The sequence below is a fragment of the Hevea brasiliensis genome, chromosome 16 (genome assembly GCF_030052815.1).
Source record: "Hevea brasiliensis isolate MT/VB/25A 57/8 chromosome 16, ASM3005281v1, whole genome shotgun sequence".
NCBI classification, from domain to species: domain Eukaryota; kingdom Viridiplantae; phylum Streptophyta; class Magnoliopsida; order Malpighiales; family Euphorbiaceae; genus Hevea; species Hevea brasiliensis.
This window is the reverse complement of record NC_079508.1, coordinates 65,566,513-65,710,691: the sequence shown is the minus strand read 5'-3', so window position 1 is coordinate 65,710,691 and position 144,179 is coordinate 65,566,513. Positions and strand designations below refer to the sequence as shown.

Sequence of the window (144,179 nt, the reverse complement as noted above, 5' to 3'; positions counted from 1 at the left end):
AGGTCTAATTTTATAGCCATTTTATTTGATTATTAGTCATTTTTAGCTAATTTCATTAGTTAATTAGTTAGTTTTTCATAGTTGTCAATTTTGCACTAATTTGTAATTTTTACTTTGTTTTGTAGGAAAAATGGTGTTTTTGAAGGACTAAAGAGAATTTTGCCATTGAGGAGTGTCTTCTACAGCAAAAAGATGCCAAAAACAAGTTTTCAAGCTGAAATATGCATAGACCAAACTGTGCATAACTTGCCGCATAGGCTATGCAGTTCTGCATAAGGAGACAAATCATCGTTGAGAACCAACCGAAATGTGCATAAGGAGATCGCATAGCCTATGCACATTCTCGCCTCCCTTATGCACATTCACGAAATTGTGCATAACCTATGCACTAAGTCATGCAACTCGCATAAGTGACCTGTAACCAGCTGAAATCGCATAAGGGACTGCATAACTTATGCAGTCCACTTATGCAGTCCCTTGAAGAGTTCATTAATGAGCTGGCAGGAGATTCTCTCAAATAATTCCTCCTAGAACATACTATTTTAGGGCTCCATGTCAGAAAAATGCTATAAATAGTCCCATTTTCTCATTTTAGAAGGGGGCAAGGAGAAAAGAAGAGGAGAAGAGAGGCAGAATTTGAGGAGTCATTTTCACCTTCCACACCATTTTCAACTAAGATTTGTAGATTTCTTTCTTTCTTTACACTTTTCTACATTTCTAGTGTTTAATTCCTTACTTCTTAGCTTTGATTAAAGCTTTATTTCCATTTAAACTCATCATATCTTGTAAGCATTATGGATAGTGAGTAGTTTACTTTTGATTCTGGAGTAAGGGTTGTAATATTTGAGATATTTTGTGGATTTTGATTGGGTAATCCATATTTTGTGGTCTTAATGAGTTTTATTCATTTCTTGTATGCTTAATGACATGCTTAATGTAGGATCCCATTGAGTAATGTTCTTAATCCATGGTTGAAGCACCGAAAGGAGAAGGCCTTGTGATAGATAATCAGGAAATTGGACTTAATTAACTTAGACCTAGAAATAGGTTAAGGATTAAGAGGATTCACAGATTAATTAAGGAACTTAATGGGTCTTAATTAATTCTAACTCCACGAAAGTAGGATTAGTTTGATTAAGGCACTCTTTGTCTCACTCGAAAGGGAATTCAAAGGATTTAAGAATTAATCTCCTTAAAACTCATAAGTTTCATAAGATTGGACAACCAATTTAAAATCCCAAAATAGCTCGAATATGAAATCCCAAACTCCGGAATCACCTTTTTACCATTGTTAATTTCTAATCAAATTTAATCATTTGCCATTTTAAATATTGCCATATTTGAACTTGCTTATTTCTATTTGATGCAATTTTAGTTTAATTAATACATTGTTGAATAGAATATTAAATTTGCACATTTAGATTTCATACTCCATTACCCATTAATTCATTATTTTAATTTCATAAATACTTCAATTTAGTCAACTTTTATATCGAAAATTCAATCATTAACACAACTCCTCGTGGGATCGATATTTTTCTATACTACTTGTACGACCCGTGCACTTGCGGTTGGGACGCATCAAGTTTTTGGCGCCGTTGCCGGGGAGTTGTTTGTTTAAGATTGAATTCTTGATCATTTTAGTTGTTTTTAGTTTTATCTTTGTTATCTTTTCATTTTGTGTTTTGTTTGTTCTTTTTCAGGTACTTTTAATCTTTTATGAGAAGAGCTAGAAGCACAAGTGATACATCCTTATTATTCAACCCTGAAATAGAGAAATTTTGCAAGGCCAACAAGAAAGAAACCAGAAGAAGGAAGGAAGCTTTGAGAGAGACTGAATTAGAAGCAGACATGGCTGATGAAAGAATTAGAATTGGTGTTGGTAATGCTGGAAATGGTCAAAACAATGAAAATGAAGCCCAAGGGGAAGAAGTTGTTAATGCAAACGTGCCTAGGGGAAGTATGATGGATCATGCTTTTCCACGGTTTGATGACTTGAGAGAGAGCATAGCAAGACCAAGGATTGATGCAAATAGTTACAAGATGGATTTTGGAGTTCTTCAAATGATTCAAAACTCTCAATTTGGAGGACATCCTTCTGAAAATCCACACACACACCTGAAGAAGTTTGCTATGATTTGCGACATGCAAAAACAACCTGGAGTGTCTGATGATGCAGCAAGATTGAAGCTATTCCCATTCTCTTTGAAAGATAGAGCATTGGATTGGCTTGATTCTTTACCTCACAACTCCATTACAAATTGGGAGCAACTCACTGATGCATTTCTTGCACAATATTTTCCACCTGGAAAAACTCAAGAGTTGAGGAATCAAATGACAGCTTTCAGACCAAGAGAAGATGAAACTCTTTATGAGTCATGGATGAGATGGAAGGAATTGGAAAGATTATGCCCACATCATGCCATTCCAAAATGGATGATAAATCAGAATTTCTACACAAATGTCACTCCTGCAATCAGAGGAATTATTGATGCTCAAACAGGAGGAGAATTTATTATTAAGCATGAAGATGAAGCTTATGAGCTATTGGAGAAAATTGCAAAGAATACTCATCTTTGGAGTAGTCCAAGAGGACCACCCAACTCGTAAAAGGCAAGTCTGGAATGTATGATCTTGATCCATTCAACATGATTAATGCAAAGTTTGATGCACTTACAAATGTCCTCGCTAAGAAGATGGAAGATTTGAGTATGTTGGTTAGTTCATCATCATCAGCTGGAAGTTCACAACAAGTGGCTTATGCAGAGGAAACTACCAGCTGTGGAATAGATTATGGAGAACAAGCAGCATATGTTGGTAATTATGGAAACAAGCAAATGGGGAATCCTTATTCTCAAACTTACAATCCAAATTGGAGGAATCATCCCAACTTTTCATGGGGAAATCAGCAAAATCAAGTTCAAAATCAGAATTTTCAACCACAACAGCAGAGTCAAGTTCCATATCAGCAAAATAGGCAACCATTGCCTAATTTTCAGCAGAAAAATATGAACCCTCCACCAAAACAGCAAGAACGAAATTCCACCATCAAGCTTTATTGCAAATGATTCTTGCCAACCAAAATAAGCATGATGAGGAGATGAGAGAGGTGAAAGCAAGGTCGAACAGATGCAAACACACAAATGTATCGCCGAAAACCAGATTGCACAACAAGCATCTTCCTCAAGTGCCAAATCTTTTGGAAAGCTTCCAAGTCAACCAGAAAATCCAAGAGAGCAGTGTCAAGCTATTACTTTAAGAAGTGGTAAAGTTATAAATGATGAGAAGAGGGAAAACAGTGAGAAGAGAGAAAATGAAAAAGGGACTGATGAGAGTGAAAAACAAGAGAGTGCAGAAAAATGTAAGGAGAAATTTGAAGAAAAAGAAGAGAAATATATACCTCCTGAACCCTACAAGCCACAACTTCCCTTTCCACAAAGATTTCACAAAGCCAAGCTTGATAGGCAATTTGGGAAGTTCTTAGAGGTTTTGAAGAAACTTTATATAAATGTGCCTTTTGTTGATGCTCTTTCACAAATGCCCTCTTATGCAAAATTCTTGAAAGAAATTCTCTCAAACAAGAGGAAACTTGAAGATGATGAAACTGTAGCTTTGACAGAAGAATGTAGTGCTATCCTCCAAAGGAAACTTCCTCCAAAGCTTAAGGATCCAGGGAGTTTTTCAATTCCATGCCACATTGGAGAGTCTTGTTCTACAAAAGCTCTATGTGATTTAGGGGCCAGTGTTAGCCTTATGCCCCTTTCTATCTATGAGAAGCTCAACATGGGAGATCTAAAGCCAACCCACATTTCTCTTGATTAGTCGTAACAATCAAGTATCTGAAGGGATTTTGGAGAATGTGCCTCAAGGTTGGAAAGTTCTATATACCTGTTGACTTTGTCATCTTGGACATGGAGGAAGATTCTAATATTCCAATTATCTTGGGGAGACCCTTTCTAGCTACAGCAGGAGCATTGATTGATGTAAAAGGAGAAAAGCTTACTCTTAGGGTTGGTGAAGAGCAATTAATTTTCAATATTAATAACTCTATGAAGAAGCATCATTCTGAAGCTGATACTTGCTTGAGAGTTGATATTATTGATGAGCTGGTTGAAGAACACTTCAGAAAGAAATATCCAGAAGATCCACTTGAAAATTGTTTGGTTCATGGAGGAGGCATAGACTATGACAACCCTAATGTAGCTGCATATGCTCAACACTTAGAGGGAAGTCCACCATTCATTTCTGCTCCAGTTTTTCAACTCACACAAAAGGAAAAAGGTAATTTAAGCAATCATCATTCAAGGAAGAAGATGCACCTAAGGTAGAACTTAAGCAACTTCCTTCTCACTGTATGAATTTCTTGGCACTAATAACACTTATCCAAAGAATTGTAAATGCAAACTTGAGTACTTTAGAAGCTGATAAGTTGTTAAGAGTGTTAAGAAAATTTAGGAAAGTTTTGGGATACACCATAGATGACATTAAGGGAATAAGCCCACATTTTTGCATGCATAGAATCAGTTTGGAAGAAAATTGTAAACCTTCTATTGAACATCAGAGGAGGTTGAACCCAAATATGAAAGAAGTTGTTAAAAAGGAAATTTTGAAGTTGCTTGATGCAGGGATCATATATCCCATCTCGCATGCACTTGGGTGAGCCCAGTACATGTTGTTCCAAAAAAGGGTGGAATGACAGTTGTCAAAAATGAAAATAATGAATTAATTCCCACTAGAACGGTGACTAGTTGGCGAATGTGCATAGATTACAGAAAATTAAATGTTGCCACTAGAAAAGATCACTTTCCACTTCCCTTCATTGATCAGATGTTGGAAAGACTAGCTAGGCATTCTTACTTTTGCTATTTAGATGGATATTCAGGTTTTTTTCAAATCCCTATCCATCCAAATGATCAAGAGAAAACCACTTTTACTTGTCCATATGGAACCTTTGCTTATAGAAGGATGCCGTTTGGATTGTGTAATGCACCAGCCACTTTTCAGAGGTGCATGATGGCAATCTTCTCAGATTTCATTGAAGACATAATGGAGGTTTTTATGGACGATTTTTCTGTTTATGGATCTTCTTTTGATATATGCTTGGCTAACCTTTCTAAAATTTTGCAGCGATGTGCAGATACTGACCTTGTGTTAAACTGGGAAAAGTGTCATTTCATGGTTCAGGAAGGGATAGTGCTTGGACATTTGGTGTCTAATAGAGGAATAGAGGTTGATAAAGCCAAAGTTGAAGTGATAGAGAAGATGGCTCCTCCTACCAATGTCAAGGGAATTCGAAGTTTCCTAGGACACGCCGGGTTCTACAGACGCTTTATTAAGGATTTTTCTAAAATAGCTAAACCTTTGTCTAATTTGTTAAGTAATGACACACCATTTGAATTTGACCAAGAGTGTTTGGATGCCTTTTGCAGGTTGAAGCAAGCTCTTATCATCGCACCAATCATGCAACCACCGATTGGAGCCTACCTTTTGAAATTATGTGTGATGCTAGCAACTATGCAATTGGGGTGTTCTTGGTCAAAGAAAGGACAAAAAGGCTTATGCTATTTATTATGCTAGTAGAACACTGGATGAGGCTCAAACAAATTATGCAACAACTGAAAAGGAATTTTTGGCAATTGTCTTTGCATTGGAAAAGTTCAGACCTTACATTATTGACTCAAAGGTGGTTATATTTTCAGATCATGCAGCCATCAGGTATTTGCTCCGTAAAAAGGAGGCCAAACCGAGGCTCATTAGGTGGATTCTGATGCTACAAGAATTTGATTTGGAGATTAGAGATAAGAAAGGAGCTGAAAATGTAGTTGCTGACAATCTTAGTAGGTTGAAATTGGATGGTGAAGAATTGGATGAAATCCCTATTGATGAGTTTTTCTTGGATGACCAACTTTTCTCTCTTGTTGCTAAACTACCTTGGTATGCAGACTTTGTGAATTATCTATCTTGTGGAGTTTTACCTCTAGGTATGACATGGCAACAAAAGAAAAAGTTTTTGCATGAGGTGAAGTTTTATAGATGGGATGACCCTTTACTCTTTAGGAGATGTTGTGATGGTCTAATTAGAAGATGTATTCCTGAAGAGGAAGTCCAGAGTATTTTGCATCATTGCCATGCTTCTGATTATGGAGGTCATTTTGGAATCTCTAAGACAGCTAGTAAAATTTTGCAAGCTGGTTTCTTTTGGCCAAATCTTTTTAAGGATGTGAGGAAATTTGTGTTGAATTGTGATAAATGTCAAAGGAGTGGAAATTTGTCAAAAAGAGATCAAATGCCCCTAAATAATATTCTTGAAGTGGAATTATTTGATGTTTGGGGAATAAATTTTATGGGGCCATTCCCTCCTTCATATGGTAATAGATACATCTTAGTTGGGGTTGACTATGTGTCAAAGTGGGTGGAAGCTATTGCAACTCCAACTAATGATGCTAGAGTGGTAGTGAAATTTTTGAAGAAATTTATCTTGAGCAGATTTGGAGCTCCTAGGGCTATAATTAGTGATGGGGGTTCCCATTTTTGTAATAAGCAATTTGAGAGCTTAATGAGGAAGTATGGTGTAGTGCACAAGATAGCTACCCCATACCATCCTCAAACTTCAGGACAAGTTGAAATTTCTAACAGAGAGCTCAAGCATATTTTGGAGAAAACAGTGAATAATTCTAGGAAAGATTGGTCTATCAAACTAGATGATGCTTTATGGGCATATAGGACTGCCTACAAAACCCCTATAGGAACTACTCCCTTTAGGTTGGTGTATGGTAAGTCTTGTCATTTACCTGTGGAGCTAGAACATAGAGTATATTGGGCCATTCAAACCTTGAATTTTGATCTTAAGCAAGCTGGTGAGAAAAGGTTGTTACAACTTAATGAGCTTGAGGAATTGAGGATGGATGCTTATGAAAGTGCCCGTATTTACAAGGAAAGAACTAAAGTTTGGCATGATAAGCATCTGAGGAAAAAGGAATTCAAAGAAGGTGATTCAGTTTTGTTGTTCAACTCAAGATTGAAATTGTTCCCTGGAAAACTCAAGTCAAGATGGACTGGTCCATATAGAGTTTCTAAGGTTTTCCCTTATGGAGCAATTGAAATTTGGAGTGAAAAATCTGGGAATTTTAAGGTCAATGGGCATAGATTGAAGCATTACATAACTGGAGACCTAATACTAGGAGCAAGCTGTTACAAGCTCTCCAATCCCTCACCTCTTTTCAGTAAAATTCATGAAGAGTCCAGCTAAGGACTATAAATTAGCCCTCTTGGGAGGCATCCCAAGTCCTTTTATTTTGCTTTTGTTGATTTACTTTCATTTTCATTAATTTTGTTTTTATCTTAAATCTCCCCAAATTCAATTTTTGACATTGTTAAATTTTGTCTCTTGTAGATGTAATTCAATGAAGAAAGGCTGGTGAACTGTTGGGAAAGTAATTCTTAACTTGGAAAATTTTGTCCTTCAAAAGAACTGATAAGTTTTTGCTGCATAACTTGTGCAGGAGCTGCAATCTGGTTATTGCAGAGGAAAAGTACATTCTGCAGCAAAAAGGGTGTCTGCAGCAAATGGCTCATGTTTTTGATGAGGTTGGATGTATTTAAATGGAGGAAGGTTGGTGAACTGCTGAAAGCTGCAATCTGGTTATTGCAGAGGAAAAGTATATTCTGCAGAGCAGAAAAATAGAATCTGCAGCAGATCACTTGTGTTTTTGGTGAGGTTGGGTGGGTAATTTTCTAATATTTGTGCTTATAATGATATTATGGTGGTAAGTTGGTCATTTTTGCAGTTTTGAGCTTCTTTGGGTTATAGGATACAAGGTAGAAATGCTGCATTTTCTTGGCGAATCTTGGAGAGTTCATTTCTCATTTGTGGTTAGATGCAACCTTATGCAGATTTTTATGGAGTTTTATGTGCTAAATGTTGATTTGCAGAATTCGACTTAAAATGGCATAGTTCTCAAAGGTCTTTTATGTAGGATCAATGTCTACATGCTTGTGTGATACCTTTTTGATACACTTTGTATATATTGATGTGTTTTTAGTGAAAATTTCTTGTGGTTTATGCTTCATGGAATTATATTTCTTCATTTTAGGGTATTTTTCACACTTGCAATCCATGTTCTATTGCATTCTTGATCTTGTTGAATTTGTGCATAAGCAACTGCATAGCTTATGCAATCCTGCATAACCAAAATTCTTGCCATTTTTCACCTTTATTGCAAGTGCATAAGGAGAGTGCATAGCTTATGCAACTCTGCATAACCTCATTTTGTCAAATTTCATATCTGTCAAAACTTGCATAAGGTGAGTGCATGACTTATGCACATTTGCATAACTTCAAATCCTTCATTTTCTCTCTCTGCCGAAGTTTGCATAAGGAGAGTGCATAGCTTATGCACTTCTGCATAACCAAAAATCCAAAGCTCCAATTCTGCCGAAGGTTGCATAAGCAGAGTGCATAACCTATGCACTTCTGCATGACCAACAACCCAGAAAAATCAACCTTGCCGAGGGGTGCATAAGGAAGGTGCATAAGTTATGCACTTCCGCATAACCAAGAACTCCAAAAATACAAATTTGCCGAGGGGTGCATAAGCAGAGTGCATAACCTATGCACTTCTGCATGACCAGAAACACAGAAAAACCAAAGTTGCCGAGACCTGCATAGGCAGAGTGCATAGCTTATGCACTTCTGCATAACCAAAAATTCTGAATTTCAAAACCTACCGCAGAGTGCATAAGCAGAGTGCATAGCTTATGCACATCTGCATGACCACCAACCAAAATTCAAAAAATTGCCGCAGAGTGCATAAGCAGAGTGCATAGCTTATGCACATCTGCATGACCCAATTTTCTGAAAAACCACTTTTGCCGAGAGATGCATAAGGGGAGTGCATAACTTATGCACTCCCGCATGACTTCGCTCCTCACCATTTCAGGGTCACCGAGACATGCATAAGGACAGTGCATAACCTATGCACTTGTGCATAAGCATTTCTCTGAAGTTTAAATCCTTTTGAAACATGTACAAAAGAGTGCACAGGTTATGCATAAATCATTTTCCCCTTATGCAGTCTCCTACAAACCCGATTCAAATTCCTTTTCGGCAAACAAAATTCCCACCACCTCCACTTCCCGACTCTTCACCCCACGACCGCCCTTCAACCTCCATTCCTTCCGGCATTCTCGCCGTCTCTCTCCCATCTTCCCCATTAGCACTCTCATCACGAAAACCCTAAATTCCCCCCTACATTTTCATTTCCCCCTATCTCTTCTCCATCGGCAATGGATTCCCCTCCACATTCCCGCCCCGCCTCTCCTCTCGAAGTCTCTCCTTTGTCATCGATACACCCCACTTCCAATCCTCCACCACAAACGACACCCCCACCACCTCCACCAACCACATACAAACGCAAAATCCGATCTAAATCCGTGCGACCCATGTCCTCTGCTCCTCCTCTGTCCAAACGCAAAGACCCACCCACCCCATTTTCGGAACCACCTCCTAAAAAGCCAAAAGCTCCAGCCTCTACACCTTCTTCCAGCAAAAAGACAATTTCAGCAACCCCATTTGTATCAAAGCTACCCTGGCCTCTCCCTGATACAATTCAAAAAGCCGCTTTCAAGAGACTCAAAGATAGAAGGGTACAACCTACTAGGTATATATCTGCTGATGCTCTACAATCTCTTGGTTTATTTGACAATGTAGTTGCATTTCTTGATGGTATGGGTTGGACAGAATTTGTGCATAAGCAAGAGGTAGTTTATCCAATTCTAGTTTTGGAGTTTATTTCTTCATTCTCTGCTACCCTCAACTTGCATGATGTAGACCATAAGCCAATTATGACATTTAGATGCTTGGGGCAAAATAGAGAGCTGTCATTGGACCAATTTCATAGCATTTTTGGTTTTGCAATTGATGGGTTCTTTAGAGTACCACATACTGGAGTAGAGGTAGCCAACAAGGGCATTTGGAATCCTGCCCAATTTTGGAGAATCATAACAAACCAACCTCAAACTTTCTCTGCTGGTAGATCCAAAACATCCCAAATCCTTGACCCTGCACTTAGGTTTATTCATAGGCTGATGGCTAGCACCATATTGGGCAGAGGGACTAGTTCGTGTCAGGCAAATCTGAACTATTTATGTTATGGTGTGCATTTCACAAAGTTAAGGTGTCTCCAGGTTACTTCTTTTGCGAACATGTGCTGCATATTGCCACCAAATCCATTGGTGACATTGTTTTGGGTGGGCTCATTACTGTCATAGCCAAGCATTTTGGCTTTAATCCTGCAGAGCACTCAATCCCAGCACTTGAGGACACTTCCTATTTTGATACTGCACACTTAACCAAACAGGGTTCCATTTATCATATTTTGATATCAGCCACCTCAGCAGTAAATCGAGCCTATTGCACAACCGTAAACCCAACCTTTCACACCACCCCACAAAGACCCTACTACACCTACCCCACCCCTCACCCTACTCAGACATTCCAGCTACCTGCTCACCCATTCCTCCTACAAATGAACCTACCTCATCCACAAGACCTCCCGCATTCAACACTAAAGCCTTATTCACCTACCTTGACAGCTTAGTGATGATATCTACTTTGTGGATAGGAAGCTTGATGATGGTCTTGATACACTAAAGGATCGTCATGATCAACTATTTGACCTTGTCATGGAAACCGTGGACAAGCGAGAAGAATCAAGGAGATGGTGAAACAACTCATGATCTTTCTGGGCATGCCACCCCCACCTCCATCACCTCCTCCTGCACCATCATTTCGACAGCCGGCAGCAGCCACCAGCCCCTTAGCAACATCCTTGGACAAAGGAAAAACAATAGACATAGATTAGTGTTTATTTTACTTTTGTTCAATCTTGTAGGACCTTTTCTTTGTAAATATGTTCAAACATTTATAGTTTGTTTTGGATTTTGTTTGTTTGTTCTGAATTAGTTTCTTTTAAATTCTGTTTCTTTTGAAGTTTTATTGAATAGCTATTACATTAGTCTTCTTTGATTTTTATTGCACTTATTGCCTTTTTGTACATATTTGCCCATACTCTGTCTATATTTCCATACTTTTACTGCTGGTTGTACATTTCCCCTTGCCAATTCCCCTGCAGCAGCTTTTGTATACACTGCACAGCTATGAATTTCCTCATGCATAACCTTTGCATAGCCTGTGCAACTCTTTCTGCTACTTTTGCAGAACTGCACAGGTTGTATTTCCCTTATGCAACTGTCCTGCATAGCCTATGCAACATCTATTGCCTCTTATGCAGCACCGCATGGCTTATGCACCTTACCTATGCACATGTTCTGGACAGCACTTAACTCTGCATAACCTGTGCAGCTTCTTATGCATCCCTTTAACTTGAATTCTCATACCAGGTAACTCTTTCTTTTTGTTCTTAATTTTTACAATTCCTGGTCAATATTATTTGCTTTGAGTTTTGGATATCTACTGTTTGAGACATTGAGGACAATGTCTAATTTTGAGTTTGGGGGTGCACATTTTGATTTTTACCTTTATTTTTCACATTTTGAGTATAAGAGCATCTCATCCCATTTCATTTACATATATTGTAAATATTTTACATATACATCCATACATACATATTCATTACACATTTACACACACATTACACATCACTTAGAAATTGTACAAATTGCATACAAATAGGCTTCCTCCATTTAGTTCATGCAATACTCATTTTAGGAATCATACACCATGCATTAAAATCTTTTGCCAAATCCCTTGAGTATTGAAAATGTGCCTATGAGAGTGATTTGACTCACCTTTTAGTTGGGTTTGTGGATTGAAAGTTCCTAAAAGGTGCAAGGTTTTGAAGTGTCTATCCCTTGCCTATATCTTCTTAGCCAAAAAGCCACCCAACTAGTCATTTAGAGATTGGAGTGTTTAGAGGGAGTTATTGGATATAAGGTAGTCAAATGATGTCTCACCAATCCTAGAACAAATTTTCTAAACCTTTCAAGGCGAAATACCAGCTTGTACTTGAAAAGAGAGATGATTAGGCATTCTTTGATTTAAACCTTCTCATTTTAAACCTTTGGCCCTTTTTCCTAATTAAAATTGACCTTTGAAAACCCCTTTGAGCCTTTTTATCCCTAATTTTTCTTGAAATCCTTATTGCTACCTAGCCAATGAACCAAACACTCCAACCCTTTTCATGAGAATAATATTGAATATTAGGTACACTTTCTAAAAAATAAAAATAAAAAAAAAGAAAAAAATATACAAAAAAAGGGAGAAGAAGTGCTTGTCATCTTGTAAAAGTGCTAGTATATGTGCTTTTCACTATTGCCATTCAAAATGAAAGAAATCCACCCAAAGTATTAAAAGAAATGAGTTTGGGGGTGGCATTTTTAGGGACAATCATCAAAAGAAAATGCAAAATACAAGTCTAAAGTATCAAAATGTCCCTCCATTTTTATATGTTTTGTAAACTATGCTAGCACTTGACAATTCTCATTGTGTACTTCTCTCCTCCATATATACAAAAAAAAAAAGAAAAAAAGAAGAAAAAGAAAAAAATTATAATAAAATAAGAAGTGTACCTTATGTTTAAAAATTGAAAATATTCTCATGCTTTGAATACTTTTTACCCATCTTTCTTCTTAGCCTCATTTTAAACCCCATGGCCTCATTACATCCCTAAAAAGACCTTTGATCTCTTGATAGTACTTGCTACATTAGTGGAGATAGGAGTAGGGAATTTGCCTATGGGATTGGAAAACTATTCATCTATTCATTCAATTCTATCATTCCATGTTGAGATACTTTGGTTATCAATTGTCATAGAATTCTTTTTGAGCATGACTATCTCTTTTGATTTGTTGGTTTGGGGATTTTGAATGATAATTGACTTGATGGCTAAGCGGTGAAAGCTTGGATAAGCATTAGATTCTTTGCATTTTGAAGGATGGGTATATGGATTGCTGGTATGGCTGAAGGTGTGTTAAGTTACTTTAATAGGTGATTTTCATAGTTCTTTGGATAAGGCACCCCTAAAAATTTTTTGCATTTCATTTTAAAGTTTGCTTGAGGACAAGCAAAATCTTGAGTTTGGGGGTATTTGATGCATACATTTTGCATAGTCATTTAGGTCTAATTTTATAGCCATTTTATTTGATTATTAGTCATTTTTAGCTAATTTCATTAGTTAATTAGTTAGTTTTTCATAGTTGTCAATTTTGCACTAATTTGTAATTTTTACTTTGTTTTGTAGGAAAAATGGTGTTTTTGAAGGACTAAAGAGAATTTTGCCATTGAGGAGTGTCTTCTACAGCAAAAAGATGCCAAAAACAAGTTTTCAAGCTGAAATATGCATAGACCAAACTGTGCATAACTTGCCGCATAGGCTATGCAGTTCTGCATAAGGAGAAAAATCACTGTTTCAGAACCAACCGAAATGTGCATAAGGAGACTGCATAGCCTATGCACATTCTCGCCTCCCTTATGCACATTCACGAAATTGTGCATAACCTATGCACCAAGTCATGCAGCTTCGCATAAGTGACCCAGAACCAGCCGAAAACTGCATAAGGGACTGCATAACTTATGCAGTCCACTTATGCAGTCCCTTGAAGAGTTCATTAATGAGCTGGCAGGAGATTCTCTCAAATAATTCCTCCTAGAACATACTATTTTAGGGCTCCATGTCAGAAAAATGCTATAAATAGTCCCATTTTCTCATTTTAGAAGGGGGCAAGGAGAAAAGAAGAAGAGGAGAAGAGAGGCAGAATTTGAGGAGTCATTTTCACCTTCCACACCATTTTCAACTAAGATTTGCAGATTTCTTTCTTTCTTTACACTTTTCTACATTTCTAGTGTTTAATTCCTTACTTCTTAGCTTAGATTAAAGCTTTATTTCCATTTAAACTCATCATATCTTGTAAGCATTATGGATAGTGAGTAGTTTACTTTTGATTCTGGAGTAAGAGTTGTAATATTTGAGATATTTTGTGGATTTTGATTGGGTAATCCATATTTTGTGGTCTTAATGAGTTTTATTCATTTCTTGTATGCTTAATGACATGCTTAATGTAGGATCCCATTGAGTAATGTTCTTAATCCATGGTTGAAGCACCGAAAGGAGAAGGCCTTGTGATAGATAATCAGGAAATTGGACTTAATTAACTTAGACCTAGAAATAGGCTAAGGATTAAGAGGATTCACAGATTAATTAAGGAACTTAATGGGTCTTAATTAATTCTAACTCCACGAAAGTAGGATTAGTTTGATTAAGGCACTCTTTGTCTCACTCGAAAGGGAATTCAAAGGATTTAAGAATTAATCTCCTTAAAACTCATAAGTTTCATAAGATTGGACAACCAATTTAAAATCCCAAAATAGCTCGAATATGAAATCCCAAACTCCGGAATCACCTTTTTACCATTGTTAATTTCTAATCAAATTTAATCATTTGCCATTTTAAATATTGCCATATTTGAACTTGCTTATTTCTATTTGATGCAATTTTAGTTTAATTAATACATTGTTGAATAGAATATTAAATTTGCACATTTAGATTTCATACTCCATTACCCATTAATTCATTATTTTAATTTCATAAATACTTCAATTTAGTCAACTTTTATATCGAAAATTCAATCATTAACACAACTCCTCGTGGGATCGATATTTTTCTATACTACTTGTACGACCCGTGCACTTGCGGTTGGGACGCATCAGTTGTGGCTGCCTTGTGGGCTGAAATTGAGGCTGAAACTGAGGCCTATTCTGCTGCATATACTGCTGGTTATGAGTATAGTTTGAGCTTTGACCTTGTTGAGAAAAAGTTGCTTGTGGTCTCCATGTTGAGTTGTTCACATTAGAGTAAGAATTTTCCATAGGTTTTTGTTGATAACCTCCTGCATAAGCAGCTTGTTCTTGCAAATAATCATCACCATAAGAAGAGTAATTAACTCTACAACTTTGGGTTCCATCTGTGTAGGCAACTTGTTGCATAGTTGTAGGAGTTGAGGTTGTTGCCTTTGTGCAAAAATCACTAAGAAGCTGAGTCAACTGATCAAATCTTGCATTCATATAGCTAACTGAGTCAAGTTCATAAATTCTAGCCTTTTTTTGGCTCAAGTGCTCTAGGATTTCCCCATAAATGGGTATTATGAGCAATCTTCTCTAGTAGATCATAGCATTCTTCACTTGTCATTCTCATGAAATCTCCTCCTGCTTGTGAATCAATTGTGTTTCTTATGGCTGGAGTAACTCTGGTGTAGAAATTCTGAACAATCATCCATTTGGGTATTTCATGATTAGGACATTGCCTTTTAAGCTCCTTAAATCTCATCTAAGATTCATACAAAGTTTCATCATCCCTTGGCTTAAAAGCTACCATCAAATTCCTCAAATGAGTGGTCTTCCCAGGTGGGAAAAATTGAGATAGAAAAGCTTGAGATAGTTGCTCCCAAGTAGCTATAGTAGCTTGTGGAAGTGAGTCATACCACTCTAATGCTGAATCCCGAAGAGAGAATGGAAATAAGGTGAGCCGAATCACTTCATTTGAAACTCTAGGCTGTCTTTGTGTGCCACATATCATCAAAAATTTCTTCAAATGAGAATGAGGATTTTCAAGTGGACTACCTCCAAATTGTGAATTCTGAACCATTTGAATAAGACCAATCTTTAACTCAAATTGATTAGCTCCAATAATAGGTCTATTATCTCTCACATCTGCACATCTAGGAAAAGCATAATCTAACATGGATCTTCTTTAAGGATCATTTTGATTAACAACTTCATTTTGCCTATTTTGCTCATTTCCTCCATTATCTCCACCAATAGCTCTATTTTGATTCTCCATATTTTCAATTTTCTCCTCTTGCTCAAACTTTTGTTGTTCTTCTTTTTCTGCTTCCTTTCTTCTCTTAGATTCCTTTTTGTTGACTCGACATAATTTTTCAATTTCAGGGTTGAACAATAATTGAGTATCACTTGTGCTTTTCGATCGTCTCATAAACAAGAAAAGTACCTGAAAAACACAAGGAACAACAGTGAAAATAAAAGAAAATAAAAATTCTAATCAGCTTAAAACAATTAAAATCCAACTTAAAAATAAACAATTCCCCGACAACGGCGCCAAAAACTTAATGTGTTAGCTATGAAATAGCTTCCGCAAGTGCACGAGTCATAGTAGTATAGTTTTAAAAATAATATCGTTCCCACAGAGAATTGTGCTTAAATTGGAAATAAAAGGATAAGCTAATTAGAATGATAAAATTTAAAGACATTAAAAATAAAATTTAAAATTAAAATTAGTATTTGAGGAATTTAAACTAAATCAAATAATTAACTAAATTAATTAAACTAGATTACCAAAATTTAAATTGAAATTGCTAATTATGAAATTGGGAGGAATTAAATCTAAATTCAATAAAAATTAAAGTGATTCTAGAGATAGGATTTTCAATATTGTTTGCATGTGGTTTATGTCACGACCTAACCTATGGGCCGGACCGGCACTAGGACCTGGGCTAGCCTAAATCCTAACTATTCCTCAACCCAACTCAAAGGCCCATTGGGCCCAATTTCAAGAAATCAACCGGATAGAGTCCGGCCATAAAATGGACCTTTCAACGGGGAGTTTTTGACTCATCCGACCTGTAAACACAATATATAATCAATTGGGGAGTTCAGCTCACCCTCCACATACTCATACAACATAAAAATAAATGGGAGCTCAGCTCCTTCATCCAGTCCATCAACATGCATAAAATAATAAGTTTACAGGTCCAAAATAACAATTTATGTTACAGACCTAATTCAAATAAATATTTCTAACACATGCAGAAATTCTAAGAGTTAACAGGTTTATACAAAAATTAATAAACGACCTGCGAGAGAGAAAAGCAGGTTAACCTCAAAAATATCCTCCTGTGGCCTGAAAAAATATTGAACAGGAGTGAGCGTTCGACTCAGAGAGTAAAATATCAATTTTAACCATAATCTCTATAACTATCTAAAACTAATGCACCCTGTAGAGTGAAATGCAATATCAGTAATATTTTCACATCATAATAGCAAAAAGGTAATTTGGAGCACTCACACACCCAGTAATATCAATCATAATATATGGGAGCTGATCCCCTATACAGCTCTCTTAAATCCAACATGTGCCAGTGAAGAACTCAAGCCGGACTTTCGCTTAATAAACCAAATCGGGGTCCCAGCGAAGAACTCAAGCCGTGACTACCCCTGAAGGACCAGGTCCCAGTGAAGATCTCAAGCCGTGTCTACCCGTCTTGTCCATAGCTAACACCATATCACACGCACGCCAACGCACGCACACTGCTCCAAATTACCACAACAACATACATGGCACTTTAATAGTTGTGAATGCAACATAAAAAGTGCCTAGAGTTTAACTACATAGATATATACATATAAGTGATGCATGGGCATGCTTGAACATATAATAATAGTGAAATTACAATTAAAATTAATATTTTACTCACAGACTTGACAACAGTCACTGTGGCGGCTGGGTGGAGGAAGAAGGCTGTCCCGGCTCACCTGATAATTTTATTACAATCATTTAATAAATTTGACTCAATACAAACTAAGAAAAGACCAAATACGTCATAAGTCGTGCCGAAAATCCGGCAGAGTCTCCCCTATACCTAGGACCTACCCAACCTGCAAAAGGGCTCAAAACGCACTTCTATATTCACAAATCATACATTCACAACTCAATCACATCACATAGCCCCTCCTGGGCCCATCCAAACAGTCCTCAATCACAATATGTAAATTTACAGTTTAGTCCTTATAATTGATCATTTTTGCAAAAACTGCTCAAATAAGCTCTAAAAATGCTAAAACTTTGCCCCGCGGTCCTTAGCAATATTACTGGGCTATTGCAAAAAGAATCATAATTTTCTGAGCTACCACGAATATTTTATGAATTTTTAATCTCATTTAAGCACTAGAAAACTACGAAAAAGTAAAGTTTGGGTTTACCTATGCCGATTCCGACTTCGGGGACGCGCTCAGGACATCTGACAATGGTGGGGTAGCCAAAATCTCGATCTAATTCGGAGACTTTTTCGATAATCGGTCTGTCTGGCCGGAAATTCACAGACTTGGACAACTGTCGAATTTCCGCGAATTGAAGATACCTACACGAAGCCCACAACACGGGGGTTAGTACATAAATTTTACGAAATTTTCTAAGCTCATTAAATGCTCGGAAAAATACTACGAAGTTCCGTGGGACTCACTGAAAAACGGTGTCGAAAAAATTTGAAATTTATATCGCCGCGAAGCTCTCGACGAGTGGAGCGCTCTGGTACTCTCGGTTTTCTCGTGGGGTTCACGGTTTGCAAGAAATCTAGCCCAAAAGTCAAAATAGGCTAAAATTTCCCGGGCAAAAATTGGACAAACCGCTTTATGGATTTCAGTGTTCTTGGTGTCTATGGAAAGCTCTAGATGAGTATATGGGTTTAGACATAAGACCCGGCCCAATCGGTGGCCGGATCGGCTGGATTTAGGTCAGGAAGATGAAGGGTCGCGCACTGCGCGTCGCTTCGCTTCGTGCGACGCTTGCCGGCGTTTCAAAGTGAGGCCGCAAGTCGGGCCGGGAGGCGCTACCGGAGGGTCTGGGTGGCTGGCCGGCGAGGGGAGGTGGGAGGAGAGAGAAAATGGGAGAGAGAGAGAGGAAGGAGAACGCGCGCGGGAGAGGAGAAGAAGAAGAAAAAGGAGCCGGCCCGATTCGGCAGGTCCGATTAGGTCCGGTTCGATTCAGGATACAAAATTTTAAATTTTTACTCTGCCTTGGGACCGAAAACGAGGTCCAAAAATTTTGAAAAAATTCTAGAAAACTCAGAAAAATTCATAGACTCCAAATATATTTTTAGTTTTGCCACGTGGTCTTTAAATTAATTTATAAAAATTATCAAAGTTTATATTTTCGGAAAATCGAACCCGATTTCTAAAATCAGAAAAATTTTAAATAATTTCCTAAAATTCAAATAAAATAAAATATCAATATTTACCTAAAATAATAAATTTAAAAATTAGGGGAGTTACAGTTTATCCCTAATTTAGCCAAACACTTGAGAATTGCAATTTTGAGGGAAATCAATTCTTAGTTCTTTGAAACCTTTTTCAAGCATTTCAAAGTTGGTATTCGTCAAATCAAACCCTGTTTTCACGGTATTTTAAACCTAACAAAAACTCAATTAAAGCTCTAATTTATTTTGGAAACTCCCCTTAATCCTCTTAACTTATCTCTAACACCAAGAAAACTAAGTTTATTGCAAGATTATCTATCCCAAACATTCACTTTTCAGTCCATCTGTCAAGGATTAAAACTTAACTTAATGAGGGCCCATTCATCAAGCAAGGCAACAAGCTCACAAGCAATAAATCAAAACGCAACAAATCTCATTTAAATGACTAAATCAGTTCAAAAACCACAATACAAAGCAATATTTACAAACCCATCTCTAGAATCTCAAAGATCTACTCACAAATCATGGTTTCAAGACAAACCCAAGTATAGAAATAAAGAAATAATGAAAATCTAAGCTAAGGAACAGACTGGAGAGTTGCAGAAAACGTCTTCTACTACTGCTGTAAAATGGTCTCACGTGCTCCTCTTCCTCTCCCTCTCTCTTGCAAAATCTCCCTCTTTTCCTCCTTGTAGAAAGAAAGAGATAAATGAGCTTTTATATGATTTAGAGGTCTGCCCTAGAATGGGTAAAAAGGCAGAAGATTCTAGAGAAAGTGATGTATTAAATTAGAGGAATGAAAGTGCCACGTCAACCATTTTCAGTAAAACGACACAAGCTGAATCGGTTATGTCGCGCCTTGTGTCGCAGGTTATGAAACCATCTGCCCGAGAAAAACTGCATATCTGACAATCGGCACAACATATGACACAAGCTGTGTCACAAGTTGTGTCACTTTCAGTCTCTTTAACTCAACTTCAAAATTTTGCAATTCAACTCTAATTTCTTCCAAATGGCTGCTCTGATCAAAACACACCAAAATTCTCCAAATTTAACCTACAAAACAAATAAATTTCAAAAATTAAACTAAGAAGTATAAAATTACAAAATTGACTAAATATATGCTAATATCTATGGTAATAGCTATGAACAAAGGTAAATTATGTACAAAAATTATACCTAAATAATGATATAAAATGCATGCATCACATGTCCCGCTACTACAAACCTGCTCCAATCACTGTCTGAACTGGTCCTGCTCACCAATACCCACGTGATGGAAAAACCAACGCGCTAAGCATAACGCTTAGTGGTGCATAAAATAAAGTAAAAATAACTTAATAATTAAAAATAATTATTCTATGTATAATTTCATAAGGAAATGTAAATTCTATAATTTTTTAGTCATGTGTATAATTTCATAAGGAAATGTAAATTCCATAAATTTTTAGTCATTTATATTATTGACTTTGGGAGCAAATAAATTTATCAGGATCTTTCCTGTTCACTTATTCCATATTCAGTTTTGTTAAATTCATATCAGTGATATCTTCATGTAATTATTTAATTTTAAAGCTTATTACTCATATCTATGCTCAAGTAACCTATGACAGACTATAAAGACTGGATACATGGGAGTATACTAGTTAAACATCCATATGTCTATCATGTATACATCGGTCATGTCAAGCACAAGGCTAGCGAGCAGGCATAAAGCTATAAATCATAATAGGCACAATGGCTAATGGGCAGGCATGAAGCCTGAAGAACAACCATATCAGACATATGTTGTTTGTCAATGATCATTCCTATGGGCAGTACTGCAATCTGTAGTCCCTAATTGGTATACTAATCGATTCATGCTATATACATAAGTCTAAGTATACTTTGGGTAAAGTAATATTATTAAGTACTTATAGTTTCATTATTTCATGTCATGTACTATTTGTGTTTCATAGCATTTTCATGTTACTTGTGATGGGAAACATAAGCCCCTCACACATATTCATGTCACTTTTATGTTTAGCAAATCATTTTGGTTAATTCCATATCATATGACAAGTCATTTTATGAACCTTTCTCAAGGTCCAGATTTGGTGTACTAACCTTACTTAGCAAATTGGTTAAGATGTAGCCACTATTTGGCCACAGTTCCTTCATGGAAGTTGTTCCCCTATGTCTTATATTTGTTTTCCTTTTTGAATCATGTCATTTGGAGTTTTAGAACTCAAGTTATGATCAATTTTCCAAGATTGGTCCATTGACCCTTTATGATTCAAGAACCAGGCTGATTCTGGAGTCAAACTTTGTCTGGTCATTTGGGTATGCTATAGTCATTTTTAGGCCTAATGTCCTTCATATGAGTTGTTCTCCTATGTCTTAGGGTCACTCAGGTTTAAGAATCATAATTTTTCAGATTATGTAGAGTGAGTTATAGCTAATTAATTGACCTAGACTTATGAATCCTGTACCTTCAAGATTTCAGGTTTAGGTCAGTGTCTTTGATTCCCATTTTAGGGTTCTTACACTCAAAATTTGAGGAAAGTTCCTAAATCAAAGTTGGAGCCCTGTTTTTTAGGTTTCCAAAATAGTTTGGCTCATCTCATTTGGAGTTTCCTAGTAGGAGATATGGTATAAATACTATTCTAGAGTCAAGTGGTTATTTAGTTTAATTTCAAGATTTGGGATACTGATTTGTTCTAACAATTTGGCCAAGTTCCATTAGGTTTTGGTTTTTGGTTAAAATACCAAAATTGTGGTTCTAGGTTCACTGCATTTGTAGTTTTGTGGACCAAGTTATGGCATTTTTGCCAAAATTGATTGGGTAGGTCAAAGTCCAGAATTTATGGTTAATTTTGATTCTAGTCAAAATTGTTGACCTAATTTGTTGTAGCAATTTAGTTGGGTTAGATGCAAAATTAGGCTCTGTGTTCTTCATGAAAAACGTGCTCCTAAGTCTAACATTTTCAATGGTTCAAGAATCAGGTCATTCTGACCTTTCTAGAGTAAGTTATGGCCATTTGAACATTTACTGTTCATATAGTCATTTTTCCATATCCAGCATATAGTTACCCAGATTCAAGCTAACTTTAGGTCATCTTAGGTTTAGTTTCTGGGCAGGGTCTCTATATGAAAAATGTGACAAATTGTCCTAGGTTTCATGTCCAATTGGCCTCACACCAATTAGAGCAACATAACTCTATTTATGGCCATGAAAGTACACTAGACTCAATGTCTAGAATTCCTGCATGAAAACAACACTCCCAATTTCTCAATTCTACCCAACTCCCAAACATCAATCACATTTATGGCACTTCAAATAATCAACAATCAATCTCAATAACATCAATTTTAAGCCACAACACAAAATCCCCAATTTAGGTCAAAACCCTAACTTCAATTTTCACAACTCATGCATACCACATGTAATTTATGATCTAACTTAATCATACTCATCACATGCCATCACTAATAAGTTTAAAATACTTAAAACTATCAAACTATTTCTATTCCCATGGCTGCCAAAATTTAGGATTTCATATACTCATGGTATTTTTTTAATTTCATGAAATTCTAACTTAGTTTAACATGCTAATCATGCTTGGAGAAGAAGAGAAGTATAGATAGTGCACTAAACTCTTGTAGCAAGATTCCAACCTAGCAAATTCCTCACTTTCTTCTCTTCTTCTTGGTACCAAACTCTTAATCAAGGTCTATAGTCAAGTTTTTGTATTGGAACTTATAAGAAATATGGAGAGAAATTAGGATTTTATGAGCTTAATAAGCTCAACAATGGAGGATGGCATGAGGAGGAGGGTTCAGCCATGGAGAAAGAAAAAGGAAGATGAAAATGTTCTTTTAACATTTAATCCTCTTATCTCTTATATATATATATATATATATATATATATATATATATATATATATATATATATATAAATTTAATTGGCTTAAATTTTTAGTTATTTCACTCATATATAAAGCTTATATCATAAAGATTTATTTAAATTTCATTTTTTTATTTTCTTTTGTTGTTTTCTCTGCTCATTTTCATTACACAAATTCATGATTTTAATTTATTTTTAAGGTTTTATTCTCACTCATCTTGATTGACATTTAGGTCAAAATTCAATACTGAGGGTGAAATGACCAAAATATCCTTCATTATGTTCATCGAGTTATAACTATCTGTACTGATTGACTTAATTTTTTAAATTTTTTTGGCATTTTTATTGTCATTAATCTTTATAATTCCCTTCAATTACATCCCAAATAATTATCTCACAGGGTTCCCCACGAGTCTGGGGTTGACAACTGCCTTCACAGTCGCTTCTCATTAGGGTCACCCATTGCCGTGACTTCCTGCTCCTTTAACCTTTCTGCACTTCATTTCTTTTATTTTTCCTTAATTTTTCTTAGTCTTTATTTAACCATCTTATGACTCATCACTCTAGTTTATGTGTACTTCCAGCCATTTTGGCTGTCCGAATAGACGTTAGTCATCAGAACAGTAGAATATACGGACTACCTAAAGTGAGGGCGTTACAATTCTCCCTCTCTAAATAAAAATTTTGTCCTCGAAATTTACTCAGTTTAAATAGTCGAGGAACTACTATCTCCTTGCTTCTCCACTTTTTCGTGTTATAATGCTTCACTTTCTCCTTAGTCTATCTTACTAGATCTGGCTCTACATGCTTATCTTTAATCAATTCTATATCCATCTTCTTTCATCTCATATACAGTCTCATTCTCATCTTCATTCACTATCTTTAATGCGATCCTTTTCAGCTGGTAATCTACCATTACCTTATAGCCCTAAGGGTTAGTGACAAGTATGTCCTTTTCTAACCCATCTATCTGTATTCCTCTATCAACAGGGGTACAATGCGTATATAGGAATAAGTAGAATCAAGGCCTATCAATACATATACAAAGTTATTATAATTAGAAAATGTACCTCTGACAATGTCTATCGGATCTGGCTCCTCCCGAGTCCTCATAGCATATACACGAGGTGCTACTCCAGCCTCGGGCCTCTCAACAGTCTCTGTAGTAGGTCTTTGTGATGTACCAACTGTCTCTGGTCTCGCAGGTCATCTACCCCTCTATGCTGTGGGGACAGATCTCTCTGTCTGTGGTGGGGCAGTGGGAGCACTCCTCTATGGACAATCTCTCAAAAAGTGATCTGTAGATCCACATCTAAAGCATCCCTTAGTCAATAGTCGACACTCTCCTCGGTGCTTCCTCCCACAATGTGTACACTCTGGCACCGGGACTGATCCCCTTATTGCTATGCCAAGAGAACTGGCCATAGATATGCCAGATTGGCCTCTCTGGCCCTGGGAATCCTTGGGCCTCTTACTATCAGTAGTTGGTGTACTGGACTGGCCCTGTCCAGAACCCCTCTTAATTTGTCCGTCCCTCCTGGACTGCTTATCACCTTGTACTCTCTCCACATTGAGAGTTGTAGCCACTAACTATGAGAAGTCGATAAGTCGATGTGCCGTCACCAGAAGTATGATGTTATCATTCAGCCCATCCTCAAACCTACGGCACCGGTTTGCCTCTGTAGGCATCATCTCCTAAGCATATCTACTTAACCTCATAAACTCTCTCTCATACTCAGAGGCCGTAAGCTGCCTCTGCCTCAAAGATAAGAACTCTCTCCTTCTAGCTTTTAAGTATATATGACTAATATACTTCTTCTTGAACTCAGCCAAGAAGAAGTCCCAAGTGAGCACTACCGGTGGTACCACTCTGGACACCGTAACCCACCACTGGTAGGAGTTCTTCTGTAGGAGTGATAGAGTGCACTCTAACTGCTGCTCTGGTGTGCAGTGTAACTGCTGCAGCACCCTTTCTGTCCTTTCCAGCCAATGCTCTGCAGTGGCTAGGTCATCTTCCTTTTTACCCTTAAAGTTGACTACCCCATATTTTCGCAACTTCTCTAGTGGAGACCTCTGTACTGGCTGTGGCTGTGGCTGCAGCTGTGGGATGGCTCCAGTAACCTAGCAGAGCATCTGAGTCATCTGCTCCAAGAACGCCTGCTGTGCACTTCCAACGGCACCATGAGATGACTCCTCTCTCCTATCTCACTCCTGACTACGAGTAGGTGTATGACTACCAATCTCCTCCTCTTCAGGTCTGAAAGACCCTTGCTCCGAAGGATCAGACTCCATCAATCCTATAAAACAGACAAGAGAACAGATCTGCATTAGTGTCACCTCGACTCCTAAATAAAGGCTCATGCATGTTATGCACACTATATCTTCTATCTATCTAGGTCTAGGACCGCCTAAACTTTTGCTCTGATACCACTAAATGTGACACCCCTTGCCCATTTACAGTGTAGCCGAATAAGGTGTGCCACATTCTATGCCAGAGAACCCTATTTTTTCTTGTCTTATACTGTATTAATTTAAATTTCATGTTTTTGTATTATCCCATATGTAAAATTTTTTTTAATCACATCTTATTTTTGTAGAGACCCAGACAGAGTCTCCTCTGTTATATTAGCGTATGGCGGGTTCCATTATTTACATGTTAAAAATCTCACATCATATATCATACTATCCATCTCATTCTTTTCCATATCATCATGGCTCATATAAATTTCAAGTAAATATTCTTCATTCCATTCATATAAAATTCATATACAATAATAAAATTCATATACAACAATTTACAATTTATTTACAATTCAAAAATGAATTATATCACATTTATGTACAATGATCAAAATACAAAAGCTAAATATACATGGACCCTACAAAAAAAATGGATTGCTGAGGTGACACGTCGCGCTACTGCAAACCTGCTCCAATCACTGTCTGGACTGGTCCTGCTCACTAGTACCTATGCGATGGAAAAGCCAACGCGCTAAGCGCATAAAATAAAGTAAAAATAACTAAATAATTAAAAATAATTATTCTATGTATAATTTCATAAGGAAATGTAAATTCTATAAATTTTTAATCATTCACATGTTTATTGACTTTGGGAGCAAATAAATTTATCAGGATCTTTTCTGTTCACTTATTCCATATTCAGTCTTATTAAATTCATATCAGAGATCTCTTCATGTAATTATTTGATTTTAAAGCTTATTACTCATATCTGTGCTCAAGTAACTTATGATAGACTATAAAGATTGGATATACAAGAGTATACTAGTTAGACATCCGTATGTCTATCATGTATACATCAGTCATATCAGGCACAAGGCCAGCGGGCAGGCATAAAGCCACAAATCATAATAGGCACAATGGCCAACGGGCAAGCATGAAGCCTGAAGAATAACCATATTAGACATATGTTGTCTGTTAATGATCATTCCTGCGGCCAGTATTGCAATTTGTAGTCCCTAATTAATATTCCAATCGATCCATGCTATATATATAAGTCTAAGTATACTTTGGGCAAAGTAATATTATTAAGTACTTATAGTTTTATTATTTCATGTCATGTACTATTTGTGTTTCATAGCATTTTCATGTTACTTGTGATGGAAAACATAAATCCCTCACACATATTCATGTCACTTTTATGTTTAGCAAATCATTTTGGTTAATTCCATATCATATGACAAGTCATTTTATGAACCTTTCTCAAGGTCCAGATTTGGTGTCCTAACTTCACCTAGCAAATTGGTCAAGATGAAGCCACTATTTGGCCATAGTTCCTTCATGGAAGTTGTTCCCCTATATCTTATTTTTGTTTTTCTTTTTAAATCATGTCATTTGGAGTTTTAGAACTCAAGTTATGGTTAATTTCCAAGGCTGGTCCATTGACCCTTTATGATTCTAGAACTAAGCAAATTCTGGAGTCAAACTTTGGCTAGTCATTTGGGCATGCTACAGTCATTTTTAGGCCTAATATCCTTCATATGAGTTGTTCTCCTATGTCTTAGGGTCACTCAGGTTCAAGAATCATAATTTTTCAGGTTATGTAAAGTGAGTTATAGCTAATTAATTGACCTGGACTCATGAACCCTGTGCCTTCAGGATTTCAGGTTCAGGTCAATGTCTTTGATTCCCATTTTAGGGTTCTTACACTCAAAATTTGAGGAAAGTTCCTAAATCAAAGTTGGAGCTCTATTTCTTAGGTTTCTAGAACAGTTTGGCTCATCCCATTTGGAGTTTCCTAGTGGGAGATATGAAATAAATACTATTCTGGAGCAAGTGGTTATTTAGTTCAATTTCAGGATTTGGGATACTGACTTATTCTAATAATTTGGCCAAGTTTCATTAGGTTCTGGTTTTTGGTCAAAACACCAAAATTATAGTTCTAGGTCTTATAAAAATTTTAGCTTTGGTTTCACTACATTTGCAGTTTTGTGGACCAAGTTATGGCATTTTTGCCAAAACTGGTTGGGTAAGTCAAAGTCCAAAATTTCGGTTTGTTTTGGTTTAGTCATAATTATTGACCTAACTTGTTCTAGCAATTTGGTTGGGTTAGAACAAAATTAGGCTTTGTGTTCTTCATGAAAAATGTGCTCCTAAGTCTAACATTTCCAATGGTTCAAAAATCAGGTCATTCTGACATTTCTAGAGTAAGTTATGGCCATTTGAATATTTACTGTTCATATGGTCATTTTTCCATGTCCAGCATATGGTTACCTGGATTCAAGCCAACTTTAGGTCATTTTAGGTTCAGTTTCTGGGTAGGGTCTCTACATGAAAAATGTGGCAAATTATCCTTAGTTTCATGTCCAACTGGCCTTACACCAATTGGAGCAACATAACTCTACTTATGGCCATAAAAGTACACCAGACTTAAGGTCCAGAATTCCTGCATGAAAATAACACTCCCAATTTCTCAATTCCACCCAACTCCCAAATTTAAATCACATTCATGGCACTTCAAATAATCAACAATCAATCTCAATAATATCAATTTCAAGCCACAACACAAAATCCCCAATTTAGGTCAAACCCTAACTTCAATTTTCACAACTCATGCATAACACATGTAATTCATGATCTAACTAATTATACTCATCACATGCCATCACTAACAAGTTTAAAATACTTAAAACTATCAAACTATTTCTATTCCCATGGCTGCCAAAATTTAGGGTTTCATATACTCATGGTATTCTTTTTAACTTCATGAAATTCTAACTTAGTTTATCATGCTAATCATGCTTAGAGAAGAAGGGAAGTATAGATAGTGCACTAACCTCTTGTAGCAAGATTCCAACCTAGCAAATTCCTCACTTTCTTCTCTTCTTCTTGGTGCCAAACTCTTAATCAAGGTCTATAGTCAAGTTTTTGTATTGGAACTTATAAGAATATGGAGAGAATTTAGGGTTTTATGAGCTTAATAAGCTCAAGAATGGAGGATGGCATGGGGAAGATGGTTCGGCCATGGAGAAAGAAAAAGGAAGATGAGAATGTTCTTTTAACATTTAATCCTCTTATCTCTTATATATATATATGTCTAAGCTCAATTGGCTTAGATTTTTAATTATATCACTCATACATCATGCTTATGTCATAAAGATTTATTTAAATTTCATTTTTTTATTTTCTTTTCTTATTTTCTTTACTCATTTTCATTACACAAATTAATGATTTTAATTTATTTTTAAGGTTTTATTCTCACTCATCTTGATTTACATTTAGGTCAAAATTCAACACTGAGGGTGAAATGACCAAAATGACCTTCGTTGTGTTCATCGAGTTATAACTGTCTGTACCGATTGACTTAATTTTCTTATATTTTTCTTAGCATTTTTATTGTCATTAATCTTCATAATTCCCTTCAATTACATCCCAAATAATTATCTCACAGGGTTTTCTACGAGTCTGGGGTTAACTGTCTTTACAGTCGCTTTCCATTAGGGTCACCCATCGCCTTGACTTCCAGCTCCTTTAACCTTTCTACACTTTATTTCTTTTATTTTTCCTTAATTTTTTTTATCTTTATTTAACTTTCTTATGACTTCTCAATCTAGTTTAAGTATAGTTCCAGCCATCCTAGCTGTCCGAACAGGCGTTAGTCATCGAAACAGTAGAATGTACGAACTACTTAAAGTGAGGGCGTTATAAAAATTCATTATTCAAATCAACATTTATTGTACAAAGCTATGCAATAGTCCCATAATCCCCAAAGGATGCAAATTCCTCTTTAATACAGATACCCTTATCTCCATGATACTTGTCAAACTATGATTGATATACCATTTGAAAATTCTATCCATTTCATTACTTCTCACTCTAAATTTATTACTGACTAAGACGCCAAATTAATTTCCAAGGCTTAGATCCCATTACACTCAGATATGTATCATGTTAGATCTGCCAGCATCTCAACTGTATATAATAAATTCTGACAGCCTGAGAGCAATGCTGGCATCTTGAGCTCTATGATGACACTGCTGAAGGCCCAAGAGCAATAAAAATGCTAGTCATACATAATGCGCAAAGAGGCCCTCAAAGGACAAATAAGCTGGCATCCACCTAGAGGAGCAAATGCTGACAACATGCAATGAATATTTAATGATGCTAATGTGGATGGTGATGCTTATGCAGATGCAAATGCAAATGCTACTGGCATTACTCTAGGGGAGCAATTGAAAATAAACTGGTCATACGCATGTGTAGAGCTACCCCCAAAGGGCGAACCACCTGATATACACCCCAAAGGCTATGTGTATATCAAACGCTATCCCAAAGACAGTATAATGCTGAAATATAAATCTCGTCATCAAAGGGTGATCTAACAGGTACATATAAGAATGTAACAAGGCTCTTAATTCACCTTAATCTTTCATAATCCTCATTAGAACTAACCATTCTTTCTCATCATGTAAGCATAGGACTCTCAATAAAATTCAATGATCACACATTATAATTTCTTCTTATTGCTGACACTCTTATATTCACATATCATATTTGATATCTTCATAAGACCCGTAGTTCTCTTGTAGAACTCCATCAAGATATATGTTCTATAATATAACATTTAAATAAAAATCTCCAGTTACTGATATATCTCATACTCCTTAACATTTTGAATTTACTAGCATCAACAACCACCATAATTGTCATTTACAATTATAATAACATCATGGTCATGTTGAGCCAATTCCTTCAATAAAATCATTGCCACCAAGTTTATAATGATCACATAACTTATATAACTATAATTTTAAAAATATATCATCACCAGACTAATTTAATTTTTCCAACTTATATTTACTTTCTAGTTCACTCTATTACATTGTCACGACCCAACCTATGGGCCGGACCGGCACTAGGACCTGGGCCAGCCTAAAGCCCCCGAGGCCCGTAGTAAGCCTTAACTATTCATTAACCCAACTCTAAGGCCCATTTGGGCCCAATATCAAGAAAACAAATAAATGGACTTTCCAACGGGAGTTTTCGACTCACCCGACTGTAAACACAATAAACAATCCATTGGGAGCTCACCACCCTCCACATACTCATCAACATAATAATAAATGGGAGCTCAGCTCCCTCATCCAATCCATCAAACAGACTTAAAATATTAAGTTTACAGGTCCGACATGAATATAATATTACAGACCAATTTCAAATAATTACTGCTAACACATGCGGAAATTCTAGGAGTAATTAAAATTACACAATATTGATAAACAACCTCGGAGGTATATAGGCAGGTTTACCCAGAACAAAATATCCTCCTGTGGCTGTAAAATTTTTGAACAAGAGTGAGCGTTGAGTAAAATATCAATCTTAACTATAATCTCTATAACTATCTGAAACTAATGCAACCTGTAGAGTGAAATGCAACATACACAACATTTTCATATCATAACATCAAAAAGGTAATTTGGAGCACTCACACACCCTGTAGTATCAATCATAACATATGGGAGCCGATCCCTATACACTCTCTTAAATCCAACCCGTGCCGAATTACTCAAGCTCGGACTTCCACTTAATAACCAAATCGAGGTCCCATTACTCAAGCCGTGACTACCCCTCGAAGGAACGTCCCCAATTACTCAAGCCGTGACTACCCCGCCCTATCCATAGTCCACACCACATCACACGCACGCCAACGCCTCCAAATTACCACAACAACATCCATGGTACATCAACAGTTATGAATGCAACATAAACCGTGCCTAGAGTTTAACTACATAAATATATGCATATAAGTGATGCATGGGCATGCTGAACATATAATAATATCGAAATTATAATTAAAATTAATATTTTACTCACAGACTTGACGACAAATTGGAGGAAGAAGGCGACAATCATATTACATTTATTTAATACAATCGACTCAATACAAATAAAGAAAAAGACCAATTACATCCTAAGTCGTAAATCCAGTCTCCCTATACCTAGGACCTACCCAACCCGCAAAAGGGCTAAAAACGCACTTCTATACTCACAATCCATACATCAACAGTTCAATCATATCACACAGCCCTCCGCCCATCAAATCAATCATCCATCACAATACGCAAAATTTCAATTTAGTCCTTATTATTGATCATTTTTGCAAAAAGCGCCAAACAAGCTCTAAAAATTATAAAACTTTGCCTTAGCAATATTACTAAGCTATTGCAAAAGAATCGTAATTTTCTAAGCTACCACGAATATTTTATGGATTTTTAATCCTATTTAAGCACTAGAAAATTACGTAAAAACTAGGTTCGGGTTTACCTTTGCCGATTCGACAATGGGGCTAGCCAAAACCTCGAGACTTTTCCGGCCACGGTCCGTTCGCCCAAATTTGCGCATCTCAGCCAATCGATTTCCGCGAATCGAGGATACCTACACGAAGCCCATAACACGGGGTTAGCACATAAATTTTTCAGAATTTTCTAAGCTCATTTAATGCTCGAAATTACGTTCGTAGGACCCATCGGAAAAATTCAAAATTTATGTCGTCGTGAATGGAGCGTGGTGGCCTCGGTTTCCTCGTGATTCACGGTTTTTGAAATCTAGCACAAAAGTCGAAAAGGCCTAACATCTTCCCGAGCAAAAATCGGACAAACCGCTAGATGGATTTGGCGTTCTTGGTGTCTATGGAAAGCTCACGAGTAGATGATTTTAGACACAAGACCGGTCCAATCGGTGGCCGGATCGGAAATCGGGAGGAGAGAGAAAAGAAAGAGAAAAGAGAGGGACGACGCGCGCGGGAGAAGAAAAAGGAAAGGGAGCCGGTTCGATTCGAAATACAAAATTTTGAATTTTTACTCTACCTCGGGACCGAAAACGAGGTCCAAAAATTCCGAAAAAATTCCGTAAAACTCAGAAAAATACGTAGACTCCAAATATATTTTTAGTTTTGCCACGTGGTCTTTAAATTAATTTTTTAAAAATCATCAAAGTTTATATTTTCGAAAAATCGAACCCGATTTTTAAAATCCGAAAAATCTCAAAAAAATTCCTAAAATTTAAATAAAATTAAAATACCAAAATGCTCATAAAAATTAAAATTTTGGGGTGTTACATACATATTCTCATTTTTACTATCCATATTTATACTTGCCAAGTTTCCACTTTCAAATTTTCTTTCCTTATAATGTCCTTCACAAATATATATTAAAGTCTAATTCTCTTAACTAGGATTCCAAACTCATTCCTTAAGTAAAAACAATTTCATAACTAACACACTTCTAATTTAATATAGAGCTTCTAGCTCATAATATCACCTAACTAGACAAAATTCTAGCTCTTTAACTATTATCAAAAACTAAAATCTTAATGCTCTGTTCATCAACAAGTTCAAAACTAATCTTTTACTTATATCCATATTAACCTAAATATTAACTACCAATGGTGTCTACAGAATCTAAAAAAAAAAAAAAAGAGATAAAGAAGAAGAATCGGGAAGGAGGAAGAAAAAAGGGGGGAGAAAGGGAAAAGAAAGAAAGAAGAAGGAAAAGAAGAAGAAGAGAAGGAAGGAGGAAGGATGGCCAAATTCTTTAGAGTTTCTCTAGTGAGGGAGGATGCTAGCAAGGGAAAAGAAGAAATTTGGACTACAATATCAAAAATTAGAGAGAGAGAAGTGGAGAAAAAGGTTAACAGTGGTAGAAGCAGGACTCTGTAGGAGCTACAGTTCTCCCATCCGTCCAGGAGAAGCTTTTGAGTACGGTTTTATATGGATGGAGATGTGATATTTGTGAGTTGGGATCTTGCAATACAGTTTTGCACATGATGTAAGATGGATGTTGAGTATCAATTTAATGGTTTTAGATGCTTTGACTAGCTAGACTCCATGATCTTGTAAATCAAGGGAAGAATGACTTTCAGTATGGATAAGGATGTTACACCTTTCCACCTAATTTAGGACTGCATTTTCAAGAAGAACCAGGGCCACTATGCAAGTCTTTTTCTAGGCATGCATTCATCTCATCTTCAACCTTTTTGTCTTATTAATAAGTAATTATAGCATGCAGGGATTTTTACAAGTTCCTGTTGGTCTAATTTTCCATGAGAAATATGTTTATAATAATAATCTGTAGCTTTACAAGGTTACTTTCCTCCCTGTCCTATGGATGAGCTGAAGAGACATTACCTATAATAGCGTATTTGAGGAGGATTAGGTGATCTACATTTAAAGTAACGGCCTTTGAGGATGATTAGATGCCTACGCTTAAAGAGAGTTAACACTTTGATACTGACTTAAAGCATGCTTGGATATAGACCACACGGATTATTTATTTATTTGATTATCTTTCCCAAAAGGATGGTTCCTAAAGTCATCATTGACTTCAAATCATTTTTTAGATTCTTCAGTTCCTTAAATCTCTCTCTAATTAAATTTTTGGATGGCTTCTTTCAAAAGATTCAGGAGGACACTTGAATGTTTCTCAGGAGAAACATCAATGATTGTTTTGCAAGCCACAGCCAAACAGGTTTCCCTTTGCATGTAAAATTTCGGTGATACTAAGCAGACCAACAGAACTAAAGAATCCATGATCATAAAAAAATTAATTTGCAATATGACACACAAAATACTGTTCAAATTTTGTGAAGATATATAAGTTTACAGGTTTTAATTCACAAGTAACTTATTCTACAATTTATGTTGCTTATTTATATAGTGAAATAATTCTGTAGACGCCTTGATATATGTCGTTAATATTTCATATCTATTTGAGATAAGGGTAATGCATTTCTTATAAAGTTTTTGAAACTCTTCACCCTTGAGATAACTTTTGGGAGGTGAGTTAGACTGGCCCATTTTCTTAAGATGATATCAAAGTCTACCTCAACCGATGTTGGGCTTTCCAAAAGTGTTTTACACTCTCAGTGTTTGGTTCTAAGCGTACAAGGTATGTGTCAACATCTCATATCAGTTTGAGATAGGGATGATATACTTTTTCTAAAACCTTGAACACTTCTTTCCTTGAACTAGACTTTTGGCTGATTTAGACTCGATTCATTTTTTTAAAAAATGCTTGCAAACTATATAGTAATTCAGGTAACATTTTAAATAGTTGTTTTATTTTTTAAATTATGCACTTAATTTCTAAGTTAACCACTTTTCATCTTCTTCTTTGATTCTTTGCCATTCATTGCTTAAAACAATCAGTTTACGTTCACTTGGGAGGCCAACTAGTTCTGCTATAGAGACTATTTAGTCAACTTTCTAAAACTTTGTTCGACAACGACTTTAAATATAGCGCTTAGTATTTTGACCTTAGTCAAAACACGATCTTTGTTATTTATATTATTTGGTGGTATAGTATTTATACTAGCATTTAAATGTTGAAGGAGTAGTTCATGAAAAATTATCTTTCTAATATTTAGAAATTAAAAGAGCATTTTGATCAAAATCAATATAATGATATGATTATTTTTACATTTAACAACTACTCCAATAACTATTTTTATAGAATACTTCTACTTTAAATTACTATATAAACAATTAATCATTAACAGCTAATATCTAATAGCTGATGACTATTAAAATAGCTAACAGCTACTATAATTACTAATGTTGCTAAATAGGACCTGAGAAAGGTTTGCCTATGCCTTGTGGGGTTGTACGAGTGGCGGAGCCACTTAAATTGACCCACTCAACTTTATAAGAAATTTAATTATGTTTATTATTATTATTATTATTATTATTATGTTTTTAGAACTATTTTTATAAATATAATATTATAAAATTTAAATATCAACACAAAGGCTATTATTTATATTTTTAACACAAATTGAAATTATTTAAATGATATTAACAACTGGTGATGACACTAATGATCATATTGACAATATTTATTACTTTTTGAGATGAGTTATAAGATTATAATAAGAATATGTTAGTTTTTGAAATTTTTTATAATTAGGCTTTTGCCTGTGCGTTGTGCTAGTTTTATGATTTTTTATATATTTTTTTAATTAAATAAGAATATGGATATATAGCTTTTTTAATATATTTATACTTAAAATAGCTTGTAAAAAATTATATATATATATATATATATATATATATATATATAAAATAGAAAAAATAAATATAAATTAAAAATAAATTTAATGAATAAATAATAAGATACAAATAAAATGCATATAAATAAAATTTAATAAGATAAAAATTATCTTAGTGATATTTGTGCTTTTTTTTTTCATCTTCTTCTAATATCTTGGTTACTAAAATATCATTTGACAGATTTGAAAAAAAAATCTTGATTGGACATTGTGTTTTCTAAGGATGTAACTAATTTAATTTTTAATATGTGATATTGATTTATATAATTTACGACTATGACTTTTAGTTTTCTTAATATTAATTAAATTATATCTACTGTCATAATTTTTTTATTATAAAAAATTAAATACATAATTTTATAATTATAGTTGACAATAAACAAGTAGATTTTGTTTTATATAATTAATAATTATGACTATTAGACTACTAGTTTTCCTAATATTAATTAAATTATAACTATTATCATAAATTTTTATTGTTATTAAATGTCCTATAGGTCTATCATCAATGGATATTATGAAATTATTAGGAAAATAAGAGCAAAATAAACAAATATGAAAAAAATTTAATAAAGCGTCATTTATCACTTTTCGGTGAAATTTATTTTGAAACTAATTTTATTATATTTCTTAATATAAATAATATTTTTATATTGAGAATCATTGTAAATTTAAAATTACATTGAGAATTTAATATTTTATGAAATTATTTTTTTATTCTATTAAGCAAAACATTTTTTTTTTTTTGGACATTATTGACCCAATTTTTTGGCACTTCGGCTAGCTCACTCCAGACCATTTAGTTGTCAATTCGTCTGGTAATTATCATCACTGCTGTCTCTTCATGACAGCTGCATTCACTAAAAGAGATTCCTGAAACATTGATATATTGAGGAATCGTTCATTGAAAGGAAGCAGAAACAGGCGTTTTCTTTTCTTTTTTATTTCCTTCCCTTATCATAACAAGTGGACTTGAATCCTTATCCAAATATATATACACTTTTGGCCGTGATTGTATTAGAATTTCTAACCATCTAAGCTATATATAGAGTGTTTACGATCAATCATACCTCAGATAATGACACCAAGTATAGGCAATAACAATCAGCCTAATATATATATGGCATATGCATCCCACTGTTTCGTTGATAATGACATTATTGGCCTATTAGAGCACAACTGGATAACGAAATGAAACCTTTCCAATCTGTTTACAACTTATTTCAGAGCACAAAAAGGTCGAAAAAGTTAATGTTAATGGTCATTGTGGAAAGAAAAAGAGCCAGAAAATTAATTTATGATGATTTTGTTCATTCATCGAATGTGTTGATTGAAGTGACAATTCTCTAAACTTTATTCTTGGTGGACGGATGCCGAAAGAACTAATAGTGATGTTTAATTAACCCTTGTGCTTTCCACCCCAAAATCCGTGTCTTATATGATCTTTTTGCAAAAAAGTTTTCAATATGGTTTGGTTGGTTTTGCTGGGATGAAATGAATCTTGTAATATGTAGGAGACTGTGATGGCTCTTGTAGAGCATGAAGACTCGTGTATATATATATATATATATACACACACCTTTTGTTTTAAATTCTAATATAGTTTATCCATGCAGAAAACGCAAATACATCACTCTTTATTGGCGATGCTACGCATGTGAGAGAAATTATTAGATATAGTGATGCGTGGATCAAGTCCAAATTATTTTTTTATTTGCTTTGAGTTGTAACAAGAAAATGATAGGGGTCTCTTTTCAATGATGGCAGACCATCTTAATTAATTAGATTTTATCAAGTTTTTTACCTTCCTATGTTACAAAAGCAACCTAGTAAAAGACATATTATATTGGTAAGTTCTATTTTTGTCCGGTGTGATTTTTTTTTTTTAATGTAGAAAAGATAAACAATGATTCAATCTCTTTTTTTGGGTGTGTTTTTTTTTAGTCTATTTTTATTGAAACTGTACTTTTCCTTTTTGTTTTTTTTTTCTTTTGTCTATATGTTAATGACTTGTACCATTTTGAACCTTAAGGTATTATTTTTAATTTTTCTTTCTCCGTAGTGGATGCACTTGATTTTGCTGTTACAACGTACAAGAAACGTACTTGTAGCCAATGAAAGACATCGGCAGGCGAGGTAATTAAACAAGCAAAGATCAACTTGAAACTAAATTATTATCTTGGGGTAGGTAGTGTTGGTGAATACGTCTATTTGCATTTGGAAAGCTTCCATTATATAAAGTTGACTAATTAAAAAAAATAAACATCTCTTCTTGATTCTTGGACTTGGAAAAAAAATGTTTCTCCCATCCCCCAAAAAAAATTGCATGACATATTATCGACTGGATATCCCGAATAGGAAACAATCTGCATGACGTAATTATGCCATTAACTGGATTAGCCATTGAAAAAAAAAATCATTGCTAGTGCAAGGCGTTCATGCTCAAGTCAATTAGAGAATATATATATAGCCTTTAATTATTCTATGTATCAAGAGAGTAATCTGAGGCCATGATGTTTGTACTCATTTGACATATTTGATCGATCTTTTGCAAAGAAGAAAGAAATGATTTTGGGAAATGGTTGTGTGATTCCTATCTAGAATACATATACCACCCTTAATATTCGGCTTTTATGTATAGAAAAATGAGTGGGCAACGAAGTTTATAATCATTTCTTTAAGAAATGCTGCCATTTTCTTCTATATGATATGAGCATGATAGTCATGTGAAAGGGGTTTGCACCTGCTGGAAGCCATAATGTTTTTCAGAAAAGCGTAGTGCATGAGACAGGGAAACTATCTTTTCTCCTTAAATGCATAGCTAGTCTTGGAGAAAGTTTTGTTATTGATTCATCTAATGATAATATAGATCAGCAGTGACATGAGAATAATGCTTTTGATTGCTGCTATAATAACTCCATGCCGATCTCTTACTTAGTAGTGACCATAGGTACCTGAAACGTGATACTCCCGAGTTATGATATAGGTGCGTGCTACGCGGTATGCCATTAAATGAAATATAAAATTTACATTGATAGTTTTAAATGCTATGCATTCGTCAATTCGATTTGAGACATGTAAATTATATTTATTTAATAAATAATTTATTTTTTAATTTTATTTAACATAATACGTTTATAAATTTGAAATATTAATTTAATATTATAATCTTTTAATATAATATACACTTTTTATAAAATTCAAAGTTATTTAATTATTTTTTAAGGAAAGTTATATAATTGTTATTATATTAAAATAATATATTTTAAATAATTAAAAATATAATTAACAGAGATAATTTTAATTTTTTTCAATAAAGTATTCATTTGTACTCCCAAGAATAATATTACACTGCCACTTATCCCACCCAACCCACTAACAAGTCTGTCCACTTATCACATAATTTAGTCTTTCCAAACGTACTTCCTTCTTTCTTCTCCTTGTTCTTCTATTTCATTTATGTGACTTTTCTTCTTTTTCTTCTTCCTTCTTCTTGTGCTTATTGCTGTACTCATGTGTATGCCTTTTGATTTTACTTCTTTCTATCTTTCTCCCTTCTTTCCTTTCTTCTTATCATTCTCGTCGAAACCTCTATTTTGAAGACCCAAATTGCGTTCCCTAAGGTTTTGAAGTGCGGACAATTCGTAATTCAAAACGCACGACTCAAATCGTAATTTTAGAGAGTTTGAGCGAATTTGGTAACTATGATAAGGACTTTGCATGGATTTCTTGCATAATCAACTCTCCTAGCTTCATTAATTTATTAACAAGGTTGCTAACCTTTTTATAGAGTTATGCTTTTCTTGGTTAGGGAAGTGAATGCCTTGATGGAATTGGAAGTTTCACATTAAAAAAAATAAAAATAAAAAAAACTAGTTCATATATACCTATTTATTTCCTAATTATGAATTGGTTAAAGCTAATGCATTGGTCAGCACTATGAAATCAACCAATAACTTCTTATGATTTAATTTTTCTTTTCTTTTGTTTTACTTTGCTTTTACTTCAATCTCTCGGTTACATACTGAATATTTTGACAAATCATCAAAGACCAGTGGACGTTTATTAAATTAAAAATGAAATTACCCTGAAATTCTCCCAAAAATTAATTTCAAGTAGTTTTCTTTCATCAACTCTGTAAAATAAAAAATAAAAATAAAAATAAGTAAAAAAAAAACTGTGTCTGTCTCACGTGCCTATGAAAGCATACACTGTATCGAATCATATATACACACAGAGGATTTCTATGAAAAGTCTGAAAGGCACTTTGTAATTAAGGACCATCCCAGTTGATTCCACGCCCAGAAAAAGGCAATTTGTTTCTTCATTGGCGACTCTAACTATTTATTTTCCCTCGCCTTTTCTTAGTAGATTACCAAATTGCATCTAACACATACACAAGACAATGCACTTTTCATATACGACATGACCTTGTGAAGGTTTCATTGTTTCACGATATCAAAAATCAAAATCAGGCAATTCTCTCACTAAGAAGGATAGGTGAGGCATGAGGTCAATGGAAATTTAGATGACCCACTCGAGAAAATTTAAAGCAAAATGCTCCTACTCCTTCCTTCTGACTTCTTCGGTGCAAGTTAAACATGGAAAAGAAAAATTCCACTCTCTAATGCTTCCCTTATTTTAATTATGTGAATATGCTCGCTACTGCATCATATGGATTTTAATAATCAGATCTTAATGGCTCTAAATGTACCACATTCTCTCTCTCTTAATTAGAACCTAGGATGAGGTATATATGACTCTAAATTTTTAAATTAATGTGGATCACAAGATTATATTTGGAACCAACATCATTAATTGGAGAGAACAATTAGTAATTGTCACTAGTCACATATATATATATATATATCACCTTACCATAACCCCCAGCCGCCCCCCAACCCCCCCCACAACTTCCCAAAAAAAAAAAAAAGCCACATATCAAGTTGCAAGAAAAATTTTTAACACTTGTCACGTTAGTGCTCATTATCCATTTGATAATGTTGTGGAAATGTTAAGTGCTATAGCAATCACTTTCTTTTCTCCAAATCATGTAACTCTTGGAAATTAGGTAATGTTTAGGCCAATTACATGCCATCAGTGTGAAATGGAGTATCTAAGTAGATTCTTATTTCTGAGAACATATTCACACTGAGAGTGAGCTTGGATGCAATTGCAACTTCAATAAACAATTCAAGTGTTTTACTTGGCGTTTGCAATTTTGTTTCCTAAAGAAGCAACTTCAATGAACAACCTTTTTCCCTCCCTTTGTCTATGGCTTTCTGAGGAGGTTGAGACTTATGAGGGAGCTTCAATATATTCAAGTGATGACAAGAAATAAAGCATAATTTTTCTTCATTTACACTAATTGTCCTATACATTGTGCAAACATTGATCGATGAATATACTTGATGACCTTAATAAAAGTAATGGAGTACCACATTTAGGAGTACTGCTAATTAGTAGTAAATGAGAATATAATGTACTTTCTCACTATATATGTGATTGGCTTCTAATTCTATCCTGACATCATTTTGATCATTAGCAAACATTATCCACTTAATTTCCCCAATCATTTCACTTGAGAGTATGATTATCTTTGCCATTTAGATAACCACATTAACTCAAGCATGAGTATACTCCAGATGCTTCCCATGTGGTGTGGACCTAGATAGCTTATCCTCCACACAGTAATGAAATCCAAGTGGAATTTGACATGCAGGAAAAAAAATATGGTCCCAGACGAAGCAAAATTCTGAAGCCTTCCCATATTGACATGTGTGGATATGTGATAGTGAAGTGCCATGAACCTCTCAATCTCAACTGAGGATTTTTCAGCTAATTCTGCTTTATAAATATCAATGATGAGTAAAAGATCGACAATTCCTTACTCACTGATGGATCGATGATGGTGAGATGGTGACAGTTGGTTTTCAGCAGCATCAGCAGAGGTCATAATATAGGAAGAATATTTAGATTTCATTCATCCCAAATAGAGAGTGTCTTTTGACGTGAAATGGATGCTAAAAAATAAAAAGAGAGGGATCAAGATCAGTCACTAGCTAGAAAAAGAGTGCACGAGATAAAGCTTCCATAGTGGAATTGGTGCACCACCATATCTCCCACTAGTTGATTTTTAATAGGATTTCAACTATCATCTCTAACCGTTAACTGATATAACTGATTCCCATCGAATTTTTTCTTCTTTTTACTGATAAATACATAAAGATTTTCTGGGCAGCTAGCTAGCTAGTGAAGTATCTTGATGTATCATTTTCAATGGATATGCTAAGCCCCGCTAGATATTAAATGCTTTGCGCCTACTTAAAGAAAAATAGGATAAAATCAGTGTCTATTTCACTTTGTGAACTATATCTCTACTACCGAAAGACACCTCATATACTTGAATTTGGTATATACCCTATAGAGATAAAACCATTGTTAGACTGAAAAAGACTAGTACCTTCAGGTATGTAGATCATACCAAATCTTGATAACTAAGAAGCTGAGCAAATGATATTCGAAATGCTTAAGAATGCTAATTTTCAATTGCATCAAACAGACTGATTTGGTTCTGAATTGACATTTCAATGCCCTTCCACTTTACTAATTCTACAATCTAGGGAATCAGGAATTTTCTATTTATAATAATTAAGGTTAAGCTTAACCCACTAAAAGTCTAAAATACTATTACATTTAATGACAGCAGGATCGGAGCTAATTACAGTGCAAAGTGGAAGTGAATTTTCTTGACTTAATATTATGCTTCTAGATAAGGCTAAAGAGACAGCAGTATATATATATATGATATATACACTTGTACTAATTATATTTAAATGTCTTCTTTTTGACAGAATGCAGTAAACAAAAATTGAAGTTGGATTTAGTTGCAGCAGTAATAGCTTCGACATTAAGGCAGCTAAAAGAGCACCTCAAAGTGACCATATAGTATTTGCTTTTAAACCACGCAGATTTCACAATTCAAACTTGAACACAAATCAATGACACGAGGTTAAAAGAATCCTAATAGAAAAATAATAAATGATTAATTCTGCTTCTTCACCTTAGACAGATATAATAAATATAACTACTTTAATATATACATATAAGAGTATCATTCATGGATTGATCATGTGTAGGCTGTTGTTAGGTCAGCTTGGTAAAGTAATCATACCGAAAGAAAACATAAATCCATATACCTTAGTGCACTTACACGTGTTTCCCTTGAAAACACTTTAGAGATATCTTGAAGCCTGGCATTGTACAACGGGCGGGGATGGTTCTATCGAGGAATCAAGTCCAAATGTTATTGAGGTCTTCGTGAAAAATAAATCTATCGTTGCTTTAACAAAGTAAGTGTGGGATGGACGCTGGTCACCTCTTTTCAAAGTTTGAGGTGAAGGTGAAATTCCAAAAGATTAGGTCAAAATCCCTTCTCACATTGGTTGTGATTTGAGATCCCTCTTAAACAAGAGAAGCTCATTTTCAAAATTGCTGGGCCTTTTTCTACCTTTTCCTTTCTTTGCATGCTTCCATAACAGAAGAACCCCCTCCCTCCTTTGGTTCTTGGGGCACTAAAAAGCTGTAGTGTATTTGAGGGTACACTTGTCATTTAACATCAACCCAATGAGCAACTAGGTATTTTCAATGAAGCTATAGGGACGCCCATTTGGTTCCCCATCAACCTTTTGCAAAGAATCTAGAATTATATCCTCTCTCTCAACTTCCATATTTAAAAACCCTCACCTCAGGCTTCTCATGGAAACCCAAAAACACACTCCTTTCTCTAACATGGCAACCATTCAATCTTCAACAACCAATACTTCTTTCTCCAAGTATCTCCAGTCCCTTTCACAAACCCCTCACAGGCTTAAAAGGAGAATGCTAGCTACATGGACCCCAGACCAAGAACTTAACCAAGTAAGGCTAAGGTCTGGTGCAGATATGAAGAGGAAACTCAAGTGGCATGACTTAATAGCTCTTGGTGTAGGAGGCATGCTTGGTGTTGGTGTCTTTGTCACCACTGGCTCTGTGGCTCATGAGGACTCTGGCCCTGCAGTTTTCATATCTTATATTATTGCTGGCATATCAGCTCTTCTTTCTTCTTTATGTTACACTGAATTTTCTGTCCAGATTCCTGTTGCCGGGGGCGCCTTCAGTTACCTGAGAGTAACCTTTGGTATATGAACAATGCCCACCACAACTTTCCTTTTCTTCATTTCTTGATAGACGCAACTATTATCAATTGATCTTGATTTATGTTAAATTGTTTCTTTCTTTTCTTGAAATGATTTTCTTTCTTTTGGATGTGATACAGGAGAGTTTGTAGGCTATTTTGCTGGGGCAAACATCCTGCTGGAGTATGTATTATCAAATGCTGCGGTTGCAAGAAGTTTCACCGACTATCTTTGCCATGCCTTGGGAGAGAATGACTCAGACTCATGGAGAGTTGAAGTGGATGGACTAGTGAAGGGTTATGATAAGTTGGATTTCACAGCAGTTGTTCTTATTCTTCTTCTCACTCTCTGTCTTTGCCATAGGTTTGATCGCTTGTTATGACCTTTATTTTCTTGTTTACCCCCCGTTTTCCTTGTATGTATGAACAGTATATTGCTATTTTCTTAATCTTGGTACAGGCAATTGTTTTTGTCACTATACCTTTCTTTAGCAAGCGTAAGTTGGCATTTTGGCTTATTAGTGAATTACTGAATTTAGAATAGTAGTTCTTAATGTTGGATTGGGAGTGATTTGTGCCATTGGATCTATAATCACGGAAGGTTTACATTTAATTTTCCTGTTAAGAAGTATAACTAATCGGTTTTTTGTCCTTATTGGTTAGTGCTCTAGTTGTTGGACTGTGAAGTAATGGCTAAAGGATTTTGAAAGTGATGGAAGTCCCCTTTTTTTTTTTGGGATTGCAGTACAAAGGAAAGCTCAATGTTGAACCTTATTATGACGGTCTTCCATGTGATTTTCTTTGGATTTATCATAATTGCTGGCTTCTGTAATGGGAGTGCCAAGAACTTGGTTAAGCCAGGAGGGCTTGCTCCTTTTGGTGTCAATGGTGTTGTTTATGGAGCAGCTAAAGTTTACTTCAGTTATATCGGCTACGATTCCGTTTCAACGATGGCAGAAGAGATCCAAAACCCTTCAAGAAGCCTTCCTGTGGGCATTGTGGGTTCTGTTCTCATAGTCTGTGTGCTATATTGCCTCATGGCCTTGTCTTTGTGCTTGGTGGTGCCTTACAATATGGTAGGTGATTTAAAGTTTACTAAAAGTAGTAACAAAGACATCTTGTGTTTGTGTATGAGCAAATATATATATATATATATATATATATATATATATATATATATATATATATATATGTATGTATATGTATAAAAGTATCTTCTAAGTGGATAATCCTAATGATTAATTAGGTATACTAATTGAAATTATTTATAGATACCCAAAGATGCATCCTTTTCCATTATTTTCCAAAAGATTGGGTGGAACTGGGCAAGCAATGTGGTTGGGGCTGGAGCAAGTTTGGGAATAGTAGCTTCTCTCCTGGTTGCCATGCTAGGCCAAGCAAGGTACCTTTGTGTCTTTGGAAGGGCTCGGCTTGTGCCTTCTTGGTTGGCCAAGGTGCATCCTTCCACAGGCACCCCATTGAATGCTACACTCTTCTTGGGTAAGTGATTCCCTACAAACTCTGAAAGTTCCAATTCTTTAATTTATGACTTCTCTCACAAGTTAAAAGCACAAAATCTAACACAATCGAGATGCTTTAAATTTGGAGGGACTTGGCTAATTAGGGAGGAAGATGGCTGTACTAAAGTACAGAGAAGATTGGGAATAAATTCTTATTGATAGATAGAATGTCGGGTTCTCACAAGCAACTTTGATGTTCATAATCAATAGTAGTAATATAAAAATACGATATTGATTTCCTACTTGTTTGAGATTCACAATGAAAAATGTTTATTTATTTTCCTTTAGTAAAACAATAAATCCTAACTCACTAAAACCATATTGGGATTATGGAGGTACTGTACTGTTATTTGGACACAATATTATTGATTTGGTACAAGATGAGGCTTAAAAGAAAAAGAAAGGGAAAAGGAGATCCAATGAACTTTTGTCTTTTTTCTCATGATGTAGGGCTTTGCACAGCTTCAATTGCACTCTTCACTGACCTCAGCATAGTTCTTGAAATGATCTCCATCAGCACATTACTGGTGTTCTACCTAGTAGCCAATGCTCTCATCTACCGACGATATGTGATCGTTAACCAAAACCCACCTTCACATACCCTCCTGTACCTCTTCCTCCTCTCATGCAGTGCAATTAGCTTCTCCATTTCATGGAAACTTAAAGAACAAAGATGGGGTTTATCTCTATTTGGTGTGGTTATGATTGCCATTACAGCTTTCTTTCAAAACAAGATATCTTCCATTAGCCAACCAAATGAAAAATGGTCAGTGCCATTCATGCCATGGCCAGCTGCAATATCAATATTCCTTAATGTGTTTCTCATGACCACATTAAAGCTGCTGTCTTTCCAGAGGTTTGCTCTATGGGCATGTTTGATAACTACGTTTTATGTGTTATACGGTGTACACTCAACTTATGAAGCTGAAGAGATAGAAGTGGGTGCTGATGAAATACAACACCCACCAGTTCAGCAACAAAGTAAGCTAGAAATTCAAGTGCTATAACAACCAAAAAGAATTACTCTATCCCTTTTTTTCCTTCTGTAATTATCTCTTACTGCCTTTTTTAAGCACTTTGTTTTCAGTTCTTGGGATATTGTCGCAATGTGGATATTATATATGGAAACTCTCTTGAGCAAATATATATATTAGCACAGCTAAATGGAAACAAAATAAAGTGAAATAAAAACAAGGAAAAAATGCATTTGAGAGAGATTTTCTATACTTGATCTTTGTTTTGGTGTGTTACTATTTTTTTCCTTAATTTATTCTTCCATCTGTCATGGTGATACCACCATCATATTACTGGCAAGATAGCAAGAAGTGCATGCTCTTTCAAGGAGTGGAGAGGATGATTGAGATCGTATTGGGGCCATAGGATGCAATGATTTATACAATATTGAAACTCTCCAAAAAGGATAAGGCAACATATACTTCAATTTTGTCATTTACTAGCTCATCCAAAATGGGCAAGTTAACATCTTTTAAAGGGAAGGATTTGTTTATAATATAGACATGATTAGCCCATTGAATAGAAACAAAAAAACCACAAGGGAATGACTTGACAAATTTTACCTCATTATAATATTCTTAAGTTTTCTTTTATTATTTTTTATATACGTTTTGTTATATTTTTTTCCAATATAAAACATATAACATTGAAATGTTTGTCCAATTGCAATCTTCAATTAATTCAACTTGTATAAAAACCAACAAAAAGAAAGGGCTAATAAGAGTAAATAAGAATTGAAAATATCAAAGAACAGCCAATCCTATTTTAACAGCTGTCAAGGCCCCCCCCTGGTTTGGGTCCAAATTTTATATATGACTCTGATGTTAAGTGCTACTATCTACGGTATACTATAGTGGGATCTGATGCAAAATTTTCATCCTTTTTCTCATTGGCATGCCCAAAAGGAAGTCTATTGATTTTCCTTCAATTTCTTTTCAACTGTTTTAATTTTCATTGGTGGCCCTATGTTTTCAGTGCTTTTTCGCATTACCTTTTTCTTTTTCTGTTTTTTCCATATTTACATTTCCTTTCGCTCATTACCATTCAGACATATTCTGCAGTAGATATCTGTCAACTGTACTGCATAAGTGATCGCCTTTTCTTCAGCCGCAATAAATTCTAATATTCCATGGACATCACAGAAATAGTGTTCTAATCCTGACCAACTAATCAAAATTCTTGGATGGGAGAAAATTTTCAGTAAAATGATAGCTTTACAAACTAGAAAAAAAGATAGAGGAGATGACCTGACCTGACCTGACCTGACTGCTGAAAGAGAGATACAGGACAGAACTGTTCCAGAAGAAAAAGAAATAGAAGCCGCAGAACCTGCTGCTGCTGGAAGACAACTGGAATCCAAGTACAACAATCAGAGATGCTATATGTCAGCTTCCACATGAAAAACAACCCACTCCACACAAATATGTTATCTTGTCTTGTGCTGATCATTGTTTCATGAAATATAATTAGCTGATAAATAATAATTATTTTTAATAATATGTAATTAATATTTATAGTGCTAAAAAGTAAAAATATTAACCATCTAATAATGTTAATCAGATTTAAAAAGAAAAATTATGGGAATAGATAAATTTTAATTGAATTTAAAATAAATTTAAATAAATAATTAAAATTACTAAATAAATTAGACGTAAATAGGACAAATTTCACTAACATGAATGCCTTCATCATTGCGACGTATATGAGAATGTTCCCTTCGATTGAAATTATATGAATTATATCACCTTAATAGCTCGCTGCTATGTGTCCTGCTAAAACTTAGTCATAACAAATTTAATAAATTCAAGTACTATTCAAAGCATGGTTGATGCCAATTTTGTATCGAAACAACAAAAATTACGTATTGGATTGTTTAAAAGAAATCATCCAATCTAAAGGTGACAGCTTCGCCTAAATTCGACGAAAAAACAAGTGGGTAGACTCTAATCGACAAGTTCTTAAGTGAATGTATCTCGTGATGATTTGCATATTAATCAAACTTTGGCTTGGGCGCCAAGCAAACCTGTAAAATCCTGCTTTCAATTTAACTATGTCAAAGATGAACAATTCACATTTTTGTAACATGATACAAACACTGATGGAAAGCCATTTATATTCACATTTTTGCATCAGACCCATTTAATTTGCTGTTTCTGATGTGAGGCTTTATGACCAGAGTTATATATTGTTCTATCAGTCTTTTGAATTTTTATTGCATCATGCAGTATTCTGGGTGCTTTACAATTTATTGTACAGCTTGTGTATCCAACACTTCACCTGTTTTTTTGTTTGTTTTTTTACTCCCTATTTGTCTATTTTTCATACTTTCAGTTGCTTAACAATGATTATCCAATTGGCTACAGACAAGCTTGCGTGAAGTCTTTTCGTTTTGATGGCAGAACGACTTAGCAATTATGAGAATACAATAATGAACTATAACATGCAAGCCACTTGTGTCGGAAGATATATCTAGCAATATTGCCATAGCCGAGATTTGCAAATCCTATTGACATGTTGGGAAACCTTTATTAATTAGGTTCTAGCAGGAGCTTGACTCTACTGAGGACTTCCAATGGTTGGTATCAATAAATGAAAATCAAGGCAGCATCCAATTTGGGACCAGGACTACATGGCATCAACTAAATATTTTAAGCATTAATATCTTGTTTGCAAATGTTGTTTTCTTTCATGCGGGCCATTATGTTCAGGTCAGATTAGTTAATTAATTATGACACTTACACTCTTACTGGAACAGATGAGAATACTATCCTATTGAACTGTGCATTTCCAACATTAAAGGTATCATTTAAAGCAAGTTCTGTGTGGTGCACTTTACACCAATGTCCCTAAGTCTTATCTTTATCAGTTGAATGACCAGTCAATGGAGTCATGTTTTTGAAAGGTCTTTTTAGAACAACAGTTTGCTGGAAAAAATTTATTCTATATATTGATTTCTAATTATGCAATTACTCTGTTGTTTTCTTGTTCAGTGAAGTGAGTGTAGGACTGGAGACTTTGGATTCTAGATAATCTGAAGAACAGGGAGCGATTCGCTGAACAAGGGGGTGCAATAACATTTGAATCAGAAGTTAGCATATGTTTGACAATAAACGTCCATGGATTTCTTGCTTCATTTTTTAACTTCTTTAACTAATACTATATTTTTAATTGTAAATGGTGGATAACATATATGTGTTAGCACACCACTAAAATCGCTATCTTGGACCAGGTAAAGAAGAGAACATTTGTATTGCGAAAGGATGGACTCGTTGATGTTGGTAAGTTAACGACCGACATGCTTCCCCTTTCTTTTGCTTTCGGTCATGTCATCATATTAAGAAGCTACTTTACGGTTGGTCGATATATTACTTTTATGTGTCAGAGTTGCTGCGTTGCAGATGCAGTACTACTATATGAGTAATGGTTCTTGCCATACATGTTCAGTGAGTTACCTGATAATCGTCTCACAAGTATGGCTAATGTTTTTCATAATGTTTGGGCATCATTTGGTTTGAAATTTTCTTTTTCCAAAAGCAATATTTTTTTCTTAAAATGATACTGTCAAATAATTTTTCAGGAAAAAAAAAGGAAGTTATTTATGTTTTCTAATTATCTCATCTTTCACTTTTCTGCTCTGTCACAATTTGCAAATGATGCTCATGAGGTTACCATTACTTACTCAAGATAGACTAGCATGGCTTCTCATGAAAGAAAATAAGGACTTATTTTGTTAGTCTATACTTATTGCTTCTTCTGTTTTTTCGTTCAATTGTTAAATGAATTATAAGGCCCCATGGGAAACCATCATCAAAAACGAAATGGGCTATGGAGAGGCTCAAAGAACAAAACAAAAGACAGATAAAGCCCAACCAGACTAAATGAATTGACCCAACAAAGAAGCCCCTGAGCCAGCCGCAGCGCGCAACCAATTCGAATTGACAAGGTAGGCTTGCCTTTTCCATATAAAACTCCATCTAAATTCAGTGAAGCTCGAACTTAAGATTTTCTAGTGAAAATTCTGAACTTGAACAATTTTTCCGAGCCAAAGTTGGTGCAATATACGAAGGAGCAGGCTCTATTGGTTGGCATGGTAAGAAACAGAGAAGAAAGAGAAGGCACCGAGACATGTTTTGATGAGGGTTTTTAATTTCATCATATGATTAATGGGAAAGTTGATGAAAGTGCAGCCGCTGACACGACATGGTAGCATTTCTAGAAATCTTGGAGATAAAGGCCAATTATTGCGAACTGCTCCAAGTTTCTTCTTCTGAAGCCACTCGTGACACCAGGTTAATCTCGTTTCTTTCTGGCAGGGGATGGTAAGAAAATCTCTATATGTAAAAGAGAAATTTTTCTATAAAAATTGTTTTACTGTGTTGAAAATGACTAATTTGAGCAGAACGCCATAACGCGCCAATAGAAAAATATACTGTACTAGTAAAAAATTTGTAGTCATCACTGAAACAGACGATAAAAAGGGAAGTATGACATATCTAGTTTCTGCCCATTGTCCTGTGTCCTCCATTGTTTGTTAACAATTTCGTCCATGTTGTTCTGTTCGCTTGATTTTAATTCAAGGTCAGTTAACCATGAACTTGTTTTGCCTGAAATTCCAGGCAAGATAACACAATTAACTTCAACCTCTCCAGTCGCGGAGCATGTGTAAGAGAAATAAACATCATACAGGCAGGTCAATGGTGGTCACAGACTTTCAGCACAGAAAGATGGAAACTTTTATTTTCTTTTAGAGGGGAAATCCTAGAGCATTTATTTATCTTGCCAGACTAGAAGGTTTAAAAAGTCACAATTTCGATTCACCTCATCCATCATTGCAATTCAATCCAACTTTCCATAGCATTCTTCCTATCTTCACCGCGCCCAGTAAGGCTTAAAAGGTTCACAGTTTCTCACCCACAACCCAGAAGTTGGTAACATCGTATTTGTCACCAGCGCCCAGAAGTTCAGAAAAGTTATGCTAATGAGATGAATTAGGCAGACATGAACAGGGAAATAATTGAACCGGCCAGATTGGAAGAAAAAAAAACCATCATTCTTTGGTAGTGTTCTTGCTATTTACCAATGAAAAGAAACATCTAATTATTAGTATTCCACTGCTACGTGGAATGAAAAGTCTATGCAGGATTTGTTAGAGTGTATATCATTCCTCATTTACCAAAAAATAAAAAAGGCCACCAAGAAAATCCCCCAAGCCCCAAAACTGCGACTCCTGTCCTAGATCTGACAGTTAAATAAGAGCACCTTCACATTCTTCTTTCAAAATTCCACTTCTGCCAATGCTTTCACAGTCTGTTGCTGCAACTTGAGAGCCTCCATTTTTGTTTTGATAAGGTGACAACACATCCACTTCCTTCCTCTTCTTCTCCTTCTTTTCCAATAATTTTTTAGCAAATGCGTCTGCAATCTGTTGCTGCGACTCAAGAATCATCTGGTTATGCTTCAACAACATATCCATCCTCATTTTCTCAATTTCCATTGCCATTTCCATTTTCATCTTCTCCACCTTCACAAAACTTTTTGTAGACATCTTAATTGCTGACACAACCTCTGCAATTGGATCCATCACTTTCTTGCCACCACTTTGAACGTCACCCTTCTTGAAATTACCAAACCCATTCAAAACCTTAGAATCAACATCAAGCTTCAAGCTCCCATCAATCTTACCATTATTCTTAGGTCTAAACCCTGGGAGAGGAGATACCAGGCCATCAATAATGTTCTCCGCAAACCTATTATCATTACCAAAATTAGGGAAAGATTTCTCATCAACCTTCCTAGAGTTTTTTGGCTTAAACCCTGGAGGCACATCACCTAGCGTTTTCACAGGAAACCCAACGTAGGTATCAGCACCTTCACCAATACTTCTATTGATAGGGCTAGAATCACCACCAATCTTGCCATAACCTTTCAATCTAGGTCCCTGAGGCAGAAAGCTCCTACATTGTGTTTTTTCCATTTTCATACAGACCCCGCCTTCATAATCACAATGGAAGTCAATATCGGCCTTCAGTTTCCCATCAACTCTTCCATGATCCTTTGGCCTAAACGCCACAGACACCGAATTCACATCACCAACAGGTTTCAGACAGAACCCATTTCCCAAAGCACGAGAAACATTAGAGTCAGAATCCTCTTCAATCCTGCTATATTTAGTAGCTCTAAATGCCAAATCCGAATCCAATCCCGAATCAAAATCTGCGTCGAAATCCTGATCAATATTGCTACGCCTGTTTGGTGTTATCAAATACCTATCCCCCAGTGTTTTCACTCGAAACCCATCTCCAATGTCATTCTCTTCATCGATATCTTGACATTGCTTGGGTCCAGCAGACCCAATTGCCATGGAATCCAATAAAGGAAACAAATCCCAAGAAGGAAAAAACCGACCTGGATAGTTAAGGCACCTCTGCTTCTCCGTACGATATCGTTTCCGGAGCTTCTCGATCTTATGCCGGCACTGTAGGGAAGACTTAGGCGTGTCGGCAGTAGCGGAATCAGCGACGGCGGCCGCCACGGAGTCCCAGTCGGCAGCGCGGAGGTTGCCGCGGTTAACAGAGTACCATTTATCACGATATGCTTCAATTAGAGCAATAGTTTCTTCTTGGGTCCAGCACGGCGGAGGAACCCGCCTGGGAATGGAATCAGTAGGGGTTGACATGGCGAAGGAAGGTGGATTGGGAATTGGGAGGTGGATGGATGATAAGAAGAGGAGAGGAGAAGGTCAGAGAAAGGGAAATTGGCTTAATGGTAGTGGTGGTGGTGGTGGTGGTGGCGGTGGGTATCATTGTTGTGTGGGAAAAAAGTGGGTGAGATGTAGTTAAGAGAAGATGGTGGCAACCACCAGGGAGCAAGTGAGTGGGAAAGGAAAGGAAAGCAAAGGTACTAGCGTGCAAGGTGTAGTGAAATGCGCACTATGAGACAACCAATTCCCCAACAACTCCGCCACCACTCACGCTAATTCCACCACAGCTACTTCAACTTGTTCGCCCACCTTTTTTTTTATTTATTTAATAGAGATTTAATAATTTAAATCAATTTTTTTATTATAAAAATAATTAACTTTAAAATAAAAACTCTAAACTCAAAATTTCTATACACACCCTCTAATGGAGGAAAACCAGAGCGGAGCGGCATCCACGTCTCTTTTACTTTCTCTCTCCACCGTACGGGTTGCGGGCTAGGATTGATCTTGAAGGAGGGAGTGGGACTGGCTTTTGGTTGCTTGGGTCATTTGGGCCTCCATATCTGATTATATCTCAGTTGGAACAATCAAAATCACTCACTCACTCCTATCCAATTCCAAGATTTTTCATTTCGTTCAAACTTGAAATTAACATTGACTTTGAATTCCAAAACAGCGTGTAGTGAAATATATATTCAAAATAGTTTTGTTAATGTATTAAAAAATAATGCATACAATACCTTAAAATTTTTAAATTTTTTGCAAAATAAATCATTTATATTTTTTGTGAATTTTTTAGATTTGCTTCATAGTTTTTGGATTTAACTGCAATGATTAAAAAGTTGAGTAGAAAACTTAGATTTTATCAAAGGTGAGCAAATGGTAAGTTTATGTTAGGATTAGTTATATGTGGTTTTTTAGTAACTATATTGAATAGCTAAAACAGGAGTTAAAATAGGAGATAGGGGCTGTATTTTTTATTTTTTCAAGATTAATCAATTAAATTTCCATATCTCTTGAAATTCTCTCTCACTCATTCTCCTTCTTTTGCTTAGTTGTGGCTTATTACAACAATTGGTGTCAGAGTTATACAATCTATGATTGCCTTATACTTCCTTTTTTTCATTTTTTTTTTTTTTTTATCATTCCTTTCCTTCTATATTCTTGCTCTTTTTGTTCTCTATCTGCTTCAATAGCCATGGTGGGAAAAAGAATCAAATCTTTGATTTTAATTCTCATAAAACTAATGAAGCATTTTACCGGAATCAAGACAAACAAAAATTTCATATTACAATGGAGCAGATTCAACAGGAATGGAATAGATTCAATAGAAAATGGGATAGAATCAACAGGTATTATTGCAAAAAATGGATCAATTCATAGAATTACTAGCTCAAGAAATGGGTAATAATACATTTGTTTGTTGCCCTTCAATGTACTAAAATTCTTGAGAATTATCATGAGTGTTGTTGGATAAATTTAATTCTACTCCAAGAATCTTTACATTCGAATCTTTTCTTGTTGCTAGGGCCTTTTTTCATAAGGGAATAAAAGGAAACAATAGAAACAAGATATTGTGAAAAATGGTATCAATCTTATAGTAGTTGTGATTTGGAATTGCAATTGAAATGTGGGGAAACCAAAGAAAAAAAGATGAATATTTTCTTGAAAATACTAAGTGGATGTAAAAATAACTAAGTGTCTTTCTTGAAATTACTATGCAAACATTAACAATTATGAGAGAAAGAAAAAGAGGATAGCATGAGCGATGCACAATGGATTAAGCAGCCCTTTTCATCCTTGGGGACAAAGATGATCTTCATAAGGAGGGTAATGTTAGGATTAGTTAGATGAGATTTATTAGTTACTGTGCTGAAACAGAAAATAAATTAGAGATAGGGGCTATATTCTTTATTCATTCAAAATTAATCAATTCAATTTATATCTCTCTTTAAATTCTCTCCCTCTTCCTTTCATTCTCTTTCTCTCTTTTTCTCCTCCTTCTTCTTCTCATTTTTCTCCCCTTTCTTCTATTTCTCTGCCTTTTCCTGTATTCTTTTACATCGTTGTAGCCCTATCACAACAGTTTGCCGAAAATACTAATAATAATAATAATCATAGAGAGAAAGAAAATTAGCAATGGGTCACTAATTGCAATTATGTATCTATTTGAAAGAAAATTAACGACAAAAAATCTTTTAAAAAAAAATGATGATGCTAATGCTGTGTGAATTCAAACTTGAAACCTAGTATCTGTATAAGTGGAAAACAAAGCCAATTTGGAAAATTTACTGGGTGTTTTCCATAATGGCATGTCATGGCAACAAGCGCCAAAAGATCGAAATTGGGGCGGGAACTTTTCATCAGAGAATAGGATGGGACGAGTTTCCTGCGACATATTTTTCTTTTTTCTTTTTATTTTTAATTTTAATTTATCATTCTATAATATAAATTTATTTATTAAAATTAAATTATAAGTTAAATATATAAATTTTAAACATAAGGTTAATAATATAAATATTTTTTTTTAAATTGTAATATTTAGATATTGAAATACATTAAAATACATTTATTTTTTAATCAATAATAATATGAAATAAATCAAGGTGTGTTAAGGGGATTTAAAGGGGGAGATTTTTTCTCATTCTTATTCCGCAGAATATTAGGACTAGAGAGGCTGAAAAAAAAAAAAAAAAACTGATCGGATGCGGGATGGATTAAGACAAATTCAGGAATAATTGCCATTTTATTTTATTGTAAAGATAAATAAGAATAAGGATGGTAACGGTTCAAATATTCATGAATATTAAATTCAATTAAATTCTAATAGAATAGAATTTTTTTTATTGAGATGATAAAATAAATTTAAATAATATATAATCAAATTAAAAATTTGTGACGAGTTGGAACGAAGATTTGAGTTTTACATATTTGATATTTATTATTTAAATTTATTTATATAAATAATTAATTAATTATAAAATATATTTTTTATAATAATATTTATAATTTTTTTACATATTATATTTAAATAAATAGAATTTAAATATTTTATATAATTATAAAATTTTAAAATGTGAATTATTAATAGAAAAATATTTTTCATGTAGATTATTAATTAAAATATATAAAATTAAATAAATTTAAATTTTTTTTTAAATAATAATAGTTAATTTTGAGATGAATTCAATTATTGAAGATATTACTTAATTTCCGAGTGATTTTCGTAGTACCTATGCACTATCATCCCTAAATATTAAAAATCTTAAAATGATTTTCAAAACCATAGTGTTAATTAGAAAATTTTTATGATTAAATATTACTTATATTAAACATATTTTTCTAGTAAACGGGTTGTATTTTCCACACCTAAACAAAACCGGAAGTTTTATCCCGGAAGTTTTATCAAGAACAGAGAACCTAAACTTAGCATATATGTAAAGCAATTTGCAACAGAAAACACCTAAAAGCCAGGTCCCATCAAAAACTCTCAGATGCATCGCTTGACCACTCTTTGGCTGCAGGCTTTCACATTAGCAAACAATTCAGAAATAGCCAGGACCGAAAATGCTGTGAACTGTCCAGTTTTTATCCCGACATCTATATATAGGAACGCAGGAAGGACCGCAGCTTGAAAGTTTCAAGCCACTTCCAAAGTCCTTTTATACCCTTGAGAATTAAAATGGAAAAATTTTGCAGCTATATAGCTATTTTCTTGATCGTTGCATTTGGAAATGCAATTCATGCTACTGCAGGAGATCCCGATATCCTGAAAGATTTCTTGGTGCTTCCAAGCCTTGATCCCAGCACCATAACAAGGCAATACTTCACTTTCACAGGCAAAACACCAGCCCTAGTGACCAAAGCAACAATGAAAGAATTCCCTGCCCTGGAAGGCCAAGGAGTATCGGTTTCTGCAATAATATACCCTCCTTCAGGAATGAACCTTCCACATGTTCATCCCAAAGCATCTGAGCTCCTAATAGTACTCTTAGGAAGTTTAGAAGTTGGGTTTGTCGACACCACAAACAAGCTCTTTACACAAACTCTTCAGGCTCCTGACATGTTTATCGTCCCAAAAGGACTGGTTCATTTTCAAGTGAACACCAAAACTGATTCTCCTTCTATTGCTCTTGGGGTATTTGGGAGTGCTAATGCTGGGACTGTCTCGTTGCCTAGTACTGTATTTGGAAGTGGAATAAGTGCAGAGATACTTGCCAAGGCCTTCAAAACTGATGAGGAGACCATCTCCAAGCTAATACAAGCAAATAATTAAGTAGCATCCCAATGGTCAAGAAGGTTCTTTTCTTCGCAGGTTCTGTGAGAATATCTAAATTAGCAGCATAAAGCAATGGATTGCTACTAAAATTGTAGATTAGTTGATTTTCATGCCAATCTGTTCCGACTAAATAAGCAAGAATGTTTATGTACTGTTGTTTCATACTAGCATCAAAATTTGGAAATAATGGCATTCATAATTTTCGTAACCGTACATTCCGGCTTTTAATTTCTTGAATTTAACAACTAAGTAATCAATTAAATTGGTGGACACCTCTTTCAATCAAAAGCTAATCTGATTAATTTTCTTTCATTTTTAAGGTGCAGAGAGTGAGAGTGTCTCAAATTCGAGTTCCTGTTTACTTATTCTAAGATTATAAAAAATGAGATGACTACCTCCTGTTATGTAGTCCACCAATTACTACTCAGCCCATCATGAGTTCATTAAATTAAAAAAAATAATGGAGAGAATTACCTCCTATTCACGGCAAGTTCTGCAAATTCACATTCTTCGTAGGCTATACGAGAAATAGGTAGACCAAGAATGTGGAAGCTCTTAATTAATATTGTTAACTAGCTACAACCAGGCATTATTTATTAGTTTCCTCATTGATATAAATGGAGGATTGAGGTTTCTTTCAAGTCTCTCCATTCAATTTGTATATTTAGTAAAAGGGAGTTTAGCTCCATTGAGCCTCCTAGCAAACAAAAAAATTTTGTTTTAACGAAAATTTGTTGTTTAACTTTATAGTTAATTGAGCTAAATTCATTGACATCATTAATTATTTGGACACTTCTCTTAAATTATCCACTTAATATGTATAAAATACAAATAAGACGTGTCAAATTAATGTGAGAGTATCCATACAATGCATGTGATAGATTACCAAAGAATTAGAAACGTTTCTGAGCAGACGCACACAAATTCGCATTGAAATACACACGAGCTAACGTATCTTTTAATGTTTTTTACTTATAAAAAATGATGAACCGCTCGTGAAGCAACAATTCTCGTCTTCTCAAGTCAAATGTTTTTACAAAAAGCCAAAAAGACATCACTGTTGAGGATTTTTTTAATTTCATTTGCTACAATGGAAGTTTTTTGATGTTTCATTAGACTGCTAGTTATAAATTCTATTTTTTTAACCAGTACTACTTTTATTTACAGGTAGATTTAATGGAGGGATTACTTACTTTAGCTAGTTTTGGCATCTTCTATGGTATCTTCAAAAGCACATAAAGTCATGCCTAATAATTAAAAATGATAATCAAGCAATGTAGTGAATAGAATATGGATACTTTTGTTCGAACATAAACCAACTGCAACTTACATATTGCAATCCTCCGATCCTTTATTCTCTAAAATTCTTGTATTTGGCAAGTAAGAGGAACTGCTTCTTATTTGCACTTTCTTGTTGATAGAAATAATATTCTGTCAAGACGTTATGAATGAGGCCTTTAGCATTGCATTTATCAACTTTCAGGATCTTTTCACTGTAGCTAGAGCAAATCCAAACCTTGCATTCTCTTGAAAATGCTCAGTTTGTCAATACGCAGCTTGACTAGACAGATCTTCAAGGAGATTTGTTTCCGGCAGTAAGAGATGAACATTGAAGAAAAACATCATCCTCTCTAGGCCACTGATACTGCCAAACTTCCTCTTAGTTTTGTAGCTTATATAATGATTCTTTTTTTTAACAAAAAAGGAAAAAAAATTTGAAATGAGTAACAATTCAATTTTCAGAATCTCATGCCAACCTATGCAGAAAGCAAAATATGGGTCCTATCAATTACCTATGAAGCATCGATTGCCAACTAGCACGCAATATTGCACTCTTGTAAGTTCTCAGGTAATTAAGAAAAGAGATACGCGACCGAAAATGCTTTGAAATTTCCTTATCTTGATGCGCTACCTATATATAGTCTAGAACTACAGCTTGAAATTAAAGTTTAAGTCTTCATGAAATATTAATCAATCCTCAATCCACAAATGGGAAAGATCTGCATCTCCATAGCCTTTGCCATCATCTTGGCATTAGCCACTTCATTTTTGGGTAATGCAGGAGACCCAGATATCGTCAAGGATTTTTTAATACCCACAAGCCTTGACCCCAGCAACATAACTAGCCAATTCTTCACATACACTGGGTTCAGAGAATTAGTAAATGTGAATATAACAGGAAAAAACTGCAGCCGTAGTAACAAAAGCATCAATGAAAGAATTCCCTGCACTGGAAGGCCAAGGAGTTTTTGTTGCTGCACTTATATATCCTCCCTCAGGCATCAACCCTCCTCATGCTCATCCAAAAGCAGCAGAGCTCCTGATAGTCATACAAGGGGTTCTAGAAGTTGGGTTCGTCGACTCGACAAACAAGCTCTTTACACAAACTCTGCAAGTTCCTGAAATGTTCATCTTCCCCAAAGGCCTGGTTCATTTCCAGGTTAACACAAGGAGCGATTCTCCTGTATATGCTCTAGGGATGTTTGGAAGTGCAAATGCTGGCACTGTTTCATTGCCTAGTACTTTGTTTGCAAGTGGGATTAGTGCAGAAATTCTTTCCAAGGCCTTCAAAACTGATTTGGAGATCATATCCAAGCTAACTGCGGCTAACAACATCACAGGCGCAGCATAAAGCTGTTGAGTATGGTAAAAAGATAACAATGATCGATCAAGCTAAGATTGACATTCTGATGTCCAATAAAATGGATAATTGAACGAGTCGTAATTGATCAAAATCAACAGGGGAGGGAAGGGAGAGGGGTGGATTTTTGGGGTTCAGAAGGTCAAATAAGAAAAATTTTGATCCGTTTGAGGGATCGGGGTTTTGAACCCGACGTGAATCGAACACGCAACCTTCTGATCTGGAGTCAGACGCGCTACCATTGCGCCACGGATCCCTTGGCATTTATTTTTCCAATGTTTAATATATATCAAACCCATTTTGCTTGCAAAGGCCCACCTCGCGCCACCTGGCGGAAGATAGAAGAATCGATTTCCGAGGGGCAATTTTGTGAATTCTTAACCCTTTTAATTCTCATCAGGACACATCAGCCTGATGGAGACGAGAAAGTGATTCTATCACATCGATTAAGGCCCACATTCCGAAATGTCTCTACAATGCTAACTCATTGGAGAATAAACGTGAACACCTCTCGACCATAATCTTCTTCCTTCTTCTTCGTACAGAACAAAATTTGACTTTCTAGAAGGCCGATTACTAGTGAAGGAAGACGTGGTAGCCAATACCCAAATTCTAATCCTTTCATGGAAGCTTTTGTTCCGAACTCACTTGTTGGTAAAGATTCAAACCAAAGCTGCCTTAGCACACAAGCGTGAAATAGGGAGAGAGAGACAGAGAGAGTGGAAAACTAACAAGTGAAATTCTAATCCTTTCATGGAAGCTTTTGTTCCAAACTCACTTGTTGGTAAAGATTCAAACCCAAAAATATGTTACAGCACTAGGTATTCTATAATAATTTACAAAAGCTTAAACCACCACACTAAATTCCTTAATAACTCAACAACAAAAACAAAAGTAGAGCATCTCATGCCATAGACCCACCAACTTTGCGGCCGAAAAGGATGCCATCACCAGATCTTAACCTTTTCCTCCTCAGCCTCTCTGCTATAGCAAACGCCAGCTCTAAGGACTGTGATGCATTCAACCTAGGGTCACAATGTGTATGGTAACGAGAATTTAAATCATCAAAAGTCACAGTCTTTGACCCTCCAACACACTCTGTTACATTCTGCCCTGTCATCTCGAGATGGACTCCACCAGGGCAGCTGCCTTCTTGATCATGCACATCAAAGAATGCCCTAAGCTCAGACTGAAACAAGTGAAGCTAATTTCTATTAATATCCCCCCTGTGTAAGCAACTCATAGAAATGATGAATTAGAAGTTGACATATGTAGTTTCGTGATTTTTCTTACCCTGATTGCATCAAATGGACGTGTCTTAAGACCACATGGAGCCTTAATAGTATTGCCATGCATGGGGTCACTGACCCAGGTGACTATAAGCCCTGCCTGGCGTATAGCTCTAATGAGATGGGGCAGTTTTATCCGGAGGTTGTCTGGCCCCATTCTGGCAATTATTGTCAACCTTCCAGGTCTGTTGTGAGGGTTAAGAATTTCACACAACTTCACAAGCTCCTTTGGATCCATCTTGTCACTCACCTGTGCCACAAGTCAAAACATCAACAAATTAAAAATGTAAATGAACACAAGAATAGCTGGCAGAAAAATGTTTGTCATATCCTTTCAGATTTAACTGAATAAAAACAGTTGAGCCTCCTAGATTGATTCAAACCTATCAATCCATAAAACTATCAACCTATAGAAACATTTCTCCCCCAAAAATTATATGCACTAAAATGCTTCAGAATACTTGTGATTAAACCCATGCTTCAGAGTCCTCATTTATTTCAAGGCAAACATGAATCCCACATGAGTTAAAAGTACTATTAACATTCTTATAAAAAAAAGTACTATTAACATTATTACACATTTTTTAGTCAAAATTTGACATTGAAATTTTCCCTGTCTTCTTAGCAATGAAATTCAGCATACAAATGCCTGTTACTATCTTTCAGTAAGATTCTAGTGTTATGTATGATTTTAGGCTTTCAGACTCTACAAGTTATAAGTGCCACTTACCTTGATGCCAAGAGGGTTGGAAACACCTCGGAGGAATTCAACATGAGCTCCATCCAACTGCCTAGTCCTCTCACCTACCCAAAGCATGTGAGCAGAACAGTCATAAAAGAGGCCAGTTGTTGAGTCCTCTCTGGTCAAGGCCTGCTCATATGGCAAATGAAGGCACTCATGAGATGTCCAAAACTCAGTTGTGTTCATTAGAGGATGATCAACAGTGAGACCAGCAGCAGCCATGAACCCCAGAGCATCATCTACTCTCCGTGCAAGTTCCATATACCTGGCTTTGTGCAAAAGATATTCAACAAAAAAAAATTAAATAAAAAAAAATGCTGCAAAATCCAAATACCAATACATCTAAAAACAATTTTATCCTTATAGATTTGATTGACTAATATGACATTTGGGCCATCATATCAAATCATAGGAAATCCTTTATGTTTGATAGATTAATATCATTCAGACCAATTTATGCAGCAGTTATCACACTTCAGTTGTAGACTATGCAAGACCTACAATTTGACAATTGTTCATATAAGCAAGGCCAAGCTGGAACGGCAGCTGAGTTGAAAGCGGATGAAAAATCTAAACAATATATAAGATATGTATAAATCCAGGCCACACCTATCTCCTTGCTCACTATGCACTACAAAGTCAAGATTCCACTGTGAAACTCTTTGCATGGCAGCATATCCACCCGTAGCAAAAGCCCTAAGGAGATTCAAGGTGCCAACAGATTGCAGGTATGCTCTAATCAATCTTTGAGGATCAGGCATTCTAGATTTCTCATCAAAAGCATCAGCATTAATATTGTCTCCTCGATAACTTGGGAGTTTCACACCATCTTTTATCTCAAACGGTTCCGACCTTGGTTTTGCAAACTGGCCTGCCATCCTTCCTACCTGTCACGCGGTTAATCCAAATGAAAAAGTTTCACACTCAATTTCTTTATTAAAAAATTAAATCAATTTGGAATACAAGGCTCCAAGTAAAATTATGTAATTACTGTGAATGCTCCACATCAGTAGACTCAAATTTCCATTAGGATCCACTACATATTAGAAGCTAAAATCTCAAAAGCATAAAGTATTAGCATTATAAATTATGAAGGCAACTAATCGATTTGGATACTACATCCAGAACAAATTTGTACAAGTAGTTCATTGCAAATACAACTTATAGTAGCTGTGAAAAAGTGTTCTACATTCCAATTATTAAGAAATCTAATCGCTAATTCCCAGTGCAGTTAGGAGACATGAGACAGAAGTCAGGAATGTGACCCTAACATGAATTAAAGGAAAGATGCAATGTGATCAAAATGCTGAATGAGGCAACTGAAATTTGCACATTGAAAAGAATTTTAGTTCATTGTGTAAGCATTTGTAAAGTTCCAATACTTTCACATTAAAGCAAATTATTTGGAATGATCCAACTGAATATGCAAACCAAGAATTAAAATGAATCTAAATTTTTCGATTGTTGACGAAAAGAAAGTTCCAATTTTTCATACTGGAAACAAGTCCTATAAAAAAAACGCATTAAGTACTCACTAGTACAGCAACTTCACGTCAAATAAACAAATATAAAATTTGATGTCTAAGCTATGATCATGGTAGCCGATACATGGAGATCAAAAAAAAAAAAAAAGAGAGGACGACCTGATGAAAGGTGTAACTTCCAAATCAAACCAAATTCGCATGACTTCTACAGAATTCCAGAGCATAAAACATCCCCTAAAACCAATACTAATCTCATGCAGAAACCAAACACACAAAAGCAATTCCAAATGAGCCGCAAGAGTGTTTGATTGTGTAGAATTGGAATAAAATTCAAATTTAAAATTATAAATATTTGGCTTTTGCTCGAAATTGGATTTATATCAATCGCAATAGAACTGAAAGGGGCACCCAAAAGACAATCCAATCCTCGAAAAATCCATTTACACTCACGTTCGATCACACGAACAAACACACATATACATATTATGCAAAAAGTTGAGACCTTGATGATGGGCATTTGAGCACCGAAAGTGAGAACAACGCCCATCTGTAGCAAAACCCGGAAGGTATCACGAATATTATTGGCATTGAACTCTTTGAAACTCTCTGCACAATCTCCACCCTGAAGCAGAAAGGCATTTCCTACGGCCGCACTGGCTATTCTTTCCTCGAGCCTCCTCGCCTCACCTGCGAAAACAATTGGCGGGAAGCTGCTGAGGGTGTGGAGCACCGATTCCAATTCAGCCAGATCATTGTATTCCGGGAGTTGCTGGGCCGGTTTTGATTTCCAGCTGTCCAATGACCAGTTGGGAGAAACTAAGTTGGATGATGAGGAAGAGGAGCTGGAGACTGAGGCAATGATGGCAGGTCTGGGTTTTTTGGTGGGGTTGGGGGTGACATGGAGGGGGAAGATCTGAGGCTTGAGATAAGATGAGGTGGCGCTAGCGGTGGCGTTGGCAGGGGAGATCGGTGTCTTAGCGGTGGTCAGATTGGCGGAAGCAGAAAGAGCCATTTCTGTGGGAAAAGCAGAAGCATGGATAAGCGTGACTGAATATTGAAGCATAATGACATTACACGCTTTACTTACTTTTTTTATTTATTGAAAATTTAATGAATTGATAATATTTAATGTATTTTTTATTATAAAAAATTAAATTTTAAAATAAATAAATAAAATATTTTAAAACTAAAAATAAAGTACAGTAAAAAATTATTTAATTTCTTGATTGTATTAAAATTAATAATTTAATTTTTATATTTTTTAAAACATATTATTTATTATAAATAATATTCTCTTTGTCTCACCTCCATAGTTGTTTTAAAAATTTTTTATCTTACTTTATTTGTAAAAATTAAATTTTTTTTTTATTTATTATTATTTATAATATATTTATCTATTTTTATTATATTTTTATATGTAAAAAGTGTTATGAAAATATTTTAATCAATTATTAATATTATCTTAAAAAAATAAAATTATCGAATTATTTTCTTAATTTGTTATAAAAAATCTTAAAGAACCCTAATATAATTCTTTGAATATACAGAATTCCAAAGGTTTGCTATTCAATTGCATTCTATGACCCTAAAATATTTAAATTGAACAATTATGTAAATTAATTTTTTATTTATATATTTTGAACCCTCTGATGTGTTTTTATGGTTGAGAACCTATAAATAAGGCTACATATAAAGCATTTATATATATATATATATATATATATATATATATATATATATATATATAAAGCATAAATATTTTTTTTATTGCTGTTATGTGACATTGTTATCGTTACATGACATTCTAAATATTTGTATTATTACATGATATTATAAAGTAAGAAATTTTTTTTTTTACTATTATTACATGGTATCCTAAACTTTAATGTTGCCGAGTAACACTTTACATATAGAAACTATTGTATTTAATAATTATAGTAATTAATATAAGTAATTATTACTATTACCATTGTTACTAGGAGTGGCCACGGTTCAAGAATCGACGGTTTAGGTTCAATAAAATCATGAACCTGAACTAAACCGCCAGAGAATAGTTTGGAAGACAGTTCTTGAACTGCCGATTCCGGTTTGAGCGCCGGTTTAAAATGGTTTGAAAGGCGATTCAAAAAAGAACGGTTCAAGACAGTTTGGAGGACGGTTTGAAAGTGGTTTAGGAATGGTTTAAGGGTAGCTTAGACAAAAAAAATTAGAAAAAAAATTTATTGATTCAAAATTTAAGTTATATTCGTAAAAATATTTTAATTTTTCTTAGAAATATTTCAATCAAAATAAAATAAGAAAAAAAAAGAAAGAATTTATCTTTAAGAAAAATTTAATAAATAAAGACTTGAACCTGATTAAAAAACTAGATATGAAATTAATTTTTTTTAAAGAATTTAGCAAAAAGTGTATGAATTTAATTTTGCCTGAATATCTCTTTAGGATTTAGAGGAATAAAAATTTTTAGTTCTATTACTTGTCTTTTTTAAAAAATTATATAATAATTGATAATTAAAAAGTATAAAAGAGAAAAAAAATTAAACTAGAGGGTATTGGAAATTTTATTGAGGATTTAAAGTAATAACAAAGTAATTGAAATAGTATTGAAAATTTCAGTAAGTATATAAAAAAATAAAGTAGAAAAATTGATAGAGTATTAGAAATTAAAATGAGTGTAGAAAATAATTATTTAGAGAATTTGAGAAAAATTGAAAAAATATTAAGAATTGAAGAAAATGCAGAGAATAATTGTGTAGAGAATTAATAATATATATAAATGAATTAGGAGTAAGGTAATATATTTATTGAATTTTTTTATATTTAAATCACCGATTTAATCCGATTTGAAATCGTCGGTTCAATCCGGTTTGGAACTGCCGGTTCACGGTTCTTAAAAAATATGAACCTGAACCAAACCGCAGAAGGACAGTTTCGGTCTGGTTCGAAGCCGGTTCCGGTTTTGACCGGTTTTGATTCGATTTTGACCGAACCGGTTCCAGTTCGATTCCGATTCAAAACCGGACCGTGGCTACCCCTAATTGTTACATAAATTTGTATGGCTAACTAATTAAAAATATTAGATATATTTTAATAATTTTATAAATTTCTCATTTAATAATTCTTAAAATTTTAATTATTTCTTTTAATTATAAATATTTAAGAATTATATATCTTAAAATTAATAAAATAATTTATAATTATTTTATAAAAGTAGTCACATAGAGTTAAATACTTTGTATTTTCTCTCATTTTCATATATTAAATAAATTTCAATTAACTTTAATGTTATTTTATTTTTATTTAATTTAATAAATATATTTTTTTTAAATATATATTGAATGGTATATATATAATGAATTATGGAAAAAAGAAATAAAAATTTATTTTTATAGTTATGGTAAACAAGAAATTTATACTAATATTTAATTTTCATTGTTTTTTTGATATTTTTTTATAGTATAATTAATAAATAATAATTTTTATTTCAATTTATTGATGACAATTATTTCCATGTTTTTTAAATAATTGTAATATATAATTATTATATAGAAAAGTATTATTACTAAATACAATTGTCATTCATTATGAGGTTTTCTAATTTTTAATTAAAAAATGTCAATGGTAGTTACTTTACAGGAAAGTTAAATATTTTTAAATATATTTAGTATAATTAAATTTAGTATTTAATTATTGATGATTTGATAACTCAAGATATGTAATACTCTTAATTTTTAAATTTATTATTTTATGGGTAATTATTTATATTTTATTTTATTTAAATTTTGAGAAATATTTTGAAATTTTTTGGATTTCAAAAATCGGGTTTAATTTTTCGAAAATATAAAACTTTGATGATTTTTAAAAATTAATTTAAAGACCATGTGATAAAATTAAAAATATATTTGGACTTTACGAATTTTTTGAGTTTTCTAGAAATTTTTCAAAATTTTTGGACCTTATTTTCGGTCCCAAGGCAAAGTAAAAATTTAAATTTGGGTATCCTGAATCAGATCGGCCAAATCGAACCAGATCGGATCCGACCGATCGAATTAGACCGGCCCATTTTTCTTTTCTTCTTCCCTTCCACGTGCTCCTGACAACCTCCCTCCCTCTCTCTCTCTCTCTCTCTCTCTCTCTCTCTCTCTCGTTTTCTTTCTTTTTCCTTCGCCCCTCATGGACCAACCGCCTTCCCAGCTCGCCGGAGCACCTCCCCTCCCTCTCCCTCGCCACCGGCAAGTCTCCAGGCCACTGGGAACGTCGCGCGAAACCCCCCCTGCGCGTGCGCGCTGCTTCGTCTTTCCGGCCAAAATCCGACTGATCCGGCCAAATATTGGACTGAGTCTTGTGCCAAAACCCATCTACACCTCGAGAGCTTTCCATAGACACTAAGAACACCAAAATTCATTGAGCGGTTAGTCTAATTTTTGTCCAGGAAGTTTTATCCCATTTTGACTTCCAGGCTAGATTTCTCAAAAACCATAAACTCCACCAAAAATCTGAGAGTACCGGAGTGCTCCACTCGTCGAGAGCTTCGTGGCAATACCCATTTCAAATTTTTCCAACACTATTTTTCGGTGGGTCTCACGAGACTTCACAGTATTTTTTCGAGTATTAAATGAGCTTAGAAAATTATGTAAAAATTATATACGAACCCCCGTGTTATGGGCTTCGCGTAGGTACCTTCAATTTGCGGAAATTCAACAGTTGCTCGGGTCTGCAATTTTAGGCCGGGCAGACAGGCTACCGAAAAAGTCTCGGAATTGGGTCGAGGTTATAAGCTACCCCACCGTTTTCAGGTATCCTGGATGCGTCTCCAGGGTCGGAATGACATAGGTAAACCCGAACCCTCATTTTTCTTAATTATCTAGTGCTTGATTTCGATTAAAAATCTATAAAATATTCGTGGTAGGTTAGAAAAATATAATTCCTTTTGTGTTAGCTTTATAATATTGCTAAGGATCTTGGGGCAATGTTTTAGAATTTTTAGAGCTCATTTAGGTAGTTTTTGCAAAAAGGGTAAATGTATAGACTAAATTATAATTTTTCAAATTGTGGTTGTTGACTGTTTGGATGGGCCCAGGAGGGGCCATGTGATGTGATTGAGTTGTGGATGTGTGGCTTGTGAATATAGAAGTGCAATTTGAACCCTTTTTCAGGTTGGGTAGGTTTTAAGTATAGAGGAGACTCTGCCAGATTTTCGACAAGACCTAAGGTGTCTTTGGTCTTTTCCAAGCTGATATCGAGTCAATATATTAACTAATTGCTATGGAATTTGTCAGGTGAGCCGGGACAGCCTTCCCCTTCTACCCAGCAGCCACAGTGACCTCGAGTCAAGTCTGTGAGTAAAATATTAATTTTAATTATAATTTTGATATTATTATATGTTCAAGCATGCCTATGCATCACTTATAAATATGTATCTATGTAGTTAAACACTAGGCACGTTTTATATTGCATTCATAATTGATGAAGTGCCATGGATGTTGTTTGTGATAATTTGGAGCAGTGTGCGTGTGTTGGCGTGCGTTTGGTATTGTCACGACCCAACCTATAGGCCAAACCGGCACTAGGACCTGGGCCAGCCTAAAGCCCCCGAGGCCCATGGTAAGCCTAACTAATCCTCAACCCAACTCTAAGGCCCATTTGGGTCCAATTTCAAGAATTCAATCGGAGAGAGTCCGGCCATAAAATGGACCTTTTAACGGGGAGTTTTTTACTCACTCGACCTGTAAACACAATATATAATAAATTGGGGAGCTCAGCTCACCCTCCTCATAATCAAATGTCATAAAAATAAATGGAAGCTCGGCTCCCTCATCCAGTCCAACATACATGCTTTAAGTTTATAGGTCTAACATAGCAAATTATATTACAGACCCAAATCAAATAAATATTTATAACACATGCGGAAATTCTAGGAGTTAACAGAATTATACAAATATTACAGACATTAATAGACGACCTGCGAAGAAGAAAAGCAAGTTAACCACAACAATAATCCTCCTGTAGCCTGGAAAAATAATGAACAGGAGTGAGCATTCGACTCAGAGAGTAAAATATCAATTTTAACCATAATCTCTATAGCTATCTAAAACTAATGCACTCTGTGAAGTGAAATACAACACCGTCATAAATTTTATACAAATCACATAAAAAAGGCAATTTGGAGCACTCACACACTCAATACTGTCAAATAATACATATATAGGAGCTGATCCCCTATACAGTCCTCTTAATCCAACCTCTGCCAGCGAAGATCTCAAGCCGGACTTTCGCTTGATAAACCAATATGGGGTCCCAGCGAAGAACTCAAGCCGTATCTACACCAAAGGACAGGGTCCCAGCGAATATCTCAAGCCGTGTCTACCCGTCCTGTCCATATCCAACACTATACCACACGTACGCCAAAGCACATACACTGCTCTAAATCACCACAAACAATATCCATGGCATTTCAACATTTATAAATGCAATGTAAAACGTGCCTAGTGTTTAACTACATAGATACATACATATAAGTGATGCATGGACATGCTTGAATATATAATAATATCGAAATTACAATTAAAATTAATATTTTACTCATAGATTTAACCGCAGTCATTGTGGCGGCTGAGCGGATGAGGAAGACTGTCCCGGCTCACCTGACAATTTTATTATAATTATTTAATATATTTTACTCAATACAAACTGAGAAAAGACTAAAGATGTCCTAAGTCGTGTCGAAAATCCAGCAGAGTCTTCCCTATACCTAGGACCTACCCAACCTGCAAAAAGGCTTAAAAACGCACTTTATATCCACAAACCATATACCCACAACTCAATCACATCACACAGCCCCTCCTGGGCCCATCCAAACAGTCATCAATCACAATATGTAAAATTACAGTTTAGTCCTTATAAATGACCCTTTTGTAAAAACTACCCAAATAAGCTCTAAAAATTATAAAATTTTGCCCTGCAATCCTTAGCAATATTACTAAGCTAATGCAAAAAGAATCATAATTTTCTGAGCTACCACGAATATTTTATGGATTTTTAATTCAATTCAAGCACTAGACAATTAAGAAAAAGTAAGGTTCAGGTTTACCTATGCCGATTCCAACCCCAGGGATGCGCTCGGGACATCTGACAACGGTGGGGTAGCCAAAATCTCGACCCAATTCTAAGACTTTTTCGGTAGCCTGTCTGTCTAGCCGGAAATTCACAGACCCGGGCAACCGTTGAATTTCTACGAATTGAAGGTGCTTACACGGGGGTTAGTACATAATTTTTATGAAATTTTCTAAGCTCATTTAGTGCTCAGAAAAATACTACAAAGTTTCATGGGACCCACCGAAAAACGGTATCGAAAAATTTTGAAATTTATATTGCCATGAAGCTCTCGATGAGTGGAGCGCTCTGGTACTCTTGGTTTTCTCATGGGTTTCACGATTTGCGAGAAATATAGCCCAAAAATCAAAATGGGCTAAAACTTCCTAGAAAAAAATTGGGCGAACCACTCAATGGATTTTGGAGTTCTTGGTGTCTATAGAAAGCTCTCGAGGTGTAGATGAGTTTAGACACAAGACCCGGCCTAAACGGTGGTCAGATCGATCGAACTTTGGCCGAAAAGCCGAAACGATGCGCGTGCGCAGGTGGATTTTCGGCTGCATTTTTCTGCCGCCTGGGACGTCTGCCAGCCGTGGGGAGGCACTGGGGCGGTGCGCCTGTGAGGTGGGGAGGGCTGGGTGGCAACGGCGTGGCCTGAGGAGGAGGGAGGAGAGAGAAAATGGGAGAGAGAGAGAGAGAGAGAGAGAGAGAGAGAGAGAGAGAGAGAGACGGGAACGCACGAGGAAGGGAAGAAAATAAGAAGAAGGCCGATCCGATTCGACTGGTCCGATCTAGTCCAGTTCGATTTGGCTGGTCCGATTCAAGATACAAAATTTTGAACTTTTTACTCTACCTTGGGACCGAAACGAGGCCCAAAAATTATGAAAAAATTCTAGAAAACTCAGAAAAATTCGTAGAGTCCAAATATATTTTTAGTTTTACCACGTAGTCTTTAAATTAATTTTTAAAAATCATCAAAGTTTTATTTTCAGAAAATCAAACCCGATTTCTAAAATCTAAAAAATTTCAAATAATTTCCTAAAATTTAAATAAAATAAAATAGTAATATTTACTCATAAATAATAAATTTAAAATTAGGGGTGTTAAAGGTATGGTATTGGATATGGACAGGACGGGTAGACACGATTTAAGAGAGACTTACTGGGACCTGGTCTTTTATGGATAAGTCGAGGTAGACACTGCTTGAGAGACACTCGCTGAGACCCCGCACTTAGTATATTAAGCAAAAGTCAGGCTTGAGAGACACTCGCTGGCAGAGGTTGGATTAAGAGAGCTATATAGGGGATCAGCTCCGATATATGTACTGTTTGTACAGTGTTGGGTGGGTAAGTGCTCCAAATTGCCTTTTTACTGCTATGATGTGGTTTGTATGAAAATTAATGATGATGTTACATTTTCATTCCTTAGGATGCATTAGCTTTAGTTAGCTATAGAAATTATGGTTAAAATTAGTATTTTACTCTCTGAGTCGAACGCTCACTCATGTTCATCTATTTTTCTAGACTACAGGAGGATTATTTGTTGTGGCTAACCTGCTCTTCTTCTTCGTAGGTCCATTAATAGTATTTAATGTATTTTGTTCAATTGAGTTAAATTTTAGTCTCTGCATATATTAGAAGTACTTATTTTTATTTTGGGCCTGTATTATAAAAGTTCTGTTGGACCTATAAAATTATTAACTGTATGTATGACTGGATTGGATAAGGGAGCTAAGCTCCCATTGGATTTTTGATATTATGAGCATGTGGAGAGTGAGCTAAGCTCTCCAATTTATTTTATATCGTGTTTACAGGTCGTGCGAGTCAAAAACTCCCTATTGAATGATTCATTTTATGGCCGAACTCTGTCCGGTTGAATTCTTGAAATTGGACCCAAATGGGCCTTAGGATTGGGTTGAGGAATAGTTAGGCTTACTACGGGCCTTGGGGGCTTTAGGCTGGCCTAAGTCCTAGTGCTGGTTTGGCCCTTAGGTTGGGTCGTAACAAATGTGTTATCAAAGCTTAGGCTCCAGATTCATAGGGAATATATGTCTAAAGTGTTAGAAAGAGTCTAATAGGAGTTACATGCGGAGAATAGGGTCCACATTCGTCCTTTCATTATCATCTTTGCTTCTAGTTTCTGCTTCATATAATTGTGTATAAATATGAGTCTATAGAGCTGTGTACTATGCCGTTTTGAATTTTTGTGGGCTAATACTGCTGAATTTTAGAAAAATACATAGAAGTAGGAGAGCTGCCACTGCACCAGAACGAGATGTGCCAGACGAGGTGTTGGCACAAGATAAGGCGCCTACCCCTAGGAGGCGGGGTAGGAGGCCTAGAGCTACTCAAGTAGAAGAGCAGCTGCCACTAGTTCAGGAACAGTCTTTTATGGCCCAGGGTCCCATGGACCCAATGGCAACTACCATAGCTGGATTGCAGAGAACCATCGATATGATGGCACAGTATATGGTCCACCCTCCCCAACAGCAATAGCCCACCACACTAAGAGGAGAACCTTATAAACAAATATTTAATTTTAAGAAGTTGGTGCCTGGTACTTATGATATGGCAGATAATGCATATTGGTTTTTAGACTCGCGCAGACAGGCAGGGATGGAGTTGTAGTTGACTGACAGGAGATTGGTTGAGTGTGTATAGCATGTATTGGGGCCAGTGCCAAGGCAGTGGATGACAAACTACGTACTACCTCATATTGAGGGATTATCATGGACCCAGTTTATCGAACTGTTCATTAACAGGTTTGTGCCAGAAAGCTTCAGAGATCAAAAGTAGTGGACCTTTGAGGCCTTAAGGCAGAATGGCATATCCGTAGATGAATATGCTATAGAATTTTTGAAACTGAGTAGATATGCCCCCACAGTAGTGGCTACAGAAAGTATGAAGATAAAGAGGTTCCTAAAGGGGCTGGACAGGAGGTATGCAAACTTGGCCATGAATGATGTCTGATCAGTCTTTTGATATGGTAGTTGATCAAGCCTGACAGATTGAGATTAGCTATAGAGGAGATAACAGTGGAAGGGCAAAGAAGAATAGAGCAGAAGGTTCTTCAGGTGTTCCCTACATGGATACCACAGATAGCGGAGGCCAAAGTCACTACATAGGTAGGGGTAGAAACAACAAGAAAGGTGGTTTTAAACACAAATCTCGAGGATTCAGACCAGGGTATGGATCTAGCAATGGTCACAGTTCGGGTTACAGCAGTTCTAGGTCTGGTTTAGGATCCTCCTTAACACCTTGCATGCAGTGTGGAAGAGGACATTCAGGACCTTGTATGATGGGTTCAGGAGTATGTTTCCTGTGTGGCCAGCAGGGTCACTTTGCTAGAGAATGTCCAGTGTTCAGCGAGCCACAAATGGGGTCACAGGGTTCTATTGCAAATGTTCCTCGTCAATTGTATCCTGATGCTTCCAACATGGCAGGCAGTCAGTTCAGTGGCCAACAGGGCTGAGAACAAGTAGGACGTGGATTTGGAGGTAGGTCAAGGGGTAGAAGTCAATTTCAGGGTTCTGCAATGCAGGGTAGGGGTCAAGCTCGGGTTTTCACCTTAACCCACTAGGATGCTCAGGCTTCCATGCCAGTTATGGCAGGTATTCTTCTAGTCTGTTCCTATGAGGCTTGTGTTTTGATAGATCCGAGTGCTACGCACTTATTTGTCTCCCCTGTTTTTGCCATGAAATTGGGTAGGAACCCTACAGCTTTAGAATGTCCCTTATCTATAGCTACCCCACTTGGTGACAATATAGATATAGATATGATTTTTCTAGGTAGCCCAGTAGTAGTAAATGGAAGGATCCTCCCAGCAGACTTGGTTCCTCTAGCAGTAATGGATTTCGATGTAATTTTGATGATGGATTAGTTGGCAACTCATTATACCATTTTAGACCAGGAACAAAAAGGTGTATTTCCACATACCTGGTGTGGAAGAGTTTAGCTTTGATGGTGACAGGAGCGTGGCTCCATATAACTTGGTGTCAGCAATTAGTGCTAGAAAAATGTTGAGGCGTGGATGTCAAGGGTATTTGACATTGGTGAGAGATACATCTGTAGAAGGTGTTAACATGGAAAATGTTTCTGTTGTCAGAGAATTCATGGATGTCTTCCCTGAGGAGCTTCCAGGGTTGACCCGAAAGGGAAATAGAGTTTTATATTGATGTTGTGTCGGGTACAAACCCCATATCAATGCCGCCTTACAGGATGGCACCAGCAGAATTGAAAGAGCTAAAGGAGCAGCTACAAGAGCTTTTAGACAAGGGTTTCATATGTCTGAGCACTTCACCTTGGGGCACTTATGTTCTATTTGTGAGAAAGAAAGATGGGTCCTTGAGGTTGTATATTGATTATAGACAGCTGAATAAAGTGACTGTGAAGAACAAGTATCCACTTCCTTGGATCGATGATCTATTTGATCAGCTCCAAGGGGCTAGATTCTTTTCCAAAATTGACTTACAATCAGGCTACCATCAGTTGAGAATCAGGAATGAGGATGTGTCCAAGATAGCATTCAGGACAAGACATGGTCATTATGAGTTTTTGATGATGTCTTTTGGACTCACTAATGCACCAGCGGCCTTCATGGACTTGATGAACAGGGTGTTCAGGCCATTGCTGGACCATTTTGTCATCGTATTCATAGATGACATTTTGGTATACTCTCGGACCGATGAAGAACATATGTTGTAACACCCCTATTTGCATAGCCTGGTATATTTCGCTGTTCCGGTGATCGGTATCGATCCGGACAAATAAGAGAAGTAGAACATGTCTACGACAATTAGATAAGCTCTGAACACAAATAATTAGTAATTGTCAATTAGTTAACTATAAATAAGAAAAATAGAACACAAGAAGTTAAATGAGCCGAGAGTCACAGCGATGGGTGACCTTCTCAGGAAGGACTGCGAGGTCTATTTAAACTCAAATTTCGAACAGTAAAATGCGACGCCGCGGTCCTTAGGACTATTGCGAACATAGTGGAAAAGAGAAAATCATGAAAAAGAATTGTTAAGCCAGTCAAATAATTAGGTCAAGGATCCGAAAGAAATATTGAATTATTTATAAATCGGGTCAATCCAGCGAGGGGCAATTTGATCAATTGACCCCTAGAGCTGACTCCTGACCTTACTGTCAAATAAAATCGGAGAAAAGAAAATTTTGGAATCAAGAATTAAATTAAAGAAATAAAGAAAAATAAATAAAAAAGAAAAAGGAAAAGAAATTGTATTATTGACATCATCAAAATGACATAAGCTATGACATCACAAATAAATTATATTTAATTAAAATTTGATAAGTCAAAGAAAGGGATAAAATCAAAAATTGAAAAATAAATTTCACTTTTCTTCTTCCTTTAGCCATAGCACTCTCACTACATCTCTTTCTCCATGGTTTCCACCATTAAAGCTTGGTTTCAAGCTTGATTTCTATGCACATACCTCTAATTTCTCCCAAATTTCTTCATAAAACCTTGCTAATTCAAGTAGAAAAGAAGATTGGAGGACAAAGAAAAGGAAAAAATTGAAGATTTGGAAAATTTGGAAATTCAAAGTGAGGTTAGTAATCTAAACTTGAATATTTTAGTTAAATGTTTATGTTCTTAGTTCAATTAACCTAGAAATATATTGAAAATGAAAAGAAAACATATTTGGAGGACTATATGAAAATTCAGCCAGCCTATATAGGGGTATGATTTGCATGAGTTTGATTGAATTAAACATGTTAGAAAGCTTGAATGAGTTGAGAAATTGTGTTTGTATGTTTGGAATTAGTGAAATGTAACAAATCAAGTGAGTTAGGGTTTTGAAACCTAGGGTTTGGGAGACAAAATTTTGAGAATTGGTCAAATGGTGTGTTTGACCTTGTTTGAGCTGAAAAATGGTCATTTGTGACCAATTGAGGTATGTTGGAAGTGTTAGAATTAGGTTTAAATTTGGATTGGATATGGCCATTGTACAAGCAGCAAGACCAAGGTCCCTTTCAGGGACCAAAACTGAAAATTTACAAATCCAATTGGTGTGAGGCCAATTGAGAATGAAATTAGACACCAAATGACACATTATTCATTTAGGAATCATGTCCAAAAAGTGACCATAGCATAGTGAACAAGTTGGCCAAGTCCAGAATTGAGTGTTTTGCCCTATACAAAAATGATCAAATGAACAGTCTGTTCATTTGGCTATAATTTGGGCTAGGCAGGTCCAAATGATCTGAAATTTTATCAGTAGAAAGCTGAGATATAGACCTACAACTTTTATGAAGAACACAAACCCAAATTATGCCCTTAACCAAGTCATTTAGCCACCCAAAATTGGTGACCTAAAACTGCCAGATCCCAGAAATTTGCCCAGAAATCTGGATAAGTCTAATCTGGCAGCCATGATTCAAATGCTATAACTTGAGCTACAAAACTCCAAATGGAGTGATTCAAAAAGGAGAATAAAGTTAAGACAATAAAGAACAATTTCTGTGAAGAAAACTTAGCCAAATTCTTACAGCAACATGACCAATGGAATAGTACAAAATAGGACGCCAAAACTGAAAATTTACAATTTTGCCTAAAAGACTTAAGTTTTGAGAAAATAACTAAAACCAACAAAATTTGTACCCAAAATGTGGTATGTGAGAATAGTTGGAGTTCTCATACCTTTTAAGCATAAGAAAGTCAATATTTTGACTTGAATAGTACAATGAATAGTAACCTCAACATAAAAATGTTCAAGGATGAAGTTTAAGCTATAGGAATTAATTATTGGAATTGTTGTGAGGCAAAGTTACTGAGACACTATAAATTTAGTGTTTCAGCTGAAAAAGACCCGGAAGGCCTAGAGGCGACTAAGTCCAGGTTTGTGCATAAAAATTTATAATTATTGTTTTCACAGTGAAAATTGATTTGTTATACATTGTGAATGTGTTTTATTCATTATGAATTTCGAGAATGTTGTGTTGCCTACTTTGGAAATGGAGATTTGAAATGAAGTTTGTTTAATTGTTGAATCAATTATAATTGGATATCATAGTTTTAAATTGTTTTGATTCACACTTGGCATGGCAGTCCCTTATTATGTTCCTCCTCCATTTATGGGGTAAGTTTGACTATATTCCTCCATATCTGGCTTCCCAGTTTGAGGGGTAAGTTTGGATGAGTACTCATTAGCTAGCTAGCCATCTCCCTCATTGATTTCGATTAGTAGTGTAAGTTTGCCTTGTTGTGATGTACACACGACATGTTCAGAAATTTTATGTCATAGCCTAAGTTGTGTTATTGATTGGCAACACTATGATTATTAAATTGTTTGATCAAATTTGTGTTATATTAAACTTTGAAAATTGTGATTTATTATAAATGTGATTTGAAAAATTGTGAAATATTTAAACTGTGAATTAATGACTAATGTTTTATATTTTACAATTTATATTTTATTGCGCACCACTGAGTATTTTTATACTCAGCGATAGCTTTTTTTACTGTCGCAGATAGAGAAAAGGACATAGCAGTAGAGTGAGCTACTACAGTCAAAGAGGAGCACAATTGAAGAATTTTTGTACAGGTATTTGTCTATACCCTGATAGTTTAGTTTGATGTAAATATGATAGTATGCATATATATATCTGTAGTTTGAGCAGTTGTACAAATAAAATTGTAATAATATTATTATGGATTTTCTTTCTGGGTATTAAGATTGTGTATTTAAAATTAATTTTAATGCCACGTTTATGAATGGAATTATTTTAACATTATTTTGAAAAATGAATTTTGATTTAAATTGTGATTGACTGTATTGTTTTGGGATATTATTGGAGGTTGGGGTTGTGAAATGAAATTATTGGAAGTGTTTTTACAGGTTTTTGAAGAACTGTTTTCTTAAAATACAGATGACACTCTGCCGAAATTTTTCTAAAATTTGCGAAAAAATAAAAATGGACAAAATTTTTTACTAGTTTTGAAACTTCAATTAAATGTTTTTAATTCCTACCAAAACGCTCACCACTTCCAAACTGTAAGAAAATGATTTTAAAATCCCTTGTAGTATATTTAATGGGTTATCGGTAGGCGAAGTATGATAATTCATTAGATGTACTACGGGATTATGTTACATCTTACGAAGGGGTAGGGTGTGACATATGTGGCATTTGAGGATGGTGTTGTAGACTTTGAGGGAGCACCACCTATATGCCAAATTTTCAAAATGTGAATTTTGGCTAGAAAGCATCTCATTCTTGGGGCACGTAGTTTCCAGTGAAGGCATTTAAGTGGATCCTAAGAAAATTGAGGCGGTAACTGATTAGCTTAGGCCTATAATAGTCACTGAGGAGCGAAGTTTTCTAGGCCTAGCTGGCTACTATAGACACTTTGTACGGGATTTCTCCAGGATAGTAGCTCCCCTAACTAAGTTAACTCGGAAGAATATTTCATTCATTTGGACAGATGATTGTGAGGAAAGCTTCCAGAAGCTTAAGGAATGTCTAACTATCGCCCCTGTGTTGACATTACTGATGAGTGGTGAAGGATATACCATGTACTGTGATGCCTCCAGGGTTGGCTTAGGGTGTGTTTTGATGCAGAATGGAAAAGTAGTGGCTTATGCTTCAAGGCAGCTAAAAAGGCATGAGCAGAACTACCCCACCCATGATTTGGAAATAGCGGCTGTAGTCTTTGCACTAAAGATCTGAAGACACTACCTGTATGGTGAAGTGTGCGAGATATACACCGATCACAAGAGTTTGAAGTGTATCTTCCAACTGAGGGAGGCAGAGGAGATGGATGGAGCTTCTAAAGGACTATGATTGTACCATCCAGTACCACCCTGGAAAGGCCAATGTAGTAGTAGATGCTTTGAGTAGGAAATCTTCTGGCAGCTTGGCACACATGTCAACGGAGAAGAGACTATTGATTCAGGAAGTACATGAGTTGATAGATCAAGGTCTGATCTTAGATCTTTCAAATGAGGGGGTATTATTGGCCCATTTTTCAGTGAGACTAGACCTGCGAGACAGAATCAGAGTTTTCCAACACAGAGACCCACAATTAATGAATATTATAGAAAGAGTACAGTAGGGTGAAGGTGGTGAGTTTGGATTTGCCAATGATGGCACTCTTATGCAAGGTTCCAGGATATGTGTGCCCGAAGTGAACAATCTCAGAAATGAAATCATGCGAGAGGCACACTATACGCTGTACAATATCCACCCGGGCTCCACCAAGATGTACCATGATGTGCAAGATAGCTACTGGTAGAATGACATAAAGAGGGACATAGTAGACTTTGTGTTAAAGTGCTTGACTTGTCAGAAGGTAAAGTTTGAACACCAGAGGCCGTTAGGGAAGCTACAAGAGCTCCCTATCCCAGAATGAAAGTGGGAAATAATCACTATAGATTTTGTGACTGGGTTGCCTCATACCACACGGGGATATGATTTGATATGAGTAATTATAGATCGTCTGACCAAATCAGCTCATTTCTTGCCTGTGAAAACCATATATTCTGTTGCACAGTACGCTCGGCTCTATATTCGAGAAATTGTCAGATTGCGTGGAGTTTCTACTTCCATAATATCTGACAGAGGGCCCCAATTTACTTCTTAGTTTTGGAGAAAGCTGCAAGAGGCACTTGGCATGCATTTAAACTTTAGTACCGCCTTCCACCCTCAGACAGACAGGCAGTCCGAAAGGACAATCCAAATACTGGAAGATATGCTTCGCATGTGTGTTTTGGATTTTAGAGGTCAATGGGATTATCAGCTATATGATACCCCTTACCCATCTACAGTATAGCCGAGCAAGATATGCCACACAGTGTACCGGAATATCGTATTTTATCTCAATTATTTTTATCCTTAATTTATTTCTTCATGGTTATGAAGTGTAATTTGTGAAATTTAACTCATTTAAGTCAATTATTGAAATTATAAATTCATTTGAAGTTCCGAAAATTTTATAGAAAATCCAGCAGAGTACTGGGTAAAAATGGATAAAACAGTTCTTCGGAACCTGTGAAAAACACTTCCAATATATTTTCAATCATTCTCAAACTCCATTATATCAACATAATCTCAATATTTTTCAACCATTTCTCAAAAATTCTTCTATTTATCATTCATTCATTTCACATGATAATCATGTATAAATCATAAATACATATTCAATTTTCATTTATAAACACAAATTACAAATATTTGCATTAATACCAAAATATATTACATGAGTTTCATATATACATGAGAAAATAAAAGTTTAATTACAAAATACAAATAGTATAAAATATCAAAATGGGACCTAGTGTCCTACCAATGCACTGTAGTCTGTGAGGTGACACGGACACTATGTAGATCTGTATATAAGTTTCACTCAGTTTGTAGTTTGCTGGGCTCTCTAGCCAAATCTTCAGTACCTACGCATTGCAAAAGTGACATGCTAAGTATAAAGCTTAGTGGTGCCAATAATATAAGAAAATATAATATGCAAATAAAAGTAAAAATTTCTTAGTTATTGTGCTTATAAGAAATAAATAATTACTAACTTATTGTTTAGTCGAAGGCTAATTACATCTTATGATATTAACTCTTTTTAGCATTTTATTAATAATTTTCTTGATGATTTTGAGCCTCTTTTTATTGTAATCATTCTTGGTTTTTATTTTGATATTTAATTTCCTTACTTTTTTTAATAATCAATTCAATTATATTTATAGTGACCGGACTGGTCGGATTGCTTTTAACCTATACAAATTGACCGGACAGGATAAATGAGTAAACTAGCACTGGGTACCAGGTACCTCGGGCCGTCACACCATCGGCCACAATGTGTCTCCCGGTGTGCAGACAGAATGGCTAATAAGCCATAAAAGCAATAAGGCATAAAGCCAAATATAACATCATAATTAGTATAGCCATAGGCTATCATATCACAAAATGGCATGAAGCCATACGCAGTACTACTATCAGAATCCTATTGGCATGCCAACTTATCCAAACCAATCACACTAGGCCTACTAGGGCATATTACAAAATTGTTTCTTGAATATTTGTACTTAACATGTAAGGTTACTATTTATTTGGTCATTTAAGTCAAAATATTAACTTTTTCATATATAATAGTTACATGAGTTTTAATCACATAAATTTACCACATTTTGGTTCCCAAAAGTGTTGGCATTAGTTGACAATCCATACTTCTAACCAATGAAAAATAAATAAAAAATTTCAGTTTTGGGTGCTAGAGTTTACTATTCCATTAGGCCATTCTAAAGTGAGAATTTAGCCAAGTGTTCTTGATCAAAGTTGTTCTTTATTGTGTTTAGTTACATTTCACTTTTTGAATCACCCCATTTGGAGTTTTCTAGCTCAAGTTATGGCTATTTTACCATAACTGGTCGGATTGCCTTTACCCAGAATTTCTTGGCAATTTTGGTTCTGCCATATTTGATAGTTCAATTTTGGCTAGCAATTTCATTTAGTTAAGTTTAGAATTTGAGTTTGTGTTCTACATGAAAGTTGTTCTAATTTGCCTAAGATTTTCATTGATATAAATTTCAGGTCAATTGAACCTTTCTACACTAAGTTATGACCAAATGAATCAATACTGTTCATTTGGTCATTTTGCCTAAGCAAAATTGGTGCTACCCGAATTTGGTCAATTTTTAGGGCATCCTAAGTTTATTTTCCGAACAAGGTCCCTTCATCAAAGTTGTGTCATTATGTGTCTAATTGCATATCCAATTGGCCTTGCACCAATTGAACCTACACAACTCAAGTTATAGCTGCCCAAACTTGTTGGACTCACATTCAGTCTTGCAAGTTACTCAAGGCAGCACACCCAACCTCAAATCCAAAACTACAATTCACTCCATTAAAACTTCACTTAAAATTAAAATACAATAACCCTCAATTCATCACAAACCCTAATTAATCAAAGTCTCAATCTCATGCAACTCCTGAAATCCCCAACTCCAATCCATATATACATATCAATTGACATCAATACACAAGTTTAATTGTAAGTAAATCATCAAAACCCTCACCCTCTCTTGGCTGCAGAAATATGAAGTGGTCCTATCATGCATATTTTTCTTCTTTTTCCACAATTTCTAGTTAATTTTTATATCCTAACATGAAAACAAGAAGAGAGAGAGAGAGAGAGATGGCACTAACCTTACTTGAGTCCCAACTTGAGCTTGTAATTCTTCAATATTTTTCCTTCTAATGGCTGCCCCAAGCTTGATCTAGTGGTGAGGGTTAATTTTAATGAAGGGAGGATGAGGCTTTATGGTGTAAAATTCAAGTTAGCAAGGTGGTGTGAAGGTTAACAATGGTGAACATGGGGGAAGAGGGCTACCGGCTAGGTTTAGAGAGGAAGATGACAGAATTTCTTTGTTAATTTTCTACCCATTTTATGCTTTTAATTAAGTTTATAGATAGGTGTCATAATATGATTGGGTGGGGGCATTTTAATGACATCATGTGATGTCATAATTCTAAATTTCCTTCATTTTCTTTCTTTTTCTTTTCTACTCATTTTTAATTAAATTTTTAGCAATATTTATTCACATTTATATTATAATAATTATTTACTTAACTGGACAAGTTGGCCAAAAATTATCTCTGAAGACGAAATGACCAAAATGCCCTCCGGTTGGCTTCTTTCACATGTCCATACTCAAGAAATACATACCTGATCCTTCTCATGTGTTACAGTCGGATTTAGTAGAGCTGAAAGAAAACTTGACGTTTGAGGAGCAACCTGTAGCCATAGTGGACTATCAAGTGAGGCAGCTAAGATAAAAACAAATCTCTATGATTAAGGTTTTGTGGAAGAGCTAGTTTGTGGAAGAATGCACCTAAGAGTCAGAGCAGGACATGCGTAGCAAGTACCGTTATTTATTCAATGTGTAATTCTGATCTTTTATTCTGCCTTGTGTAAAATTTGAGGACGAATTTTTTGTAAGAAGGGAAGAATGTAACACCCCTAATTTTTAAATTTATTATTTTATGGGTAATTATTTATATTTTGTTTTATTTAAATTTTTGAATTTTTTTTTAAATTTTTTGGATTTTAGAAAGTAGGTTCGATTTTCTAAAAATATAAGACTTTGATGATTTTTAAAAATTAATTTAAAGACTACGTGGCAAAACTAAAAATATATTTGGACTGTACGAATTTTTATGAGTTTTTTAGAAATTTTTTAGAATTTTTGGGCCTCGTTTTCGGTCACAAGACAGAGTAAAAATTCAAATTTGGGCATCCTGAATCGGACCGATCGAATTGAATCTGATCAGATCGGATCGGTCTAATCAGACCGACCCATTTTCCTTTTCTTCTTCCCTTCTGCACGCTTCCGACACCCTCCCTCTCTCTCTTTTTCTCTCTGTTCCCTCCGCCCCTCGTCGACCAGTCGCCGCCTCAGCCTCCCCAGCTCACCGATGCACCTCCCCTGCCGCCGGCAAGCCTCCAAGCTACCAGAAACGTCGTGCGAAACCCCCCCTGCGTGCGCACGCCACTTCGTCTTCTTGGCCAAAATTCGACCGATTCGGCCACCGATTGAACTGTGTCTTATGCCAAAACCCATTTACACCTTGAGAGCTTTTCATAGACACCAAGAACACCAAAATCCATTAGCGGTTTATCCAATTTTTGTCCAGGAAATTTTAGCCCATTTTGACTTTCGGGCTAGATTTTTCAAAAAACGTATACTCCACCAAAAATCCGAGAGTACCAGAGTGCTCCACTCGTCGAGAGCTTCGCAGCAATACTTATTTCAAATTTTTCCAATACCGTTTTTTGGTGGGTCCCACGAGACTTCACAGTATTTTTCCGAGTATTAAATGAGCTTAGAAAATTTCGTAAAAATTATATACTAACCCTCGTGTTGTGAGCTTCGCGTAGATACCTTCAATTCGCTGAAATTCAATAGTTGCTTGGGTCTGCAATTTTGGGCTGGGCAGACAGGCTACCAAAAAAGTCTCCTAATTGGGTCGAGGTTATGGGCTACCCCACTATTTTCAGACGTCCCGGATGTGTCTCCAGGGTCGGAATTGACATAGGTAAACCCGAACCCTCAATTTTCTTAATTATCTAGTGCTTGATTTCGATTAAAAATCTATAAAATATTCGTAGTAGGTTAAAAAAATATAATTCCTTTTGTGTTAGCTCTATAATATTGCTAAGGACCGCGGGACAAGTTTTAGAATTTTTAAAGCTCATTTGGGTAGTTTTTGCAAAAGGGGTAAATGTATGGACTAAATTGTAATTTTTCAAATTGTAGTTGTTGACTGTTTGGATGGGCCCAGGAGGGGCCATGTGATGTGATTAAATTGTGAATGTGTGGCTTGTGAATATAGAAGTGCAATTTGAACCTTTTTTTAGGTTGGATAGGTCTTAAGTATAGGAGAGATTCTGTCGGATTTCAGCACGACCTAAGGTGTCTTTGGTCTTTTCCAAGCTGGTATCGTGTCAATATATTAAATAATTGCTATAGAATTTGTCAGGTGAGCCGGGACAGCCTTCCTCTTCCACCCAGCTGCCATAGTGACCTCGGGTCAAGTTTGTGAGTAAAATATTAATTTTAATTATAATTTCGATATTATTATATGTTCAAGCATGCCCATGCATCACTTATAAATATGTATATGTATAGTTAAACACTAGGCATGTTTTATATTACATTCATAAATGATGAAGTGTCATGAATGTTGTTTGTGGTAATTTAGAGCAGTGTGCGTGTATTGGTGTGCGTGTGGTATGGTATTGGATATGGACAGGACGGATAGACACGGCTTGAGAGACACTCGCTGAGACCTCGCACTTGGTTTATTAAGCGAAAGTCTGGGTTGAGAAACACTCGTTGGCATCGGTTGGATTAAGAAAGCTGTATAGGGGATCAGCTTCCATATATGTACTGTTTGTACAGTGTTGGGTGGGTAAGTGCTCTAAATTGCCTTTTTACTGCTATGATGTGGTTTGTATAAAAATTAATGATGATGTTGCATTTCCATTCCTTATGATGCATTAGTTTTAGTTAGCTATAGAAATTATGGTTAAAATTAGTATTTTACTCTCTGAGTTGAACGCTCACACCTATTTATCTATTTTTCTAGGCTACAGGTTGTGACTAACCTGCTCTTCTTCTTCTCAGGTCCATTAATAGTATTTAATGTATTTTGTTCAATTGAGTTAAATTTTAGACTTTGCATATGTTAAAAGTACTTTTTTTTTTGCATGTATTATAAAAATTATGTTAAACCTGTAAAATTATTAACTGTATGTATGACTGGATTGGATGAGGGAGCTGAGCACTCATTGGATTTTTGATATTATGAGCATGTGGAGGGTGAGCTGAGCTCCCCAATTTATTTTATATTGTGTTTATAGGTCGGACGAGTCAATAACTCCCCGTTGAATAGTCCATTTTATGGTCAGACTCTGTGCAGTTGAATTCTTGAAATTGGGCTCAAATGGGCCTTAGGATTTGGTTGATGAATAGTTAGGCTTACTACGGGCCTCGGGGGCTTTAGGCTGGCCCAGGTCCTAGTGCCGGTCAGGCCCTTAAGTTGGGTCGTGACAAGATATTTAATTTCAAAATTCAATGAATATTATCATAACTATCCACTTATTATCATAATTAAAATTTTAATTTCCTTTAAAATATCTGTTTCAAATTATAACTAAACACATTTGAATTTTTGTGGAAAAATTCATGATTAAATTTTCTTTTAAATATGTCTAATTATTAAAGATAATACATATCTATTATTTTTTAATTGTTTTTAAGAGAGAAAAATCAACATTTAAATTTTTTCTGTATTTTCAAATAGCTATAACATATAATTACTAAATGTAATTATCGCACATTATTATGTTTTCTAATTTTTAATTTAAAAAGGTCAATCACAATAAAATTAATGCGCATATTTACTTCGAAGAAAAATTAATATTTAAAAGTATTATCTCTCCCTTTTATATATTTAATAAAATTTAACTTACCCTAATATTATTTTATTTTTATGATTTAATAATAATAATAATAATAATAATAATAATAATATTATTATTATTATTATTATTATTATTATTAAAAAATAATTTATGACCATTAAAAAAATTATAACTATTAAGGCCATTGATTTGGGAGCAACTACTAACTTATTTGACTAAAGTTTAGTGTTAGCATTTTAGAGTTTTAATATTTTAAATCATAATGTTAAAATTCTTTTAACTAAAAAATAATTTTTTTAATTAATAATAATTTAATGACCTAATTAAATTTGATATAAATTTTCTTTATATATATATATATATATATATATATATATATATATATATATATATATATATATATATATATGCTTTTGAAAGCTAAAAACTCAAAATTGTCAATCAAATTTTGACACTTATATTTACCATTAATTGATACTTTTTTAGAGAAATTAATTGACACTTGATAGAATTAAAAATAATAGTTTTATTCAAAAAAATTCATTTTAACTTTTTTAATAATAAAATTATTTATTTGTATTAGAACTTAATAATTTTATGTTAATTAAGTTTGAAATTTTATTTTAATTTATTTTCTAATTATAAATTCAATTTTTATTAGGTATGTTATTATAATTACGAAAAATTTGATATATTAAGAACCTTTTTAAAATATTAAATTCAATATGATATTTTCAACTTGATTTTTATATAATTATTAAAAATAATTTATCAGCATGTTATTAAATTATTTTTTTTATTTTAGAGATATTAAATCTTTAATCATATTTTCTACTTAATGCTTTTGCATTATTTCGTATTATCAAGCATATTAATAGAATTTTTTATAAGTTATCTTTTAAGTTAAGAATTACAATTTTATCTTTTAAAAATTTTTATATACATAATTTCTCATGTACTTATTTTAATTCGGTCAATTATTTTATTTTATTTAAATAAAATTTTTGCTAATATAAAAATAATTAATTTAGCTAATTGAAATTCAATTAATTTAAATTAAATAACATATAAAAATGAAAAAAATTATGTTGTTACCGTGAAATGCATTAATAAATGATTAATAAGATGATTTAATGCTAGTTTGATACTCAGTTTAGAGGGCAAAAATTATTTTTTTGAATAAAAATATTATTTTAAATATTATTAAAAAAATGATTTAAAAAATTTATTTTATTATTTTAATATTTTTATAATTAAAAATTTATTAAATTTAATTTTAAATTATTTTTTAATATTTTTTAATTGATATATTTAAAAAAATAATTTTCTAAAAAATAATTTTAATTATAATACCAAATAAGGCTTTAATGAATAATTTTTAAGTCGCTGAAAGATTCAGGCTTTAATATCTCTTATTATTTTTTATTTTATTTTATTGTTTTTCAAACAACCTACGCTACCACTCCACACATTGTCCGACAGAGGAGAAACTTTCGGCCATAATCAACGAACCAACGAAAGACTAGTAAAATTGAAAAGATGATCTCCTTTTAAAAGTTTATTTTCTTCCTTCCACATACAAAGCATGGCCACCGTGTGAACTGTTCTTCTTAGTTGCGTTTTAGTCGATTTGACAACTACATCTGAGTTTCTCTCCGAGCCACGAGCCTTTGCCCTTGGAGATGGAGGGCTTTAGGATAGGGTTTTTCTTTGATGTAGGGTATCTAAGCCTTGAGTCCATCTTTATAATCCCTTTTCCAGCCCATTGATGAATTGCTTATAAAAGAAAGATCTATTATAGTGGCATGATCGTAATAGCCCGTAGTTTGTAAGGATATTTTTGAGCATATATAGAACCTCAACCAAAAATTAAAAAAATTTGGTCAATAATATAAAGGAAGCATTCACCTTTCGATCATACTATCATAGAGAGATTTAATAATCATATATATGACAGCATTTCTTGGATAGGCTAACTCTTCTTGCCATTGAGCCACATTAATTTGGGAGCAAGTATTTGTATTTGTATGGCATTTTAATTGCAATTTTGTTCACATTTATATAATACTTTATTTCTTTTCATTATTATGCTAATGATTATTATATCATTGCCTCCAAGATCCCATCAATAATTCTGCCAATTACTTTCAGTCGGGTGAAATTTTGTATTACATGGGATTTTTTTGTTAAAAATTAAGCCTGGTTTTGTTTTTGTGTTGTCACAATTGGAATCTTAAACTTCACAATCAAAATGATATTACCTTGTTCCAATTATATGGTAACCATATGCAAATTCCCATATACAAAATTGCGGATTAGATTTACCCATTTTCCTCAATCTCAACCATAGAAAAAAGACAACTTGATTTACTAGTTTTTTATTGAAAAATTTAGCAAAAGTTTTATTGACTCATATATAAGATGTTTATATGCTTAAGATGGCTACGTTGAATTCTCTAGTGGCCTTACCAAACGATGAGGTTTGAATAATAACTTATCATGTAGGCAAATATAGTCATATTTAAATTAAAGAATGCCTAAAACTTTATATTAGGTGATGATCATGCCTTTCTTAAACTATTATTAGATGTCAATTAATTGCAAGTTGATTGTGGGACTAATTTATTAAGAGATGGAGTTGCTATTGTTGACCCCTACATTGAAATAATGATTTTCCATTTTTGTCTTTTATGAATCGTAACTTATTGTGCAAACAAGCTCAAAACTTAATGACTTAGTTAATAAACTTCCCTAAAAGAGATAAAAACAAGTGACATTGGAAAATTTTAAGTTAAAAGGAGACAGTGGGCTACTTAATTAGATGATTCTACAAAGAATTTAAAGCATAATAAAAAGTAATATTGGAAATAAGAAGAAGATTTCAAAATTAGACGGCCAAAGGCCACTTCATAGGGTTTATAATTTTGATGCACATAGATTTTGAGGAGGCTATTAGGACTATAAATAAATAAGGATTTGGTTAGTCGGATGCAAAGGCTGGCTAGGTGAAATAAGGGTTTTATAAAAGCAATTGGCTATATTTGGGGAGTATCACTAAATTTTTGGACTTCCCATTTGACATTTGACCAAATGATGTGCACATATATTTATTAATGCTTCTTTGCTTTGCCTTCCATCTAGCAGACATGGTTAGCAAACTTAAGCAACCACCAATTATATATACTTACCTTAAATCACCGCACTAGTTTAGCAATAGCAGTGCAAGCCCAATATTACCCACCATCATAAACATGTTCATGAAATCAAAGTGATTGACCTATGCCTTCTTTTATTATCTCAATGGCAAGAAGCATCACAACAGATTATTTCTTTGGGCGAACGTGGCTTAGGTTCAGCCAAGGAAAATATACCATGCGCATTATCCAGATTATATTAATTAATATTATCAAATAAGTTCAAAATATCTTTTTATTCATTGAATGAATTATATATATAATGCATGGGAATGTCTCTTCCATTTTATAGATTTTCGTTTTCAATTAGAGAAATCGCATTTGATATCTCTTGATTTGATAAACACATCGACCTTTTTTCATCATTGAGATGATCCCTTAATGGGGTTTACGAGTATTTGCATGATAAGCAAACGTTTTAGATAATTAAAATATATAGATAAAAGGTGATATAAGAATAATTCCAAATCCAAGCCATGTGATAACCATTACACTCTATATAAGACAAGTTCCAAAGAAATTTGTTTGCTATTGTATATGGTTATTGGTTTTTGTTTTTCAGATACTTGCACAGAAATTTCATTGTACACTAACATGAATGAAATGTATGTCTTTCTCTTCTCTTTTATATAATTTATGATGTAATATGAGCATCACTAGTCAAACCAGCTAAACCAAAGTAGTTGAGCTGCTTCCTTTCCTACAGTTCGGTAACCGGTTCCATTTTACCCTACGTTCCCATTATCATCTTCTCCTAGTATGATTATTACTCCCTATTCCTAACTTGTCAATAATAATAATAATAATAAAAGACAGAAATATATTCTTCAACCATCTGATGTGAAGGGGCATGTAAAGCTGGTGATTGAGCACAAGAGAGGCTAATATCTTGATTTAATGTGACCCTAATGGCCATCTAAATTATTTATAATTTTCTCGGTTTCAATGGAAATGGAAAGTGTGAAATGCTTAATTAATGTATTCATTTAGTGATTTTACAATTAGGTGACGGTGGCCCTACTCTAATTGTAATTAATAAACCTTCTGAGAAAATTAATCTCTATAATTTCCAAAAATAAGCGTACTCTGACAGGTCACGTGTTCATATGTGGCAAAGAGAATGGAATAGAAGCAGAAAAGAATGGAATAGAAAGGGCATTTTTGGATCAAATCCAAAGGAAACCAAAGTTGATATTTTTCTCAGGGGGGGAGTTTACACAGAATCTTATAGATTTGATATAAATCTAATTGAGCCTTTTTTTTATTGTTGGAAGTTGGTCCAGACAGCCTCCCCACACAAAAAACAATTCAACCAAAGATTATTATACAAGGGAAATAAAACTAGCATGACATTGGAAGCTTGGTTTGTCATCTTGTATTTGATTTGTTTGAATATGGAAGGAAGAGTTTTCCATGGGATATAAAACTGGGAAGTGTGAAAACAAGTGGGTTCACAAATCCGAAAATGCTGCTAATTTTGTAGTCTCTTTGTGATCCTTAAATTGGATTTCAACAGCTCCTTATAAGGTTCAGCAAAGCAAGAGAGCTTCATTGAAAACTGCCCTCTCCAAGAAGTCCTTGGTAGCAGTTTTTAAGAGACTGCTTAGCTTATCTTAGCTCAAGTTTGTCACCAACTCATCTTGATTTTCGCATAAACACACTCTCCATTACAGTTTCCCTGAGAAGTCGGCCTAAGCTTCGGGGGCAGGCTCCTTCTCAGGAAGCAGATATTTGCGTTTGCATTAAGTGAAACTGTACTGCGAACTAATTCTCTTCAGAGTTTCCTGTTCAGTATCTGCTTCACAGCTTGAGGTCTTCTGCTGTTTACATTAAATAGTCTTTGAAATTATCATTAATGGGTCTGGTTTAGTTTCCCCAGCAGCTTCTAGTTTTTTGAGAATAAACTGTACTTGGAGTTTCAGCCCTTCAGGTTTCTGAACACAAGAACACCTACTTCTAAGTTCACTTCATATAGATTTACAGTGTACTTTTCCCTCTTCTACTCTCTCTAGATTAACTAATTAAGGCTTCAGGGAAAGGGATAGAGAGATTGAAGAGGATCATGGAAGAAAAGCATGATGTTGATAAGATTGATGATGTGATGTTGCCTGGATTTCGGTTTCATCCAACTGATGAGGAACTTGTTGGTTTTTACCTGAAGAGAAAGATAAAACAGCAAACTCTGCCTATTGAATTGATTAAGCAAGTGGATATCTACAAATATGATCCCTGGGATCTTCCAAGTAAGATAGTTTATCTCTGCTGTAGGATTTACTTCATCTTCTTGCTTCAGCAATACTGGTTTTCATGGTTGAGTTGATTTCCAATTTCCGTGCATGAAAAAGCATTTTCCCCCCTCTTTTTGTACTAGTACAGTTGCAAAAGCATAAGAAATTTTCTTGCAGTTTCCTTCTCAATGGATGTAAGATGTTGTGTATGCAAATCATAGTTAAAGTGTTTACATTTAGTGGTCCTTAATGTTTGACTGATTCTCATAAATAGATCAGGAAACATTAAAAAGTTCACCATCATTCCTGTTCTTAAACTTCCATTATATTCATTCAGCTAATCCTTTTCTTGATAAACTTTTAAGCTTTTTTCCAAAGTTCAACTGCCTTTTCTGTTAATGTTTCCGTTATTCTTAGCATACAGATCCTCCATTAATGATCAATATTTCACTGTCTCCTTTTTCTGCAAGAAGAGCTGGTGACTGCAGGGGAAAAAGAGTGGTATTTTTACTGTCCAAGAGATCGTAAATACAGGAACAGTGCAAGGCCAAATCGGGTCACGGGAGCTGGGTTTTGGAAGGCAACCGGAACAGACCGTCCTATTTACTCCTCTGATGGAACCAAGTGCATAGGTTTGAAGAAGTCTCTGGTTTTCTACAGAGGTAGAGCTGCCAAAGGGATCAAGACTGACTGGATGATGCATGAGTTTCGACTACCCACTCTTGCAGAGCCATCACCTTCAAAGAAGTTCCTAGACAAAAGCCTTCCTCCAAATGTATTGATTCTACATTCTAAGCCTCATTGCCTCCAGTTATCTTTTCACTTTTTTGTGTATGAATATGATATTTACTAATATCATGAATTTTTCCTTGGACAACAGGATGCGTGGGCTATTTGCAGGATATTCAAAAAAACCAACTCTATGGCACAAAGAGCTCTTAATCACTCCTGGATCTCCCAGTTATCAGATGCTACAGCACCTGATATACTCAACCACGGACCACAAAGCACTCAGTTCATTTCAGAGAACATTTCTTGCACCACTGAAATTGGATCAGTTTTCCAAATATGCTCTAACGATTTACAACAAGCCTCTTCTGCAAACTTCTCTGCTTTAGATATATCCTCCTACAAACCTATTACACCTACTGTTGACAAGTCATCTCTATTTCCTGTTTCAAATGGAGACCTATCCAACAACTTCATGTTTTCGCCAATTGAAATGTCAGCTCCTGCCAAGTGTACAGTTGATGCTCCTATGCTATACTTAATTGGTGATGTTAGTAAACCTTCAGAAAGTATACACTATGAAGGGTCACAGCACCAGTTCAATGATTTCTCAATCAGTTTGCACCAAGATACACAAGGTACTGTGGGAGCAGAAGAAGATGAAACAGGCTTGAGGAAGAATCCTAGTGGAGTTCACGATAATAGCCAGTGGGCGACTATGCGATCCATTGGATTTCCCTTCAGTTTGCCCTTAAATCTTCCAGATGCCTGGAAGTCTAATCTGCCATGGGATTCACCGCCCTGTCCTAGTGAGATGTCATCCACTTACTCCACAAAAAAATGATATACTTGAATCCTTTTAACTAGAGAGGAAATGGGATTTAAGTATAGCATATTGTTTGTATATCCTGATTTGGGTAAATAGTTGGAGCTAGATTCTAAATATATCCTGTTTACCATGTTTTGTACAGTTTTGATATATTCCAATCGTATGCGCTGGGCTAAATATTTCTCTTATTTATTCACTTTCTTCATCTTCATTTTCCTATATCTTTCTCCTTCCCTCAATCTTTTATTGAGCAGAGGAGCTTGTCTTAAATGCCAGCTGATAGAGCCTATAAGCTGCGGTACTCAACTCCACTTGAAGAAAGTAGAGTACGACTTGCTAAAATATGCCTGGCAACTGTGAACTCATCATTTTGGACATAGCAACATACAAAACGGGGAAGTGCCCACAAGCCTAGCTTGCTGGTAGGTGCAATTCTCAACATAAGCAAAAACCGAAACATGACTGCTTATTTAATTCAACAGGCAGAGTAGCAGATTCGGTAACAATGAATAAATGGCAATGGGTAACAATAATTCATCAGAATTTGAAAATTAAGGGCATGCATCACCAAGACGGAACAAGAAACCACACAGTTTGATTAAAAAATAAACTGTAAACTTCATAGAGCAAGCAGTTATTATTGGAATGTCAAAATAGGAGATAAATTATCCAAATTACCATTTTCTGGAAGAACTTTTATCAACAGATCTTAAAGTCAGTATTTGGCATTCAGGAGAATTTCCAAAGAAGTTTATCAAGAACTGGATTTTCATTTAAATATCAACTTAGATCAGCAAGTTTGGCAAACGCAGCAGTTGTTTGAGATGTTAGAAAATGTGGAAGTCCACATTTATCGGAAATTTTTTTCTTCAGGAGTTGTGGAAGCCAGCTCCCTCGTTATAAGTATGTTTTTGTATTCCCTTCACGTCCGCACAAATGATTCATATAATGTCCAGCAATACATGCAAACCTTAACTCCAAGTGATGATCTCTCGTTTCTGCTTTAGTGCTTCTGTTCGTCTCTCTCCCTCTCTCTCTTAGCTCTTTATTATACAGTTCAGGTCTTCTCGTGATTTATCATACAGACAGCTCTTTATGTGTCACATGAATCTAACGATGCAGGCTGGAGCGGTCGATTCCAACAATGATGGAGTGTCTTTACTGAGTTTTAACTTAATTAAATATATAGGACGAAATTCTGCAATTGCGTCAAGATGGCCGAGTTGGTCTAAGGCGCCAGTTTCAGGTACTGGTCCGAAAGGGCATGGGTTCGAATCCCATTCTTGACAAGCATATTTTTTTCCTGCTTCATCCTCTAAAGAGTTTCTATTGTGATTTTGTTTTTCCTTAGATAAAAAATTTCAGTTTCTACTTAATGCAATGAGAGTAGAGACGGGGGTTCAGTATACATCTATCCTCATTAAAAAGAGTTGGAAGAAAATAAGAAGATACCCCTTATAAATATTTGGGAAATAAAAACAAATATTTACATCTATCTTAGATGAGTGAAACACATTGATTATCAAATAAACTATTCTAAAAGTTCTCTAACATTTGCAACTTACTGGCATCACATAAACTCAGCTTGGTTTTTGTTTGAATTTTTTTCTCTTTCATCAAACAAACTAAGGCAATAATTTTCAAGAAAATATCAAAATAACTCTTTATACAAATTTAGAAATCCTATCCCAAAAGCATAACTAAAAGTCATAGGAAGCCAACCCACACAAATGGGAGAGACCATTTAAATCCATGAAAAAATCTATGGATGTGGAATACTATTTTTAGTAACAAGGAAAAAAATTGAAAAATAAAAGCAAAGATAAATGAAGAACCAGATCGGCCAAAAAAGGCCAGCAACAACCCTTGTATGGAGTGCAAGGGGATGACGCTAGAGAGAGAAGCGCAAGGACGTGAGTTTCTATAGTGATTATTATTATTATTATTATTATTATTATTATTTTAAGAAGATAAGAAATAAGAAACGTGATCAGAAAGACTTTGAAGGCAATAAAGCAGCAGAAAAAGGAGGACAGCTAGACACCATAATTTCTCTACAAGTTTACCAACTTGGGAAATTGTAATCGCAATATATGCTCTACTAGTAAGTTTCATAGTCCAAGTCCCCATGAACATGAAGCACAACTTCATGAATGGAATAGCTTTAAACTCATCAAACGACTCGGACAATGATCCGGTCTCATTTCGATTTGGCGTCAAAAATTCTCAACTTAAGCACCAGAGAGCAACCCATGGTTATATTTCAAATCAAAATTTCAGGTACTCAACTTGACAAGAACAGAGCCATTTCCTTGAAAGGTGTAACAAACCTTGGGAAGATGGATTTTGTGGACTGCAGATTTCTTCAAAGACCCGACCTGAGCAATTTTGGTTACAAGTTCACACGCTATAATGTTATAAAAGCATATTTAGATAACCATAAAAAATTTCAGTAACTATAATAGACTAAACTTAAGACAGGATATTCCAAGTGATCAGAAGCACAAACGATCACATAAAACTAGTTGGAAATGATCTCTTGTCAAAGTAAACAAAAAAAAAAAACGTAAACAATCAATTGTATCAAACAAGTAAAAATTGACAATCTCCAAATTCAAATCCTACATTTCATTGCCCCAAAATTCTCTGTAGCATATCTTCCAACTCACATGACTTCGATTTATTATTCTGTCCTTTTCCTTTTAGCTCCTTGAAGCTTGCTTCTCTTTTGACTTTTGAATCTTCAAAACCTTTTTCACAATCTTTTGTTCTTCCACTAAGAAGGCTCGGATAATCCTACAGAAATGTAGAAAACTGTTTAAACCATTTGTCATCACCTTGAAAATTAGAAAACAATCCAGTAATATTGAGTCAAGGAAATCTACCTCTCCCTAACAGCACTTCCAGACAATACACCTCCATAGGCACGATTGACAGTTCGTCGATTCCTAGACAATCTAGATCTCTTGTACTCTGCTGGTCTTAGGTGTGGAATCTGAAAAGAAGTAAAAGTTAAAAACCATGTGGTCAGGCTTTGTAAAGATTTCACAGAGTTTTTATTTCATTGTTTAGGCATATATATGTACTCAAAAGGCAAAAGAGGCACAAGAAATCCTCAAATGAACACAAAATATGAAAATGACAAAATATGCAGAGCAGGCCCACAGAAAATCCAAGGGCATAACATTCTACATTTCAGAATTGCATCAACTAATACGTAAAACTGAACACCATATCAAATGAGCAATCATGAAATGGGTAGCAGCAAAATGATTTATCTGAAAAAAAAAATGCACTACAGATTAATAGAAGTAGTATAATAAAATATGATATGAGAAAATTAACTGCAAGCACAACATAGGATGACAAGGTTTAGAGAGAAGGCTGTCTAGAGCAGGCAATCATAGGTGGATCACATCCTCACATTTTAAACAATGAAAATCACATCGTTGTTCGACTCCCATATTTCTGTGAGATATCATCCAAATATCACTTGAAAACTTCAAAACTTAGAATCGTAAACCCATCCCAAAAGGGTTATAAGTAGTTTAATTGTGTCCACCATTTCATCCAAAATACTTTATAGAAATGATAGAATATCTACAGCATGAAAGTCTGCAATGAGCAATGGATATCCAACGGTTTAAAGAAATTTTATTCAAAAACAAAAAAAAACCATATAAGAGCATGTGTCTAAGCATTATTATCAGAACTTCATCTTCAATGTATGCGCTACTACCAAAAAAAAAATTCACTTCAGAAAAAGACTCAGCCAATGATCCAATTTTTTTGGAATTGAAACCAAACAATCGTACAAATTCTGATTACCAGAAAAAAAAAATTAAAAACTAGTGGTGCAATAGTTGATTAGAACATTAGTCTTCCTCAATCGATACCAACAAATTAAGAAAATGCCTCAATGTAATCAAACCTAGACAAGACCATCCAACCGCAATTCATCACTTAAATCCTCAAAGTTAAATTTCACGTTAGATGGCGCCCAAGGTTTGAAGTAGCATGGAACACAAAAAGTTAACTCAATGAGCCCATAAGAAGCCTCAAGCAAGTAAAAATAAAAATAGTGTAGACGTCACAATGCACATTTCCCATTTTTGGAATTCACAAACGCACAATAGTTACAAGAAAAAGAAGCACAAGTGACGCCATTAATATTATATACTTAATATTCAGATCGATCCAGAAAAAAAAAAAAAAAAAAAAAAAAACACAAACAGGAATTAAAGAATTAAAAGAAAAAAAAAAAGATTTGATCACTAAAGAACATACCCCTTGAATTCTCTTGCCAGTGACGGGACACTTAGGCCCACTTGCTCTCTTCTTTGTAGTCTGATACACCAATTTCCCGCCTTGTTGCAAAAACAACCATTAACCCATAGACAAAACAAAATCAACAGCATTTGAATAGACAAGTACATATAATAGAAGAGTACCAGGAGTCTTAACAATGCGGTGTTGATTAGATTTGGTGGCATAGCTGTGCCTCTTCCGGTAAGTGAGTCGCTGAACCATTTCAGCCCTTCCCTGAATCCTTCCTCAATGTCTTTGTATGCGCGCACCAGAGAAAGAGAGAGACGAGAAAAAAAAAGGAGAACTGAATTTATAGGAAACATATATCGGTAAAAACCCTAGATCTGAGGGTTGTTATTGTGAGGCTCTCCTGATTGACGGTTAGGATCGCATGGAAAGTGTTTAGTCAGGACAAGTTTCAGAATTTGTAAAATCGGCCACGTATTTTGCCATAATTCCGAAGTGGGTTTTTGCTAAGCGAGTTCGGGTTTACAAATTTTTGTCAATAATTCAATTACAATATCATCTATGACATATATAAATATGACGAAATTTTAATTGAATAAAAATATTCTTATAATTATTTAATTTAATTGTTATAAAAATATCAATTAATTAATTAATAAAATCTTAATTGAATAAAATTTAAAAATACTAATCTAATAGAAACTCTATATACTAATATTACAAATCTGATATTTGTATTTACAAAATATAATTAAATTATTTAGAATATTAATCTAGTAAGAAGTTTGTTATTTATATTTTATAAAATATAATTAGATTATTAATGAAGAATTAAACAATATTAAAAATTCAATAAAAGCCAAATTAATTAACAAATTCCATTAAAAAAATCTTATCAAAAAGGGTAAAATTAAAAATTATTATTGAATTTAGCATTTTTTGCATTATATTATATAAAATATATTATTATAATTATAATTGTATATAAATTTTGGTACTCATTGTTTAGACAAGCAATTATAAAAAAAATAATAATCTTCAATTACTAAAAGGAATCCTATTTTTTCTATTTTTTTTTTTGTTTTTAATGTTATTTTAATATAAAAAAAAATTATTACGCCTTAATTCCATATTGATTATCCAATTCAAAGTTGAATAAATTTTAAAATTTTTAAAATTTCATCATTAGGTTTAAAAAAAGCTAAGCTTTTTTAACGAATTTTAATATAATTTATTTTTATAATATAGATTAAATATTATTAAGTTTGATGATAACATTTTTATGATTATCATAAAAGTAAACTGAATATAATTATATTTTAGATAAAAATTTACGAAGTTTAAAAATAATTATAAATTAAAAATAATAAATATGTACTTTGTATGAATAAATTTATCAATATGCCCACCATTAAATGGTTTGAAAAAAAATTACATGTTAGTCATGGAAAATATTTATCTCAAACTATTTCATATTTTTAATGAAATGTTAATATAATTTTAATTTTTACATTATAATTTGAATATTATTAAATTCTTTAATTTTTTATAATTACATAATAAAATTAAATAAATTGAACAAATTTATATTTTAAAGAAAAAATTATAATTTTTTTAAAAAATAATTATAAATTAAAAATAATAAAGACACACTATATTTAAAAAGATTTATGAAACAATATCAAAACTCAAGTGGCTTAAAAAAAATCTTACATATTATATAAAATACTTATTTGGAGTTTTTCTTTTTTTATAATTTAATTTATATTATTATTAGTCTATATAAAAAAGAATACGATAATAGAATTTTTAGCAAAGATTTGCTAAATTAATTTTAAATATGTTTGTTATTAGATTTTCTTATTCATACCATATATATCAATAATGTAAAATTTAAGATATCTAAAAAAGAGAGACAATGTGATAATGTGAATAATTATGATTAAATATACATGAGACACACATTATCGTATTAAAAAAATTGTATATAATTATTACAAAATTTATAAATATAATAGGAATATAAATTTATCTAAAAATTTTGAAATTAAATAAAATTTTACCTAAATATTACTTTTACGTTGTGCGTAAATTAATTCCATTCACTGAGAGTTGGAAGACCATGCGGTTAAAAAAAATGCCACTAAAAATAAACAAATAGGAGCGACTGCTAAGGGAAGACATAAGCGTAATTTCAATAGGACAAATGTGGAAAGCAAATTGGACTCGTCAAAACCCTAACGTCTCCCTAAGATCCTTCACCCAAAAAGCATTAGCACGTGTAATGGTTCGGCAGTTAGCAAAACCGTCACAAGCTATCTCTTGCCTTATGGAGCTAACTAGTGTGAATCTGTATAGGTACGTGCAAGAAACCTCGAAGATGCTTAATATTTGGGCTTATGCGAGCTTGCCAGATAGAGAGAAAGGCTAACCTAGGGGCCCTGGCCAAGGGGGACCTAGGTGCCGCACGGGGCTAGAACTCCCGTCCCTTGACAAAGTGGTATCAGAGTAGTGTGGAGTGTCTCGACAAGATGGCTGATTCGAGTGACCAAGTGCATGAGGCTGGTACTTCGGTGGTGGAACAACAAGCGGTTGGTGTAAGAAGGAAGGGGCGGGCTACGTTTAGGGACCCCTCTCGGGCGAGAAAGAGATGGGTGATGTTGAGACTAGGTTGGCCAAAGTTAAGCTACACTTGGTCAATAGGGATGAACGGTTTGAAGAGATAGAGAACCGGTTGTTGGAGCTTGTCGAAGGGATGGATGAGACCCGGGATGAGTTACAAGCTACCCTCAACGAAGCCCTTGACAAGGTAACTAATGAGAGTGAAGCCCTAAGAATTGCCCATACCGAAGAAGTCTCCATCATGAGGGAGGAAAACCGGCTACTTAAAGAAAAGGTACAAAAGATGCATGGGGACATGAAGGACGCGAAAGATGAGCTTGTGTTGCTTAAGGGATTGGTGGCCCAAGGAGTTGGAACCAATCCTCACCCTATTCTCACTATCCCTACGGCAAGGGTGGAGATACCCAAGCCAAGCGCATTCAAGGGTGCAAGAAATGCTTGGGAGATTGACAATTTACTTTGGGGGCTGGAACAATATTTTTGTGCACTTAGAGTTGATGAGGATGCACATAAAGTGGACCATGCTCCACTTTATTTGGCTGAGAGTGCCATGGTTTGGTGGCAGAGAAGAATGGCCGACATGGAGAAGGGTACCTACAGTATCAAGACGTGGGATGAGTTCAAGAGGGAGCTCAAAAAGTAGTGTTATCCACAAAATGCAGCTGATGAAGCAAGGGCCAAGCTTAGGAGGCTCACACAAAATGGGACACTACGTGAGTATGTTAAGGAATTCTCGGAGGTGTTGTTGGAAATCCCGGATTATCCCGACCAAGAAGCTTTGTTTTCCTTCAAAGATGGACTCCAAACTTGGGTGAAACTTGAGATTGAGAGGAGTGGTGCCCAAGACCTTGCTGCTGTCATAGCTATTGCGGAGTCACTTGTTGAATTTAAGAAAGTTGACAAGGCTAAAAACAAGGACAGCAAAGGCAAGAATGGGGGAGACAAAGGTGGTGGTAAGGAGAACAACCAAGAGGAACCAAAGGAAGGAAATGGCAAGAAGAATTGGTCCGGGAAGAGGGACTCAAAAGATGGCAAGTTTAAGCAGTTTGAGAAGTTCCACAAACCAGCCGAGAGACCTCCCTTGAAATGCTTTTTGTGTGATGGTCCGCATACGGCAAGAGAGTGTCCTAAAAATGCTGCACACACTGCATTGGTTGAAGAAAGGGAAGAGGGAAACCCACGTCAAGAAGGATCCAGCATGGGTTCTTTGCAATTGGCAGCATTGACTAAGGGCAAGCAAGTGGAGAATAAGGTGGCCAACAAGGGCAAGTTGTTTGCACAATTGAAGATAGGGCAGAATGAGGTTCAAGCTTTAATTGATACCGGGGCTTCGGACAAGTTCTTAAGGCTGAAAGAGGCAGAATGGCTTGGCATTGCTTACCACAAGCAGGTTGGTTGGTTGAAGGCAGTGAATTCCCAACCTACTCCCATGCATGGTATAGCCAACAAGGTTGCCGTGAGGATTGGTGAGTGGACTGATTCCATTGACTTTTCCATTATTTCTATGGATGACTATGTGTGTGTTTTGGGCATGAGTTTCATGGATAGGGTGAAGGCTATCCCAATAGCATTTGCAAACAGCTTGTGCATCATAGAAGATGGGGGAGCATACACCGTGCCATTGAAGAGGGGAAAGGCTAGGAATAGCACACTGTCCGCATTGCAATTGGCCAAGGATGTGAAGAGGGCCGAACCAACTTTTCTAGTGGCATTGCAAACCAAAGAGAGTGACCATGCCGTGGAGGTGCCTAATGAGGTTCAGAATGTGTTGCAAGAATGCAAGGATGTCATGCCTAAGGAGTTGCCTAAACAATTGCTACCCAAGAGAGAAGTGGACCACCCCATTGAGTTGCTGCCCAGTGCCTAACCACCCGCAGGTGTGCCCTACTGAATGGCCCAATTCTCTCATAACTTGCAAAGGATTGAGGCAATGGGAGCAAGCCCATTTGAAGTTGCTACGGGACAACAGCCCCTCACACCACACATGGTAATGATCCCTTATAAAGGTCCTAACCCTACTGCTTTCAAGTTTGCCAAGAATTGTAGGGAAAGGGTAGAGCTTGCAAGAACCTCATTGGCTAGGGCTACCAAGAAGGTGAAGAAATGGGCCGACACCAAGAGGAGTCATCCAGAGTTTGAAGAAGGTGACTTGGTGTTAGTGAGGATGTTCCACCGCACTCATGGCAAGCGGCACAAGGGACTTTTGAGGAAGTATGGGAGACCTTTTCTAGTGGAGCAATGAGTTGGAAATGTTGCCTACCGTGTGAAGCTGCCCGCATATTTGGAGTGTCATCCGGTGTTCCATGTTAGATATTTGGTGAGATGGAAAGGGTGTGGAGCTGAGTTGAAATTGTGGCAGCATAAGGAGATCGTGAGGCGGTGCCAACTTGAGGCAACAGGGGCGTTGCCAGGTTGAATGGGGAAGAGTGTCACCCCTAAAATTTTTGCTCCCGAATGTCCAATATTTTTCTGCTTTAAGGTTGCCCACATGAAGCCAAATTGTGTGCATGAGGGAGTGATTGGCCGAAGTGATAAAGAGAGGGACGTGAGAATTGTTTGCATGTGCATGGCCCTGAGCCAATGGGAATGCAACATGAGGGCCAAGGCCATTAAGTGGAGGACATGTGCAATGACAAATGGAACCAGCACATCTACGTGCATGAGGTGTCACGACCCAACCTATGGGCCGGACTGGCACTAGGACCTGGGCCAGCCTAAAGCCCCCGAGGCCCGTAGTAAGCCTTAACTATTCATTTACCCAACTCTAAGGCCCATTTGGGCCCAATTTCAAGAAAACAAACGGACAGAGTCCGGCCATAAAATGGACTTACCAACGGGGAGTTTTCGACTCACCCGACCTGTAAACACAATATATAGTCAATTGGGGAGCTCAGCTCACCCTCCACATACTCATCAACATAATAATAAATGGGAGCTCAGCTCCCTCATCCAATCCATCAAACATGCATATCATTATACGTTTACAGGTCCAACATGATAATAATATTACAGACCATAATCAAATAAATACTTCTAACACATGCGGAAATTCTAGGAGTAAATAAAATTACACAAATATTGATAAACAACTTGCGAAGGAGAAAAGCAGGTTAACAAAAATAAAATCCTCCTGTAGCCTGAAAAAATATTGAACAGGAGTGAGCGTTCGACTCAGAGAGTAAAATATCAATTTTAACCATAATCTTTATAACTATCTAAAACTAATGCACCCTGTAGAGTGAAATGCAACATCCACATCATTTTCACATCATAACATCAAAAAGGTAATTTGGAGCACTCACGCACCCTGTAGCATCAATCATAACATATGGGAGCTGATCCCTATCTGACTCTCTTAAATCCAACACAGTGCCGTGAAGAACTCAAGCGGACTTTCGCTTAATAAGCCAAATCGAGGTCCCAGTGAAGAACTCAAGCCGTGACTACCCCTCGAAGGATCGGTCCGTCCCAAGAAGAACTCAAGCGTGACTACCCGTCCTATCCATAGTCCACACCACATCACACGCACGCCAACGCACGCACACTGCTCCAAATTACCACAACAACATCATGGCACTTTAACATTTATCAATGCATCATAAATCGTGCCTAGAGTTTAACTACATAAATATATGCATATAAGTGATGCATGGGCATGTTGAACATATAATAATATCGAAATTACAATTAAAATTAATATTTTACTCACAGACTTGACAACAATCACTTTGTGGTGGGCGGAGGAAGAAGAAGGCATCGGCTCACGACAATTATATTACAATTATTTAATACAATCGACTCAATACAAACAAAGAAAAAGACCAATTACGTCTAAGTCGTGCGAAAATCGTGAGTCTCCCCTATACCTAGGACCTACCCAACCTGCAAAAGGGTTCGAAACACACTTCTATACTCACAATCCATATATCCACAACTCAATCACATCACACAGCCCCTCCTGGGCCCATCAAATCAATCATCCATCACAATATGTAAAATTTCAATTTAGTCCCTATAATTGACCATTTTTGCAAAAACTACCCAAATCAGCTCTAAAAATTCTAAAACTTTGCCCTGCGGTCCTTAGCAATATTACTAAGCTATTGCAAAAAGAATCGTAATTTTCTAAGCTACCACGAATATCTTACGGATTTTTAATCCTATTTAAGCACAAGAAAATTACGTAAAAACAAGGTTCGAGTTTACCTTTGCCGATTCCGACTTCGGGAACGCGCTCGGGACGTTTGACAATGGGGGGCTAGCCAAAACCTCGGTCCAATTCGGAGACTTTTTATTAGCAGTGCATGCGGCGAAATTCTGAACCGGGTCAACTGTCGAATTTCCGCGAATCGAGGATACTTACACGAAGCCCATAACACGGGGGTTAGTACATAAATTTTTCAGAATTTTCTAAGCTCATTAAATGCTCGGAAAAACACTGCGAAGTTCCGTGGGACCCACCGAAAAACGGTGTCGGAAAATTTCGAAATTTATGTCGTTGCGAAGCTCTCGACGAGTGGAGCGTGGTTGTAGCATCGGTTTTCTATTGGGATTCACGGTTTTCGAGAAATCTAGCCCAAAAGTCGAAATGGGCTAAAATCTTCCCGAGCAAAAATCGGACAAACCGCTCGATGGATTTCGGCGTTCTTGGTGTCTATGGAAAGCTCTCGCCGAGTAAATGATTTTAGACACAAGACCCGGTCCAATTGGTGGCCGGATCGGCCGGATTTGGCGGGAAGGCGAATCGGCAGCGCACACGGGGCGTTTGCGCGCGCGTTTTTAGTTTAGCGGCGTAGGTGGGGAGGTGAGCGGTGGCGCGGTGTCATTTGGGGCTGGGCGGTGGTGGCCGTGAGGGTGGGGAGGAGAGAGAAAACGCGAGGAAGAGAGAAGGAGGAAGGAACGCGCACGGGAGGAAGAAAAAGAGAAGAAGACCGGTCCGATTTGATCGGTCCGATCTGGTTCGGTTCGATTCGGTCGGTTCGATTCGAAATATAAAATTTTTGAATTTTTACTCTGCCTCGGGACCGAAAGCGAGGTCCAAAAATTTCGAAAAAATTTCAGAAAACTCAAAAAAATACGTAGACTCCAAATATATTTTTAGTTTTGCCACGTAGTCTTTAAATTAATTTTTAAAAATCATCAAAGTTTATATTTTCGGAAAATCGAACCCGATTTTTAAAATCCGAAAAATCTCAAAAAAATTCCTAAAATTTAAATAAAATTAAAATACCAAAAATGCTCATAAATTTAATATTTTTGGGGTGTTACATTCTTCCCCCCTTACAGAAAATTCGTCCTCGAATTTTACACAAAGCAGAATAAAGCACATGATTATACATTGAATAAATAAGGGTACTTGCTACGCATGTCCCGTTCTGACTCCCAGGTGCACTCTTCCACTGACTGACTCCTCCACAAAACCTTAACCATAGGGATCTGTTTTGATCTCAGCTGTCTCACTTGGTAGTCCACTATGGCTCTGTTTGCTCCTCAAATATCAAGTTCTCTTTTAGCTCTATCACATGAGGCTGCAGTACATGAGTAGGATCCTGATTGTTTTTGCTGAGCATGGAGTTGTGATTCACGGGATGATCGTGAGAGAGGTTGGGTGGTAGCTCCATCCGGTAGCCAACTGCTCCATTTCTATCAGTATCCTCAAAGGTCAGATATACAGAGGTGCCAACTTGCCCTTCTTTCCAAATCTCATGACTCTCTTCATTGGAGAAACCTTGAGAATACATAGTCGCCTTTGCAAACTCCACATCCCTCCGTCAGAGTGCATAACTCTTACATCTCTTGAAAATTTGTCCTCGATCGTTCCACGATTAAAGGAACTACCTGCAAGTGTCTTGCACTAGGTCTACATCATGCACCTTCGCTTCCCCATTTCTGTCCAACACGGAGAGACCTACACTTTCTTCCATATAATGCCTCATAGGGTGCCATCCCTATCTTTGGAGTGATAACTATTGTTGTAGGCAAACTCCACCAAAGCTAGTTGCTCATCCCATTGACCTCCAAAATCCAAGACACTCATGCGAAGCATGTCTTCGATGTTTGGATTGTCCTTTCAACTGTCCGTGCATGCGAGGGTGGAAAGCCGTCTTGAAGTTCAAGCTGTGTGCCAAGTGCCTCCTGCAACTTTCTCCAAAGCGAGAAGTGGCTGGGGCCCTCTGTCGGATATTATGGGCGGAACTCCATGCAATCGACTATTTCTCGAATGTAGAGCGGGCATATTATGCCCACAGTATGTAGTCTTCTGAGGCAAGAAGTGAGTGATTTGGTTAGGCGGTCTACAATTACCCATATCGAGTCATATCCTCGCGTGATGCGAGGCAACCAGTCACAAAATCCATAGTGATCATTTCCCACTTCCATTACGGGATAGGGAGCTCTTGCGGCTTCACTGACGGTCTCACAGTGTTCAAACTTCACCTTACGACAAGTCAAGCACTTGGACACAAAGTCTGCTATGTCTCTCTTCATGCCATTCCACCAATAGCTATCTTTCACATCATGGTACATCTTGGTAGAACACAGGTGGACAGCATGCAGATGTGTAGTGTGCCTCTTGCATGATTTCATTCTGAGGTTGTCCACATCGGGCACACATATCCTAGAACCTTGCACTAGGGCGCCATCATTGGCAAATCCAAACTCACCACCTTCACCTTCTTTGTACTCTTTCTATAATCTTCATCAATTGTTGGTCTGCTGTTTGGGAAACTCTAACTCTGTCCCTCAAGTCGGCCTCCTTTGAAAAGTGAGCCAACAATACCCCCTCATCTGAAAGATCTAGGATTAAACCTTGATCCATCAACTCATGTACCTCTGAATCAATGGTCTCTTCTCTCTTTGAAATGTGCCAAAGCGCGGAAGATTTTACGCTCAAGGCATCTGCCACAACATTGGCCTTTCGAGGTGGTGCTGGATGGTGCAATCATAGTCTTTGAAGCTCCATCCATCTCCTCTGTCTCAAGTTTAAATCCCTCTGTTGGAAGATGTACTTCAAGCTCTTGTGGTGGTGTATATCTACACACTTCACCATACTGAGATAGTGTCTCGGATCTTTAGTGCAAAGATTACAGTAGCCATTTCCAAATCATGGGTGGGGTAGTTACGCTCATGCCTCTTGGTGCCTTGAAGCATAAGCCACTACCTTTCCATTACGCATCAAGACACACCTAGGCCAACTCTGGGCGTCACAATACAGTGTATCCTTCACCACTCACGAGTAGTGTCAACACGGGCGGTGGTTAGACACTCCTTAAGCTTCTAGAAACTCACCTCACGATCATCTGTCCAAATGAATGGAACATTCTTCTGGTCAACTTAGTTAGGGAGCCGCTATCTGGAGAAATCTTGCACAAAAGCGCCTATAGTAGCGGCTAAACCCGAAAACTTAGCACCTCGGTGTGATTTGTAGGCCTAAGCCAATCGATTCTGACTTCAATTTTCTTGGGATCCACTTGAATCCGTCACTAGAAACCACGTGTCCCAAGAATGAGATGCTTTCTAGCCAAAATTCACATTTTGAAAATTTGGCATATAGTGGTGCTCCCTCAAGCGTCTGCAACACCATCCTCAAGTGCCACACGTGTTCTTCCTCGATGCGAGTATACCAAAATGTCATCTATGAATACGATGACAAAGCGGTCCAAAAATGGTTTGAACACCCTGTTCATCAAGTCCATGAAAATTTCTTTGGTGCATTAGTGAGTCAAAAGACATCACCAAGAACTCATAATGACCATATCTTGTCACGAAAGCCGTTTTGGACACGTCCTCATTCTGATTCTCAAGCGATGGTAGCTGATCGCAGTCTATCTTGGAAAGAATCTAGCTCCTTGGGTGATCAAACAAATCATCGATCAGGAAGTGGATACTTGTTCTTCACGATCACCTTGTTCGGTATGCGTAGTCGATACACAACCTCAATGACCCATCCTTCTTTCTCACAAATAGAACAGGAGCGCCCCAAGGTGAAGTGCTAGGACGTATAAAACCCTTGTCCAAAAGCTTCTGTAGTTGCTCCTTCAGCTCTTTCAATTCTGCTGGTGCCATCTTGTAAGGTGGCATCGATATGGGGTTTGTACCCGGCACAACATCAATGCAAAACTCTATTTCCCTTCCTGGTGGCAACCCTGGAAGCTCCTCTGGGAAGACATCCATAAATTCTCTGACAATAGGAACATTTTCCATGCTGACACCTTCTACAGATGTATCTCTCACCAATGCCAAATACCCTTGGCATCCACGCCTCAACATTTTTCTAGCACTAATTGCTGACACTAAGTTATATGGAGCCACGCTCCTGTCACCGTCAAAGCTAAACTCTTCCACACCAGGTATGTGGAAATACACCTTTTTTTTATTCCTGCAGTCTAAAGTGGCATAATGAGTTGCCAACCAATCCATTCCCAAAATTACATCAAAATCCATTACTGGTAGAGGAACCAAGTTTGCTGGGAGAATCTTTCCATCCACTACTACTGGGCTACCCGGAAAAATCATATCTACATCTATGTTGTCACTAAGTGGGGTAGCTACTGACAAAGGGCACTCTAAAGTTGTAGGGTTTCTACCCAACCTCATGGCAAACACAGGGGAGACAAATGAGTGCGTAGCACCCGGATCTATCAAAACACGAGCCTCATAAGAACAGACCAGAAGAATACCTGCCACAACTGCATTGGAAGCCTGAGCATCCTGGTGGGTCAGGGTGAAAACCCGAGCTTGACCCCTACCCTGAGTGGCAGAACCCTGATACTGGCTTCTACCTCCTGATCTGCCTCCAAATCCACGTCCCCCTTGTCCTCGGCCCTGTTGGCCCACTGCCATGTTGGAAGTACCGGATACAAGCGGCGAGGAACATTTGCAGAACCACTGTGACCCCATCGTGGCTCACTGAAAGCAGGGCATTCTCTAGCAAAGTGACCGGGTTGGCCACACACAAGCATACTCTGATCCCATCAAACAAGGTCTGAATGTCCTCTTCCACACTTTGTGCACAAGGTGCCAAGGAGGATCTGAACCAGACCAGGCTGCTGTACCACTGAGCTGTGACCACTTCTTTGGATCCGTACCACAGTGCAGATCCTCGAGGTTTGTGTCTAAAACCACTCTTCTTGTTCCTACTTCTTCCTCTGTAATTACTCTGGCCACCACTGTCTGGAGTACCCATGGAAGGGACACCTGAGGAACACTCTGCTCTGTTTTTCTTGGCTCTCCATTGTCATCATGACATAGCTAATCTCTATCTGTCTAGCTCGATCAACTACCACGTCAAAGGCGATCGGACATCATGGCTAGGTTCGCATACCTCTGTCAAGCCCCCTTAGGAATCTCTTCACCTTCATAGTTTTGCGTAGCTCTTTGCTGCAGGGGCATATCTGCTCAATTCCAGTAATTCTGTAGCATATTCGTCTACAGACCTGCAATTCTGTCTTAAGGCCTCAAAGGCCCAGTGCTTCTGATCACTTAAGATTTCTGGCACAAACCGATTGATAAAAAGTTCCACAAGGCCAGCCCATGTCAAACCCTCCATCAGGGGTATCACGTATTCATTCATCAATTGTCTAGGCTTTTGCCACATGAAATGCTGCATACACTATATCATTCTTCTATCAGTCAACTGTAATTATGTTCCTGCCTGTCTGCAGGAATCCAAAAACCGATATGCATCGTCGACACATCATAGGTACCGAGGCACCAACTTCTTGAAATTTATGATCATTTGTAAGATTCCTCTCTTGGTGCGGTGGAGTGCTGCTTCTTTGTGGAGGGTGGACCATATCTTTGCGCCATCATGTCGATGGTTCTCTGCGAACCCGGCTAGAGTAGGCGCCATGGGGTCCATGGGACCACTGTGCCATAAGGGCCCGATCTGTCTTGGGGTGGCTGCTCCTCTGCTTGGCGACTCTAGGCCTCCTACCCGCCTCCTCGGGCGGCGCCTCATCTGTCTGACACCTCGTCGGGCACATGCAGTTACAGTGCGATGGCGGCTCTCACCTTCTATGCATTTTCACGAAATTCAGACATTAGCCCACAAAAATTCAAAGCGCTCATTACACGACTCTATAGACTCATATTTATACATAACATATAGAAGCGAAACTAGAAGCAAAGATGACAATGCAAGACGAATGTGGACCCTATATTTCCGCATGTGACTCCTAGTAGACTCTTCCCAACACTTTAGACAACATTCCCTAAGAATATGGAGCCTAAGCTCTGATACCACATTTGTCACGACCCAACCTATGGTAGGGCCGGCACTAGGACACAGGCGACCTAAAGCCCCAGGCCGTAGTAAGCCTTAACTATTCATTTACCCAACTCTAAGGCCCATTTGGGCCCAATTTCAAGAAAACAAGCGGACGAGTCAGGACATAAAATGGACTTTCCAACGTGGATTTTTCGACTAACCCGACATGTAAACACAATATATAGTCAATTGGGGAGCTCAGCTCACCCTCCACATACTCATCAACATAATAATAAATGGGAGCTCAGCTCCCTCATCCAATCCATCAAACATGCATATCATTATACGTTTACAGGTCTAACATGATAATAATATTACAGACCATAATCAAATAAATACTTCTAACACATGCGAAAATTCTAGGAGTAAATAAAATTACACAAATATTGATAGACAACCTGCGAAGGAGAAAAGCAGGTTAACCAAAATAAAATCCTCCTGTGCTTTGAAAAAATATTGAACAGGAGTGAGCGTTCGACTCAGAGAGTAAAATATCAATTTTAACCATAATCTCTATAACTATCTAGTACTAATGCACCCTGTAGAGTGAAATGCAACATCCACATCATTTTCACATCATAACATCAAAAAGGTAATTTGGAGCACTCACGCACCCTGTAGCATCAATCATAACATATGGGGTGATCCCTATCTGACTCTCTTAAATCCCACCTGGTGCCAGCGAAGAACTCAAGCCGGACTTTTGCTTAATAAGCCAAATCGAAGGTCCCAGCGAAGAACTCAAGCAATGACTACCCCTCGAAGGATCGGGTCCCAGCGAAGAACTCAAGCCGTGACTACCCGTCCTATCCATAGTCCACATCACATCACACGCACGCCAACGCACGCACACTGTTCCAAATTACCACAATAACATCATGGCACTTTAACATTTATCAATGCATCATAAATCGTGCCTAGAGTTTAACTACATAAATATATGCATATAAGTGATGCATGGGCATGTTGAACATATAATAATATCGAAATTACAATTAAAATTAATATTTTACTCACAGACTTGACAACAATCCTTTGTGGCGGTGGGCGGAGGAAGAAAGGCATCGGCTCACGACAATTATATTATAATTATTTAATACATTCTGTCTCAATACACACAAAGATAAAGACCAATTCGTCGTAAGTCGTGCAGAAAATCCGTGAGTCTCCCTATACCTAGGACCTACCCAACTGCAAAGGGTTCAAACACACTTCTATACTCACAATACATATATCCATAACTGAATCACATCACACAGACCCTCCTGGGCACATCAAATCAATTATCCATCACATTATGTAAAATTCAATTTAGTCCGTATAATTGACCATTTTTGCAAAAACTGCCCAAATCAGCTCTAAAAATTCTAAAACTTTGCCCATGGTCCTTAGCAATATTACTAAGCTATTGCAAAAGAATCGTAATTTTCTAAGCTACCACGAATATCTTACGGATTTTTAATCCTATTTAAGCACTAGAAAATTACGTAAAAACAAGGTTGGGTTTACCTTTGCCGATTCGACTTGAGGCAGCGCTCGGGACGTCGACAATGGGGCTAGCCAAAACCTCGGTCCAATTCGGAGACTTTTTTTGATGCAGTGCATGCGGCGAAATTTGTGAACCGGTCAAGCTGTCGAATTTCCGAATCGAGGATACCTACGAAGCCCATAACACGGGGTTAGTACATAAATTTTCAGAATTTTCTAAGCTCATTAAATGCTCGAAAAATCTGCGAAGTTAGTGGGACCCACCAAAAGCGATGTCGGAAAAATTCAAAATTTATGTCGTTGCGAAGCTCTCGGCGAGTGGAGCGTCTTTGGTAGCCTCGGTTTTCTCGTGGGATTCACGGTTTTAGAAATCTAGCCCAAAAGTCGAAATGGGCTAAAATCTTCCGAGCAAAAATCGGACAAACGGCTCGATGGATTTGGCGTTCTTGGTGTCTATGGAAAGCTCGTAGAGTAGATGATTTTAGACACAAGACCGGTCCAATTGGTGGCGGATCGGCGGATTTGGCCGGGAAGCTGAATCGGCAGCAGGGGCGTTCCGCGCATTTCGGCCGTTTGAAGTGCGGCCGTATTTGGGAGAAATTTGGCGGCCGGCGGGTCAGTGGCTGAGCGGTGGTGGTGGCCGTGGTGGGGAGGAGAGAGAAAGCGAGGAAGAGAGAAGGAGGAAGGAGCAGCGGAGGAAGAAAAAGAAGAAGACCAGGTCGATTCTACGGTCCGATCGTCCGGTTCGATTCTGTAGGTTCGATTCGAAATACAAAATTTTGAATTTTTACTCTGCCTCGGGGAAAGCGAGGTCCAAAAATTCTGAAAAAATTTCAGAAAACTCAGAAAAATACGTAGACTCCAAATATATTTTTAGTTTTGCCACGTGGTCTTTAAATTAATTTTTAAAAATCATCAAAGTTTATATTTTCGAAAAATCGAACCCGATTTTTAAAATCCGAAAAATCTAAAAAAAATTCCTAAAATTTAAATAAAATTAAAATACCAAAAATGCTCATAAATTTAATATTTTTGGGGTGTTACATGAGGAAAGCTTCAGCCATGCAGCGTGAAGCCTAAAGAGGCCAAGTGGAGTGCAGCCCATGTGGGACATGTAAGGTGGGTAGCACATGGGATGGCAAGTGGAGCCAAGCAAACTACGTGCATGGAGAAGGGCCAAACCATGCAGCGTGAATTGAAGGAGTGCAGCCCATGTGGGCGTGTGAGGTTGCCCAGCCCACTTGGAATTAACACATGGCGCCAGAATTTCCCCGTGCCCAATTCAAATGCTATGGCTGGAATGAGGTGACAAGTCTAGCCGCATCCTCTTGTCCATCACTCCCTTCCCATGAATATTTCAATTGTAATTTGAAATGTTTTGAACCTGGCCACACGTTGGCCATCATGAGGGCAGCCGAACCATGTATATAAGGGACTTAGTCCCATTTCTTGTACAGATAAGAGTGTACATTTGAGAAAGAGGTAAGAGTAAACAAACTTGAGAGAGTGTATTTATGAGAGTTATACTTTAGCAATTGTATAGCCGAATTCAAGCAATACAAGAAGTAGTCTTTTGCATCATTTCTCTCCTTCTACCTTTCTTTTTACGTGTGCATATTGTGCATGTTTGTGTTTGGTTGTTGCTTTGTGTATTGGTTGCTTGTGTTTGATTCGGCCATTGTGAGTTTGAGTGGTGAGAACTTGTTGCCGAGGGTCTAAGGGACTTTGAGAGGCTGACTTGTGTTGTGATCAAGTGCCGCACGGTTGAGAGGAGGCGTTTTGGGTTGTGAAACAATTCTGCCATGACAGTTGGTATCAGAGCAGGCCCCAGATGATCCGAATCACGCCAAGCGCCCCAATGAGACCGGGGTAGGCAAGGTGCCGATAGCGACAAGAGAGTTGTTGGAATCAGGTGGGGGAGAGTGTCAGGCCTCAATGGGACAGTGGCAGACAAGGTTTTCTTAATCCCATATCGGATAAAAAAGGGGTCGATTCGAAGGACAAATGCGGCCTGTCATGCAGCTTGTATGCGTCTGGCGAGTAATATGATGAATCTTGGCAAGTCATTTTGGAGGATGTCTGCATGAGGAAGTGGGTGAGTGCATTGACAAACTGATGGCCAACATACTACTCAAGTGTTTGCGTTAGGCGAGCACAACAAATGGTGTGTGGGCTCCTACGTGCGAGGGAGTGTGACAAGTTGCACAGGGAACTGACGTGAATGCACGCAAACAAGGGCATTTACAGGATTGGGTAGGGGAGAATGTAACGGTTCGGCAGTTCCCCACTCCTATTTTTGGTAGTTAGCAAGGCTGTCACAAGCTATCTCTTGCCCTATGGAGCTAACTAGTATGAATCTATACAGGTACGTGCGAGAAACCTCGAAGATGCTTAATATTTGGGCTTATGCGAGCTTGCCAGATGAGGAGAAAGGCTGACCTAGGGGCCCTGGCCAAGGGGGACCTAGGTGTCGCACGGGGCTAGAACTCCCATCCTGTGACACACGCTCCCGTCTCTATTTTGGTTTCACGGCCCAACGGCAAGCGAAAATATCGAAAGCAGAGGAGAAAGGACACAAAGCAAAATGGAGGCAACAAGAACGGTGAAAGATGTCTCTCCTCACGAGTTCGTCATGGCCTACGCTGCCCACCTCAAACGCTTCGACAAGGTAACGCCAAAGTGCACTTACTTCCTTACATATCTATCAGTGGACCTATAAATAGATTTGCAAGATTGAGTTGTTTATTTTCTTGTTTGATCATTTTGGGCTGCCTGGTTTTAGCTCAATCTAGCTCTTAAATTGAATGCTTATTTGCATATAACAGGAATTGTTTGTAAAATTCTGTGATCATTTGGCTAGCATTTCAATTAAGAATTGCCTAGTTTTTTTTTTTTTTTTTAGATTTTTTGGACTTGTTCCAAAGTTAATCACTGGCATATGTTGATTCGTTTTATGATTTGATTAAGGAAAGTTAAAATATGTTGAATTTTGTGTGGTTGCAGCCATTAGTTTCTTTTATGTGCCATTACTTCACTTTTTTATATCTTGATGTCTTATAAAAATTTTATGCTTGAAAGGACTATTTAGGTTTTATATTTTTAAAATGGTAACAATTCTTATATATATAGGTTGAGCTTCCTCCGTGGACTGATATTGTGAAGACTAGCACTTTGAAGGAGCTTGCTCCCTATGATCCTAACTAGTACTACATAAGAGCTGGTATCTCTCTCTCACATATACTTTCTTTTTGAACTTGCGTAGCATGATTGTATGATTTATTCTTTTATCTAATCTAGGTTGCGATACAGCTTCCATGACAAGGAAAATATACTTGAGGTGGGGTTCTTGGAATTGGTGCATTCAGGAGGATCTACGGGGGGAAGCAAGAGGAATGGTAGTCGCCCACCACATTTTGGCAAGAGCAATGGGTCTATTGCCCGTCACATTCTTCAACAATTGCAGAACATGAACATCATTGACCTTGATTCTAAAGGGTTAGTCTCTTTTTGTATAATTCCAGATCCATGATTTGTAACTGGCAGTTGGATTATCAGTATTTTTATTTTCAAGTTATTTAGCCATGGATGATGGGAATTGTAAGTATTTATGTGGATGGAGTTATGCTCTTCATTACTATCCTAAAACATTTTATAATATGGGCAGAAAGATTCAAGAGTGCCCCCTTCCTCATGTGTGTGTGTGTGTTCTTCAATCTTATGCTCTGCCAAACGCTTGTGCTGACAACTTTTGTTTTTGTTACCAGTGGGGAAGAATTACATCTAACGGGCAGAGGGATCTTGACCAAGTTGCTGGACAGATTGCAGTTGCTCACTGAGCCATTTGCTCATTAAATTGAAGTAGACATAGAGTACCATATAGAGTAGTATTGTTACAATTTTGAGTTGAAAAGTGGACGTGAATGAGTGGGCTAGATTCTTCATTGGTCTAACTTGCGCATGGACCAATCATTAAAACTAAATAAATCTTTATACCTTGTTTGGATTAAGTGTAACGTAGTTTATTATTGTATCATATCATTGTATCATATCATGTTGTATGGTATGATTTTTATTATTAACATATTTGAAAAAATAATATGGTATAAAATGATTCAATAATCTTTTCTTGTTTAGGTGTCAAATTGCAGGGTATAATCAATATAAAAATTATAATGCGGCTAGGATAATGGGTAAGGGAGGATTTCTAAAGATAAAAGAGTAAAATATAATTGAAATTTTATAAAAATAAAATGGGAATATAAAATTTTTGAATAATCTTAACCTGTTAAACCGGTGATTTAAAAAGTTGTGATAAAATATGATTATAATCTAAAAATTATTTTTTAATAATATTTTTTTTAAAAAAATAAAATTAATAATAATTTTTTTAAAAAATAAAAAAATTATATCATATATTAAGAAATTATGGCAAACCATGATTCAAACAGAGGATTAAAGTTTAATGTTTAATTCCCTGTTTCTTTTAGAAGTGAGACTCTTAACAACCGTTAATTAATTACCTTATTGGTTTGCCTTTCATGTTATATTGTGCAAGTATTTTTACTTTGGCCGTCAATTTTATTTCTGGTTTCTTTGCTAAAACAGCCATCTAGTATTTAAAAATGAATAAATTATTTTAAAAAAAACACAAATTAAAAAGATGAAGTTTTTGTTAAAAAAAGTTAAAATCTTTTAACAAAGTAAATTTGCTAATATAAATAGTTTAAACTAATTTACATATATTAACATAAATACATAAATATTAAAAAAAAAATATCATAATTTTATAAATAATATATTATTCATTTGGCAAAGTGAAGTTCAAATTCTCACTACTCCCATTAAAAAAATCAGCTGTCCACAATTATATAAGTAATACATAAATCTTATCAAAATTATTTAAACTACAACTTAATTAGTATTCACATCTCTCTTATGAATATGATGCACTGTTTTTTTTTTTTATTTATCAATAAATTTATATGAATAATTTATCTTAAAATAGAGATTAGGTTACTCAGAGTGATATTGAAAATTAGAATCAGAATTTCATTAATAATGAAAAATAGCAGAAACTTAGGCCTAAGTTTCTTAAATTTTTTTTTTACTAGAGGCTACCAAGGGAAACACTTCTTGCAACATACATCTATTGTAATGTGATTTTTATTATATATATTTTTTTAAAGGCTTAATTCATTAGAAGACGCTTAATGGGCATATCAGAGATTACAAAATGTACTTAGCCGAGAGGGTTACAAATAAAAGAGGCCATTTATTATGTCTCTGATCCAATTTGAAGTACGGTGATTATCTTACATTGGGTTCTTATAGCCTAAAAATAATATTCTAAAATCCCTACTCTGCATGTGTAAAAATGAACTAATAACAATTTTACAGTTGGCAGAGAGCTGCTACTGCATATACTATCAGCAAGGAAAAAGCAAAAATGATGGTTCTACATGTATCTTCCTGTTAACAAAATTGATCTTGTCCAATTTATTGCGACACCATATTAGTTGATCTGTTGTTATTTTCGACATGTTAAGCACTCTACATACTAACTTCATATCCACTTGTGAGAAGAAGTAGAGAACTTGCTCTGAACTACTGTCTTCTTGATGTTTTTGGAACTTCCTCAATATACAGTTTCCACTCCTCAATGTGTCTTTAAGCTTCTTGTCCTTCTGCATTTCAAGAGAATATGAAGACTAGAACAACCATGTCTAGTACTTGAAGCAATATAGACGAAGGAAAAATAAGAATGATTAGCTAGCTAGTTAACCTTTTGCAGACTTGTTCTGACTTCTGTCAAAAGCTCTAGTTCAGTGGGGTCTAACGGTTCGATTTGAGCTCCTCTTCGACTCTTTGGCATCACACTGCGTGCGTCTTTATCAGCTCGAACAAATCGCCAGAAAATTCTTATTGATTCTTCCATTATCTCTACTAGATTATCATTGGTAATTGCATAGTCATCCTTCAATTTAATTCTTGCCTTTTTATCCTTTATACTGTCCTCTGCGGAACAATTAAGCTCGTGTTAGTCAATGCCTCTTGTACTTTTTGCTGCTGAATCATGAAATAAGCATAGGTTTGTTTATTGGTATGCAAGGCCCCATTTAGCTGAAAGGGTTATTCATAGGCAGCAGGCTTAAAAGATATGGGGCCTTGCAAGTTGCAACTACCAAAAATAGTATGTCACTATCCATGGATGTATTCATTTATCAGATTTTAGTGTTCTTACCTCTTATAACTGGAACTTGAAGGAGATTACGCAAAATGCAGCGATTCTTGACATAATTTTGTACCCTCGGTCCTTCAAAAGGTTCATTCTCTATAAATCTCTGCAAAAGTACTTGAAATTGTTGAAATTCACCTGCAACTTCATTGTATCGACGCATTCCATAAGGGTCGAAATCCCATATCTCCAGCGCCTTCTCATACTGCCAATGAAGGATTTCCCATGAGAGGCACATTTGACCAACATAAACCATTTCCAAATCACCATGCAATTCTCTAATGAAGCTCATCTTTGGATCAGAACTGGAATTTTTTGGCTTGCCTAGAAGGAATTTCCGTGAAACAAGGGATGTCAATGCTGGTCCTGAGGCTATATGGCTTGAAATTGATTTAAGTGGGTCCTTTGTTGGGTCTTTTGATTGAAGAAAGCCTAGAGATTGCCATTAAACGCAGAGGATAAGGTATTTGATACGAAACTTAATTATAATCAAACAAATGAATTGATTTATGACACGCAATTAGCTAGCTCTAATAGTACTTAACCATAACTCAAAGGTCATTCACTCATGCAGAAGAGCCTTTCTATTAAAAAAAGTTTAATTACAGCAGATTAAGAAAAGCAAGATTTCGTGGAGCATTAGAATCAGTGCAGTTAAGATTATTTTAGATGCAGAAACAGAATTGAGTCTTAGATAAAACCAATTCCACAGTATGACAGTACGTTGAATGAAATGATGGAGCAATGTTGAAAATTAAAAGTTTGGTAGGATAGAACTAAAGATAATCTATATGCATCTTCAACCAACTTTAAAATTTGGATTTACGCATAAAGTAAATTGGGTTAGCTCCACATGCATAATGATTAATATATCTTTTAACTTTGATAATACAAAATAATAATTTAGTGGCTTTACAGGGAAAAAGCATACACAATCAGAAGGCACTCTTGAAAGTGCAAACAATAGAATTAAAGAGACTGTCAACACTTAAAATCTCAGATTTCTTGCATTAGGAGGATATGCTCAACCATTAAGCTATTATCTCAATGGCTTAATGGTATTTTTTTTAATTACATATTTTCTTATGTGTACATGTGTTGATGGTAGAAGAGAAGTTGGTTAAAATGATAAAAGATATAAGTTTCCTTCTACTCCCACTTTTGTGTAATTATTACTCTATATGCAGGTTCAAGTTTCTGTTTAACCAAACCAACTAGATTTAGTGGATCCTTAGCCCTAACTTCCAAAAGACTACAAAAGGTAGGTTGTGTTATTGATGTTTTTTGACTAGAATGATGTTATCAGTAGTAGTTCTGTTCACTTTTATCCATAAAATTTGAGTGAATTTCCATGATATGAAAAATAAAATGACAATAAAATAAAAAGAGACTAAAATTTGGATCAAGAAAGGGTAAGTAACAAGAGACTTACCCAATGCATACATTTTCTGGTAATTCAAGATATCAAATTTCCGCATCCTTTCTCTGTAACTCTTGTAGAACTTGTGAAGCTCACCCATTCTATCTTCATGCTGGAACTTCTCATCAATCTTCCATGGCTTTAAATCTTCCGCTATTTTTGGTGACTCTTCTTCTTCTAAGATGGTTGGCAGACCTGTAGCTCTGACCTTTTTCAGCTCCATTTTGAGCTGTTCTATCAACTCTTGATGTTCCCATAAAATTTCCAATCTATTTGAATCTTCAGAATTATCTAAACTATTCCTAGTTTCCTTGTCATTGTAACCGAGTTCTTCTTGTTGTTCAACATCTTTTTTCTCACCCAAGTTTTCTGTTTCTTGCATATTGGACTCCTCTAGATTTTTATGCTTTTCCAATATATCACTATCTTCATCCTCAAAATCATCAGGTTCATAGCCAGCATTTAAATGCTGCAAATTTATATCCTCCATCTCCAAATCTTCTTCAGTTAATTCAGCCTTCTCCCTTCCAATGTCTCCCAAAATATCAAGTTCAAATGCATCTTCAAAATCTATATCTGACAAGAAGCCATCGCTGGTTGAAGCTACAAAACGACTTATAATCTCATGGCTCGAAGTAATTGAATCAGAATCTGAATGAGAATCTGGAGCAATGAAGTCCTTCTCTGATAGAAACTGACCATCATCACTTGAAACTTGTTGATCACTCCGTACATTGTTCTCCGCATCAGCTGCTATTCCCTTCCCAGAAATAAACCCTTCAACGCATGTTTCAGACTCTGTCACCTCCTCTTTACATGCACCATCTGCAGAATTCTCTGCTCTCTCCTCTTGAGTAGATTGTACTGCTTTCCGCTCCACAAAGTTCTCAACAGGTAAAATTTTATCTTCGGCAATCTCTCTATTGCCAATAGAACCATCATTAGAATCGGCATATAACTTTTTTACCTCAAGACTAAAAGCCTCTGGCTTATCCAAGTATAGACTAGGATCTTTCCCAAAAGAGAACTCGTACTTATTGGCGCTTCTAGAGGATACAAAGTCTGAGAAAACTTGCTCACAATCCTCCCTATAAGTCTGGAACTGAAATTTAAAAAAGAACTTTGTCGTCTCTTCTTCCTCAAAATCAGCATTTTCTTTTGTACTTCTAAATTCAGCAATACCAACTTCTGGTTCTTCAGCTTCAGATTCCTGCTCCACACAATTCGAATTGAGTTCTGGTTTCTTCGCTCTAGTTTCTTGCTCTACACAATTCGAGCTGAGTTCTAAACAATTCGAATTGTTAATTTGAGAGCTGAAATTTCGTTTCACCCTGGAAATAAAAGAAAATAACTAAAATTTATCTTGAAAGACTAAAACATAAAGTTTTAAAAGGGGGAAAAAAAGAAAAGGAAATAATTGAATACCTGAAAATGGTTCTATGGAAGAAACCAAACAGAGTAAGGAACAGAGCTGAAACAGAGACCCAGAAAGAGTCTGCAAAGAGAATCAATTTTTGATGGAGAAACCCACTAACAGAACCCATGTTTAGCAATCTAAGATGGGAACTGATAAAAAATTCCTAATGGGTACCCATCAATTTAACCCATCAACCGGGTTTTTTCATCTCGAAGCGAAAACAGAAGAAAGGAACAGAGAAGTCACGGAAACTCTGATTTCTAGTTTGAAACCTGCGAAGAAGACTGGACTTTTCACCAGTAGAAAAATAAGAAAGAACGTCAAAATCAGACCATATGCATGTAAATCTGATTCAGAGAAATTGAAATCCGACCTAAAATGGGAGATTAAACAGGTGGGATTGTTAGGCAAGAATTAAGGAGAGAAAAGAACATTTCAGCGACGGGAATTTTAGAGCTTGCTTAGAGCCTTGGAATTCTCGAGACCGTTATGCGATTCAGATTTAGTGAAAATTTTTCTTCAGTTGATTTACGTGAGAGAGAGAGGAATTGGCTCTTGAATTTACAATTTTTTTTTTTTTAAATTGCCTAAGGGGTTGAAAATTTATGTTTATTTAAGACCATTGATGGGAAGTACTTTTCAAGTCGTCACCTTTCAAAAGAGAAAAAACATAAAATAAAAATAAGCACGGCACGGTTTTGGAATGGGAGAAAAGAATGGCGAGTGAGCACCAGAATAGTATGAACAAAAGCCCGCGTGACCCTGCAGGTATTATTTTTTATATTTATATATATTTTATAATGATATAAGATGTTATATTTTATAAATAAAATTATTATCCAGTTAAAATCATTAATGTTATATTTAATGAGCATAATAATACAAGGTAATGTAATTAAATTTTTAATTAAAATTTAGTAAAAAATTTTCATTGCATTATATTTTATTATAGCCTACTTATTAATAAATTCAATTGAAATAAAATTTTAATCATTCACAATGTTACACATTAGTTAAGTGTATATATAATTTTTATTTTATGTCACGACCCAACCTATGGGCCGGACCAGTACTAGACTGGCCAAAGCCCTAAAACCCATAGTAAGCCTAACTGTTCATTTACCCAATTCTAAGGCCCATTTGGGCCCAAGTTTAAGAAACCAAACGGACAGAGTCCGGCCATAAAATGGACTTACCAACGGGGAGTTTTCGACTCACCCGACCTGTAAACACAATATATAGTCAATTGGGGAGCTCAGCTCACCCTCCACATACTCATCAACATAATAATAAATGGGAGCTCAGCTCACTCATCCTATCCATCATTCATGCATAGCATATTATGTTTTCATGTCCCAAAATATTAATTTTGTTTACAGACCACAATCTAATACCATTTCTAACACATGCGGAAATTCTAAGATTTAACAAGTTTATACAAGCGGTAATAATTGACTGCGAGGAGAAAGCGAGTTAACCAAAATAAAATCCTCCTGTAGCACGAAAAAATATTGAGCAGAGTGAGCGTTCGACTCAGAGAGTAAAATATCAAAATTTAACCATAATCTCTATAACTATCTAGAACTAATGCACCCTGTAGAGTGAAATGCAACATCAACAACATTTTCACATCATAACATCAAAAAGGCAATTTGGAGCACTCACGCACCCTGTAACATCAATCATAATATATGGGAGTTGATCCCCTATACAGCTCTCTTAAATCCAACCTGGTGCCCAAGAACTCAGCTCGGACTTCCACTTAAATACCAAATCGGGGTCCCAGCGAAGAACTCAAGCCGTGTCTACCCCGAAGGACTGGGTCCCAGCGAAGAACTCAAGCCGTGTCTATCCGTCCTATCCATAGTCCACACCACATCACACGCACGCCAACGCACGCACACTGCTCCAAATTACCACAACAACATACATGGCACTTTAACATTTATCAATGCATCATAAATCGTGCCTGGAGTTTAACTACATAAATATATGCATATAAGTGATGCATGGGCATGCTGAACATATAATAATATCGAAATTACAATTAAAATTAATATTTTACTCACAGACTTGTGATTAGTCACCGAGGCGGGCGGAGGAAGAAGGTCATCGCTCACGACAATTATATTACAATTATTTAATACAATCTGACTCAATACAAACAAAGAAAAAGACCAATTACGTCCTAAGTCGTGCCGAAAATCCGGCAGAGTCTCCCCTATACCTAGGACCTACCCAACCTGCAAAAGGGTTCAAAACACATTTCTATACTTACAATCCATATATCCACAGTTCAATCATATTACACAGCCCCTCCTGGGCCCATCAAATCAGTCATCCATCATAATACGCAAAATTTCAATTTAGTCCTTATTATTGATCATTTTTGCAAAAACTGCCCAAACAAGCTCTAAAAATTATAAAACTTTGCCCCGTGGTCCTTAGCAATATTACTAAGCTATTGCAAAAAGAATCGTAATTTTCTAAGCTACCACGAATATTTTATGGATTTTTAATCCTATTTAAGCACTAGAAAATTACGAAAAAGTAAGGTTCGGGTTTACCTTTGCCGATTCCGACTTGAGAACGCTCGGGACGTCGACAATGGGGCTAGCCAAAACCTCGGTCCAATTCGGAGACTTTTCCGTAGCAGTGCATGCGGCACGAAATTTGCAGAACCGGTCAACTGTCGAATTTCCGCGAATCGATGATACCTACACGAAGCCCATAACACGGGGGTTAGTACATAAATTTTTTAGAATTTTCTAAGCTCATTAAATGCTCGGAAAAACACTGCGAAGTTCCGTGGGACCCACCGAAAAACGGTGTCAGAAAAATTCGAAATTTATGTCGTTGCGAAGCTCTCGACGAATGGAGCGTGCTGGTGGCCTCAGTTTTCTCGTGAGATTCACGATTTTCGAGAAATCTAGCCCAAAAGTCGAAATGGGCTAAAATCTTCCCGAGCAAAAATCGGACAATCCGCTCGATGGATTTCGGCGTTCTTGGTGTTTATGGAAAGCTCTCGCCGAGTAGATGATTTTGGACACAAGACCCGGTCCAATCGGTGGCCGGATCGGCGGATTGGCTGAGGAAGGCTGAAGCGGGGCGCAGCGAGGCGTTCGCGCGTTTTTGACCATTTGGGCGGTGGCCATGGCTGGGCCAGAAAGGCCGGCAGGGGGTGAGAGGAGAGAGAAACGAGAGAAAAGGAGAGAGCCATCGCGCGGAGGGAGGAGAAAAAGAGAAGAAGATCGTCCGATTCGGCCAGTCCGTCCTGTTCGATTCGATTCGTAGGTTCGATTCGAAATACAAAATTTTGAATTTTTACTGCCTCGGGACCAAAACGAGGTCCAAAATTTTGAAAAATTTCCAGAAAACTCAGAAAAATACATAGACTCCAAATATATTTTTAGTTTTGCCACGTGGTCTTTAAATTAATTTTTAAAAATCATCAAAGTTTATATTTTCGGAAAATCGAACCCGATTTTTAAAATCCGAAAAATCTCAAAAAAATTTCCAAAAATTCAATAAAATTAAAATACTAAAAATGCTCATAAAATTAAAAATTTTGGGGTGTTACATTCTTCCCCCCTTACAGAAAATTCGTCCTCGAATTTTACACAAGGCAGAATAAAGCACATGATTATACATTGAACAAATAAGGGTACTTGCTACGCATGTCCCGTTCTGACTCCCAGGTGCACTCTTCCACTGACTGACTCCTCCACAAAACCTTAACCATAGGGATCTGTTTGGATCTTAGCTGTCTTACTTGGTAGTCCACTATGGCTACAGGTTGCTCCTCAAATGTCAAGTTCTCTTTTAGCTCTATCACATCCGGCTGCAGTACATGAGAAGGATCTGGAATGTATTTCCTGAGCATGGAGATGTGAAACACGGGATGAACGTGAGAAAGGTTGGGTGGTAGCTCCAACCGATAAGCAACTGCTCCAACTCTATCCGTGACCTCAAAAGGTCCAATATACCGAGGTGCTAACTTGCCCTTCTTTCCAAATCTCATGACTCCCTTCATTGGAGAAACCTTCAGGAATACATAGTCGCCCACTGCAAACTCCACATCCCTCCGTCTGGGGTCTGCATAACTCTTACGCCTCTTGAAAATTGTTTTGATCGTTCACGATTAAAGGAACTACCTCAAGTGTCTTGCACTAGGTCTACATCATGCACCTTCGCTTCCCCATTTCTGTCCAACACAGAGAGACCTACACTTTCTTCCATATAGTGCCTCATAGGGTGCCATCCTATCTTTGGAGTGGTAATCGTTGTTGTAGGCAAACTCCACTAAAGCTATTTGTCTCATCCCATTGACCTCCAAAATCCAAGACACTCATGCGAAGCATGTCTTCCGATGTTTGGATTGTCCTTTCAATTTGTCCGTGCATGCGAGGGTGGAAGGTCTTGAAGTTCAAGCTGTGTGCCAAGTGCCTCTGCAACTTTCTCCAAGGCAGAAGTGATCGGGGCCCTCTGTCGGATATTATGGAAGCCGAACTCCATGCAATCGACTATTTCTCGAATGTAGAGCGAGCATCTTGTGCCACGAGTAGGTAGTCTTCTGAGCAAAAGTGAGCTGATTTGGTCAGACGGTCTACAATTACCCATATCGAGTCATATCCTCGCGTGGTACGAGGCAACCCAGTCACAAAATCCATAGTGATCATTTCCCACTTCCATTCTGGGATAGGGAGCTCTTGCAGCTTCCCTGACGGTCTCTGGTGTTCAAACTTCACCTTCTGACAAGTCAAGCACTTGGACACAAAGTCTGCTATGTCTCTCTTCATGCCATTCCACCAATAGCTATCTTTCACATCATGGTACATCTTGGTGGAACCTGGGTGGACACTGTACAGTGTGTAGTGTGCCTCTCGCATGATTTCATTCCTGAGATTGTCCACATCGGGCACACATATCCTAGAACCTTGCACTAGGGCGCCATCATTGGCAAATCCAAACTCACCACCTTCACCTTGCTGTACTCTCTCTATAATCTTCATCAATTGTTGGTCTCTGTGCTGGGAAACTCTAACTCTGCCCCTCAAGTCTGGCCTCACTGAAAAGTGAGCCAACAATGCCCCCTCATCTGAAAGATTTAGGATTAAACCTTGATCCATCAACTCATGTACCTCCTGAATCAATGGTCTCTTCTCTACTGAAATGTGCGCCAAACTGCCAGAAGATTTTCTGCTCAAAGCATCTGCCACAACATTGGCCTTTCCAGGGTGGTACTGGATGGTGCAATCATAGTCTTTCAGAAGCTCCATCCATCTCCTCTGTCTCAAGTTTAAATCCCTCTGTTGGAAGATGTACTTTAAACTTTTGTGGTCGGTGTATATCTCGCACACTTCACCATACAGGTAGTGTCTCCAGATTTTCAGTGCAAAGACTACAGCCGCCATTTCCAAATCATGGGTGGGGTAGTTCTGCTCATGCCTCTTCAGCTGCCTTGAAGCATAAGCCACTACCTTTCCATTCTGCATCAAAACACACCCTAGGCCAACTCTGGAGGCGTCACAATACACGGTGTATCCTTCACCATTCACAGGTAGTGTCAACACGAGCGTGGTTAGACACTCCTTAAGCTTTTGGAAACTCTCCTCACAGTCATCTGTCCAAATGAATGGAACATTCTTCCTGGTCAACTTAGTTAGGGGAGCCGCTATCCTGGAGAAATCTTGTACAAAACGCCTATAGTAGCCAGCTAAACCCAGAAAACTTCGCACCTCAGTGACTGTTGTAGGCCTAAGCCAATCAGTTACAGCTTCAATTTTCTTGGGATCCACTTGAATGCCGTCACTAGAAACCACGTGTCCCAAGAATGAGATGCTTTCTAGCCAAAATTCACATTTTGAAAATTTGGCATATAGCTGGTGCTCCCTCAACATCTGCAACACCATTCTCAAGTGCCACACGTGTTCTTCCTCGGTCCGAGAGTATACTAGAATGTCATCTATGAATACGATGACAAAACGGTCCAAAAATGGCTTGAACACCCTGTTCATCAAGTCCATGAAGGCTGCTGGTGCATTAGTGAGTCCAAAAGACATCACCAAGAACTCATAATGACCATATCTTGTCCTGAAAGCCGTTTTGGACACGTCCTCATTCCTGATTCTCAACTGATGGTAGCCTGATCGCAGGTCTATCTTGGAAAAGAATCTAGCTCCTTGGAGCTGATCAAACAAATCATCGATCCGAGGAAGTGGATACTTGTTCTTCACAGTCACCTTGTTCAGCTGTCTGTAGTCAATACACAACCTCAATGACCCATCCTTCTTTCTCACAAATAAAACAGGAGCGCCCCAAGGTGAAGTGCTCGGACGTATAAAACCCTTGTCCAACAGCTCCTGTAGTTGCTCCTTCAGCTCTTTCAATTCTGCTGGTGCCATCCTGTAAGGTGGCATCGATATGGGGTTTGTACCCGGCATAACATCAATGCAAAACTCTATTTCCCTTCCTGGAGGCAACCCTGGAAGCTCCTCAGGGAAGACATCCATGAATTCTCTGACAACAGGAACATTTTCCATGTTGACACCTTCTACAGATGTATCTCTCACCAATGCCAAATACCCTTGGCATCCACGCCTCAACATTTTTCTAGCACTAATTGCTGACACCAAATTATATGGAGCCACGCTCCTGTCACCATCAAAGCTAAACTCTTCCACACCAGGTATGTGGAAATACACCTTTTTGTTCCTGCAGTCTAAGGTGGCAAAATGAGTTGCCAACCAATCCATCCCCAGGATTACATCGAAATCCATTACTGGTAGAGGAACCAAGTTTGCTGGGAGGATCTTTCCATCCACTACTACTGGGCTACCCGGAAAAACCATATCTACCTCTATGTTGTCGCTAAGTGGGGTAGCTACTGACAAAGGGCACTCTAAAGTTGTAGGGTTTCTACCCAACCTCATGGCAAACACAGGGGAGACAAATGAGTGCGTAGCACCCGGATCTATCAAAACACGAGCCTCATAAGAACAGACCAGAAGAATACCTACCACAACTGCATTGGAAGCCTGAGCATCCTGGTGGGTCAGGGTGAAAACCCGAGCTTGACCCTACTGAGTGGCGTAACCACGATCATCGCTTCTACCTCCTGATCTGCCTCCAAATCCACGTCCCCCTTGTCCTCGGCCCTGTTGGCCACTGAACTGACTGCCTGCCATGTTGGAAGTACCCGGATACAACTGTCGAGGAACATTCGCAACAGAACCTTGTGACCCCATCTGTGGCTCGCTGAACACGAGGCATTCCCTAGCAAAGTGACCTGGTTGGCCACACCTGAAGCATACTCCTGAACCCATCAAACAAGGTCCTGAATGTCCTCTTCCACACTGTGCACAAGGTGCCAAAGAGGATCTGAACGAGCAGGCTGCAGTACCTGACTGTTACCACTCTTTACCACAGTGCGAACCCTTGGGATTTGTGTCTAAAACCACTCTTCTTATTCCTGCTTCTTCCTCTGTAAGTAGTTTGGCCACCACTATCCGTAGTACCCATGTGGGGAACACCTGAAGAACCCTCCGCTCTGTTTTTCTTTGCTCTACCGCTGTCATCCACAGCATAACTAATCTCAATCTGTCTGGCTCGATCAACCACCACATCAAAAGACTGATCAGACATCATGGCCAGGTTCGCATACCTCCTGTCAAGCCCCTTTAGGAATCTTTTCACCTTCATAGTCTCTGTAGATACTGCTGTAGGGGCATATCTGCTCAATTCGAAAGTGTAGCATATTCATCCACAGACCTGCCATTCTGTCTTAAGGCCTCAAAGGCCCACTGCTTCTGATCTCTGAAGCTTTCTGGCACAAACCGATTGATAAAAAGTTCCACAAACTGAGCCCATGTCAATCCCTCCATCCGGGGTAACACGTAGTCATTCATCCATTGTCTAGGCATAGGCCCCATGACATGCTGCACACACTCTATCAGTCTTCTATCAAGCCAATTACATTCTGCTCATGCTCGAGAATCTAAAAACCGATATGCATCGTCTGACACATCATAAGTTCCAGGCACCAATTTCTTGAAATTTATGATCTGTTTGTAAGATTCCTCTCTTGGTGCGGTGGACTGCTGCTGCTGTGGAGGGTGGACCATATACTGCGCCATCATATCGATGGTTCTCTGCAGACTAGCTAGAGTAGCTGCCATGGGGTCCATGGGACCCTGTGCCATAAAGGACTGATCCTGTACTGGGGGTGGCTGCTCCTCTACTTGAGCAGCTCTAGGCCTCATACCCCGCCTCCTCGGGGCAGGCGCCTCATCCTGTGCCGACACCTCGTCGGGCACATCCGTTACAGTGCGATGGCGCTCTCACCTTCTACGCATTTTCCTGAAATTCAGCAGTATTAGCCCACAAAAATTCAAAACTGCTCATTACACAGCTCTATAGACTCATATTTATACATAACATATGGAGCAGAAACTAGAAGCAAAGATGACAATGCAAAACGAATGTGGACCCTATTTTTTCCGCATGTGACTCCTAGTAGACTCTTCCCAACACTTTAGACAACATTCCCTAAGAATCTGGAGCCTAAGCTCTGATACCACATCTGTCACGACCCAACCTATGGGCCAAGACTAGGACACAGGCCAGCCTAAAGCCCCCGAGGCCCGTAGTAAGCCTAACTGTTCATTTACCCAATTCTAAGGCCCATTTGGGCCCAAGTTCAAGAAACCAAACGGACAGAGTCCGGCCATAAAATGGACTTACCAACGGAGAGTTTTCGACTCACCCGACCTGTAAACACAATATATAGTCAATTGGGGAGCTCAGCTCACCCTCCACATACTCATCAACATAATAATAAATGGGAGCTCAGCTCCCTCATCCAATCCATCAAACATGCATAGCATATTAAGTTTCTGAGTCCCAAAATAATAATTTAGTTTACAGACCCAAATCAAATAACATTTCTAACACATGCGGAAATTCTAAGATTTAACAAGTTTATACAAACAGTAATAATTGACCTGCGAGGGAGAAAAGCAGGTTAACCAAAATAAAATCCTCCTGTAGCCTGAAAAAATATTGAACAGGAGTGAGCGTTCGACTCAGAGAGTAAAATATCAATTTTAACCATAATCTCTATAACTATCTAGAACTAATGCACCCTGTAGAGTGAAATGCAACATCAACAACATTTTCACATCATAACATCAAAAAGGCAATTTGGAGCACTCACGCACCCTGTAACATCAATCATAATATATGGGAGCTGATCCCCTATACAGCTCTCTTAAATCCAACCTGGTGCCAGCGAAGAACTCAGCTCGGACTTCCACTTAAATACCAAATCGGGGTCCCAGCGAAGAACTCAAGCCGTGTCTACCCCGAAGGACCGGGTCCCAGTGAAGAACTCAAGCCGTGTCTACCCGTCCTATCCATAGTCCACATCACATCACACGCACGCCAACGCACGCACACTGCTCCAAATTACCACAACAACATACATGGAACTTTAACATTTATCAATGCATCATAAATCGTGCCTAGAGTTTAACTACATAAATATATGCATATAAGTGATGCATGGGCATGCTGAACATATAATAATATCGAAATTACAATTAAAATTAATATTTTACTCACAGACTTGTGATTGGTCACCGAGGCGGGCGGAGGAAGAAGGTCATCGGCTCACGACAATTATATTACAATTATTTAATACAATCTGACTCAATACAAACAAAGAAAAAGACCAATTACGTCCTAAGTCGTGCCGAAAATCCGGCAGAGTCTCCCCTATACCTAGGACCTACCCAACCTGCAAAAGGGTTCAAAACACATTTCTATACTTACAATCCATATATCCACAGTTCAATCATATTACACAGCCCCTCCTGGGCCCATCAAATCAGTCATCCATCATAATACGCAAAATTTCAATTTAGTCCTTATTATTGATCATTTTTGCAAAAACTGCCCAAACAAGCTCTAAAAATTATAAAACTTTGCCCCGTGGTCCTTAGCAATATTACTAAGCTATTGCAAAAAGAATCGTAATTTTCTAAGCTACCACGAATATTTTATGGATTTTTAATCCTATTTAAGCACTAGAAAATTACGAAAAAGTAAGGTTCGGGTTTACCTTTGCCGATTCCGACTTCGGGAACGCGCTCGGGACGTCTGACAATGGGGGGCTAGCCAAAACCTCGGTCCAATTCGGAGACTTTTCCGGTAACGGGTCTGTCTGGCCCGAAATTTGCAGACCCGGTCAACTGTCGAATTTCTGCGAATCGATGATACCTACACGAAGCCCATAACACGGGGGTTAGTACATAAATTTTTCAGAATTTTCTAAGCTCATTAAATGCTCGGAAAAACACTGCGAAGTTCCGTGGGACCCACCGAAAAACGGTGTCGGAAAAATTCGAAATTTATGTCGTTGCGAAGCTCTCGACGAATGGAGCGTGCTGGTGGCCTCGGTTTTCTCGTGGGATTCACGGTTTTCGAGAAATCTAGCCCAAAAGTCGAAATGGGCTAAAATCTTCCCGAGCAAAAATCGGACAATCCGCTCGATGGATTTCGGCGTTCTTGGTGTTTATGGAAAGCTCTCGCCGAGTAGATGATTTTGGACACAAGACCGGCCCAATCGGTGGCGGATCGGCCGGATTGCCGAGGAAGGCGCGCGTAGCGAGGCGTTGCGCGCGTTTCTGGCCGTTTAGGCCGCATTGGTAATGGCCGGCGGCGCGCCGGTCATTGGCTGGCTGAGCGTGGCACTGGGGTGGAGAGGAGAGAGAAACGAGAGAGAAAAGGGAGAGAGCCATCGCGCGCGGGAGAGAGGAGAAAAAGAGAAGAAGACCGGTCCGATTCGACCGGTCCGATCCGGTCCGGTTCGATTCGGCCGGTTCGATTCGAAATATAAAATTTTGAATTTTTTACTCTGCCTCGGGACCAAAAATGATGTCCAAAAATTTCGAAAAAATTCCAGAAAACTCAGAAAAATACATAGACTCCAAATATATTTTTAGTTTTGCCACGTGGTCTTTAAATTAATTTTTAAAAATCATCAAAGTTTATATTTTCAAAAATCGAACCCGATTTTTAAAATCCGAAAAATCTCAAAAAAATTCCAAAAATTCAATAAAATTAAAATACTAAAAATGCTCATAAAATTAAAAATTTTGGGGTGTTACATTTTAAGAGCAACTAATATTAATAATATAAAATTTATTATTTACTTAAAATAATACATTAAATAAAATATAATTTGATAATAAAAAATATTAAATTGTAGAGTCTAATTTTAAAAGAAGATAATAGTAATACTTAGTGAAAATGATAAATTAACTAATCCATCTAAAAAAGCTTGATACCATTCTTATGGTATAATAGGTTTAGTATATAAAAATAACGTTATACATAAATTTTCAAAAAAAAAATAATTATTAGAAAATAGTTAAATATATTGTAAATTACATAAGAATTTAAGAAAAAGTAATTTTAATTATTTATTACTTATAAATCAAATTTACACATTTAATATACTAACAACTCTAAATGAATACTATGAAAAAGTTTATAGTTATTATTTTCTAATATTTTTAAATAAGAATTACAATATTATAATAAAAGAATAATAATGTCAATCAAGATTTTATAGTGTTAAAGTAGTATTTATAATTAAAAAAAAAGATGTGAGAAATATTATTAAAATAGATAAAAATTTGTTGTTATTTTCTTTGTAATCAAATAATACATGATATTATGTATAAGGTAATTTTCACTTTAACATAAAATAAAATTCATCTTAAAATTAATGTAATAAAGATAATAATTAGCATAAATTTAGTAACTAAACGATTAAATAACTTAAAAACAATTAAAATGACAATTACGAAAAAATAAAATAGTAAAAAAAATTAAATTTATATATGAATAATTAAATAATTTAAAAATTAAAATAAATAAATAAAATTTGAAATTAAATTAATAAAATAAAATATAAAGATAAATATTTAAAAGTGATTATATATATATACACACGGGCGCGAAGGGAGGGGGGATTGGGGGAGCTTTAGTCCCCCTAACCCTTCTAATTTTTCCCTGTGTATATACATATAATTTTTAAGAGAAAAAAAATTAATATTTGATAAAATTATTTTATTTTAACAATTAGCCTTTCGAAAAGTTAATTATATTATTTTATTAAGATATAAATAATATAAATAATTATATTATATTATTTTATTTGTCATTATATATTGAAAATTTTTTTAAAGTATTAACATTAATAAAAAAATATTATAATTTAATTACACACTATTAAAATATTTTTAAATATATAATATTAAAATTTTAAAATATATAATAAATAAAAATATATGAAGAATAAGTATAATTAAATAATATATTGAATCAATAATATTACTTAATTATATTTTATTATAATATTTTTAAATGTATAAAATTAATCATTCAAAATATATAATTAATAAAAAATATAAAAAAAAATAAATATAATTAAATAATATATTAAATTAATACTATTAATCCCTTAAAAATAATTTTTTAATTTTGTCCACATATATATATATATATATATATATATATATATAAAAGCAAGCTATATAACTCTAGTGCTAGCGTTTTAAAAGGAATGTTTGCCGAGTTCCTCTTTCATAATACGGCGCATTATTTTATGTTCCATTAAAGTAAAGGGTAAAATGGCACTTTTACTATTATTAAGAACAGTAAAAGTGTTACTAGTGTTAGATATATATAATAATAAGTTTGTCCGATGGAGTTATCTTAAATTTTAATATTTAATTTTTTTATTATAAAAATATATTATTAATTTTTTATTTTTAATTTAATGAAAAAATTAAAAAAAATTTATAACTCTAAATATTACTCTATTATCATTGAACTAACATTTAATTAAAATTTTTTGAATTTTAATTAAAATTTATTTTAAATTATTAATATCTTTCCAACCAGAATAAATTTACTCATTTCACATATTTTAATTAATAATTTATATAAAAATATATTTTAGTAATAATTTATATTTTAAAATTTAATAATTTTATAAAGTATTTAAATTTTATTTGTTTAAAATATGATATTTAAAAATTTATAAATATCAACATAAAATATATACTATATTTAGTTAAATATTTATATAAATAAATTTAAATACTGAATATTCAATATATGAATATTATTTTAAAATTTTAAATTTATTTCTAAATTAATTATATAATATTTAAATTTATTTTAATAGAGTTTATTAGATAATTATTTAAAATATCCAAAGTCGTAACCATCTTAGGTAGGTGGAAATTGAAAATGATGGAGCAGAAATTAAACCCCATTTTCTGCCAAGATTATTCGGAAGATGTTAAAATATTAGAGCCCAAAAATATTGAATCAGCCATCAAATGTGACGAACCAATGTCAGTATGGCAGTTGTGATTATCACCAAGAGACAGCAACTGACGAAGGAGCAGCCACTTAAAGCAGCGGCGAAGCTAATATATTCAGCAGAATCCAAGGGTTGAGATTAAGTTGAATCCCATGGCCGAAGAGTTTGTGTTTGCTCAATTTAAAGAGGAGAAGCTACACAATTTAAAAGCTGAATATTGTAGTTGTGTATCACAATCATAGTTTTATATAGACCTGGTTATGGTCTAGTTCAAATTGTGAATTGACCGGATCAAACTCGGGATCAAAAGGGTTTAATGGTTCTGGTCCTTGAATCAAACCGGGAACAGTGGATATGGGCCAGTTACGGTTGACCTTCCTGTGAACTAAACCAATCTGGTTCAAACCAGCGGTTTTGAATTGGAACTGGCTTGATTTAAAAAGTTTTTAAATTTTATATTTTAACATTTTTTTCTAGATTATATAAATTATTTTGAACATTTTTAATTCTTTGGATGGATCTCCACTAAGGTACGGAATAAGTTGGTATGAATTTTTGGGGTTAATTAGCATATTTAGATTTTTAGGTTTAATTTGAAATTTTAAAAAATATATTTTTTTAAACATTTTCCTAAATTTTATAGATGATTTTGAATATTTTTAATTTTTAGATTATTTTCAATTAAGGTACACAATAATCTTTATGAATTTTTGAAGTTAATTAACATATTTTAGATTTTTAGATTTAATTTGAAATTTTTTAATTATTGTTTTTTAATATTTTTCCTAGATTATTTTGATGATTTTGAGCATATTTAATTTTTTTTGACCATTTTCAAATAAGGTACTGAGTTTGTAAATTGATTAGCATATTTTAAATTAATTTTATTAAAATTTAATGAATTAAAAAATATACTATTGAGTGCTGAAGGTGTATAAATATCTAAAAAGGGATTTATTTTTAATTGATGAATTTTTATAAATTTTATTATTATTATTATTATTATTGTTATCGGAGAAAATAATTTATATAAGAATGAGTTTTTTTTTTCTTAAAGGAAATGAGATTATTATATTTAAAATGCCATATTGATTCGTGCATATTGTATAAGATATGTTGGTGTAAAAATTAAAATTTGTATATATTTCTATGTGAAATTATATTTTAAATTAGATGAGATTTGGTATTGAGATGAAAAAATATTAGAACTAAATAAGATAATTTTTTTTTTGTTGATTTAAAATGGATAGTGTTAGAATTTTATTATAACATAGTAAATGAGAATTGATATATAAATAATGGTTCGTTATATTTCTTGTAGTCAGTTTAACAATCATTAGAAGCGTAAATATGATATTATTAAATTAAAAATAAATTTTATTTTTTATTTGTAATTTTGTTAAATTTAATTTTGTTAAAAAAATATTCATATTAAAGACCAAAACTGGTCCTTGGCTAGATCTAGTTTTATATTTATAACACTTTAAACCTATACAAAAACTATATTTAGCTCTTGCCCTATAAGATTAGTACCTTGTAGAACTGGAATTGTGCCTGTTAGCCCAACATTCTCACGAATTACAAATATTGAAAACATATATTTGATTGAATCAGATTATGCAATTCTTGAGACTTTGGAAGTGTCGAAAATAATAATCAAAGATAGAAATTTTGAATTTTATGAAGCATACGAAATAAAATTCAGGTTTTATAATGTTAAGGAGTAATTCCATTCATATTTCTAGAATCACACGTTAATAAATTTGTTGAGTCTGTTTGATGCTACAAATTATTAAATAAGCAGCAATAAAAAAAAATGGGAAAAAAAATTTAAATTATATGATAAAGACGTTAGATTTGAAAACCTTACACCTCAAGAAATCAATTTGTATTTTCGTTATCCATATCATTATCTGAATTTGAAAACATGGAACCTGCAGACAATTGACAATGAACCAAAAGAATCATCAAATTGCAGGCTAAGCAACAAGAACAAAAAACAAGGGACTTGGAATCGATCGGGGGACTTCGTTTAAATGCATTTATTCGTAAATATGCATATATAAAGAAGCACAAATTTATTCGGACAACCTTGGAAAAAAGGTCCTAAGTAGCGTGATTTCAGTGCCTTGAAAAGTAATTAATCCAGCATCTACTTCCGCGGACACAACACCATATCAATTATTAATGGAAACGTCTTCTTCATGTGTCGGCTAAAGAGAGAGAGAGTTTTTTTTTTTTTTTTTTTTGAACTTTACAATATTTATTTATTTAATAAAAAGTGAGTTCCATTTAAATTTTAATGTATTATTATTATTATAAGTCATGTATTTAATCATTGTTTGACTACGTTAATGGTATATAAAGAAAAAAAATATTTTTTAATTAATAAAAACAACGATAATTACAGTAATATAAAGTAATATATACAAATTTTGTTAAATTAATAAAAGAAATTGGAAATTTTCTCAAGAAGTATTGTGTTCTCACCTGCGATTGCGAGTGAATAATAGCTTTATTTTTCAAGTGATTTGCTTGCCTGAGATTGAGAGGGAGCAACACGTTAGCCCGGACTTATACATGTTTCATTGTGGAGATATGGCTGACCCACCAAGCCACCATTTGTGACCTTCGCACTAATTTATACTTTTATTTCCCATTTCTTCTCTTCTGCATTTCTAGAAAAGTTAGAATATGACTCCGCTTTCCTTATGAAAGGAAAACCCTTCTTCAATCTTCCATCTTCAGTTGATGACTTGGATTTTTTACCCTTTTTTAGGTATTGAAAATGGGAAATTTATATGATGTTTTTGGTGCACCAAATTATAATATTTTCTTTTATGATAAATGAATGAATAAAAAAAAAATAACAGAGAAAAAATTAAGCTATAATATCTGTAGCAGTAGCCCCTCGATAGTAAAAAAAAATTAAAATTTATTAAATCATATACTCACATATTTATTATTATTTCACGAAATATGAAAAAATAGTTCTATTTTAATATGAGAGAATGTATATTCTTTGAAAATATTGAATAAAATCTCATTAAAAATGGTTTCATATAACAACACAATGCCTTTTAATTGCGCTCACTTGAGGAGAGAATAATAACTTATTTTAAAATAAAAAATCTTTTAAATTAAAATGAATTAAATTCTTTTATTTTAAATATGAGAATTAGATAAAAAAAATTAATTAAATTAAATTCTTACAAAATTTTATGTTCAAAATAAGGGGATAATCCTTTTGGTATTAAATGAAGTGTTTTTTTTTTTATTTTTAAAATAGTCTTTTTAAACGTGTTAAAATGATAGTTTAATTTAATATTGTGTTTAGATTCATGGATTTGTACCTATGAACTTGAAATAAATATTTTATTTGGGATATTTAAAAAAATATGAATTTAGATTTTAATTAATTCCAAAATAAATATAAATATTAAAAATAAAAAAATTGAAATAATAATATTAACTGTGTTATTTGAAATTTATATTCAATCCAACAATTTATGTTATTGAACAATCACCTTCATTTTAAATTTGAATTTTAAAATCATTTTTGTTTGTCAAACAAGATGTTTTTAAACTTTTGAATTTTATATTTTAAATATATTATTTGAAATTTAAATTTCAAATTTAAAAAATTCATGAATCCAAGTACAGTCTAACTGATTTTTTTTTTCAATGATAATTAGATTTATATACAGTGAAGCGGTAATATCATAACAGTATCTTATATGAAATGACAGAGTAATAGAATATCGATAAATATATAAATATAGTTATTAAAATTAAGAAAAATTATTTAATAATTATAATTTATATATGTTTATCAACCATTAGTTTATCATTCTATATAGGTTATTCTATACAGAATAATCCATATAGTAATTCCTCCACTTGATTGCTTCACAATTTGCCTGCCGATTAATTGACAATTTTGCTAATTCAATTTAAAGTATGCTTTCATCCAACCTATTATGTATTCTAAAACATATTATATATTATATGAATTATAAACTTCTCGATTATTCATGGGTTTCTATGTTTAATTCATAAATTAAAAAAAAAAACCCTTTTTATAAAAACAAAATTTAATTCAAAATTCTTATTTAATAATTGATTCTGTTGAAATGTCGTCTTTCGTAACCAATATATATATATATATATATATATATATATATATATATATATATATATATATATTGCCCTTTTTAGTGTAGCATTTGTCATATAAAAATTGGGTCCAAGCCCATTTAAGGAGGGCCCTATGTGTCTCTCCTTGCACACGTGCTAATAATGTCACAGTCAATTCTAGTCCTTTTTCCCGCATTTGCACAATCTCTTTTGATTCTTTTTCCATAAATGCCACTACTACAACCACTAACCAAATGCTTTTTCCATAAATTTTATTTAATGCATTTCACTAGTATGAAATATTATAATTTTAATAATAAATACAATCATTAGTATAGGGAAATGTGCTTTTGTCATTAAAAAATGCAATTTCTCATATTAATGAAATGCATTAAATAAAAATTAACGAATATAAAAAATACAATAAATGAATTTAACTCATGCATATTTGAACCCCTTTGAAAAATGGTTTTTTTAATGCTATATTTAATTTTTTTTATTTTAAAATTACTATATTACCCTTATATTAAAGGCATTTAATATTGTTATGATATTATAACGTTAGAATTGAAAATTTACATTTTCTCTCTTAAAATCCCATTTACATCCTTCCGTAATCCTTCGATTTTTTTTGGCTGCAATCCTTAGTATTAATTAGAATTTCAATCTCACTCATATAGTAAGTGAAGTATTAATACATCTTAATTTTTTAGCTAACTAAATTAATGCCGTTGACTACTTAAATAGAGGCATTATAGAAAGAAAGTTAGTCAAATTAACATAACTAAAAAACTCTTAAACTGTGTGAAATTCTTGTATCACCAAAACATTGAAACGGAGAGAGTAATTAATTTGTGCAATGAAGAAAAGCATTAGTTAATTATAAAAGAACAATTGAATATTACAAATTGTCTCTATCATTCCCAATGATCTAATGAAAGCATTGTATTGCAATTCAGAATTCACGCTTATAATCTTTATAATTTTAAAAATGGTTATAAGTTTTTGTTTTTGCTTGAGGGATCAACAAAGAGGGAAATAGGAGATCATCAATTTACATAGAAATTGTATTTCCTCTGCTAAGCCTAAAATTATCTTCATGTAGTTGGAACAGAAAATCATGAGAGAAAATCTAACACTTTAGAATTATATCTATAGTTCATTTATGTGCCCAGCAGATATTATTCTGGTCAAGGCAAGTAATGGGTCTGTCTCTCTCTAACTTTTAGAGAGAAGAAAATTTCTAGCTTTTGTTTTCTTATTTTTTCTGAGGTTTTGCCAATTCATCTATCTATCAGATAAACGATGGACTTCCATTAATAATCAATGGATGACGGTTTTATTTTACTTTTCGATGAAGGAACTTATATATATTTATTTAATTCACAATTGACATATTATTTAAATTAATTGTAATAAATTGTACTTATAAATATGATAAATTTCATATAATATGCAAATTTTATATTTATTATTAGGCATATAATTAAAATTCTACAGTCCAATATAAGTAAATTTTCCATAGCTCATGACCTCCAAAACCATCCTTTTACTTACATTATTAACATAAAAGGGTTTCAGGAAATAAATTAAAAGCAGATAATTTTTGGGTCTTTTTTTTTGTGCTTTTTATTTTCCGGTGCAAACCCACATTGAATGCCCCGCGGTTTTGTGAGGCAGAAGAGGTGCTGGCACAGCTGACTTTGGGTTGCATTGCACCATGAGTAAATGCATTTGCTGTCATCTTTTGACTCTTCTAGGTATCCTTGTTGCTTCTTTTAGGTCAGTTCCTCGCTCTCTTTAGGGTCCTTTCTTCTATATATGCAGGCCAGGGTAGCTAGCTCGGCCTTAGATGACTGTCCTATCTTTAGAAAAGAGATAAACCAGTTTAAGAGAAAAAGAGAGAGACTCTAATTTGAAAGGCTTTGAAAACAAAAATCTAGCTCATCAGTAGAGAAAAAAAGAGTGATTATGGGTAGAACACCTTGCTGCAATAAGCTTGGAGTGAAGAAAGGCCCATGGACTCCTGAAGAAGACATCACATTGGTATCACACATTCAAGAACATGGTCCTGGGAATTGGAGAGCTGTGCCCACTAAGACAGGTTAATTTTAAATCTACCTCTTTCCTTTTTGTGTGGCTTATAATAATTGTCTTCCCTTTTCCTTGTACCCTTTTGGTTTCTTGATCATTAGGAGACACAATTAAAGAATCATGGCTCTGTTTTGTTATATAGCTGCTCTTGAAATGGGCTATTCGCTAATGTTTGATCTCTAATTAGTTTTGACTTTGAAATGGGCTATTAGCTAGTGTTTGATCTCTAATTAATTTTATCTTTCTCTGTGGGCCTTTTCAGGGTTGCTTAGATGCAGTAAGAGTTGCAGGCTTAGATGGACTAATTACCTGAGGCCAGGGATCAAACGTGGTAATTTTACTGATCATGAGGAGAAGATGATAATCCACCTCCAAGCCCTTTTAGGCAACAGGTAAATTTCAATTTATCAATGTACCTTTATCTATTTTTTATGCTTTAATCATGTCTATTTACTCCCTCATTACCATCCTAATCTAGTGATCTTGAAATGAGTCGATCGAATATTAGTATCTAATTTGAATTGGATTTAAATGGTTTATAAAAGTAATTAATGGAGAATCATTAATTGATTGTGTTGCAGATGGGCAGCCATAGCTTCATACCTTCCACAGAGAACGGATAATGATATTAAAAACTATTGGAATACCCATTTGAAGAAGAAGCTCAAAAAGCTCCAAACTACAGGTCATGAAGGTCACTCTAAGGATGATTTATTATCATCAACAATTTCACAGCCAATCTCCAGAGGTCAATGGGAAAGAAAGCTTCAAACTGATATCCACACAGCCAAGCAAGCTCTATATGAGGCATTATTTCCAGAGAAACAAAGCAACTTATTAACTGAGTTAAAACACTCTGGTGGAGATCATTCTTGTGCAAAACCATCATCAACTTACGCATCAAGCACTGAAAACATAGCTAAGTTGCTTAAAGGGTGGTTGAGAAATGCACCTAAGCAAGCCCAAACCAACTCATCATCAGCAACTAATCGGAATTCTTTCAACAACATAGCTGCGACTGATTCTATATGTAGTGAAGGGACTCCAAGTACAGCTGACAAAAACGGGATTGAATTAGAAGAAGCATTTGAATCACACTTTGGTTTTGATAAGTCCTTTGATTCTTCAAATTCAGATTTTTCTCAGACCATGTCACCTGATGAGGCTAGTCTTTTCCAAGATGAAAGCAAACCAAATTTTAGTGCTCAAATGCCACCACTCTCATTGGTTGAGAAGTGGCTTTTCGATGAAGGAGCTACTCAAGGGAAGGACTATCTTGGTGAAGCCACACGAGATGAAAATAATCTTTTCTATGGGACTAGCTTTTGGGAGACTCTTTAATTCGATTTAATTAGGCTAATTATTATGCTGCTAATTTTATTTATTTATTTATTTTCTGAAGGGGTTCTTAATTTGTTTTTGGGTATTTTGAAAGCCTTTTGGTAGTGATTTTTATTGTGCTCTAGGTCTTTACAATGATACAATTTCAGTGGCCTTAGCAGTGGATGGTTCCCACCCCTTTAAGGAGTGCTAGAACACAGAAAGTGTAAATCCCAATTTATTATATGTGATATGCTTTCGACTGAGAATAAATTGTTCTGTTGATTTATATATATTGCTTAAAATAATTGAACCATTTGGTTTGTTCTTGATTTGGAATTAATGATGAAATAAACCTATCATCAACGTAATAATTAATAAGTACTCTTTCTATTCATCAATCTGTCTCTTGCGTTAATTGTCCTTGAAAAATTTTCAAAATTGGATTATTTAGCCAGGATGTAGTTTCGCGGCTCTTAGATTTTTTTCCAAGGAAAAAAAAAGTGCAGAGACAAACACCTTAATAATAATAATAGAGAGCATGAAGGTTCGAGCTTTTATTTATTGGATGTGATGAAGAATTAAAGGATGACCTGCTTTCTTGTGAACTTGTGCATGCCAACTAAATGCCAAGAAAACGGAGAAAGCCAACCACCATAAACCTTGCATAATTGCAAGCTAATCGAGGTTAAGCTAATAATGCTGCTGCAATAATTAGGGCAGAAAAGCTTTTTCATTTTCAAGTTCATGAGACATGAATATTAGTATATAGAAAATAAATTAGTTATAGATAATAAATAGAAGAGTGGTGTTAATTGGAAAAAAAAATTGAAGTAATTAAGCCTATTTTACACCACAAATGGCTGCAATCTAATTAATAAAAGTACAGAATTCCAAAGGAATCAACTCCAAGACCAACTCGCCCTATTATAGCTTTTTCTTTCTATAACATTTTATGAAAGAATTCCAAGGGGGGACAATATTGCCTTGAAAACCTGCAGATTTGCATTTAATGCACATGTGAAGGGATTTGCTGCATACCCTTTTTTTTTTCTAATTTTCAACAAGTAGCAGCTGGGATTAAATTGATAGTGGCCATGCAAGTAAATAATCCATACTGTAAAGGCATGAGAAGGAGCATAAGCCCCTCATGAATGCCATCATCAAATAGCAACAGAAAAGAGAAAAGGGTGTCCCCATCTCCTACCCAGAATATACAAGACTCCCTTAAACACTTGCCTGCTGTGTGCTGATATCCATGTGTCAGATAATAGTGGCTTGGTGCGGTTGGATTGGATATCTATGCAAAATGGCAGCCTAGCTAGCTAGTAGCTACCTCACACAAGAAAGTCAAGAACCAACCATACCTTTTCAAAGGAAATCTCCTTTCATTGCACATCATTTAGTGCAATTCCGCGTGGTGATAATGGTTTCAAAGGTGGCTTTCTGGTTACTGCACTTCAATAATGGCGCATATCAGATCAACAACCCCTTCATTTTCATGCTGTAATTCCGCGTGGTGATAATGGTTTCAAAGGTGGCTTTCTGGTTACTGCACTTCAATAATGGCGCATATCAGATCATCAACCCCTTCATTTTCATGCTGTAATTACTGTTATTTTTCATTCCAGAAGCTGTGCTTCCACAGTTCTAGTACTTATTTCCCTGTGATTATAATTATGGTCGAGTCATATCATGATCAAATTATTTGCTTTATATTAAGTTCACCTTTTGACGTAAATAAAAGCGAAATTGTATTTTTATGCTTGCAAATTTTTAGTTGGCTGCTATTAAAAAAAAAAAAAAAGGAAATTCCTAATTAATAGCTAACATTATAAAAATATTTACTAATTTATTGAAATTTGGTAAATTAAATATTTATACTTTTACTTTTCTAAAACGAATTACATGGTCCTTTAATTACTTTAAATTTTCAATTTTTTATCTTATATGTGCAAAGTATCATCTAATATATACCACAGTATTTACAAACTTTTACACACGTAGAAGATTGATTCATTTAAAATCAAGGGTAAGAGTATGAACATTCTAAAAATTTATAAACCAATCATTATTTTTTATTCATTTATTCAATTGTATTCTTTATAAAATATCAATTTTAAATATTTTATAGTAATAGTTTAATTTTTTTATTTAAATTTAAATTTATTATAAATTTAAAATATAAAA

The 144,179-nt window shown here is 35.7% G+C and overlaps 9 protein-coding genes, 3 non-coding genes and 2 pseudogenes across 13 annotated transcripts; 8 read left to right on the top strand and 6 right to left on the bottom strand.

The window, feature by feature from the left end:
- Positions 1-2,318: 2,318 nt before the first annotated feature.
- LOC131175143 (small nucleolar RNA R71) lies at positions 2,319-2,426 on the bottom strand. The gene has a single exon (XR_009145304.1). It is a non-coding gene; the product is annotated as a small nucleolar RNA R71 (small nucleolar RNA).
- Positions 2,427-42,741: 40,315 nt separating this feature from the next.
- Positions 42,742-46,372, top strand: LOC110670232 (cationic amino acid transporter 6, chloroplastic). Its single transcript, XM_021832209.2, has 5 exons — positions 42,742-43,629; positions 43,768-43,990; positions 44,372-44,702; positions 44,898-45,126; positions 45,597-46,372. Exons 1-5 carry the CDS (start codon positions 43,209-43,211, stop codon positions 46,151-46,153), a joined length of 1,761 nt encoding a protein of 586 aa, XP_021687901.2. The 5' UTR covers positions 42,742-43,208; the 3' UTR covers positions 46,154-46,372.
- Positions 46,373-51,188: 4,816 nt separating this feature from the next.
- Positions 51,189-53,305, bottom strand: LOC110670255 (protein FIP2-like). Its single transcript, XM_021832235.2, has one exon. It carries the CDS (start codon positions 52,834-52,836, stop codon positions 51,406-51,408), a length of 1,431 nt encoding a protein of 476 aa, XP_021687927.2. The 5' UTR covers positions 52,837-53,305; the 3' UTR covers positions 51,189-51,405.
- Positions 53,306-56,542: 3,237 nt separating this feature from the next.
- On the top strand, positions 56,543-57,136 carry LOC110670230 (putative germin-like protein 9-2). The gene has a single exon (XM_021832207.2). The coding sequence runs from the start codon at positions 56,543-56,545 to the stop codon at positions 57,134-57,136; it is 594 nt and encodes a 197-aa protein (XP_021687899.2).
- Positions 57,137-59,128: 1,992 nt separating this feature from the next.
- On the top strand, positions 59,129-59,771 carry LOC110670235 (putative germin-like protein 9-2; annotated as a pseudogene).
- Positions 59,772-59,964: 193 nt separating this feature from the next.
- TRNAW-CCA (transfer RNA tryptophan (anticodon CCA)) lies at positions 59,965-60,036 on the bottom strand. The gene has a single exon. It is a non-coding gene; the product is annotated as a tRNA-Trp (tRNA).
- Positions 60,037-60,500: 464 nt separating this feature from the next.
- On the bottom strand, positions 60,501-64,369 carry LOC110670249 (phospho-2-dehydro-3-deoxyheptonate aldolase 2, chloroplastic). Its single transcript, XM_021832227.2, has 5 exons — positions 63,798-64,369; positions 62,421-62,698; positions 61,800-62,076; positions 61,074-61,319; positions 60,501-60,969 (listed from the first exon to the last, which is right to left on the bottom strand). The coding sequence occupies exons 1-5, from the start codon at positions 64,356-64,358 to the stop codon at positions 60,685-60,687; spliced, it is 1,647 nt and encodes a 548-aa protein (XP_021687919.2). The 5' UTR covers positions 64,359-64,369; the 3' UTR covers positions 60,501-60,684.
- A 26,646-nt stretch (positions 64,370-91,015) lies between these two features.
- Positions 91,016-93,482, top strand: LOC110670258 (putative NAC domain-containing protein 94). 2 transcript variants are annotated; one of them, XM_058137958.1, is made up of 3 exons: positions 91,016-91,772; positions 92,228-92,532; positions 92,638-93,482. In XM_058137958.1, the coding sequence occupies exons 1-3, from the start codon at positions 91,592-91,594 to the stop codon at positions 93,328-93,330; spliced, it is 1,179 nt and encodes a 392-aa protein (XP_057993941.1). In that variant the 5' UTR covers positions 91,016-91,591; the 3' UTR covers positions 93,331-93,482. The 2 variants fall into 2 exon arrangements, with proteins under 2 accessions (XP_057993941.1, XP_021687929.2); XM_021832237.2 differs by having other exon boundaries at positions 91,021-91,772; positions 92,231-92,532.
- A 1,041-nt stretch (positions 93,483-94,523) lies between these two features.
- On the top strand, positions 94,524-94,604 carry TRNAL-CAG (transfer RNA leucine (anticodon CAG)). The gene has a single exon. It is a non-coding gene; the product is annotated as a tRNA-Leu (tRNA).
- Positions 94,605-95,800: 1,196 nt separating this feature from the next.
- On the bottom strand, positions 95,801-97,931 carry LOC110670224 (60S ribosomal protein L34). The gene is made up of 4 exons (XM_021832200.2): positions 97,767-97,931; positions 97,603-97,682; positions 96,201-96,310; positions 95,801-96,111 (listed from the first exon to the last, which is right to left on the bottom strand). The coding sequence occupies exons 1-4, from the start codon at positions 97,843-97,845 to the stop codon at positions 96,018-96,020; spliced, it is 363 nt and encodes a 120-aa protein (XP_021687892.2). The 5' UTR covers positions 97,846-97,931; the 3' UTR covers positions 95,801-96,017.
- Positions 97,932-100,240: 2,309 nt separating this feature from the next.
- On the top strand, positions 100,241-102,079 carry LOC131174696 (uncharacterized). Its single transcript, XM_058138470.1, has 2 exons — positions 100,241-100,802; positions 100,875-102,079. The coding sequence occupies exons 1-2, from the start codon at positions 100,241-100,243 to the stop codon at positions 102,077-102,079; spliced, it is 1,767 nt and encodes a 588-aa protein (XP_057994453.1).
- Positions 102,080-114,551: 12,472 nt separating this feature from the next.
- Positions 114,552-115,803, top strand: LOC110670259 (40S ribosomal protein S19-3-like; annotated as a pseudogene).
- A 1,561-nt stretch (positions 115,804-117,364) lies between these two features.
- Positions 117,365-121,668, bottom strand: LOC110670228 (uncharacterized). Its single transcript, XM_021832206.2, has 5 exons — positions 121,048-121,668; positions 119,635-120,953; positions 118,209-118,634; positions 117,750-117,982; positions 117,365-117,651 (listed from the first exon to the last, which is right to left on the bottom strand). Exons 1-5 carry the CDS (start codon positions 121,164-121,166, stop codon positions 117,394-117,396), a joined length of 2,355 nt encoding a protein of 784 aa, XP_021687898.2. The 5' UTR covers positions 121,167-121,668; the 3' UTR covers positions 117,365-117,393.
- Positions 121,669-140,326: 18,658 nt separating this feature from the next.
- Positions 140,327-142,278, top strand: LOC110670237 (myb-related protein 306). Its single transcript, XM_021832215.2, has 3 exons — positions 140,327-140,679; positions 140,932-141,061; positions 141,251-142,278. The coding sequence occupies exons 1-3, from the start codon at positions 140,547-140,549 to the stop codon at positions 142,008-142,010; spliced, it is 1,023 nt and encodes a 340-aa protein (XP_021687907.2). The 5' UTR covers positions 140,327-140,546; the 3' UTR covers positions 142,011-142,278.
- Positions 142,279-144,179: the final 1,901 nt, after the last annotated feature.

What these genes read in the sequence shown, in the direction of transcription:
- LOC110670232 (XM_021832209.2), top strand. Translation starts at nt 43,209, where the DNA reads ATGGAAACCCAAAAACACACTCCTTTCTCTAACATGGCAACCATTCAA. An exon ending in TTACCTGAGAGTAACCTTTG is followed by an intron (nt 43,630 to 43,767) that starts GTATATGAACAA and finishes GATGTGATACAG; the next exon opens with GAGAGTTTGTAGGCTATTTT. An exon ending in ACTCTCTGTCTTTGCCATAG is followed by an intron (nt 43,991 to 44,371) that starts GTTTGATCGCTT and finishes TTGGGATTGCAG; the next exon opens with TACAAAGGAAAGCTCAATGT.
- LOC110670255 (XM_021832235.2), bottom strand. Translation starts at nt 52,836, where the DNA reads ATGTCAACCCCTACTGATTCCATTCCCAGGCGGGTTCCTCCGCCGTGC.
- LOC110670230 (XM_021832207.2), top strand. Translation starts at nt 56,543, where the DNA reads ATGGAAAAATTTTGCAGCTATATAGCTATTTTCTTGATCGTTGCATTT.
- LOC110670249 (XM_021832227.2), bottom strand. Translation starts at nt 64,358, where the DNA reads ATGCTTCAATATTCAGTCACGCTTATCCATGCTTCTGCTTTTCCCACA. An exon ending in CATAGTGAGCAAGGAGATAG is followed by an intron (nt 62,077 to 62,420) that starts GTGTGGCCTGGA and finishes GCACAAAGCCAG; the next exon opens with GTATATGGAACTTGCACGGA. An exon ending in GTCCATTTGATGCAATCAGG is followed by an intron (nt 60,970 to 61,073) that starts GTAAGAAAAATC and finishes CACTTGTTTCAG; the next exon opens with TCTGAGCTTAGGGCATTCTT.
- LOC110670258 (XM_058137958.1), top strand. Translation starts at nt 91,592, where the DNA reads ATGGAAGAAAAGCATGATGTTGATAAGATTGATGATGTGATGTTGCCT. An exon ending in TGATCCCTGGGATCTTCCAA is followed by an intron (nt 91,773 to 92,227) that starts GTAAGATAGTTT and finishes TTTTTCTGCAAG; the next exon opens with AAGAGCTGGTGACTGCAGGG. An exon ending in ACAAAAGCCTTCCTCCAAAT is followed by an intron (nt 92,533 to 92,637) that starts GTATTGATTCTA and finishes CTTGGACAACAG; the next exon opens with GATGCGTGGGCTATTTGCAG.
- LOC110670224 (XM_021832200.2), bottom strand. Translation starts at nt 97,845, where the DNA reads ATGGTTCAGCGACTCACTTACCGGAAGAGGCACAGCTATGCCACCAAA. An exon ending in CCGCATTGTTAAGACTCCTG is followed by an intron (nt 97,683 to 97,766) that starts GTACTCTTCTAT and finishes TTTTGCAACAAG; the next exon opens with GCGGGAAATTGGTGTATCAG. An exon ending in CTGGCAAGAGAATTCAAGGG is followed by an intron (nt 96,311 to 97,602) that starts GTATGTTCTTTA and finishes ACTTCTTTTCAG; the next exon opens with ATTCCACACCTAAGACCAGC.
- LOC131174696 (XM_058138470.1), top strand. Translation starts at nt 100,241, where the DNA reads ATGGGTGATGTTGAGACTAGGTTGGCCAAAGTTAAGCTACACTTGGTC. An exon ending in AATGGCCGACATGGAGAAGG is followed by an intron (nt 100,803 to 100,874) that starts GTACCTACAGTA and finishes CACAAAATGCAG; the next exon opens with CTGATGAAGCAAGGGCCAAG.
- LOC110670228 (XM_021832206.2), bottom strand. Translation starts at nt 121,166, where the DNA reads ATGGGTTCTGTTAGTGGGTTTCTCCATCAAAAATTGATTCTCTTTGCA. An exon ending in CCAGAAAATGTATGCATTGG is followed by an intron (nt 118,635 to 119,634) that starts GTAAGTCTCTTG and finishes GGCAATCTCTAG; the next exon opens with GCTTTCTTCAATCAAAAGAC. An exon ending in TCAGAACAAGTCTGCAAAAG is followed by an intron (nt 117,652 to 117,749) that starts GTTAACTAGCTA and finishes CTTGAAATGCAG; the next exon opens with AAGGACAAGAAGCTTAAAGA.
- LOC110670237 (XM_021832215.2), top strand. Translation starts at nt 140,547, where the DNA reads ATGGGTAGAACACCTTGCTGCAATAAGCTTGGAGTGAAGAAAGGCCCA. An exon ending in AGCTGTGCCCACTAAGACAG is followed by an intron (nt 140,680 to 140,931) that starts GTTAATTTTAAA and finishes GGGCCTTTTCAG; the next exon opens with GGTTGCTTAGATGCAGTAAG. An exon ending in CAAGCCCTTTTAGGCAACAG is followed by an intron (nt 141,062 to 141,250) that starts GTAAATTTCAAT and finishes ATTGTGTTGCAG; the next exon opens with ATGGGCAGCCATAGCTTCAT.